The sequence below is a fragment of the Echeneis naucrates genome, chromosome 6 (genome assembly GCF_900963305.1).
Source record: "Echeneis naucrates chromosome 6, fEcheNa1.1, whole genome shotgun sequence".
NCBI classification, from domain to species: Eukaryota; Metazoa; Chordata; class Actinopteri; order Carangiformes; family Echeneidae; genus Echeneis; species Echeneis naucrates.
Window position 1 is genome coordinate 1,695,003 of NC_042516.1, and position 144,179 is coordinate 1,839,181.

General features: G+C 40.4%; 3 protein-coding genes and 1 pseudogene across 9 annotated transcripts; 3 read left to right on the forward strand and 1 right to left on the reverse strand.

The window, feature by feature from the left end:
- Window positions 1–40,621: 40,621 nt before the first annotated feature.
- LOC115044575 (uncharacterized) lies at window positions 40,622–42,608 on the forward strand (annotated as a pseudogene).
- Window positions 42,609–51,019: 8,411 nt separating this feature from the next.
- LOC115044579 (uncharacterized) lies at window positions 51,020–52,022 on the forward strand. The gene is made up of 2 exons (XM_029503693.1): window positions 51,020–51,140; window positions 51,232–52,022. The coding sequence occupies exons 1-2, from the start codon at window positions 51,020–51,022 to the stop codon at window positions 51,786–51,788; spliced, it is 678 nt and encodes a 225-aa protein (XP_029359553.1). The 3' UTR covers window positions 51,789–52,022.
- Window positions 52,023–73,496: 21,474 nt separating this feature from the next.
- Window positions 73,497–94,440, forward strand: cep162 (centrosomal protein 162). Of its 6 annotated transcripts, none has more exons than XM_029503700.1 (28): window positions 73,498–73,552; window positions 75,269–75,362; window positions 75,520–75,655; window positions 77,386–77,529; window positions 77,840–78,017; window positions 78,518–78,594; window positions 79,934–79,995; window positions 81,036–81,066; window positions 82,498–82,701; window positions 83,679–83,760; window positions 84,099–84,357; window positions 85,826–86,024; window positions 86,302–86,429; window positions 87,393–87,533; window positions 87,799–87,930; window positions 88,785–88,897; window positions 88,991–89,093; window positions 89,195–89,321; window positions 89,470–89,633; window positions 90,514–90,618; window positions 90,699–90,932; window positions 91,146–91,358; window positions 91,436–91,742; window positions 92,318–92,450; window positions 92,532–92,673; window positions 92,757–92,855; window positions 93,176–93,310; window positions 93,991–94,440. In XM_029503700.1, exons 1-28 carry the CDS (start codon window positions 73,533–73,535, stop codon window positions 94,174–94,176), a joined length of 3,948 nt encoding a protein of 1,315 aa, XP_029359560.1. In that variant the 5' UTR covers window positions 73,498–73,532; the 3' UTR covers window positions 94,177–94,440. The 6 variants fall into 6 exon arrangements, 5 of the variants coding, with proteins under 5 accessions (XP_029359560.1, XP_029359561.1, XP_029359562.1 ...); XM_029503701.1 differs by having other exon boundaries at window positions 73,499–73,552; window positions 88,994–89,093; XM_029503702.1 differs by having other exon boundaries at window positions 73,542–73,621.
- Window positions 94,441–94,660: 220 nt separating this feature from the next.
- Window positions 94,661–106,815, reverse strand: cyb5r4 (cytochrome b5 reductase 4). 2 transcript variants are annotated; one of them, XM_029503706.1, is made up of 15 exons: window positions 106,383–106,815; window positions 105,857–106,010; window positions 101,797–101,897; window positions 100,960–101,044; window positions 100,424–100,505; window positions 100,276–100,333; window positions 99,689–99,782; window positions 98,584–98,616; window positions 98,379–98,501; window positions 98,080–98,220; window positions 97,496–97,642; window positions 97,082–97,232; window positions 96,919–97,005; window positions 96,190–96,351; window positions 94,661–95,933 (listed from the first exon to the last, which is right to left on the reverse strand). In XM_029503706.1, exons 1-15 carry the CDS (start codon window positions 106,464–106,466, stop codon window positions 95,879–95,881), a joined length of 1,557 nt encoding a protein of 518 aa, XP_029359566.1. In that variant the 5' UTR covers window positions 106,467–106,815; the 3' UTR covers window positions 94,661–95,878. The 2 variants fall into 2 exon arrangements, with proteins under 2 accessions (XP_029359566.1, XP_029359565.1); XM_029503705.1 differs by having other exon boundaries at window positions 98,379–98,516.
- Between the last annotated feature and the right edge of the window lie 37,364 nt (window positions 106,816–144,179).

The following is a 144,179-nucleotide window of genomic DNA, read 5'->3' on the forward strand; positions in this document are numbered from 1 at the left end:
GACTTGAAAATGACAATACAGGGACTTAGTTTATGGAAATGATTAGGCTTGAAAATACCCCGCATTTTAATGTTGATGACCTGTTGAACTCTTTTATAGCACGTGTTTTAAATGTTTTGGATACCATTGCTCCTGTCAAGGTTAGAATGGTTTAAAGTAGGAAAAAGGCACCATGGAGAAAAGAAGACTCAGTCAGGGCACAGAAAAAGGAATGGCAGAGAGCAGAACAGAAATGGCGCAAGTCAAAGCTTCGGATTCATTATGATATTTATAGAGAAAAATTATGTGTTCAACCAGACTTTGTGAAGAACGAGGGAGTGTTACTTTTCAAAAATCATCACAAACTGCAGTAACAACTCTCATGTCCCATTTACTACAGTAAACAGATTCACAGACCCTCCAGCTTTTGCCCTAATATCTACATCTAAGTGTAATGAATTTTCAATATTCTTAATGACAAAGTTCAAGGAATAAAAATGTGATAACTTTCACAACACAAATGACTACTCTGCATCCAGCTGGACACTTAGAGCTGACACATTTCACACCTGTCACTGACAAAACAGTCGTGCAATCATCTGCAGTCTGAGTCCATCACCGAACTGCCTTGATGAGTTGCCCACTAGATTTTTAAAGTCTGGGCCGAGCAGTTTACCACTACTTGCTCAACTAGCCAACATCTCACTTCAGACTGGAACATTCCCAAAGGCCTTAAAAACTGCTGTCATCAAACCTCTTCTAAAGAAGAGCAGTCTTGATGCCATAGTACTGAAAAACTATTGGTCCACACAAAACCTACCATTCTAAGGCAAAGTCCTGGAAAAACCTGTATACCAACAGTTTACTGACTTTCTCCTGTTTAATAGTATTTTTGATACTTCCAATCAGGCTTTAGGCCCCACCACAGCACTAAGACAGCTCTGATCAAGGTGACTAATGATATCCGCCTGAACACAGACGCAGGCAAAGTTTCAGTCTTAGTTCTGCTGGACTTGAGTGCTGCCTTTGACACAGTTGACCATGTGATCTTATTACAGAGGTTAGAAAACTGGGCGGGAATATCTGGTACTGCTCTAAACTGGTTTAAGTCCTATCTCGAGGACAGGACATGCTTTGTTGAAACTGGCAACTGTGTCTCAGACCAAATGGCTATGACCTTTGGGGTTCCCCAGGGGTCAGTTTTGGGACCCATATCTACATGCTTCCATTAGGCCAGCTAGTACGCAGCTATAATTTGTCCTAACACGACTATACAGATGACATGTCACTGTCACTGACAGCATGTGAACATGGGCCTAAAGGCACACTCTGTCACTGCATTAAACAGATCAGTGTGTAGATGCAAAACAATTTTCCAGTCTGTAACAGTCTTTCAGAAGATGTGAGTCAGGGCTTGAATCTGTCTCAAAATGTTTAAACACCTACAAGTGTTATGATCCTGATCTCCTGTTCCCCTGTTAACTCCTCTCTCTCTGCCTCCCCGCAGAGCAAGTGTTGAGGGGCGGGGCAACCTCTGGAGCATTGGGCTCTTGGCACACCTGCAGCTCCTTCTGCCCAATCAAGCTGGCTTCTTAAGACACACTCTCTCTGTCTCCTGCGCCAGAATATTCTCTCGGATCACTCCAGAGTTTGCTTGTGTATTTCCTAAGATCTCTTGCCCCTCGCCTCGCAATCTTTTTTCCTTTGGTGAATTTCTCCTGTATAGTGAGTTTGGTGCTTGACAGTATTTTCTGTTGTTGTTACGACCCCGGTCTAGGGGAAAGAAGGACGCAACACAAAACGCCAGATATAGTTTGGCAAATCAAGGTTTTATTTCCATAGTGGAAAAAAAGAGGAAAAGGGTAATATAACCAAAGGAACAAACTGAGGAAGAGGGCCGGTGGATGCTGGTCAAATCAAAAAAGGAATAAAACATAAAGAGGACTCACTGAGCTATTTTTCTCTACTTTTTTTATTTCAAAAGAAAACACAAAAGCTGCCTGCTTAACTAAAAACCCAAAATACAAAAGGACCAGCACCCCTGCACCTAGGAAGCCCACACATCAAATATTTAACGAAATTATGTCAGTCTCCAGATATGACAAATAGAAAGGAGGTAAACCTGGCCACTCTTCCTCAGAAGGTAAGGTTGAATCTATGCTAAAGTTGGAACTAACAAACAAGAAAACTCTCTAGCAAGGAACCATCAAATCTCAGGACTTTCTGACTACTAAGTTCCGCGTCGAAGGCACAGTCGAGGCGAGCAGTCTGTTTCAGACAGCCGCCCGGACTGACTGACGAGTTGCCTCTCTTGTAGTCTGTAGTCAGGCGATTGACAGGAGGCGCGGCCAGTCTGTCAGGTGCCGCACCAATCCGAATAGGTGGAACGGTCCAGGTGCAACCGGAGGAATGATGCCGTTCCAATCGGAGGGACGGAGGCGTGGCTAAGTGTGCGAGAGCGAGAGAGAGAGAGAGAGAGAGAGAGAGAGACATACATACAGCACGGACCGCTTGTACCCATATCCTACAACCATAACAGTTGTACTTTGATTATTTTTTTTTTCCCACAAAGTGTTTCCCTCTGCCGGTGATTTTCTGTTGCCTTACCTGCTGTTACCTTTTGAAAGGATTTTTGGTTGTTGTTTTTTCATCATACTGAGCATACTGATTTTCTGTTGATACTTTTGTGAATAAACCCTTGTTTTTGAGCGAACGTCACATAAAACAATTTTATCTTGTGTGTGTGTGTGTGTGTCTGCATGTCTCTATGTCTCTGTGTATATTTTTTGGGGTGGGAGGGTTTGGTTTTCTTCCTTTTTTTTTAGCATCTGTGTTGCTTTTTGGCATGAAAAGTGCTACACAAATAAACTTTGATTTGATTTATCTTTTCAGAGAAGCAAACATCCGCAAATGTTGATGGCTTTCTTTTGTTTTCCCCTCCCCTAGTTTGTCATGATGGTGGCATGGTAGGACTGCGGTTAGCACTGTCACCTTACAGCAAGTAGGCAAGATACCTGGGTCTTGAACTTCCACCGTGTGGAATTTGAATCTTCTCTCTGTGCCCTGCTGGTACTCCAGCTTCCCTTGCAATAGACCAGTAAACTGTTCAGGAGGGACCTGACACAATGGCAGCTGGGACTTCACTTTTACATTTAAGTTGCACTTTGTATTTAGAGTGTACTTTTCTGTTTGACTGTGAATGGTTGTTTGTCATATGTTGGGCCAGTGATAGACTAGTCGGGTGTACCTCTTCCTCGTCCAATGCCAGAGGCACAGACACACTACCTGGTGTTAATTTGCGTATATTATACAGACTTCTGTTTCGGGGCTACAGAGACTGTCCATCCTTTGGTTCTACCCCTGAGGAAGTACTTTGTGATGAACCAGGAGTCCTGTTAAACTTAGCTTAGCTTTCCAATGGAAGCTTTAAGACAGCCTCAACTTTTACTATTTTTACGCAAGTGATGTTTCATTGTTTAAAAGTTTCTTTTATGCCACTTTATTTTAAAGATTCAAGTGTTTATTGTCATATATACATTAAAGAAACGTGTTGCCTTGTATATTTAAATTCTATTTTGCTGTCCACAACGAATACGTGCATATATATAAATAGAATAAAAAAAAAAAAAAAAAAGGTTTAAAAAATAGAATAATAAAATAAAAAACAGGACAATCTCAATTGTCAATCTCAAGCAGCAATAGAAATATAATAACAACAGTCAGTGTGCAAATGAAGCAGTCGGTGTGCAAAATGAAACATCCAAGATTATAGCTGTGGGAAAGAAAGAGTTCTTTAGTCTGCTAGTCCAACATTTCAAACTTCTGTACCTTCAGCCCGAGGGTGGAAGTGTGAACATCTGTGCTGGGGATGGTTTGAGTCCTTGAGGATAGAGACAGCTCTCCTGTGGACTCTGCGGTGGTAGGTGATCTGCAGAGAAGGCAGTGGAGTCCTGGTGATCCACTCAGCAGTCCTCACTACTCTCTGCAGGCATCTGCAGCCCATGGCAGTAGTGCTGCCGTACCACACGTTAATGCAGCTGGTCAAGATGCTTTCGACAATGCAGCTGTAGAAGTTGCTGAGGATCATAGGCGACATGCTAAACTTCCTCCACCTCCTCAGGAAATACAGCCGCTGTTGGGCCTTCTTGACCAACTGTGTGGTGTTCAGTGTCCAGGTGAGGTCCTCAGTGATGTGAACGCCTTAAAGCAGTTCACACTCTCCACTTACTTCAAGCTCCCAGATGAACAGTGACTGAGGAGGCCTCCTCTCCCTCCTCATGTCCACTATCATCTCCTTTGTCTTGTTGGTGAAGGTGAGGTTGTTGTCCTTACACCATGACACCAGACTGGCCACCTCCATCCTGTAGGCTGCTTGATCCCCACCAATGATTTGTCCTATCACTGTGGTGTCGTCTGAGAACTTCAGGATGATGTTGTCCTTGTGGGAGGCGACGCACACACACGCATACAAAAAAAAAAAAAAACTGTTGTGGGTGAACAGTGTGTAGAGGATGGGGCTAAGAAAACATCACAGACTGGGGCCTTCCAGTCACAGAGGGTGGGGTGCAGATCTAGGTTGAACAGTTTCTGGCTGAGTTTGTGGGGGATGACCGTGTTGAAAACAGAGCTGTAGAGCTGTAAAAAGTATCCTGATGTAGGGCTGTTTGTTTTGAAGGTGGGAGAGGGAGGAGTGAAGGGCAGCGGTGATTGTGTCCGAGGGGACCTGTTACTGCAGGGGGTTCAGGGTGTCTGATATGCTGCTCTGAATGTGGGCCAGTGCCACTCTCTCAAAACACTTCATAATGATTGGCATGAGTGTAGTTATTTGGGCAGGTGGATGGGCTCTTAATGAGGGCCTGTCCAGGAATGTTGTGTGGTCCTGCTGCCTTGCAGGGGTTGATCCTCCTCAGGGCTTTGTGTACCTGGTCTGTTAAGATGGTTGGTGAAGGGGAGGGGGTTCGGCTGGTCCAGGTCCGTGTGTGTGCCTCCTGTCTGTGCTGTGACTGGAGGTCTCAAAGCGTGTGCAGAAGGTGTTGAGGTCATCCGGTAGCCTGTCTTTAGACCTAAGGATCCTGGTGGCGGTGCTGTAGTCTGTGATGTCCTGGAGGCCTTGCCACATCCGCCCTGGGCCCTGGGCCCTTTCCAGCTTCTCTCTGTACTGACTGTTGGCCGCTGTGATGGCTTTCCTCAGTCCATACTTCAGAGCTTTGTACTCAGTCTCATTGCCTGATCTGATTGCAAGAGATGGAGCACGCAGTATGTGACATATCCAGTGCTTCTGGTAAGGAAACTTCTTGACTTTTATGGTGGGCACAATGTTGTCAACGCATATGCTAATTTACCCAGTCACATACTTAGCACAGTCCTGTATGCTGACAGAAGAGTCCTCCAGGGGGCTGCAGTTTGAAATACATCCCAGTCTGTCCAAGCAGAACAGTCTGAGGGGTGCCCTGAATCTCAGGTGTCCAGGGTTTACTCTGTTTGGTGACAGGGTTTATTTGTTTCAGTCATTGTCTTTAAATAAACTGTTGCAGTAAATAAATAGGGATTAAGAGATCAAGTGAGAGAAACAAACATCATATCCACTTCCTCTGCAGTTCAGCATCTTACTTTTCCTGTTCTCAGTCTCCCAGTATTACATTACAAAGAAAATTTGTCACAGTCTTTTTATTTTAGTCTAGTAAAAATCTAATCTCCCTATTCCACAGGATCTTTGAAAGGTGACACTTGAGATATATACTACAGTGGCCATATTTACATTATTGTTCATCATGTGTACAATTTCTTTGTTCTTTATTCTATTAAAGCAAATGTGAGATTAGGAATGACAGACCAATGCATATCTGTAGTTTATTTTCCTTTTATATGAGGGCTGCAGGCTACGAAGAACTCCATAAACACCATGGAATTCACACACATGGATTTCCATTTATATAGGCAGTGGCAGAGACAGATCTGGAGCCACTTAAATAAAACTGTAGATTCACTACATGAATCTGCAAAACCAGAAATATACAAATGCATTCTTTAGATCAGATAGTGAAGGACGCACATGCAAGTTTCAGTTCGATGAATCTCATCTCTTAATTGTACACTTATGGATATGCCCTTTTTGCCTCCCAAAGTTAAACATAAATATATAAAAACCACCTGGAATCTGTCACTTTTCAAACAGAACCAACCAGCCACAAATTATCCGAAAAAGCTGAGAAAAGAACAGCAAAAAAGAAATGCAACTTCACTGACTGTTGGCCTTATTTACCTAAAGTTCACTGAAGAGCTTAGTTTGAAATAAATCAACTGTAAAGACCTGTTTTACTCTGAGACTCATGTGTCAGGTCAAGAGCGGACACATTTTCATTAGCCTACAGTGATGTCTTCATCAGAACTTGAGACATCTGCATCAGAACTAGAAACATCTTCATTAGGACAAGAGACGTCTTCATCAGAACTAGAGATGTCTTCATCAGGCTACACAGGCTACAAAAATAGTATCAAATACAATCAAATAGTGAGGCTCAGCCTTCATATTTTAAGTGGCACTCTAAGTTTTGTGCTCTAGTCATCCCCTGGTCTCCTGCAAGTCACCCCTACCTTCTGCATTGCTCCCCTGCAACAGAATTCTGGTCTCTGCTTCCTAGTTCCCCAGCACTTGGTAATCTGTTTCCAACAGTCAATAAAGCACGCCCAACCATTCAACTGTTTCCTGGCCCAGAGATGATCAGATGATTCATCCCTGACTGAGATAACCACTCATTTATCATTAAATACCTCTCTATTGGAGTCTGTATCTGTATCTGCTCTGAATGAAATGAAAACATTACATTAAAAAATGCTAAAGGAAACAATGAGCACATAAACAATATAATTTCTTTGTATGTTCTATTGTCATTATTAGCTTTGCTCGTTACACAGCAAGAACAACATGACAATAATGAGGTTAGCTGTTTTATGTTCAATTCAATGTACCCTCTTTCCTATGCATTTTCACTTTACTCAGTTCATTCTCAAAAACATGCATGCATGTAAACCACATGAGTGCACCACATTAATATGTATGCATTGTTTTTTGGTCTTTCTTTTTCTATGCTTTTAGAGAACAACACACAATTCACCCAACCCTTTTTCTAAACTAAAGCCCTGACTCCTAAAACAACCATTGACGTTAAGGTAAAGGGAAACATAACCTGTAACATTTGCAATAAATTTGATTTTATGATTGCATAGTTAAACATAAACACTAACACTATATTTAATTAAAAAAGTGACTCTATTTACCTTTTACAGTAATTGGAGCGCACTGTTCTCTCAACCTTTGCCAGTTCACAGTTGGAACCTCGTACCTGCTTTGTATAGGTCACAATTAATATAGGTCAAGTTTCTACTTCACTTTGTGGTGATTTGCTTTTGTTTTTTTACACAACGAAAAACACATGCTCTGTCTTTATGGGTTGCAGTGGTGTCTGTATATTTCATTATTTCACTCTAACATTTCCGTGCCCATCCATGAGTTTATTTTTACTTTTAGTTTATAAAGACTATGATGCTACTCACTTTGTTTGTCTCGGTTTCCTGAGAATGAGCTACAATTTAAGTGTGCCTGCTGAGTCTTAGTGTGTGGAGCAGAACCTGGGTTAGTGTGGTGATGGGATGTTAGTATCTTTTTACTGACTCAGTTCTTTTAATTTTGTTCAGTAAAATGAACTGATCTTTTTTCAAGCAATCCGTTCATTTCATTCATTGGAACCAGTGTGGTGCTGTAGCTGTCATTTGAGCAATGATTGAAAAAGGGCATCTTCAAAACCCTGAAGAGCAACATGATTTGCGTCACTTGGCATATAATACACAAGTTAGTTTTTTTGTTAAACTAAACCATGTTACTGCTTTAACCACATGACTAATGAACGGAAGTCCTGAAGACCCAAAGTTATGAGTCATCAATGAATCACTAATTTCTACACTGAGCCTGTGGACAAGTTAACGAGGAACTCAGTCATGAACGAATCAGTCGGCCTACACTGTGAATATGCAGCAGAAAGACCTGTTCATGAACAAACCTGAGCCTGTGGCACACATGCGTGGACCAGGGAAAAAATAATTCATCACTAATTGAGAAGACTTGTTGCTCCCAAGTCATACAAAAGATTAGGTCAAAATTAATGAATCTTTCACGAATGACACACCACTAGATTAGTGGAGGTCCTGATTCTGTGATGAGCTGCTGTCTTCAAGAAGGAACTAAATACTCCCAGAATGCACATTCAGCTAGTCAACAACTGCAGCCCACATTTCTTTGTGAGTTTCTTAGGAAATCTGACCCTGCGGTTTTGCCAACTCAGACATCACCATTTACACAATGGCTTAAATCTCCAAAGCTAATCTTTTTTTTTTTTTTTTAGCCAAAAATCTTAGTTGGTGTTACCAAAGTGGCCTGTAGTGTCATTTTCATGCTGTTGTCAACTTTTTTAGGTGTTAGCCTTCTTTCCGCATCTTGTATTCCTTGTGTACATGAAAAACACCACTGCATTTTTTCCCAGCATGATGGTAAAATGGCTGTAAATGCTGAGAAGGCTGAAAGTTGGAGCCATACATACCCAGTTTGAAATTATATCCCTGTACCTCTGTATATTGAACACAAAAGCAGTCCAACTGCATAGTCCCAGTTTAGCATTATGGTTCCCTCCAAACCTGTAGAAGTGGAGACGGGAGGCAAAGACTGATGGGGAATAATAGAAAAGATAAGACCGGTCCAACCAAGTGAGGGAAGGAAGAGTCAGAGGAATGAAAATGAGTTCTGGTGAGAAAGGAAAGGACAAGAGATAGCAGTGTAGCTGCGAAGGCCCAATAACTGTCTGCCTGAGAGTACCTTTTCATCAGCGGAGAAAGCATTGGTGAATTAGATAAAAATTTTGCCTGGGAGCTGGAAAAGTGGAGTGGAATTTATGGTATTTTATGTTCCTCCTATCAGCAAGTGCTCCACAAATTTGAGCTCACAGAGGTCTTTAATCACATACAGTTCAAAGCACTCCTTTTCTTTATTTTTGCACACGGGCAGAAACCATGCCCAGACTGATTTTGGGCCCCAGACACTTGTTGTGTGTGATGTTTCAGCCAGTGGAGGTGCCACCCTCAGTTGCATGGTGACGCACTTCGCCTTATTTGGGCATGCCATCCTGAGTGGGGGTGTGGCCCAAAGATGTTCCCTTGAATCAATGAGCAAAGGTGTGGGCAATTGAGCTCAGTCACCATGCCAAACAGACATGCCGCCATTGTTCCCCTTCCTTTTTCACCCAAAATTTAGGTTGTAAATAGTAGGAAAGTAGCATGCATTGAATTTAGTCACCTATGAAATTCTTCCCTGCACTTTACAAGAGGTGGATGAAAGTGGTTTCTTTTTCGCTCCAGAAGAGATTAACTAAATTTATCACTTTTCTTTATCTGCGACATTGTATTATTCATCTGTGTGGAGATGTTCCCAAACACTCAAATGGACACACTGAGTAAATCTTGAGAGTCAACTATCAAATCAAAGATGGAAATTTCCAAAAGGTGTTACAGGTCATGTTTCAAATAATGGATGTCAAATAATTATACACGTAATGGAATAGAGGTATAAAGCAGTGTAAAGTGAAAAACTCAAGTAAATAAATATCTCAAATTGTGCTTCAGTTAGGGCTGGGAGTCAAAATAAGGCTGTCTTTTCGTGACAGGCATTTATTTGCTTTTGAGGGGCTGGGGATCAGGGTGTTCAAAGAAGCATGCTTACAACAATCAATTTAAGGAGACAGTCGGACCCCCAAATGAAAAGTTTCCTTCTGGAGCTTTTATCAGTCATTTCTGGAATGTGAAGTGCAAACACACCACAGTAAATAGTTCCAAGTTAGTGAATTTCCACTGCACAGATGAATGAGATGGTCACATCATCATCATCTTTGGGTTTAGTATAGAACATCTGCCTGGTTCTAACAGCAGGAACAATGCTTTTGGGGGTCTCGCTACTGATAATAACTGGAGCTTTAACTCTACCTACTGTCAGTCAGTCCTGTCTGCTGCCCTGCTGATGATTACCGTAATTTCTGGACTATAAGCCCCTACTTTTTTCACATGCTTTGAACCCTGCATCTTAAACAACGATGCGGCAAATTTATGGATTTTTACGGGTAACGATCTTAATGCAACGATCTCCAATAAATTTAGAGTTACATCAGACCAATGAAATTACCGAACAGGTCACAGTGGACCACTGAAAACTGTAGACTGCTGCGTGATTATGAAGAGCACAACACAAGCTCAAGGGCGAATTTGCCTCGAGACAAAAGTGACATTGAGAGCAACAACAAAAGAGAGACTGAAAAAGTGTGTGACGAAGTAATTATGAGGCTGTTCAATTCCGACACTGAAGAAGACGGGTGATGCACAGGAAGAAGATGAAGATAGCGATCAATAACTTTTCTGGCAGGCTACCGTATATTTGTTAACCTGTTACAGGCACTGTTTGAAAAAAAAAAGCATTTATTCAATTAAGAAATCTGTACGTGTAACATTTTTCTGTGTAATCTTGTGTTACAACGTGGACACCTGCGGCCTATATATGTATAGTTTTTCACTTTAAATTGAGCGGGTGTGGCTTATATTCAGGTGCGCTCTGAAATTACGGTAATAACGTTTGACTTTCAGTATCAAATCCTTAAAGAATCAGAATCAGTGTTGACATGTTGATAGTCTGGCAATCTATTCGGAGTGTACCCCACCTTCACCCAGTGACAGCTGGAGTTGACTGCAGCAAGACAAGACATACAGATGGATGGATGGATGATGATAACGAGACAAAAAAACGAACAGACAACCCAACAACATAATGCATTCTAAAAAAAGAACAGTCACATACACACAGAAAAAAAAGAAAAACAGAGAGAAAATTTCATGCTAAGGTCCAGTTTTCGCAACAAAAGAAACCAGAATAAGACACCCTCTTGCATGCATGCTACATCATGACATAGCACCTGAATATCACAAGAATGAATGGGAGGAGTAGTATTTACAATTAAATGTAAAAGTGATAATGTTGATGGGTAGCAGGAGACGGTTTTTGGCCAAGAGTTTGTGTTCAAAAGTCCAGCTGAGTTGAGTTGAAATTGCTGAGGAAATTTTCAGCACATTAGCTGAGGACATTACCAGCACAAAGCACCAAAATGCAAATGTTTCCAAGCTCTTGGACCTGCTGATTAGGATTAATGGTCCTGGGGGATGTGTGATAAAATTTTTGACATGCTCCTCACTTACAAAACTACATAATTGTTCCATGTTTCAGAGAGTAAGAAATTACAGGAGGTACTTTCCTGTTGCTGACCATAGCAAGAGGCAAAGCTATATTGATATCCATGTCTTCTCACACATTATTTCCAGTTAAAACTTTGTGGAGGTCACTTTTGAAAAAAGTCTTGGAGCTGAAAAGAAATGAACAGCAATGCTAAATCAGAAAGATGTGCTATACATCAGTAAAAAGTTTCTGACAGACAATGGGTAAATAAAGCTAATGCTAAAATAAAAGAAGGTTGCAGGTTTGGTTCCCGGCCTGGGTCCTTTCTGTGCAGAGTTTGCATGTTCTCCCCGTGTGTGTTTCCTCCAGGTACTCTGGTTTCCTCCCACTGTCCAAAGACGTGTGTATAGGTTAACTGGTGATTCTAAATTGACCGTAGGTGTGAATGCAAGCGTGAGTGGTTGTTTGTCTCTGTTTGTCTGTGTGTTGCCCGTGTGATGGACTGGCGACCTGTCCAGGGTGTACCCTGCCCCTTGCCTAATGTGAGCTGGGATTGGCTCCAGCAGCCCCGTGACCTGGAAACAGATAAAGCGGTTGAAAATGAATGAATTGTTCACATGATATTTTTCAGTGCACCTGTCAAAAAATTATTTTGTATGTCGTGCCTGGTGTCAGCTTTGAGACAGCTAGAATTTCTGTATTATTATATTATATATTAATATTGAGTATTGTGTCAGAAAATGTTTTGGTTCACTTTCTTGCATTGAGTTAAGGTCTGTTGTTATTTTATACACCTTCCAGTTGTGGCAGTATTGAGCCTCATTGTTAGTTTCCTTTACTAACATATTCTAACCGTATGAAGAGTGATGGCCTTTTTTCCCTGTGACATGAGACATGGGAGTGAAGAAGAGTTCTCTTTCTTTAAACTAAAAAAATCCTACAATCTACTGTGATTTAACATATTCCTCAGACCTATAGTCTATATATAGTCAGCGATAAACCGAGAACTTCCCAGTACATCCATCCATCTTCAACTGCTTATCCAGGGTCAGGCCACTTCAGTGCTTTCCCTTAATAATTAAAGACCACCCAGCGAGGTCACTTATTGGTTGATGAAATATTGATTTGAGGTTTCGAGTCTGGCATTTTGGCTCTCACCATGTTGGTTTTTGGTGATAAAGAGGATAAGAGGATGGAACTGGCCTGGAAGCTTCAGAAAGTGATATGGTCATATGATAATATATACTGATAATAGCAGTATAATAGCTTTAATAATACTTTACATATTACTCTTTGCCTGTTCACCTTTTATGTTTGTTATGTGTCTAAAATGACAAATATGTTCAGCATACACTATTTACTGAAAGTTATGTAATGCAAGAGGACCACCATCCTAACCCATAATATGTAATTTACAAATTATTACAAATTCTAACACTTTGTTTTAAATGCTCCTGCAAAACATGAACAGATTTAAGACCAGCTTAATCCTCTAAATTTTGCCTGCTATGTAACGTCATGGCCAGAAATATTGTTGGCTTTACACTTCTGTCAGATAATGCAAGAAGGCCACTCCATTTGGTATTCCTGTGTTTATTTCTTTTGTTTGCATTTAAGTACTTTGTGCATTTTTTTTTTAATTCATTTTATATTTAACATTTGTTTCCTAGAGTTGCTTGTAAATCGTGCATTTATTTGACTCATATAGGATTTAGTGATAACTTTTGACTGTGCAGTAAAGGCTTTCATGAGACACTTGCTTTAAATTAAGATTATGATTTTATTAAGTATATCTACTTTGATCTTTAACCAGAGCAACATGCTAAATTTTCTAATCACCAACACACTGATACAGGTTTTATCTGAGGTTATATTTAAATGCGAGGCTATTTCTAAGTTTGCTTTAATCAACAACATAAATAACAATAGTTTATATAATGTTGTGTAACAACCAGGGAACAGACACAGGCATAACCCAGCAGGATCAGAGTAAAAACAATCCTTTATTCCAATACAACAGTCAAAAGGCACCAGGCAGGAATCAGAGGTCAAAGAGCAAAAACTGTTCTTACAGGAACAGGAAACAGTGGCTGGGTACGATTGCGACAAGTGATGATGGTCTGGCACAGAAGGAAGGGGAAACGGGGTTTAAATACACTAGGGAAGGGTAGAGAATGACACATAGGTGCAAACAATTTGGGTGGCAAACAATCAACAAGGCAGGAAACTTGACAGGAACACATACTTTACTCTGAAATTAATCCCAAAGTGAGGGGCCAAAAACTGTGCTTTCAAAGTAAAACATACAATAGACAACTTGACATTAACAGACACTGACATGTTGAACTTGAAGAATCAAAAGATATGTATTTTATATTTAGCTTTTCCTTCTGTATCTTATGAACTTTCCATGGGAAGTATCTTTAATTTTAAAGTCTGGCCAAACCAAGACGCCCAGGAATAGACTGCGTGGCAACTAAGGACATATTGTTGATGGGAAAGAAAGCTGAGATCTTGGTAAGATGTCAACTAGCACAGGAAGGGCCAGTGGTCCAACATGTATCTTCTTTGAGGGAGAAACCTACAAATGCTATCAAAGAGCCTTCTGAGATGTACGCCCAGGGGAACCAGAGTGGGGTGAGGTAAGAACCCTTATAGGTCAAATTTATCATTTATAAAGGATGACAACGGAAACACAACAGCATATGGAATGTACATATGTGGTAAAGCATGCACAGACCCTCATGGCACGATAAAAACCATGATGTGGGAGAATACACTGCACTGCAGAGGCTCTGATCCTAGTGAGATGCAGGAGGAGCCCAGTCAGGAAGCACCCCACAGTGCCCAGTTCCCCCAAGCAGTAGAGTCTTCAAATTCCTATGGAAGAATCCACTTACATGAACTTCAGCAGATCGAAAGAAAGCATGGACAGAGTTCAACACGGATGTTAGCAAGATCCTTGAATCCATTAGTTGGAGACTATAAAAGCTCTCGTGGTCAATGCTGTAAATGTTAAGTCCCCCTATACAACGGCAGTAGAGCTCCCCCAGATACACCAGGTATGTCAACAGCTTCGCAGCCTTGAACACCAGCATAAGATGGCAATTGAAAAGAGAAAATAACCGCTTGGCCGAGCTTTGTGACATCTTAAGGAAGAGACTCATGGCCTTCTCCAGGGCTGAATGGCAACAGAGGTGGGGTAAGGAAAGAGCTCAGGCAAAGTGGCAGCCTGATATGGTCAACTGAGAATGTGAAAACCTTCCTACAATACACCTTGAATGACCCAAGAGAAACAGGGAGCCGGAGCCCCACTCAGCCCTCATAGCCCGCAATCTCCCACATTTATTGCAAAGGAGCTAAGCTTGAAAGAGGTAGTCCAAGTAATGAGATTCGCCTCCGTCCAAGGCCTCAGTGAAGTTCCATATACCTGGCTGCCTACAACTCCTCCAGCACCTTTGGAAATTACATATAACATTGAATATACAAGGCAGAGGAGAAAAAGTTCTTTATACGATCGTAAATTCAGCTGTGGCATGGCCACATTTGAAGTATTATGAAAGGGGCAAAGCTGCTGAATCGAATGATAGCAAACTATCAAAAAAACTACAACTGCCAGTTGAGTTCAAATCTTGTGTGTGACTTAGTGAGTGAGGTTAGTGTTGTTGTTGTTGTAGCTGCAGTTACAACTATTGTTATAGTTGTTTGGAGTGTTATAGTGTTAAAAGGAGGATAAGAACGATACAGAAATGCAGAACAACTCAGGGATCTAAAAACAAGAAGAGCTAACAATAAGATGAACTGGCATAGGAGGAACGGAATGGAGACACATGTGACACACATCAGGAGGGGACACAATCACACAGGTAGGAAGGTGGCTTGACAGAATGAAAGGGATGAGCCACGAACTTCAAAATAAAACAGGAAATGATGAGACAAGAAAGAACCCTGAACAAAAAACCGAACAAGCAGAGAGGAGTACTAGCTGCCCCTGACATGATAGAAATGATTGAAAGATCTGATAAACAACTGCTGAGTTATGGATGCTCTAATTGAAAGTGTGACTGCCATCCCAGGTGTTACAACAGGATAACAACAGACATACTGTTGTAGTCTGTTGTTATCCTGTTGCATAATCTATTTACTGTGGTGTATATTGTTACATATTGTCTCTCCACTTTATTTTATTATATTGTATATTATATATATTTACACTTTTTTTATTTTATTTTTATTGTCATGTGCAAGTTTGTAAATAGCACCTTATTATATTATTATATATATATTATATACCCCGTCCCACTTATCTCTAAATTACTGTCTGGTGTGGAAGAACGGACAACAAGAATTTCACTGTGTAGTTTACTGCTGAGTTTTACTGTGCACATGACAATAAACATGTTGAATCTTGAATCTTCACAGTCTGGTCACTAGTACATTACAGTCCAGTCGCTTCAGGAGCCTTGGCATGCTTCGGTGACGTTCCAGTACAACCAACATTACTATGTTGATAGATTCAGTGAGGTGGGGTCTTTAGTGGGCTGCATAAGTCATCCATAATATATAAAATTAGTTCTTGTAGTAAAATATCAGTTATCAATTCCCTGGTCCTGATTTTGTTCCTGGTTTGTCTGGCACACACACAAACAAACTGTTTGTTGGAATTCCTCTCCCTATCTTTGACCCATCTCACAATTGGTAAGCCTAAGGCCCTGATTAGGCATCCTTCTTCTTGTAGGAATGTTGTTTTATTACAGTGCGCTTTTTTAGTGTTTTTGCTTGTGTTAATGAGACAGTGGCAGCCACGCTGACAGGAAGCAGGGAGAGAGAGGTGAATAACATGCAGAATGGGTGAGAGTCAAACCTGGCAAACTGCAATAGGTGGCATGATGAATTATATTGATTTCTTTAAATCTGGAACACCGTAGAGTACCTGTCACTGGTATAACAAACCTGAGTGTCTTGTTATTAGTACTGTTACATCCACTATTTCCTTGGGTGAAATTTTCAAGGTATTGTTGTCTCACATATGTGTATGTCCCTTTCAGCACAGTTAAAAGGCTGCCACCCAAAGTTAGCGTTCTATCTGAGTAAGTGTAGCAGTAAAACAGTGCTCCAAATCAATTCCGTAGCGTCGTCTGAATATGTTGCATTTTCTTTTTTTCTGTTTTATTTTTAGTGTGTTTGCAGATTATTTTGGCTTCACGATGAACATTTTGTAATTTTCAGCATATATTATACATTATTATTATTATTATTATTATTATTATTATATTATCTTTCCTATGTTTCTGAATATACATTGTTTCTTTGTATGCACTTTTTTAATTTAAAAAGGGTTATGTGTTGTACCTTATTCTGTCTCATTTTAGATAAATATCTTCTGTATCTAGTCTGAAACTACTCCCATTTGAGAGGTAGGTTGATGAGATCTGTCTGAATTAACGGCCAATTTGTGAGTGTAAAAACAAACCAATGAGGTTTATACGGACCTCCATTTCAGTCATGAAAGGAAGAGAGCTGATAGTGGATGAAGGGAAGGTGCTGTCAATCAATTTGAGCATAAGGAGGAAGAGGGTTTGGGGGCAGCGCAGTGGTTTGTTCTTGAATCTCATGATTGAGTGATGAAGTCACATGTGACACTTGATTTCCAAAACTTACATATTGTGAGTTGTGTGTAAGGCTCCCTCCATCCACAGGATTTGAAGTAATGCTGGTAATGTAATGTACATGTTTACAGACTCCTGATATGTCTGCTCTTTTCTCAGGTGGAGGTGATCCTGATAATCAGTGAAAGCCCACAAAGGAGGGCTGACCCTGGCATGACTGTCTCTTACTGAGTCTGATGGGGTCAGCTCCAGGATTGCTGTTTAGTTCTTGTTTTTTTCTTATCTTTATTCCTGTTGTTTCTGATGGGTTTGATACACCAATTTTCTTGGCTTTGATTCCTCCTTTTAGGGTGTTAGGTTCTGTGATTGTGTTGGATAGGGAAGAGGGATTGAGCCCAATCTGACAGCCCTCCTCCAGTGGCTTGGTTTTAGGTGTCTGCTCGTCCTATTGTTTCTCCTTTTTGCCTGTCCCATCAATCGAGTTTTTTCTTAATTTACCTTTTGGGTGGATTATTTTTTTTATTTATTGTTCATTTAATTGACTTTTTTTATGTTGTTATGTTTACCTTTGCCTGGGAACAAATCTTTCATGAGAAGACAGACAATCTATTCTGTCATGGTCAATGCTCTCAGTGTAACACTCCAAGGTCCCTCCTGTCTTGTTCTGATCTTATGACAATTTGTTCAAAGTGAAAGATCCGCTCAGTACAAATGATTTGATTTCCCATTTTGGACATAAAGAAAATCCAGATTTCGTCCATTAAGTCTAATTTTTAAAAACTGCATAGCATATGTAGAGATCTGCTGGAGGATAGAATCTTGCTAAATCTTGATTGAATTCTTAGATCATTAGGTTCAGTGGATTAAATAGGGTAAAGACTGTGAAACCATTCTCTTTCATCTCGACTCTTGTTCTTGGTCTGTTGCCAATGTCTAAAATAGACTCATGGATTTGAAATGAATTCCTCCTACTGACTATTCCAAATTTGTAAATGCTGCTAAATAAGTGTGTTGGTATGCAATCATGTCTCCTAAGAATGGGCTGTCTATACATCTTAACATAAAAGACTTTATTATTGGTGATGCATTTGTTCTCCATCAAAATATCTGTTGTTTAATATCCAGTTTGGGTAACTACATCTTTATTCAACATTTTGAAAGCTGTTAGGACTTTTACAGCACCTGATCAAGAAAAGATTTTTGAGACTGATTCACAACAATGACAGAGAAGAGCATAACTTTTTCTTTAAAAAGGAGAAAACATTTAATTGAGTATTTTGATCAAAGGTTCTTTTATTATTATTAATTAAATCTGCAACTGGGTCAGTTTTTGTCAGGAATGAATCCATCAGATCAAGATGACTCGGGGAACATCAGCATTTTAAATGCTGAATAACAACATTCATATCTGGTATATGTCAGTAGAGTTGTGTGCCTCTTTGGATTGTCTGCTGCAGGCACAGTCCACGCTGAATGCTGCAGCACAATAAAAACATAGCAGGATGCATTCCCTCCTGACCTAGCTCAGAGGGTGTGGGCCTAATAAAAAGAGATATAAGTGACCTGTTGTCAAACCCACATGGAAATGGTTGTGTTGGCTGTTGTTATTCTTATTATATCTGCAGCCATGAAATGAAAGCTACTATTTGATTGTATGGAGTGTGAAGCAAAACTATTCCTCATTCATTGGAAATTAAAATCTGTGCCTGTGGGTTCTGCTGGGTATTGTAGATCATGGTTCTACTGGATGTCGTTTTATTGCTTGAAACTTTTTCATTATCTCAGCCAGGTGCTGTTAAATCTGTGAATTTTTCCATTTGTCAATGGTGTCAGATGGGAAGCCTTTTTATGCAGGCTGTTTTAATTTCATGAGTTCAGCTGAAAACTGTTCCTCGAATATTAGTACAAGACAAACCATAGAAATTATTAGAAAAACTCTAAAACACTGTGTACGGTGGAAGCTACAGCTTGTCTGACGTTGTCTATATTTGTGCTGGTGGGCGACAACTCTACTGACCCTGTCGATTTCAACCCTGTTCTCCATGACACTTGGTTAATAGTTCTTGGATACTGGGTAACAAACTGGCACTGCAAGCCATTTAGTCCCAGTACATGAATTCAAATAGGTTCATGGGGATAGTTGTTGTATTCTATAATGAGTGCAGCCCATTTTTCTTTCTTTCTTTTTGAAGGAAAGGAGTAGCTGGCAACTTCCCTAAGCTTTTTGGTGCATTGTCCACATTCACTCATCTGCTGGTGCTTATCCATTTCTAGGTCACTGGGGGTTGCTGGAACCAATCCAAGCTAATGTTCTGGGAAAGGGAGTGGTACATCCTGAACAGGTCGCCAGTCCATCGCAGGGCCAACACAGAGAGATGAACAACCACTCACACTCACTCTCAGGCCTACGGACAATTTAGAGTCACCAATCAAGTAAGAATTTACATCTTTGGACTGTGAGAAGAAAACAGAGTATCGGGGGGAAAGCCACACAAGCATGGGGAGAACATGTACTAACTTCATGCAGAAAAGGCTTAGACTCGCAAAACAAATCCATGCCATGACCTTCTTGCTGTGTGGCAACAGCGCTAACCACTGTTCCAACTTGCTGCCCACTGTAAACATTTTGACTTATTTTTTAAATTGTCTTTGGAGTAGAGGATGGCACTACAGAATATATCTCAGCTTTATGCACATACTTATACCTTTAGCCCTAACAGCATGCATGAGCGCAGTAAAGTACAGTTGGGCCCTTTCCTGGGGAAAGTTATTTCACATCCTGAAAGAAAAATGTTTGAGTAGTGAACCTGCTGTCTGGAATTGGGTTGAAAAAATATAGTGTGTGCAAGTAAGTTAAACTTAAAATTGAAATATTGCCAGTGTGGAGGACCTGGAAAGCTTCATCAACAGTTACTTCCAGCAGTGCGTCATGGAGCTTCCCACAGACAACCCGAGAGGAAGAAGGCCGACTCTTGTCATTTATTACTAACTAATAAAATGTGCTTGTAGAACTAGAACTTGTATAAAAGCAATATCACACTCAAGGTCATGCTGTTGTGCTATCAGACAGTCCATCAGTATGTTGGACAATCTGATTTTCTCTGGAATTCCAGAGAGCTCCCGGGACAATCCAGAGGCCCTGCTTAAAAACTTTGTCATCCACTCACAAATTTCTGACAGAGACGGTAAACATCAACTTCCACTTCATCCACCGACAAGGAGCCCAAGGAAAAATCGTCTCAATCCTATCATCGCCAAGGTGGCTGCAGCACCTGTCACCTTAATACGTGGAAAGCCGGTGGAGGAGTACAAATAAGGTAAGAGTATTTTATTTATCACAGGTATGACAAAATATACAAATATAGACAATATATAAACAAATAAAAAAAATACAAAGTAAAAGATAAAAAATATAATGATGGTGGTAGAGATAAAGTGACTTTCCAATAGTGCAAAAAGAAAAATTATGTAGATGTAAAAAGTCTGGAGTGCAGATTTTGGGCCAGTCCCAATATACCCCCTACAACAACTTTTTAGTCCTACCCCTAAATTTTGTGCGTCCCTGTGAGGGCAATGGCGTAACGAGGGGTAGGGGCTATGAATCTAACCCTACAGATCGGGGATTTTAACCCCTTGATGCAGAGGCCCTTTTTGGCAATTTCCGCCTGTTTTTGTATCAGTGCAAATAAATCTTTATAACTTCAGAAGTACTAACCATAACCCTCCCAGAACTATGGCTGATGGCTTAAATGAAAGAAGACATCTGATTAAAATATTGAATTGAGTCATTCACAAAAAAATAGGGCCATTGAAAAAACTATATTTTTTGGAAAAATAAAACGAGTTAGAATTTTTTTTATGAAAACAAAATTTTCACTATGAAACAGGTTGGATTTTACATATATGGTTCACACACATGTTCCACATGTGTAGCAAATTTTAGGTTGATGGGTAAAGTAAGTGTGCCAAACCTATCCAAAATGGTCCAATTTGGCTAAAATTCACACTGCAAGTTGGGGCCAATCACAGACATGTCTGCTTTTAGGAACACCAGTTACAAAAGTAAAATTTCATTTGAAAATTGCATTTATAGGGCTGAACATATGGTGTCCAAAACCTATCCAAACACAGACCTATTTTTGCCTGTTTTATGTCGTTATTTTGAAACTTGATAACTCCAGAAGTAAACCCACAACTATCAGTGATAGCTTAAATTAACAAAGACCTTCAAAATATGAATTTATGAAATTCCATGTATTGTCTTTTATTATTAATTTCATGATTACATTAACCCTCCTGTTGTGTTCGGGTCAAATCTGACTGATTTCCAACTTAAAACTGAAATATTGTGTTTTACATCTGATTGCCTCAAGGCCTTATGATATCCTCCACACTATGCACCTGAACATATAAAAGTGATGATCACCTCTTTCATTGAATTTTAAGTGTTTTAATCAACCTGTGTTCCCGGTCAAAAGTGACCGCCATAGAAACATCCCCATACACACCACCCCAACTCACTCACACACACATTTCAGACTGAACAATGTTTTTTGCGGGTAAAAATCTCTTTCCCGCACTTATGTGCCGATCCTCCCATATGAACCAACTTCCCGATGAAACAATGTATCATATCTTCACACAGACTAGACAGGTGTCTGTTATGTGAACCCGTCTCATTCCTACGCTTTTGTGCCTATCCCCACGTGAACCACACCTTCCAGACTAATCAATGTATCATCTTCACACAGACCCCATATATATATATAGCATGATGTTTGCCTTGCACTCCTTTTACTCTAAGCACAATGAGTAGGCCACTGACCAAGCGGTTCTGTGTCGAAGAGGTTCCAGTCCAGCTTTTTGGATATGATGAAGAGGGCACTGAAATTGAACCAGAGATAGAGGAGGATGTCTCAGAAGTGGAAGACAACATAGATTTAGATCCAGACTTTGAGGAGACTGAGCAGTCAACAGATGGAAAGGGAGAGGCACCTGAAGAACAGGCACCTGAGGAGACATTCCAGTCTAAGAGTGGACACTTGCTCTGGTCTTCATCCCCCCAGGACAAAGGAAGTAGAACAAGAATGGAAAACATCATAAAGATGACGCCAGGGCCAACACGGAATGCAACATCTTGTGTGGATGACATCAAGTCCAGCTTCCAACTATTTTTACCAGAGTCCATTGAGGGAATTATACTCGAGATGACAAACCTGGAGGGGAAGCATGTGTTTGGGGACACCTGGAGAGAAATCGACCTTGTAGACCTCCAGGCCTAAATAGGTCTGTTGATTTTAGCTGGAGTGTATCGCTCAAACAATGAGGCTACAAAAAGTCTATGGGATGCAGAGTCTGGGAGGCCTATATTCCGAGCAACTATGTCCTTACAACAGTTTCATGTCCTTTCAAGAATTATTTGATTTGATACAGAGATACACGACCTGTCCACTGGTGAAATGACAAACTGGCTGCCATCAGGAACATTTGGGACAGGTGGGTGGAGCGCCTACCACTTATGTACAATCCAGGCCCTGATGTGACAGTTGATGAGCGCCTGGTTCCTTTCATAGGTCGCTATTCCTTCAAGGTGTACATTCCAAGCAAACTAGGGAAATATGGAATAAAGGTCTGGGCAGCATGTGACGCCAGGAGAAGCTATGCCTGGAATATGTAGGTATACATGGGGAAACCCAGTTCTGGAAGGGCTGAAAAAAAAAACATTGCGTTGACTGCCTTGATAAGGTAATGTAAAGTTTCATCCATCATGCATTTTATTTTATTTTTATTTATGTGAATCATAGCATTTCTCTTATCTCTTATTTATTGTTCCTTTTATTGCAGCTTACTGGTACGTACACCTGCAAGCAAATGACAGCCCGCTGGCCTGTGGCAGTGGCCAAGGCAGACACATCAAGGATGTGTCTGCTTTCAACGCATATGTTGTGTGGACAGCCATCGACTCAACATGGAATCAGGGGAAAAGTTTCAAGAGGAGACTTTTCCTAGCAGAGCTGGGGGAAAGCTTTGGTGACTCCTCTTATTCAAAGATGCCAGCACCTTCCCCGCACACCAGCCTCTGCCAGTCTGGTTAAGAGTGGGCAAACCCCAGCCGCAGCCACTGCCCTGGCTGCTCTTCCCCAACAAGGACATGGGCAGAAAAGGAAGCACTGTGAGCTTTGTGCCCCTAGAGACAACAAAACAAGCCTGAGATGCTGCAAATGTGATGCCTATGTTTCTAAGGCCCACTCTGGCCTGAGTGTCACATGCTACTCATGTGCATGAATTCACACGCGCACACACACACACACACACACACACACGACGTCATGTTGAGTTTGGTCTTTGGTTTTACATTTAGTTTTTACCTACAGGGCGGAAGCTCCCCCCACTAAGGACCTTCATGGATGACATCACATGCTTGCTCCAAACTGCCCCATGCACATCCAGGCTGATGAAGAGACTGGATGAGTTGATCACCTGGGCCAGGATGAAATTCAAGGCAAGGAAGTCAAGGAGCCTGTCCCTGCAAAAAGGGGTGCAGAACGACAGGGTCACATTCACCATCAGCGGAGAAAGTATTCCCCTCATTGCTCAGCAGCCCATCCGGAGTCTGGGGAGGCAATATACATCCAGTCTCTCAGACAAGGAGATAGCGAAGACCACACTGCAGCAGCTCTCAGCAGGCTCGGCCAAGATTGAGTCAAGCCATTTTCCTGGAAAGTACAAGGTCTGGTGTTTCAGGTTCACACTGTACCCAAGGGTAATGTGGCTGCTGAAGCTGTGCGAGGTCACTTCATCGGCTGTAAGCAAGATGAAAGCAAAAGCCAGCATCAGCCAACCTGTATGGAACCAACATACTCCAGCTTCCCCTGAAATCGATCACCCTAGGGTACGGGGAGGGGAGGGAGTGGTGGATCGGGTGGTAGGCTGGGCAGACCTCTGGAAACTACTGCAGACTCGACCCAGCTTCCTCCTCAGGGCAACCTATGACACTCTGCCGTTCCCCCAAAACCTCCAACAGTGGTTGGGCACTGAGCAGGCCTGCGACCTCTGTGGGACCGTCAGCGCTTCCCTACAGCACAGCCTATCAGGATGCAGGATTGCGCTGTCTCAGGGCAGGTACAGATGGCGGCACGACCAGGTGCTGAGAAAATTGGCAGAGGTGGTGGAGAAGAGAAGGCAAGAGGCAAGGAATGGGAGCCAGTTGGGCTTACAGCAGTGGACCCAGTTCCTGAGGGAGGTAGGTAGCCGGGGGAACTGTCAACCGGAGATCAGCACCCACCCTCCTGCTGCCAGGTGTGGAGTGGAAAATGGAGGTGGACCTGAGTAGGCAGCTCCATTTCCCAGGAGAGATCTGCAGCACCACACTACGGCCGGATATTGTGCTTTGGACCAGGGTGGAGAGATCTGCGCTGCTGGTGGAGCTGATTGTGCCGTGGGAGGAGGGGATGGATGGAGCCTACAAGAGGAAGAGGACGAAGTACACTGACCTTGTCGCAGAATACCGGGAGAATGGCTGAAGCACACAATTATTCCCAGTGGAGGTGGGCATCAGAGGGTTTGTGGGAGGATCAACAACTGGCCTGTTGAAAGAGCTAGGGTTGAGGGGCAAGGAGCTGCACAAAGCCACCAAGGAGCTGGCAGAGGAGGCAGAGAAGGCAAGCTACTGGCTCTGGCTGAGGAGCGAGCAGCATGTATATAGATAGTACACGTATGTTTACACTCTTTGTTGTTGACGTGATGCCGCTTGTTGTCTTGCCGTCGTCTTCTACTATCCGACACATTTTCACTAACTAAAACCGGATGAAACTGGAGCACCATGAAATGTCAAAATTTTTGTGCATGTAGCTGAAAGTGTGTTTAAAAACATCTGCATTGAAATTTTCATTAAACCCTGAATTGGCCCTTCATTGCAGCGAAAGAGGGGTGTTGTACAGTCTGATCGCTGTTGGGATGAATGATCTGCGGTAGTGTTCCTTCTTACACCTCACGCGCAGCAGTCTGTTGCTGAAGGAGCTGCTTAGTTCTCCCACATTGTCATGGAGGGGTTGGGTGGGGTTGTCCAGGATGGGTGTCAGTTTATCCAACATCCTCCTTTCACCGTCCTCCTCCCTGTACTCCAGATCATTCCCATGAGATACACATCCAACAATTGTTGTATCATCTTCTAGAGGTGGCTGCTGTCAGTGACTGTCCCCTGTGGAGCCCCCGTGCTGCAAACTAGCACATCAGACACATAGCCATCAAGCCTCAAATACTGCGGCCTGTTGGTGAGGCAGTTGGTGGTCCATTCAGCCAGGTTACAGCCAACTCTGGCTCTTTCCAACTTCTCCCTGAACAATGATGGCTGAATGGTGTTGAAAGCGCTGGAGAAGTCAACAAACATGACCCTCACCGTGCCCCCCGGGGTCTCCCGTTGTGATTGACATCTGTGCAGCAGGTAGATGATAGCGTCTTCCACACCAGTGCCTGATCTGTAAGCAACCTGTAGAGGGTCCATTTCATAGTGCACCAGGAGTCTGAGGTGGTTCAGTACAATCCTCTTGGGGTGGGGTTGTGAGGATTATGTGGAGGTGCTATCAGGTCTGGGGTCTGCAGGTTGGGGGTGAGGGTACAGGGGCAGGGGTAGAGTCAAGCTTATAGAAGAACAGGTTCAGCTGGTTTGGGAGTGGCCCAGTCCCATGATTCTGCAACATTTTTACTGTCCTTGCTATGTCCAGAGATGCTTTTCAGCCTCTCCAGACATCCCTGGTGTTGTTTCCCCGAGGGTGTTTCTTCAGCTTCCTCCTGTAGTTGTCTTTGCCCCTCCTTATTTCTCGTCTCAGCTCCCTCTGCACCCTCTTCATTCCTCCTTGTCCCCATTCTTAAAGACCCTCTTCTTCTCGTTCAGCTGGGTTTCTAATGCAGGATTCACCCAGGGTTTGTTGTTGGAGAAATACTGTACACTACAAACACTCTTTGTAGGCACAATGTTGTCCGTGCAGAAGTTAATGTAGTCCATAATGCTGTTGTCAGACTATCAATGTCCACCTTGTGTGGGCCACAGAGCACTACCCAGTCTGTGGTGTCAAAACAATCCCTATGGGCCATACTGGCTTCCTCAGTCCTTTTCTTCACATACCTTTTGGTAGGGGCTTGTTTACTTACCAGAGGTATGTAGGGGGGAGCAGCTGCACCAGGTTGTGGTCCAACCAGCCCAGCGGTCCTATTTTCTCTAGTGGTTCAATTTACATACTGTGTGAATGCAGGGAGACTGGAGGACAGGGAAGCATGGCTGAAATCACCAGAGATCAGTAGCAGGGTTTGGGGGTGTCACAATACCGCCTCCTTTCTTCTTGACGCTGTCCTTAGTTGCTGTCTGATCTAACATGCTGGAATCCATCCATAGAAACGTGTGAATCCAGGGTGAGTTAATTCAGCCACAATTCAGGATACCACATAATGCTACACTCCCGATACTCCCTCTGCAGTTTAGTTGGCGTTATTAGCTCATCCATCAAATACCTGGGCACCATCTTCGACAGCCTGCTGAAATTTTCCTCCAACACAGAGAGATTTGGAGGAGATGGTTGGAGAGGATCTCCTCCAGGCATGGGAGGGGGAAACCAATGATCCATTGAGCAGTCTTGATGACCCACTGCAGTCTTTTTCGTAAGCAGTGCAGCTGACATACCACACAGTGCATCCGTAGGTCAGGACACTCTCTATTGTGCAGCGGTAGAAGTTTTTGAGCAGAGGTGTAGAGAGTTTGTTCCTCTTCAGGGTTCTCAGGCTTTTTTAATAATGTGGGTGGTGTTCACAGTCCAGCCCAGGTCCTCTGAGATGCACAGGCCGAGAAACTTTAAGTTCCTGACCCGCTCCACTTCTTCCCCGTTGACACTCAGACCTGAGTGCAGTGTGGCCCTTATTTTCCTGAAGTTGATGATAATTTTCTTCGTCTTCTTGGTGTTGAGGTTGAGGTGGTTGTTCCACCAAGCTGCCAGTGCTTGGACCTCTTGCCTGTCTGTACAGGACGGGACTGAGGACACAGCCCTGTCGAACACCAGTGTTGAGGATGATGGTGGAGGATGTGGAGGTCCTTGATCCACAGACAATGGGAGGTTCCAAGCTGCAGTGTCTGCAGTTTGTTGACCAGTCGGCTGGGATGTGGGCCTTGACATGATACAAAACCAGTCTTTCCATACATTTTATGATTACCGGTGATTAACCCTTGGAACCGCTGGGTTGTGTGGTGTAGCAGTTAGCCTAGCTCTGATATTGGCTTGTTAGCCCCATTTCGGTGTCTTTCTCAGCGCCGCTGTCGCCTCCTCCCCCTCCCCTCCCCCTTCAAGTGTAAATCCCTCTCAGTGTGTAGCTGCTAACTGAAGAGGAGTGCCGTGTCGCTGCACTAACATTCTGCTTATTAAGTTTGTACAAGGAACTGGATCCATAATGCCAACCTTTGCAGAAACAGGGTTTATTTCTCCAACAAAATTCTGTTGGAGAAGACAAGAAGGTCGAGTGCCGATGCTCAGGGAAGAAACCCAGGGAGAGGGAGAGGAAGCTAGCCAAGGCAGGAAGCTGGTCAGCGATGTGTCCATAAGGAAAGACCTGATGAACAGGCGAAGCAAGGAGAGTTTGGACTGGCATAAATACTGGAGGTGGTGAGTAGTGGCAAGCCTGAAGATGGACAGCAGGTGGTGGTGAAACACAGGTGAGGTGATTATCTGGAGAGCCTGCCTTGGCCAGCTGGGAAAACAAAAACAAAACAAGGAGACAGACACACAGAGCCAACACTTCTCCTAAACCACATAATTATATCAGGCCTTAGCTTTGTACAGGCTATTTCCTTGGGAACAACATGCTTTCCTCCTAAATCTAGCTGCATCTCCCAATCACAAGCATCCTCTAAGCTGCCTTGCCTCCTTGTTGTTTTATGAACTTTCTCTCCCTCTTGAACAAGCTGAATTGCAACTCTCTTTGTCTTAGACCTTCCTAAATTTGCCTGCCTCAGTATATCTTCAATGCCTCTAGCTAAGCTTTTAAAACTTGGTTATGTCGCCGTGTATACCGTCCTTGCGACAGACTATCCTAACAAGCTGACAAGCTGACTAAAAAAGCCAAATTGAAATGAGCCCTGATCCAATTCACCACGGCAACTGGGGAAAACAAGAGGTCTGTATAATTTTCTCTTCTGGAATTAGAAACGCTGAACTTATAGCAAGTTTGATCATATATAAATAAAGAACCTTACAACCTGACAAGATGTGCTTTAGAGTTGCAGAACCTGAACACAACAAATATAGCGGGTCATCATTTACCCAGAGATTGAGGTTCTGGGGATTTGCAATACATCATATGTTGCCCCTATCAAAAATCTAATACTACTTTCCTTTACCATGTCATAAAAGGTAAGCGCTTATGAGTAACGTTAACAGGACATGGCAATGTTACCCAGCCGAACGTGAACAACAAATATTCAGGCCACATATTGCATCTTACACTAATTCTATATACAAAACCAATGTTGTTTTTTCAAAATTTCTATGCAAAATGATATGTATATTTGTGGTCTTTCTTCTCCAGCTTCTTCACATCCTCTTACTCTTGGGGGTTGCCCACCTCGGAAAACTCTCGATCTGAAGGGCTAAATTCATAGTGAATACTTAGTTACGGTGAATAATGTACCGTCTACTGCTCTAACCATGATGGGGGTGTCCAGGGGTTTGAGGGGAAACCCGGCTTGTTCTGCCATCACTTTATCAAATAAATTATCCTCTGCTCCAGAGTCCACCAAGGCGGACAACTGACAGGGGCCTGTTTGTAGGGATGCCTGCAGAGTGGGGAGGAGTGAATGATGATCACCTGCTCCTCCTCAACCGCAGCGAGCCTAGGCGTTTTGGGCGCACCGGCAGACAGTAAGGAAATGACCCTTCTGACCACAGTACAAGCATTCCTTAGCGGTCATACGCCTGGACCCTTCCTCCAGGGTGAGGCTGGTGCCTCCCAATTGCATTGGTTCAGCCTCATGGGGGAGTCCAGGAGCACCCGAAAATGACAGCGGACACCGGAGAGTGTTGTCTGGGAGGTTGGGCAGCAGAGATCTGTCTCTCAGCATACGTCTTTCTCTTAATCGATTGTCTCGTTTGACAGTTAGTGAAATGAGTGCATCTAGAGAGTCTGCCTCATTACTAATGGCTAGTTCATCTTTTAACTGTTCAGATTTCCCTCTAATGCACACACCCTGTAGAGCAGAATCGTTCCAGCCTGAAGCTGCTGTTAACATGCGAAACTCGATTGAATAGTTCTCCACACTACACGGACCCTGTTTAAGAGGCAGGAGCTGGCTGGAAGCCTCCTGTGGTTTCACAGAATGGTCAAATACTTTCCTGAATTTCAAAGAGAGCATAAACAGGAGAAATAGACTGGAGACCCCTCCCACAAGGCTGTAGCCCAATCTAAAGCCTTCCCAAACCTGCTCTCTTCTACCTCCACATTATTGCCTGTCTTTGCCCCTTTTCTTTTTTCAACTGCTGAAACTCTGATTCACCTCTTTGTCACTTCCCACATGGACTACTGCAACAGCATTCTCTATTGATCCAACTCCAAAACTTCAATAAATCCAGAATTCTGCTGCCTGCCTCCCATTCTCAGGAAGACATCACTCCTGTCCACCAGACGCAGATGGGGGTGGGGCTGTGGGGCTCGGTGGGGTGGGTGCTATGACAGGAGAGGATCCCAGAAGGCGAGACTTGGGAGAGTTGTGCTGAGATAGCTGAGAGGTGAGTAGTGATGTTATTTACTTGCCCCATGAGGGTGGCAGAGTTGTCCAGGAGATTGTCCAGTAGTTGATTGTGGCTGTGTAAGGGAAAATCTTGGTTGGAGATGGCATGCTGGACGTCATCAGTGCCTTGGTCCATGTTAGCCAGATCTTTCTGTCACAACAGGTGGCTAGCGGACCCGTATTATATACTGTTGCTGAACCATGCACACTTACCGTAGATCCAGGAGATGTAGCTTCCATTAGAAGAGGAGAAAATATGTGCCCTATGTAACCCAAAAATATAAAAGCAGGATGTCACTCCCCTTACGCAACCACTTTAAAGCTGTACTAGCCACTTTATTTCCCATAATAAAGTCCCATTTAAAGCAATATGAAAATGATACTACCATTACTGAGCTCTCTCTGCTGCTATCACGCCAAAGTGCTGGAAATGCCCACCCAATTAATCTGAGAGCATTACAATCTTTTAGCATTCAGACAGCTGTCTTTGAGGGACTGGCTGTGGAAGACTGAATTGCAATGCCTAAAGTGAAACAGAGAGTAGAGCTTCTCTGCCTCTATGGACCCTCCCCGTCTTTCCAGCTGTGAATCAAACATTCAATGTTAAATGTCTTCACTGACAGATTGCATTGTGGTCTGTGTAGTGCATTATGTCAACAAAATGTGTGTGATCATGTTCATCTTTGAAATAGTAATAGTCAAGTTGGATTGTTTTTTTCTGTCTCTGGAGTGATAACACTCAATGCTGTGTTGTTTTGACTCAAATGTGTCTCCTGTTAATCAAATAAAAATCTAAATCATGTCTCTAGGCAACTGCTTTTATATGCAGATTGAATTGATGCTCCTGTGACATGTATCAGAGTATCTCCTGTGGGGATCCAATCCCCTGTTCAGTGTGTTTGTCTTTCACCAAGTAACCTTCATGTACCTACCTACCATAGCAAACTACACATCAGCTCTCGCTGATATTTAGATGTACTCCTTTGTTGGCAGATCTGATGCAAAGGATGTGCATCTGCTGCTCACAAAGCCTTGTGGCATTGTGTAGGGCAAGGGTTTTGAAACTGGGATGGCATGAGCAATTGCAGGGGGGAGGTGTTTACCTAGGTAAAGGTAGCTGGTCAGTGAAACAAAATTGAAAATGTTTGCTATAAGTTTGCTGAAGGTATTATATCAATCTAAATCACTGCCTCTGGACACAATATTTGTGCTCGTCTTGTAAATATAAAATGCATTCAAGCTTGATCGCACAGATATTAGTGATATGTTGTTAAAATAAAAGAAAGCAATGACAGTATTTGCCACACAGTTTGTTCTCTCACTGCATTGAGTCCATCAAAATTCTTTGTTATTTTTGGTTTGGTGGTTTTGCCCACTGAAAATATAGGCTGCAAAAAAGCACTGCACCATAACGTGGTCATGTTTGGATCTATCAGGTAGTTGTTATTGTTTTGAGGAATTTAATATAACTAATATTACATTATTTTATCATGCTCTGCTGACTTTTTTGATTGTTTACTTCACACCAGTTCTTCCTCATGAACTCATAGACACTTGGGATCCAAGTGCAGAGTGATTATGGAGTATTTGTCAAAATTGAGAGCTTTATTTATCTGGTACACTGTTTACTATAGCTTTATTGTAGAGGTGGCAAGCATATATAAATATGAAGGCATTATTGAAATGATGAGTGCAATGGATATTTGCCTCTCCGCCATGCGAGTGTGCGTGCTTGTGTGGGTGAGTGTGGTTGATAAGCCACCTATCCAGACCAAAAGGCCAATGATCCTCTCAGTAGGTGAACATAGTGATTGTGGGATGGAGTTGTCATTAGTCATTGTCCAAGCTGCCACCATCTCCACCAACCTCTCATTTGTGTCCCATCTCCCAAGCCAATCATATATCCATTAGTCTTCATTTCTCCTCTTATGGCCGGGGCCTGCTCAGTCCAATTAGCTCCCTATCATTTCTTCACATAGGAATCGAGCAGAAAAATCAACAGAGCTGGCACCCCTCCAGCACTTGCTATCAGTGAGCAGTAATCACACACACACATTCAAATACACACAGACAGTGTTGTTGGTTCAAGGATCTTTAAACTATCTCTAACAAAGTTGGCTTGCAAAAATCTTACAACAATAGAAGATGGAGTTTCAGTGTCACATTTTAGGATAAATATTACAGCAGACCTAACTTGATTGGTTGATACCCTCAGGGCGGCAGAGCCAAGGAACCACAATTCTGTCTGAGGCCAACAATCCAACAGATACAAAGCACCTTCTCCAGTCAATTTCACTTACAATGGAGTTTGAATGGAGCAATTTTCCAAAGCAATATCAAATTTTCAATTTTCCTTCTGAGCCAGTTTCATTAAAGACATTGTCATTTGGTCACCTTACAGAGTGTGTGAAGGGGACCACTGCTTGTGTGATAAGAGCACTGACATGCTTGGCATGTATTAATGTAGTGCAACAGCTAGCTTAAGTATCAGCACACTGATTCAGTTACAGAACAATAGCTCTGCTCCGCTCTGTTTATAAAAAAAAGCTAATATAAGCCATCATGAATTACTGACCAGATTCATGAAAGCGTTATTCAAGAAACATCTACAGGATGCACTGGGACTCATCATCAGTGTCGTAACCTGGGGTCATAAGGTGTTTTGGGTTTCACAACAACCTTCACCCAGGCGACTCAGCTCCGACTTGTGTCCTAGCAGCTACGCACGGATCAGCCCTCTTTATCCATAGCCATCTAGTGGCTCCTGTGCTCCTGTGACGCCCAACCGATTGAAGACCTTACAGAAAGAATGTCCTGCAAAGAAGCCAAAATTGAGTGAAGGTTTGTTGAAAGAGGTACGGTCCAACAAGCTCTGACTTGGAGCGATTTCAAGGCTAGGAGGAGTACTTTATATTGGATATAGGGATGGATTGTGAGCCAGGAGAGAATCTGGTGGACAGGAGTGATGCGTTCCTGACAGGCAGCAGAATTCTGGATATATTGAAGTTTTGGAGTTGGATCAATAGAGAATGCTGTTGCAGTAGTCCATGTGGGAAGTGACAAAGAGGTGAATCAGAGTTTCAGCAGTTGAAAAAAGAAAAGGGGCAAAGACAGGCAATAATGCGGAGGTAGAAGAGAGCAGGTTTGGGAAACTGGTTGATGTGGGGTCCAAACGTCAAGTTCTCAAGAATTATGCCAAAGTTGTGGATTTCAGAACAGTCAAGTTTTTGATGGTGATGGACAGGTGGGCAGATTTTTGGGGGGATGTGGGGAAGGTGAGGATCACTTCAGATTCATGACTCTCATCATCAGATATTTCAAAAGAGACATCATTGCTGTTCATTCTTCATCTGTTTTTCCTTATGCATTAATTTCTGTTATTCTCTATCTACCCTTCAACTTTATTAGGACCTTGCAGGCCTATTTGTTATGTTTACATTTATATCAGGTCGCAACAACTCTGAGATATATTTAAATAACTTGAAGTCTCTTCTGTCCAACATTATGTTTTTCTTTGTCATAACTTAATTTCTCACATCTCACACGACGGCCATGATGAAATGAGAAAGTGATCTTAGATTGAAACTATTTTTCATTATGCCCTCATATACTCGGCACAGATGGAGAGGTTACAGCAGTAAATGGCACTTATTGTTTTCACTTCATTCTGGTTTCTCCCTCTAACACTCTTCATTATGGCTTTATTTATTGAGAGATGCAGTTTTGTGTTTGAACTGTGTTTTCTCAGCCTATCTCAGCTGCTCTGAAGGGACTCCACCAGCTGCTCACAATAAATGAGATGTGGCATGGCAATCTGTGGCAAGAGGCTCAGGTCATAAAAAGTGCTCCTATACATAAATTATCTAGTTAATGCACAGCTAATCATCCAGACAAATGGAGGTCAGCATCCACTGGTGACATGCATGTGGGGTTACATTGTATGAAATAAGATTGACATCCCTTGTCAGATATTGATATAGGTTAGCACGTGTCTGCCTCTGCAACTCTGTTAACTACTTTCATGCATGATACATGTATTCACAAAGGAAAGCACAACTGTGCTTCAAGTGTCTGGATCACAGTCAATATCTCTAGCAAATCTCTGAACCTCATGTATAATCCAATCCAAATGCAGGTGAGATCTTGTATGAGCTCATTCTTATTACTACTTGAAACATTTGTCTTTCAGGAAGCATCGTGGTTCATGAGCACTTGCTGCTTGGCCACTGCAAAAAGAGGAAACTCTGCAGTATAAACACTCCTGCTTAATCCCACACATACCTGTGCCTGTGCACTCTTAAGCTTTTGTTCCTGTTTGAGTTGGTTCAAGTTAATAAGTTATATGGATGCTAGCATGATGCTAATATTGAGAACTCACATCAGGTGCATCATCTAACCATTTCTCGATGCATGGAAATTATGTAAATATGATCAGCCCATTACACTCTGGAGAATTGATGCATGTTGATGATGGACAGTAGTGAAACAGAGGTGACTATCACACCAAAAACACGGTGAGACGTGTTGCAGGGTGAGGACCCAATTGCAGGAGCCAGAAACCAGGTAGGTTACGAAAAAAGGACTTTAAATTAAATTTACGACATAAACTGAACAAGAAAACATGGACAGAGCACAGACAAAACAACAAGGCATGGACAAATCTAACAGGGCATGGGCAAGGAATGAGCAACAAGGGACAAGGATCCGACCAGGACTAGACTGCAAACAGGACTTAAAAACAGTGCTAGACAAGACACAGGTGATCCACATTAGGGCAGGGAAGGCAATCAACATGGGACACAACCAGGAAGTAAAGTACCAGGGAACATAACAGAACCAGGACTTCAAAATAAAACAGGATGTTACAAGGACAGAACACTAGACAGACTAAACTCAAAATCTGACAGTAACGTGGATTGACTTTTGCCTCCAACTACCTTGTTGAATCAAAACTTAATATTTAATAAAGTGAAGTCCAATGAAGTGCAAATTTCAGCTGGCCACTCATTAGCAAACATCTGGTGGTGCAGTGGGATGGTGTGTCATGTGTATTTGTATGTATGAAAAGGAAAATGTGTGGTGATATATTTGTCTTTGACATTTCATGAATGTCACTTCCTTCACATCCTTGGATATAAAAGTGGACATAGACTCAGGGTCTGAAATTCTGAAGAGCCTTACACCGGCATCCTCTCTAATGACCAGAAGGGGCAAACCCAGTTGTCGAAACACATCAGATTGTATTGAAATCTATGTGAAAATGGCTCTACTTCTCATTTTATTTATTAGCTCAGTACACATTTTCCCAATGGAAGAAGATGATAAAGCAGGGGATACATTGAAAGATATGACTACTATGTGATTGACATACTGAACAGCAGAGAGTACAGAGCAGTGCAGATCCAGCCCTCAGTCCTCCTCAGCTCCAACTGCCCCTCCCAATATAGTTTATAACTGGTTTCAAAGAGCCAAGATGAGCACTTTAAAAGTGCAAACTGAAGATTTTAACACGTGGCTCACAAACGCACCTAATGTGGCTTGACATTCCTCCTTTATGTTGCCATTTATAAGGTCAAAGGTGAATCATCTATAATAAATGTTGTGTATGCATGGGGGCCATATATTTTTATGGTTACAGGCATGTATCTGTCAATAAGTTAATTCTAGTCATGCTAAATACATATGCAATTCACTAAACTATATACCCAGGTCATGTGGAATATAGTATGCATGTGGATCACTATACATATGAAAGCACGAATGCTGTCACACACAGTTATAATGGTTACACTGTTAGTGAGAAAAAAGAGGAGACATTAAGACACAGAGCTGAACTAGAAGACACTGAATCACAAGACAGAGAAAAGACTTACAACTACCTGTATAAGAGGTCAGTCTTTCTGTTGGTTTACTAATTGTCAAGCATCATTAATAATTTCAGAGTGTGTACTGCAGCCAGACTGTCTACAGACAGAGGAAGTGTTACGCAGATTGTACCACTCCATAAGAATAATAAATGGTTAGTAGGATTGGGCAATGGTATTCTGAATCACATACCAATAAAATAAGAAAGGGTCTCAGAATTGTAAAATCCTAAAAAAAAGAAAAAAATTAATTGAATTAGTTATCATGACTTGCACTCTTATCCTTTTTTGATCCATTTCAAACTTCCTCGCCTGAGGAATCTCTAGCTAATGTGCTGGTCCCAAGATCACCAGAGACAAAGGAAGCATCCAGGTCACCAAGCATTAGCCACCCTGAAAATCAGTTCTCCCAGTTCCTTGGAATTGTTACCTGAGCAGTTGACAGGTTTCATTCAGCACTGTTAGTTTAGGACAGGTGTTTTCTTTCTTTCTTAATCAGTGCTCTGCTGACCAAACAGACGTGGCTCTGTCAGCAATTTAGATACTGAATTTCAATGTGGCAATATATCCCACAGGAAGGGAACCCTAACCCTAACCTGTATCTATTTTTGATATATGTTTCTTAACATGGAGTCATTGTCTGGGGTTTAAAGACTTTGAGATACTTAGGTCTTATATGGACGACATTTTAGTTGTATGTTTCTCAGTTTGATACATTCCACACAAAACTTCAAAAATGGACTGAACGAAATTACTGGCACCCTCAACTTAATATTTAGTAGCACATCCTTTAGAATGGATAACTGAAATGGATAGCTTCCAAAAACCATAAATTAGTTTCTCACCAAGTCTCTCCACTGGAGACTTGGATCACTCACCTTTTTCAAACAGCTTCAGGTCTTATAAAGTTGATGGGTGCCTTTCTCCAGCTGCTGTTTTAAAAACTCTCCACAGGGTTTCTATGGGATTCACATCTGGACTCATTGCTGGCCCTTTCAGGCTGGCTTATCTATGCAGAGTTAGGATCATTCACAGATGACATTGGCAGAGGTGGGGTGTGCCCAGGAAACATCTGCAATTTATGATAAGACTGAGCTATAGAGACGAAAGCTCATTAAAGCACACATTCACCTACAAGCACTTTAGAGTCTCTACTTAGGCTAAGTGCATCTCTTTGTACAGTGGGAGGAAGCTGGAGAACCCAAAGGGAAACCACATAGGTTCAACAGATGTAAACTCCACACAGAAAACTTTAAATCAGGGGTATCAAACTCATTTTCATCGAGGGCCACATCAGCATAATGGTTGCCCTCAAAGGGCCACATGTAAATGTAAGACAGTATGAATGTAACTAAATGTAACCAAATATAATGTATAATAAATGTAACTACTCCTTAAATAACTCTTAATGTATTACTTCAAATTACAAATATTACATATGCCTTTACATAGACCCAAAAAGAAAATATATATTCGCTAGTTGCTTTGTTATTATAAGATAAATCCATTTAATTTGTCAGGTTAAGAAACCCACATTACTCCATCAATCAACGATCAAACTATCCAAGTGAATAAAGAAAAATATCATCCAACACCAGATATGACATTAACTTGAGAGGGGCAGAATAACGGTACAACCAGTAATTGTGAAAGTTTGTTGATTTTCTGGAAGGCTAACTTTGGCATACTTAACTCCGTGTTTGGTCATAGCACAAAAGACAGCGGTTTTTCTCCTTGAAGCATAGACATGTCTTCCCATCTTTCATGAAACAGCCTTCCATCTGCAACACTTTTACTCTTCCTGCACATTTTGCGATCATTTGTATTTCTCAATTCCAGTGTCGTCTGGATACACTGCAATCTAGTGGCGGGATGCTGTCACTTTGCGGGTAACATAATCAGCATGGATTATGGGAAATGTAGTTTATGGTCAATGCACATTTTTGACTTGTTTATTTTAAGACTATCAGACAATTTAAGCTCTCGCAGGCCACATAAAATGACGTGGTGGGCCACATCTGGCCTGCAGGCCTTGAGTTTGACACATATGCTTAAATCATACTGTTTGCGATAATTGTGGTGTGATTTTTCCATGGTTGTTTTAGCATTCCCAGGATTTTAGTATGGTTCTCGCTAGGGAAATGTGTGTGTACAATGTGTTATGTGAAATGCTTTCCAATGTTCTGTGTGAAATACTGATGTGCAATAGGGATTTTCTACTTAATGCTGATGGCACAGCTTGTGATGCACTGTTTGTTTTTATTGTCTTGTTTTTTGTTTGTAATTGTCATTGTGGCTGTAAAGACAGTGTTGAGTCCAAGACAAATTTCCTTAGGGTGACAGTAAAGTATATTGTATCATACTGAATGGGCCAAGGCCTGTAAGTGCAAACCCAGAACCCTCTCTCCTGTGGGACAACTCTGCTAACCACCCTAATTGCCAATCCATAATGAGTGGACATATGTGTGTGGGTGGTTAGTCCATTTGAGACTTTAGACAAATACATAGCATCCCATCTACTGTCATGTAATGATTAAGCTATTGGTGTTGATCTACTTCCAAGAACCTGGAGGGTTTTTTTCATAGAAAATGTCCTAAATTTCGGTTTATGAGAGTTTATATATATATATATATATATATACGTCTGGTGCTTTGGCCTTTTTGTATTTTGTGATCACTATATAATAGATAGGTAGATCAGCAGATCTATTTGTGAACCAAAAGACCAAACACAATGGTAAAAAAGTAAACACTTAGAGAAACCAAATCCTGCAAAATTGGATGGTGGGTTGACATTGTCTGGGCTTGGGGTGTGGCTCAGAGTGGGGACTGTTTCATTGTGTTATCATAAAGTTTCAGAAGTCCTGACAGCTGGCACACAGACAGACTTACTACTACTCTACTCACTTTGTCAACTGTAAACGCTTCATTCAGGGGTTAAATCTTGCAGCCACTGGGAAAATGAAATCCAAAACACAATGAATTTCCATCAGACCCACACAGACACTTAAAAATACCAGTCAATCTGTGCCGCATTGTTACAGACAGATCTCAGATGAGATTCTGTGGGACCTTTGCCAACATTGAAGTGGGGAGAGGAAGAGGATGGGGTATCAAGGGATGGAAACATGTTTCAGAGGACATTAGGGCCACTTTGCTGCTGTCTGACAATGAGAGAGGCTGAGCAGCATCTGGAATGCAGATGTTTAGACCAGAGGAAAAGTCTTCAACTTTCTAATGAACTCGACCTTTTACCACATAGATGGAACAGTTGTATAGGCGTATTAAAGAGGAACAGAGTCACAGACCTTCACTGTAAATATGTGACAGATCTGTGGAGTCATGGCTGGAGATCTCCTGTTATATGTATACATTCATAAGAAGCAGTATGTGACATGGGCAGTAGTGACAGTATTGATGGGGGATGAAGTCTGTGTATCTGACCTTAGCCATTCTCCAGCTCACTCCCTTTTTGATAATGACAGATTTTACACCACACTTAGTTTATACCTTATTGAAAGTTCGATGTAGTGCTATACAAATCAAATCAAATTTATTTATATAGTGTCAATTCATAACAAATGTTATGATTTGACACTATATAAACAAATGCTGCATGTGCCAAATGTTATGATTTGGCACATGCATCAGGTCTGGACCAAGCTTTTTATGCAGTTGTTGAAGAGACCTAACATATCCATCCAAGAGCAAGCGCTTGGAGACAATGTAAGGAAAAATTTATTTTAGGAGGCAGAAACTTCACCGTACTCAAGTACTTACTTTTAAACATAATTGAAGTATTCAAGGTAAAAGTACTTGCTTAATATATTGTCTAATGCAGTGGTGAACAATATTATTAAGCGTGCTGAGTGTATGTCTGTTTTAATACATCAATAGTTGACTGTGCCAGTTTAATTAACAATGATACAGATGATGCTACTGGTAACACTAGCATAAATCTCATATCAATTATTTGAAAGGTTATTGTTCTAATTGCGTTTACCCTTTGTGACACAGCTCACTTGGACTTCTGTGCATTCTGTGCATCAGAATTATTATTATTATTATTATTATTATTATTATTATTATTTTAGGGGTGACCTGCAGACTTCAATGCAAGTAAGAAAGAAGACTGTTTATACCTTCAAAAGTTTTTGTTTTACAATAAAAACAGCCATCGAAAGCAAACCCATTGTGTTATATTGACTGCAGTTTGCACATTCAAGTCAAAATTTTCATGGTTTCTGCCGAGAAAAATAGTCCTTCTAGCAAACTGAACTTTAAAGTTGCAGATATTGTGTAGCAACATAGATTAGATAGAAATTACCTTGAATTTACTACTTGCGGAATCAATCTGTCAAACCGTGGTGAGGTTGTCTCGTCTGGGTTTTATTGTGTCTCATCATTTCCTGTTTTATTTTGAAATGCCTAACTCTCCTCTCGTTTCAGAACACTTGCCCTCCCCCATGTATCCTGTGTGCCCTCATGATTACCAATTGTCTCCACCTGTTCCCTATTTCCCCCACAGCTCAAATAGTCTGTCTTCCCCTTGTCTTGTGCCAGTGTGTTGTCGTTTCTTGTCCCACACCAGCGTTACGTCCTTGCCTTAGCCCTCGATCCTTGTGTGTCAGTCTTTGAGCCTCGAAAGAGTGAATTTGTAATTTTCATATCCTAGTTAAGCTCTTTCATAGCTTTAGCTTTTCCTCTGTATGAGTGATTTTTTTATTTTATTTTATTTTTGTTTGTTTGTAGATAACTTTTGATAGATTCATGTTTATAGCCTTTGTGTTTTTCCTCCTTGCGAGTGATTTTTGAGTTCCTGTAACATTACATCGATTTACCATTGATCCTCCGCTTAGAAGTGTGAGCGTCTTTGTTTGGATTAGCCAGGGTTTTTTTTCTCTCCTTACGGAGTATTTTCTGTTTTCCCCGTTTGGCCCCTTTTAGTGTAGCGTTATTTTCCTCCTTCGAGAGCGATTTTTTTTTTTTTGTTTAAACTTAGAATCTAGTAACTTCACTGTAAATGTTAATGTTTGATTTGGTTGTTTGGTTCTTCATACCCCCAGGGGTGCCCGAGAGGGGGGGGGGGGATGAGCACCCCAACAGGACTGAAATACAGGCAACAAAACGGAACGGACACACGATGAGTGCAGTCTGCCCATGTGGCAAAGTCTGCAAGAACCCGCGTGGTCTAAAGATCCACCAGACCAAAATGGGATGTTTGACGAGGACGCAGGTGGTGCAACGCACAGGTCCAGGACCTGGTGAGATGCAGGAGGAGCCCGGCCGGGAGTCAACCCACAGTGCCCAGACCCTCCACGCCCCACAAGCCCTACCTCGTTTCAAGCATTCTGAACACCGCCGGGTCAAGTGGCCTGCTGCCAGCGAAGGAAGAGAGTGGCTCCAGTTTGATGAAGAGCTGGACCAAATCCTTGATGCTACTGCAAGAGGTGAGGCAGACCAGAAATTGCAGTCGATGTCTGCGATGATCATCAGCATGGGTGCTGAAAGATTCGGCATGAAGGAACAACAGCCAAACAGGCGGGAGGTGAAAATCAGCCAACTGCGTCAGGAGCTTAGACTGCGTGGTCGGCAATTTAAGGTGGCAAGGGAAGAGGAGAAGGCCGGGCTGGCAGAGCTCCGTAGCATAGTGAGGAAAAACTCACCACCCTACGCCGAGCAGAATGGCATAGGAGGAGAGGTAGGGAGAGAGACAGGCGACGTGCAGCCTTCATCTCATCTGACTGTGACTACAACATCAGTCCCAGGCTGTAGATGGATCCTCCAAGGCTTTGAGCATCTATGACTGCACCTTGAAGGACACCGCAGCACTCCATGCAACATCAGAGGAGTTGAGAACCTGGCTGACAGCAGTGGCTAAGTCAGGGCTACCAGGCAAGTTTAAAGCCTGGATTTACCAGCATGGCATCTTGCCTCGACTCCTCTGGCCACTGCTGGTCTACAATGTGCCAATGACCACTGTCGAGTGCTTCGAGAGAAAGGTCAGCTCTTTCTTGAGGAAGTGGTTGGGCCTACCATGAAGCCTCAGCAGCATCGCCTTGTACGGGAGGAACAACAAACTGACTCTGCCCTTCAGCAGTCTGAAGGAGGAGTTTATGGTTACCCGAGCAAGAGAGGTGCTGCTGTATAGGGACTCAAGTGACAGCAAAGTCTCCTCGGCTGGCATACAAGTGAGGACCGGCAGGAAGTGGTGCGCTCAAGAGGCAGTCGACCAGGCTGAGTCCTGTTTGCGGCACAGCGAACTGGTGGGGACAGTGGCATGCGGACGGGCAGGGCTTGGGAGTAACCCAAGACCCTCCTTCTACAAGACACAGGGGAAGGGAAGGCGTCTGCTGAGCCAGGAAGAGGTTCGGGCAGGGGTGGAGGAAGTGCGCTGCAGTAGGTCAGTAGGAATGCGGCAGCAGGGGGCATGGACCCTATGGGAGGAGGCAGCTGGCCGGAAGATATCGTGGACAGAGCTATGGCGATCGGAGCCACACCGCATCAAGTTCCTCATACAGTCGGTTTACGACATCCTCCCAAGTCCATCCAACCTCCACCACTGGGGCCTGCCTGAGAACCCACTGTGCCCGCTCTGCCAAGGAGCCAGATCGCTGGAGCACATCCTGAGTTGTTGCCCAAGAGCACTGGGAGAGGGGCATTACCGCTGGCGCCACGACCAAGTGCTGCGGGTCATTGCTGAGGCTATCAGCACAGGGATTTCCAACAGCCAAGAAGGCAGTCCATCGCCTTTGCCTTCTCCTGGCAACAGCCCCGGACTAGCAGTTGAAAGTCAACCTAGGGAAACAGCTCAAGTTCCCAGAGAACATCACAGTGACCACACTCAGACATCGTCCTGGTGTCGAAAACAACAAGGCAAGTGGTCCTGCTGGAGTTGACTGTTCCCTGGGAAGACAGGATGGAGGAGGCCTTTGAGAGGAAGAGAGCCAAGTATGAGGAGCTGGCAGGTGAATGCCGAAGCAGTGGCTGGAGGACCCGATGCAACCCCATTGAGGTTGGGTGCGGAGGAGTGCGGCCAGTCACTCAAGATGCTGGGAGTGAAGGGACTGCACAACAGGCGAGCCATCAGGAACGAGGGTGTCTGTTGTGAGACCCGAAACACCCAGTGAACCTAGGTGTCAACACTGATGATGTGTCTTAAGTTGCACCAAAAGTGTATTTTAGAACTTCACTCAGTTCTGAGATCATTGCCCACACCAATAAAGATCTGTACCTCGCTACCTCTGCATCTGAGTCCTTTCTGGGTCCCGGCCTGACGCAATGAGATTTATTTGTATAGCACCAAATCATAACAAAGTTACATCAAGGCACTTTACATATAGAGCAGGTCTAGACCTGAATGACATGAAGGGTGTGAAGCAGAAGTTCAGAACCCCATGCTAATGGACTCTTGTAGAAAGACATCAGGGATAGAGGTAAATCCAGTCCCAGATGCCACACCGCTGCAGGATTAAGCAGTGGCCTCCAAACCAGGTCTGCAGGAACAGTAAGCAGTCATAATAATAGTTGAGTCAATTTTGATAGACAATCAGCAATTAACCATCAAGCCCTAACAAAACGGTGCCCTGTGTGAGTTGTATCACAACATTACCAAATTTTGAAATAGTTGGCCATGAATAACATTTCTTCGAACTTATGCTGTGCTGGATTCCCAAAATAGCCAGCTCCAGGTCCTTCCTCTGCCGGAATTTTCTGTGTGCACTACAATCCACCTATCATTACCCAGTTTCCAGTAAGTGCCTCTCAGCTGTAATGTCACATCTGTGATGCATCACCACAGTTTATTTAATCTAGATAATTTGTTTAAGCTAAAAATATATTTTTTTAAGTTTATGCACGATTATTTGCATCATGTTCCTCATCCACTGTTTCTTCACCAGGTCAGGGTTTTTTTCCGGTCAGTTCGCTCTTCTTACCTTTGTGTAATACAAATTAAGCTGTAAATAAACATATATTGAGGTTTACAAAAAATATAGCAACTTCTGATCAACCCATATTTTTCAGGCTTAAAAATACAAATTTTGTATAGACCACGCCCACTTTCAGTTCAAGTCCCGCTCCTTATGAGTACGATACAGATACAGATAATGTAAATGGTTGAACTGATGCGGATAGTGGGGATGGACCCCTAATGATGAATAAACAGTTCATTTGTGGTAAAAAATTTCATAATTTAGGTAAGCTTTTTATACCAAAGTATTTAATACTGCCTGTGGAGAAGAAAAGTTGGAGATTTTGGTCTGCAGGATCCAGGATCAAATTCTCTGTTATTGATAATATCATAGATTTGGACCAGTTACTTGAGTAGTCAGAGGGGGTTGAGAAATGTATATGCTTGCGGACAGCATAGTGGCATTGTGATTAGCGCTGTTGCCCGGCATTAAGAAGGTTGCGGGTTCGGTTCCTGAGCCTGGGACATTTCTGTGCGGAGTTTGCATGTTCTCTCCATGCCTGCATGGGTTTCCTCTGGGTACTCCAGTTTCCTCCCACCGTCCAAAGACATGCATGTTTGGGTTAATTGGTGACTCTAAATTGTCCGTACGTCTGAGTGTGAGTTACGTGTTGGCCATGTGATGGACTGGTGACCTGTCCAGGGTGTACCCCACCCTCACCCAGTGTACACTGGGACTAGCTCCAGCACCTCACGACCTGGAAACGGATAATGGAGATGGATTATATACTTGCTGCAATGATCTTCCACTTCCAAGAAGTTTCTTTATTCTTCAGACAGTTGAGGCAGATTTTGATTTTTGAGAAAGGCCTGAATGTCTTTTAGGTTTGGTTTGTTTATAAAAGCTGTAAAAGTTATGATTGATTTCCTGCGGCACAAGCTACAAGTCAGATAAGGAAAGTACCCCAAGGGTCAGAGTGAGAAGGGGTGGAAGATGACTCACAGGGAGACTACATGGTAACAGACACTGGAACGGATAAGACTATGAGTTGGATATGTGACTCAGTGAAGGATAGGGGCACCAACCTATTCTCTAGGGCAAAGTGAACATGGCTGGAGAGAATAAAAATGGTAGATTAGTCGGATGAAATCGAGCGACAAGTACAAAACCACAGTTCGAAGGATATCAACAACACAGCCACAGAGGTAGAGGAGGAGGTTCTAAGAAGGGATGCAGCTGATACTGAGGTGAATAGACCAGTCAAAGAGAGAAATATGGAGCAGAAAGCTAAAGTTAAATGGCCTAGGGAAAATAGTAGAAAAGAATGGGAGACAGTCAATAGGGACATGTCAATAATTCTGATCAGACTAGGAGGAAATGCAAGTGATAGATTAGAGAAGATGGGAAAATTTACTCCTATGGTGTTGAAAGACTACAGGTAGCTAAGTCTAGATGGCAAAGAAAATTTGAGAAATCAGTTAAAGAAAGAAGACAATTAAGAAAGCAATGGAAAAGAGATACAGTGCGTTGCAAGAGGGGTTGAGAAGTAGGCTAGCAGTACTCAGAAGGGCCGAATATCTTAAGAAAGAGAGAAAAATGAAAGAATATGTATAGACAGCGTTTTACAAGGAACCATTCAAGTTTGTTAGAGGATTGTTTAACCAGGAAAAGGGAGGGCAGCTTAAAGCAACAAAGATGGAAGTAGAAGAGTACCTGAGAAATACATATTCAGATTCTGAGCAGGGTAGAGTAGTGGGGCTTCCACCTGACATGCCACCATTAAGGGAGATAGATCAGGTAATGTATGTCAGACCACCTAGGTGGAAGGAGGTTGAGGAGGTAGTCAGGCTTCTTTAGCCTATAAAGGCGCACCTGATATCCCAAAGTTTTTGTGGAGACAATTAAGAATAGTTTGGGAGAAAGAGTCTATTCCCAGAGCATGGCATAGGGCAGGAGGAGTTCTTATTCCAAATGAGAAGAAGTCTTCAGACCTGAGTCAGTTATGTATGATCTCTCTCCTGAATGTAGAGGGGAAAATCTGTGTAGAGACTAGCTAGTTATTTAGAAAGGAATAGCTTAATAGACACTTCAGTACAGAAGACAGGAATACCAGGTTTCACAGGGTGTTTAGAGAACACTAGTATGATTTGGCATCAGATTCAGGCAGCCAAGAGTGAGAAAAGAGATTTGCATGTGATATTGAACGAAGCAAATGCATTTGGGTCAGTGCCACATAGTCTTATTTGGGAGGTATTTGATTATTTTAGAGTGCCTGGAGTAGTTGTTCATTTAGTAAGAGCATATTTCCAGGATATCAGACTATGTTTAAGTGCAGCAGGTTATACAACAGTTTGGCAAAGGCAATGGAGGTAATTATTAGAGCTTCTAGGTGGGTTGTAGGTGGAGAGAGGCAGCAGGATGGGATGCACCTTACACCAATTAGGGCATATGTGGATGATATGACGATAACTACAACAGTGCCATGTATGAAAAGAATACTTCAGAGACTTAATAAAAACTTAAAGTGGGCTAGTATGAGAATCAAGCCTAGTAAGTCTAGAAGTATCTCAATAAGTAGAGGAAGATTAAGTGATCAACGGTTTGTAATAGATGAAGAGGAAATTCCAATAATTAGGAAAAAAAATAGTAAAGTGTCTAGGTAGGTGGTACAAAGCAGATTTGCATGACGGAGAACAGGTAGTGCAGTTCTGGAAGGATGTTGCTGAGGGACTGATAGAAAAGATAAATCAGGACTTCCAGGAAAGTTGCAGCTGTGGTGTTTGCAGTTTGGATTATTTCCCAGGTTGATGTGGCCACTGCCGGGATATGAGATTCCAATATCTGTGTCAGGCCGGGACTCAAACAGGACTCAGGAGCAGAGGCTTTGTAAGTCACAGACTTTATTCTCGGCAGCAATGACCTCAGAACCAAGTGAATAAAGAAAACAGGGCTATGAAACATTAACTTTAATGGGGAGTCACGAGGGAAAAAGGGGGACAACACAAAACACTCCGTAGGGAGGAAAAACCTGACTAATAAAACAAAGGAAAACTCACTCACGCTACTAAGCGGAGGATCAAGGTAATTCTATGAAAATGTTATGAAACACAAAATCACTCTCAAGGAGGAAAACACAAAAGCTATGAACATTAATCTATACAACAGAATTTACAAACAAAAAGTCACTCATATAGAGGAAAGAACAAAAAGGCTATGCTGAAAAAGATCTAACTGATATAGAAATTACAAACGAAAATTCACTCAGTAGAGGATCAAAAAGGCTTACACAAAGAGACGAGGGCTGTGGCATGTCCCACACCAGCGTGTGGGACATGAATCGACGACACACTGGCACAAGACAAGGGGAAGACAGACTATTTGAACTGTGGGGGAAAATGGGGAACAGGTGGAGACAATTGGTAATCAGGAGGACACACCGGAGACATGAGGAAGGGCAAGTGTTCTGAAACGAGAGGAGAGTTAGGCATTTCAAAATAAAACAGGAAATGACGAGACGCAGTGAGCCCAGACAAGACAACCTCACCACGGTGTGACAATCTGTTGCAGTGAAAATGGAAAGACTAGTAAGTTTTTACATTAGGAAGTGGCTCTGTGTTCCGAGATGTTTAAGCACTGTGGTACTGTATGGGAAAGGTTTACTTCAGCTCCCAGTATCTAGTCTAGTGGAGGAGTTTAAATGTACTAAGGGAAGGACAGAGCTCCTGTTATCTGGGAGTAAAGACGTGGTAGTTAGTAAGGTGGTTCCAAACCCAACCAAGGGGAGAAAATGGAATCCAAGAATGGCAGCGCAGTAAGAGAAAGCCAATCTTAGGCATACAGAGATTGTGGGTAATGTAGCGATAGGCCGGGGAGGCTTGGGGCTTGGCCCAGGCAAACCGGTCTACAGGTTCGTAGACAGGAGGAAATATTAAGGGGTGCGAGGGCAGTGGCTCAGGCTAAGCAGGGACAGTGGTTGAACTGGGAAGGTGTAGAGAAGAAAGAGCTTAGTTGGAAAGAGCTGTGGAGTATGGAGGAAAGTAGTATTAGGTTTTTGATAGGGGCAACATATGATGTATTGCCAACTCCCCAGAACCTAAAACTCTGGGTAAATGCAGACCCACTATGTTAGTTGTGTTCAGGTACTACAACTCTAAAGCACATCTTGTCAGGTTGTAAGGTTCTTTATTTATATATGTTCAAACTTGCTATAAGTTGAGCGTTTCTAATTCCAGAAGAGAAAATTATACAGACCTCTTGTTTTCCCCAGTTGCCGTGGTGAATTGGATCAGGGCTCATTTCAATTTGGCTTTTTTAGTTGTGCTACATGTGTTGTCCTTAAAAAGGGAAATAGTGCTGAGAGGGATGAGGAGAAACCACATAGAGCTGACTTCCTCCATTGTCTGTTTTGAAAGCATCAATTAATTTAAAGACACTTAAATCTTGGTACCGGAGTACCAGGAGGAAGCCCACGCAGGCACGGGGAGAACATACAAGCTCCATACAGCTGAACTCAGAACTCAGCTAATCTGGGAGCAACAACTTTGAGTTCCCAACTCAAATAGAGTTCAACATTAGACTCGCTTTGTTGAACTAACACAGATGTTTATCTTTGGACAGCACTTGGAGTGTACTGCCTGTAGGTCTCACGTCCAGGGTGTACACCACCCTTGCTGATTGAGAGCTGGGATTTGCTCCAGCACCACCCGTGACCCAGAAGTGGATAAGCAGTAGAAGATGAATTGAACAATTGAGTTCACTACCACTACTATGCCTCACCTGTGTGATGACTTTTCTCTGCACTAGTGTTCTAAACCTATATCTCATTGTCCCTCCTTCTTAGTAGTCTCCCTGAATGAAACATGAAACAGTAAATCAAGTCGCTTCCATTTAGTTTCTATTCCAAAAGCAAAATGAGGAACCTGCTACTCACATGCAGATGGAGATGCAGTTGAGTTGGTGTCATTTAAATTTTTTGGCTCACACATGACACAAGACCACACCTGGACCATTACTGCCCTTATAAAAAAGATAGATGGATAGATACTTTATTGATCTCAGAGGGAAATCCAAACACTGTAGAGGCTCTACTCCCCAGGAGAATGAAAAGAACTTGTCAGAGGACCTTCTGCTTTCTTTCTATCACTGTTCCACTGAAAGCATATAACATAAGCCATGCTGTTCTTGGTTAGCTGTACTGTAGCAAATAGGAAAGCTATTGAAGGGTAAGTAAATCAGCACACACTGGCATTCATTTACAAATGCTGAAGTACACTTACAGAACATGGTGCCGCCGTCAGACTATCAAGATCCTCAGAGACTTATAGGATCCTGGATGCCACCTTTTCAATCTGCTCTCCACTGAGAAGTACAACCATCAGCAAAAATTTGCACCTCCAGATTATAGAATTGTTTTGCATCCTAGAGAACATTAGAGAGCTTAATTCTTCAGAATATTTTTGCAGGATTTTTGGAATACTGCTCAGTATGAAAAGTATGTTGTTTTTTTTTACGAAATTGAATTGTCTTTGTCTGTCAGACACTTTATTTTTGCGCATGCCCTCGTCACAAGAAGTCATGATCCACATTGTACACTGTGCATTGACAATAAAGGCACTGAACTGAATTGCTGTGTGTTAATTAATTGTACTATTTCATTGTTACATCTACAGTTAGTAGATGTAGCACAGTCGGTTCAAGCCACATCTTTAATTATTGTTATTGTTATAGTCTATTGTTATATTGATACATATTGTCATAGCTCTATAGTCTTTCTACTCTATTTTATTATATATTAGCTCACTGTTGCTCATTGCATATATAATGTGCACGATTGTAAATACCCCCCCTCAAACCCCACTTATCTCTAAATCTTTATCTGGTGTGGAAGGATGGCCAGAAAGAATTTCATTGCATAGTTCATCTGTTGAGTACTGTGCAATGAAAATAAACGTCTTGAATCTTAAACCGTGGACTTTGAATCTTGAATTTAATTTTCACTTTTTCTTACTTTTGAACCTCTTCGTCCTAACAAAGCAGGTTCCCAGCTGTTTAAATTTTGCTCTATGTTATTGTGGGTATTTGTTCATTTCTGATAAATCCTGTAATGGAAGATAAAAATGACAATATGATGATTATTAGTTTTTATCATATCAATAGTTGTTAGAAGTCTCCAGATTGAAGCTTCAGTGGAGCTGCTGGCATCATATTGGACAAAGGCATTTTGAACCTGCAAGGCTTTCCAAAAATGTTTTCAGAGTGAAGCCCCAGCACATGCCCAAAACTCTGTGTATATTTGTGTTGTGTCTCACACCTTTCTGTTTTTGTTGCACTTATGTAGCTGTCATCTCTATTTGTCATAAACTGTCCTCACTTGGCAAGTTCTCTCACTCTCACTTATTTTCTACCACTTATCTGTCAAGGTCACACAGGGTGCTGGAGCCAATTCCAGCCAACCTTCCAGGTGAAGCTGGGGTAAACCCTGGAATGTTGCAAGTTAATTGCAGGGCCTACCATTCATGTTCATGCCTATATGCAATTTAGAATTGCCCACCAACCTCAACATGCATGTCTGGACTGTGTGAGGAAACCACAGTACTGGGATGAGGCCCATGCAGACTCTTGGACAACATGGAAACTCCACACAGAAATGCCCCAGTCCCTAGAATCAAACCTATGAGCTTGCTGTGAGGCAACAGCATAAACCGCTATTCCACCATGCTGCCCCACTCAGTTAGCAGCTGTAGATAAAAATAGGCATCACCTTTGGTCCTGAATATTGAACTTGCCATCAAGTCGCACTGTATTGAAGTGTATGTAAAAATCCAAATGGGATTTATTCTAATTTAACAAAGAGGACAAATTAAAAAAAAAAAAAAAAAACTAAACCGGAGGCTGCAAAATGCAGCTCAAAAATGGATGACTTCATTGTGCGTTTCTACTTAACTGCGAACAGTGCTGTCATAGGACGAAAACCAGTAAGCTTCTAACACTGAAAAATTAATAGTGACTCAGTCTCCACTGAATTCCCATAGACTTTATATCAGTAATAAACATGTTTGCCGCTTGTATCAATGTTTTCCCTTCATTCAAACTCAACATAGGTGAATTAGATATAACTCTTGTGCCAGTAGCTATAATTCTGCACCGACTGTGCATACATTCTTGTATTATCTTGGCTCCTTATTTAGATAAAATATAGAATCTGTTATCTGCTTGCTTGCTTGCTTTTAGTACACAGTTCTCTGGGATATTCAATATAGTATATTACTGTGACATATTATTCACCTGGCTCCTATTGCTTTTTTAGGCTTAGTTGGTCTTGCTCATTTTCTCAAACTCATTCTTCTTTTCACCTCTAAGCTGATGATTCTCACAGAAAGCAGAAGTTCATAATTAAATCACTCTCACTTATCTTGACAGTCCGATGTCCTGTCACAAGGAACATAAATCAGCACATCTCATGACAACAAATTCAAGATGAAACTGTATTTTTGCACATGAAACTTATGGCTTGATACATCGATTTTGCAGGTGTGTGGCTATTTCAAGCTGAGGCCTAACTTCTCCAAATATACAACAGTTTTACTGCAGCCCCCAGCTGTGCTGCAACACTTCCTCTTTCATTACTAATGGAAAGAGAAAACAGGCAGACTCACAAAAGAAAAAGACAACCACAGAGCTCAGCCCTCTCTGCAAAGAGCTCAGACTTCAGCATATTCACACAGAGAAGCTTGCTCCACACATTACCAGGTATGTTGGAATAGAACAGATATGATGTGCAGTATAAATATGAAAAGACATTATTATGACTTAGATTTTTTTTTTTTTTATATATATATAGATAACTTTGAGGTGGCACGCAGCAAAGAGATGAAGTTGGCATTGCTCCATTTCACATTGCTGTTGTCTGTCATTCTGACATCATGTTTCAAAACCCTTGACTCAGACCAGGAGCTGCAGGACAGCGGTTTTGGTCAGCCTCCTCCTCGCCACGGCCTCAGGTTGTTGCTGTGGTATGTTCCGAATTGCCTCGACAACAACATGATGGCTCTATGTGATCCCACAAAGGGAGTTTTTGGATTTCATGAGTTCATGAACCGAGGCCCCAGGCCACTGCTTCCAGTGATAAAGGACAAAAAACAGTACAGCTACTATACCATTGGTAACCTTAACGCTCCTCATGCCAAGGACCTGCCATATGAAGTGAGGCAGTATTACAACCGCCATGACCCTAAAAGTAACGAGGACAGAGTTTTGGTGAGATACAACCACAACCGCAAACGCATTGAAAAGATTTATGCTTCTACACATTACAATGCGAAAGAGACATACATCATTGGGCCAAATCTTGTCGCTTCTCTACGCAAGCTCTCTTCAAAATCTCTGTGCCAAGTTTAATTGCTCTGTGACTCTTCAAAGATTATTGATACAATTCCAAACATTTTCAAATAATCCTTAATGACATATTTGACTGCTGCTTTTTTGTTTCTTTGTTTGTTTTCACCGAGCCAGACAATTTTGGCAAGTTTTTTTCAAAGTGTGTGAAAAATTCTTATAACTCTGTAAAGCCTGCTTCCATAAAATATGTGATGTTTAAGACAATGCTTCATTGAACAATTAAATAAATATTAAAATGGGATTATTTTTTCTTTTGGTGGTGGATATGTGGGTTATAAGCACTCAGTACAACTGCACCCTCAGTGAGGTAGATTAGTTAAACCAAGGAACCAGTATCAAACATGGATGGTAGTTTGGGTAGTAATTCTAATGTCTGTCTTCCAAAAGCTTTGACAAACAAAGGAATTACATTTTGGCTTTACAGCTTCAAAAATTTATCTTGTCACTCATCTGAAATATTTTACTGGTTTTTAATTTGAAATGTTTTATGCACTAAAATCCAAATGTCCTATCTCATGCTTCTGTCTGGAACTCTCGAGAATCAAGAGATTGGTAAACCAATCAGATGAAAATCTCTGAACCTCTATTTTGATTGGCTGACTATGAGTGCTGGAATAAAAATGCACCATGTTACACTCAGATCAACCAAATCTCAGTTTCTGAAAAGGCTGAATACATGGACCTAGATTTCAATCAAAGCACACCTGGATACTACCATCAGGTAACAGTCATGTCCCAAGTTGAAAAGCAAAGTGTTTTTTTTTTTCTCTCAGTTTAATCATCTTCCTGCTCATTATGACAGCCTTGATTCCTTTCCCATGCAAATGAGGTGACACAGAGTTCATTGTCGTTGCTCTGTGGAAAAATGTAGCCAGGGTTTGTCGTTAATGTTGGGCTTCAGTTACTTGAACCAGTTAGATGAGGTAAATGTTACTGAAGGTAGATATTTGTCTTTATGTTTCCCTGTTGAAAATCTGTCAGAATTCATAGCAACACATGACTGTTGCTACGCCACACAAGAAAAATTATGAACTACCAATAAGAACAGTATTATCTTAACAAGGTGCATGGCTTGTGTCTAAGAAATTTGTGGAAAACCATGGATATTGCAGTTACACGGTAATAATTTTAAGCACTGGGGCACTGATCCATGCTACTTCAGTTTTATCTATTCTGGATAACTGCCAGAGATAAATAAAGCTTCCACAAGTCGCCATGTCTCAACCCAAGCATGAAGTAGAACTTGATCAAATGGTGCAAATCAGCCATTTTTCTTCTCCGTTTCCTCATTCAAACACGAAACCTTTCATGTTATAGCAATATAAATTATCACATTATAACATGAAAAGTTTATTGTTCTAACAATAAAATGTTATTATTCTAATAATAAACCTATCACGTTATAATTTGATACTGATTTTTTTTTCTTAATATGTTCTAAATATTAATTGGTAATAAATATGACAGTATGGTGACGGTTAGGTTACTAATATTAACTAATATTGTACTATATGCACCTTTAGAGATACCCTGCCCTGCACCATCTGTGCACCAGCAGCATCCCTCTCTCCTTATCCCCCTTCTGTCGAGGTACTTGGCCCCGTGATTCCACTGGGGAAGAAAGTTGGGTGGCAACAACAGGTTTTCAGGTGGGCATTCCCCCTTCCCTGCCTTTTTTAAGCCCACAACACCTTGGCTTCCCCACTGACCACCACCCAACTCTAAGAAGGCCCTTTAGCTGGTTGGGTCTGCCACCGCAACTCCCCCAAGTGGTATAGCAAGTATTACACCGAGAGCAAAGTATCTAAAATTATTAAATTACATAAAAGGAAAGGAGAGACCAAGAAATTATGAATAAGATCAGTTTTTCTCTGCACATTTCACTGAGGGCAATAATAGTATGCAGTCCAGGAGGTACACATAATACTGTTAGGTAGGAGCAGTAAAAATGTCTTCTTCAGAAACTGTTTTAAATGCTATTTCCTTTAAGCCAAGGTCAGAAAGTTAAAAAAAAAAAAAAGAAATGTCAATATGAAAGTCCCACAGAGCTTTTGAAATTCAAAGGAGCCATTTTACCAGTTTGAATAGCAGGCAGTCAATCAAAATGTTGAATTTAATGAGTTGTGAAACAAGGCAGCGCACACCTTCATGGCCAAGAGGCACAAACTCTTGCAAAACTCCCTTTCAATATTATGATGACAAAGCAACCTCATGCCTGCAGTCCTCAAAACCCACAGAAAGGCCTCATTCATCTTCTGCTCTCCTCTGTTGCCAATGAGAGGACACCATTTGGATTCCTGTATGCTCACAGGTAGAATTTAGATTTGATTTGATACTCCCACTGAAAATATTACAGGGCTCTTGAAAGGGCCATGAACATACAGGACCAGTCTTAGAGGGTTAGGGTGAGAGGATTTAGAGGTTCCTTGCTTTGTGTAGAACTTTAAAGACACACTACCTGATTTTACAGCGGGACCCTGGGGTACCTCAAACCATCTTCTCAGTTTACTGTCACTATCTTAAAAAAGCAACTCTTAAAAAGTGACGGAAATGCTTCTTTGATGATATACAACTCCAATCCAGAGTGAAATGTTGTGTCCTAACTACTGGTTTTAGCAAACACACCAAAATGTAGCAGTGGATTTACCACTGAGCATAAATAAAGAGAGTTATATACCCAGCAGAGGTCTTCACACCACACTCAAAAGACCTTTTTGTTCCCAGTATTACTATCTGGGATCTGGTTGCTATTGCTATAAAGATGTTTACATTAGAGTTCAACATCAAACTTCATTCACCCAACTAGATCTGTATCCAGAGATGGAAAGCAACAGAATCAACTTTTCGCTCTCAAACATTATCCTTTACAGGAACAAGCTAGCCATCCTGTCAGTTTCCTGTCAGATATTGTCTCACTGTCCACGCTTCCCTGGAAGTGTGGTGTTAATCAGAGGATGGAGTATAAGTTCTCCAAGGGTATTTTCAAGTGACATTCACCACCACCTATTGCTGGAAATAAACCTTTTGTAGCAGAACATTATCAAGTAGTCCATTTAAAGTGCACCTGAACTGAGATTGGGTTTAGTGCTGATTATCTTGTAAAAAAAAAACAAAGCTTTTGATCATATTAACAATGCAATATTTAATCTTAATATCACATTATGTGTCAATATATGTCATGCTGACATGCATGCAAGTCTCTCGCTTTATGAAGCAACAGTACTGATCTCTAGACTGCATCTCCTCCCCTTATACCTGGGGTTTGTTCATTTTAAATGGTCTTCAGTGGAAATGACACTCCAGTTTTTAACAAAGATTGGCTCAGAAGTTTCAATCTGACTGTGCATGGTTAATAGAAGACAGGTTTTCTCTTGGTAGATGGTCGTGTGAGTTTGTGTTGCATGTGCACTAGAATGGGATGTGGGTATTGAGTATCGTATGGGATGGGGGTTGGGAAGGGTGGTTGAGTCCTAGCTCTTTGACAGAATTGTAAAGCAGCAGAATGAACAGATGTCTCCCAATGATTAATGTTCCTCCCCGTCTTGCCTCAGAGGAGTTGCGTGGCCATGCATCTCTAACCTTACACCCAGCTCCTCCACAGCACTCTATAAAGCTAATTTCTTTAAATCAGAGCTTTCTCTATTTTCCTCTCTTCTTTGATCACACATCTTTCTTGCTTATATCCACAAGAAGCCTCAACTTTCTACATATTTTGGTTGATATTTGAAAGAATTCAATCTTTCCTGATGAATTTCACAGGGAAACATTATTTGTTCCATTTAATCACTGCACCTAAAGAACATTGCAGAAGAAGACACATTTTTACCTTCAGCACTAATGATTTAAATGGAAATCTCCCTGTACTGTATTGTTACAAGACTATTGACAATGAGGTTGTGTGGTGAAGGGATCAATTATAGAGAGAAGCAAATAGAACCAGACACCTCTTTTTCTCCCTGCTGTGATTTGATACCTGAGGCCATTGTCAGAAAGTGTAAGCCTGACCCCTACTGGTTAAATGTGGAATGGATCTGTTTTTGTTTTGCTTCAATGTGCAGAATGAAGGCATGTTTTCCCTTTATGTATCGCAAACAATTGCCACTACAATCAGTGAGATGATCCATGCTCTACTAGTTTCTTTCACATCCCATTTTCTAAACATGCAGCTGTAGAAATAACTCACCACTGGACATTTTGACCTCTGACTTCACAGAAAGACACAGTAATCGGTGTCGCAAAAACAGCGTCTTTTATTTTCTCAGAGCACGTTTCTCAGTTCATCTTCTTCTTTCTTCTTTCTTGTTTTTTATTTTCATAGGTGCTCACCTAGAACCACAGAGCAACAGCACCGCCTGCTGTAGTTGTGCAGGAAAGAAGAAACCCACACAGTCTCCAGGGAAATGGCCCATTAAAATCCAGTACTGCATGATAATGAATACCAGACCAATGGTAAAGGGCTCACATTAAATATTTATACTTGCGCTTAATATTTCATGTGGTAATTTTATATTTAAATTGGATTTAATTTTTAATATAAATACAGAGCTAAGTGGAGTGTACTATTCTCAAACATCAATCCACACACCTTCCGTATGACTTGGGGGGTCTATGGGACGCAGGCTGCATACGTATATAGACCCTAAGAGCAAGAAGACGCACATTCATAAAATTTGGACTGCTACTGGGATTCTGTTCTTGACAATGGGAGGAGATTAGAATAAGACGATATGATATGATCAGATCATTGACAGAAAGACACATATGTGTGATCTTGGAACCTTGCTCACAAACAAATAACTGCAGTGGCCTCCTAAATTTGTGAGGATAACATTTAACGTCAGAGCTTTTGGATCTACAGAAAAAATCTGAATTTCAGACACTTTCATGTAATTATTAACTATCAATTGTGCATCTGACAGTCAAGCCAGGAGGTTCCCATGCACCCTTAAAATTGGAAAACAAAATTGAGGAGGGAGAAACATGTATATAAGACAGCTGCTTTAAAAACATAAGGTGCATTCAAGGACAACGCCGAAAGATTCTCTTCACCACTCGAATTTAGCCACAAGCTCACCCACACAGCTCCATGCTTTGTCACACATGCCCTCACCACCTAATGGTTAAATCCAATAAAACAACTAGCTGCCATTTTCAAGAAGGATTTCCTGCCACCACTTGCTGACATTTGCTTCGGAATTCTTAAAGTGATGTTCATCTGTAAAGATTTTCCTGCTGAACAAATTGTATCAGTATCATAATTTTTTTTATTTTTTAAGAGTTTGAAGTAATACTCCCTCCTAATCTATCCCATTGTCTTATTGTCAAATTAACCAAGGTGACACTAACTCGGCATAAAAATTACAGAACACATCTAATATTGCCACACTAATTATCTTTAAGGCACATTCCTGTGAAACCAATGACAGCTGAGAATTGTTATACCACGTTATATCTTCACTAGCACTCATTTTTCTTTGTATACACTTTCCATAAGTCGCCATTTGCGTAGACTAGATAGTAAATGATCAGTGCTAGACCTGTGTGTAGTTTTTGTGGAGTAATGACAGAATGATATATTGGCTTTCATAAGCTCATATTCAATTCAGATAATTTTTTATGTGCTGGGATAAAAGAGAAGGAAGAAAAAAAGTTCCACATCCACAGTGTCAAGATACCATGATATGTTACAAATTTTGAGCTCATTCCTCTTTATACCACTCTATAATACTGATCACATCTCAGATGATGTCAGTTAAGTCTGCAGGTTCAGGGTTCAGGCCTGAGGTGGGGACGCTGGGATGGGACATTCAGTCATCATTCATTTTATTACTTATGCTTGCTCTTTCCCTACTGTGCCAGGTCAAATGTCTTCTGTGAAAAGGGTCTATTTCCTCTTCAGTCACCTCGAAAATACATGTGTCCTTCAGCTATTTCAGTCCCTTGGGATGTTTTCCTGCCTGCAATCACCCTTTTCCACTTAAGTTACATGTTTTGACTCCCTGCAAACCTCTGCCTTTCTTTTTGAACCATGTGAACTCAACCTGCTTGTTAGAAGACAAAGCTATGTTTTTTCGGTTTGGAAAAAACATCAATCAAAAAATGATCATGCTGCTATCTATTACTCAAGGTGCGTTGTTCCACATTATTCAACCACAAAATAACCAAACACAACATTGTCAGTAAGAAAAACAGAATTAAATTGCATTACATTCCACGAATCTATATTTGCTAAGAAATCAAATTTTAAGTTATTTGATGGTTGGACTTTGTATAAAGGAGAATTATTACTATTTATTTACCAAAGAATGAAACAAATATTAATAATCTGAAGTTAAATAATGCTACCCATCTCAAATAATTAGTGCTTTTGTTTGTATTCCTGTAGAAAAGAAAATTTAAAAGATAATAATATACCAGATATTGTGTTGCCAGATTAATTTGCTGGCAGTTGGACACAAAAGTAAATAAAAATAAACTAAAAATAAATTTGAAGCAGGCTTCATGAAGATTCAGCTATTTCCCACCCACTCACCCTCCACTGGACCTTATGCAGGTTGACCCAAAACAAGGTTGCAACCAATTTTTTAGTTATTATTATAGTGATAATAATAGAATACGTTTTATTTACAGGAGCCTTTGAAGGCTCTCAAGGACACCTTAGAGGGCTGCATAAAAAAGAGAGCAACATAAAAAAGTGAAAATAAGCTAAACAAATGTACAATTGAGACCAAATTAACAGTTAGACAAGACAAGACAAGGTAAAGTGTCACAGGGTGCAGTAGTGAGGACTTAAATGCAGGAGACGCAGAACCAGGTTGAGGTGACGAATAATTCATTTAATTAAAAAAAAAAAAAATAGAAAGTTTTTCTGCGGCTCTGAACAACAAAAAAGACAAGGATCAGGGAACTAAAGACAACGCCGAAAACAAACGCAGAAGACAACAACGAGAATCTGACAAGGACTTGACTGAAAACAATACTAAAATACACAGTGACTAAACAAGACACAGGTGAACCACATTAGGGCAGGGAAGGCAATCACACGGGAGGGAGACACGACTTTCAAAATAAAACAGGACGTGAACAACTCAAACAGAAAACTTAATCCCTTACATATAGATGGTATGATGATATATAATGGAATATGACATTTTAAACCGATGAGTTCTGAGGTGACTTTTGAAGGTGGAGAGAGAGGTGAGTGAATTTCAAAGGCAGGAGGCAGAGTTGCTGAAGGTTCTGGACCCTAACTTGGTCAGGTGGGCAGGTGAAGCATTCAGGCGGATGGAAGAGAAAGACCTCAGAGAGCGGGTTGGAATGTTAAAGTGTAAAAGTTTCGTAAGCTATGGAGGAGCGAGGTTATGAGTAAACTTAAAGGTGAGAAACAGAATCGTGTAATTAATATGATATTTTACTAGGAGCCAATGAAGCTTAATAGAGGGGATAATTGGGTGATGAGGCCAGCGTAAGAGTTCTGGACTAGTTGAAGTTTATGGAGGGACCAGAGAGGGGAGTTGCAGTAATTGGCTTTGAATGTGAAGAAACGGACCAAAGGTTCATTAGCTTTCAAATGAATTCCTACATAAACCATAATTTCAATTTAGGACATGGCTGCTTACATTGTCGTTATACATAAGACAAATAGAAAACAAGATGAGGAGGATTCAAGGCAGAGAGGAGAAAGAGGTTAGCATGGCCGCTGTTCCAAGAGGGAGGAGGCACTTAACAGGTTGAAGGAACTACCATCATGTGCCTCCCTGTGGGAAGGAAGGGACATAAAGATGCAGTTTGCCTTGCCTGCAGGAAACTACAGGCAAATGTTACCACTTCACCACCAGGTTAAACCATACCACTGTTCTCCAGAGAAATAAAACTACTCCCTTCCACATTTGACATTGCCAAGCATCAGTACAAAACACAAATTTTTATCTGTTTTTGATAAAATTCCAAGTAGCAATTTATTGAATAATACACACAAATGAGACAGAATGCTTCACATGCAGCACAGATTAAAGAGGATTAAACTGAATAATATATATTTATATGAAAAAATATATGACCTATTCGGCATGGGTTCATCAATGTGGGCACAGAAGAAAACTGTGAGCGGCAGCAACTATGACAATGCAACATGACAACAAGAGCTGAGATGGCACGCAAAAAATATGTGAGGGTATGGCATCCTTGTCAGTGGTCATGGAACAAGCTGTCATTTCAATCATTCAGCCTAGAGGAGTGAACAGAGATCTGTCTCCAGGTAGAAAAGACAGCTTCCCTACAATCATCATTTCTGCTCTAAGCAGACAATATGTGGTTGCCCCAAGTGCAAGTGACTGAGGGGATTCACCAGACTTTACCATCAAAGCAAATCATGCAGACAGAAGTAATGAATCCCTAGAATGAACTTCAAGTGGATGATATCAAGACAGATTATTAGTTCTCCAATGTGACATAATTTTTCAAACATTTATCGCTTGATTGTTTCATTCATCTTAATTGTATGCTTCAGATGAAATATCTGTATATTTTATTCAATATTCATTCATAGTGACAGCGCTGAAACAATTTAGCTGTAACTTGTGTGGTGAAGGCAAAACCACAAAAATCTTCTGGTGAGAATAACACTAGGGGACTTTGGCATCTTAGCCATAGTTTGTTACATATCTTGCAGCAAGGGGCACTAAGTCACACCAAGCTCAGAACTCAGTAGCAATGAGTGAGGAGTGACTCACTCAGTACTCAGAAAATATATATACAAAGTACAAAGAAAGTTATGGCTGGAGTATCTGCCGATACTTGTTGTAAAAAAGCCATGATGAAGTGCAGAGCACACTTCCCTCATGAGGTCACCTTCCATTCATGGGTCACAATAATAATGAGCAGGAGAGGATAATTACTACATTTGAAGAGGAAATCTTTCCCATTTTCCCCCCTTTTGATCACTGAAAGTTCCATATACATCAAGCCTCTAAAACATCAACCTTACAACCCCTTATTACTTTAATAAAAAGGTAGATAAGTAGCTTATTGTCTTTGTGTGAAGCATCACTGTGATGGATAGTGCTAAGGAAATGGGGGAATTATACTAAGCCATATTATTTACAAATCACCTTCTATAATGCTATCAGAGTCGTTGCCACTATCAGGGAATAGGTCAGGGACATCATTATCATTATTTCATTTTGTTGGAGCATTTGATATTGCATCATCTAAACACTTTTGCAGCTGCATCAGCCTAAATGTTCCCTTTGACACAAAGTCTTTAGCAGAGGTGTGAGCCACACAGTGTGTAATTGAAATGGAGAAGGGAAAAGTACAGCCTCCAAGAGAGCATGAATATACTGTCCATGTTGCACCGGAGTGCTGTTGCACCACAAAAAGAAAGTGGCAGTTAGGGGAGGAGGGGCATGGCTCTCAAGAGCATGTTGACAAGCCACCGATTCATCATGGGGAGGACCGGTAACCCGGCGACTCCATCTTCCAAAAGAAGCCGACCTCTCAGCACACCCTCATCACCCGATAAGGACTTCGGGGACATCCTGGAATCAATGGACAGAAAACTAACCAGGTTCGATGCCAGACTAGCCCGAGTGGAAATGCTCCACAAAGGGTTCCATGAGTCTCTGCAATTCCGCAAGCAACAGGTGGCTTCACTGGCCACTGAAAACCAAGTCCTTAAAACCTCCTTTAAATCATTCACCGAGGTAGTGACAAAGATCACAGTGGAGAGCAAACAAATGAAAGAGATTATCCTTGACATAGTTGTGGCGAAAGAGGTGGAAAAGACGAAATCTGGTTGTCCAGATTGTGATGTAAATTAAATGTGTTGATTGTAAATGATGGATGACATAACATTGCAAAACTAAACTAAAAACTAAAACACAAAATTATATGATGTACTGAAACGAAAAAAATGATATGGTATACTAAATCATAAATAGAAACTGAACAGTGATACTGAAATATAAAAAACATATTTCAAAATACTGGATATTGTATAAGTACAGCAATACTGTGATAATGACAACATTCATCTGGATACACTTGGAATACATGAGATAGTTCACAACTTCAGAGATGTGCGAAAAACCTTTCCGGAAAATTCTCCCATGGCCCCTTCCCCTCTGGCGACCAACTTCTCAAGTCACACCTTGAACCATGAACCATCAACAGAACACATTTTCATAAAAAAAATCAAACACAGAATAATTAAATTAAATGGACATTTTATGACAATCAAAACTGTGGTGATAAATTCTTACTGCTAATACCTACGGCAAGAATATATGATGAAAAAAGCTATTATGTGTGAGCAGCTCTCCAGTCTGTATGTGAGTGACTGTGTGTAAACTGTTCGTCTTTGCATATACCAGCAGCAAGCGAGTCTTCATTGCACAAGCATGTGGAAATAATAAAACATTTCTAATGGATTAGCTTAACCTTCTATATCAGGAGTGTTAACATGGTACAAGGAACAGAACCTCTTTCCCAGAAAAGTTCAACCCTCATCACTCGACTGATCACAACTCTGCAATGAGCACATTACCTTAAAGAGTGTGTATGTGTCTGTTAGTAACACACAAATTCACATCTAAAGATTTCAGTCCATTGAGTCCATCAACAGGTCTTAATGGAAAAAAAGTTCTAAGTCTCTGTGCAGGACTTGGGAAAAGCACAAGGCAAGGGGGCTATTTTTAGCTTTCTGCGTCTCTCCTCAGCCAGTTGCCAACTGAGTAGACTGTACTATCACACACACACACACACACTGGAGGCGTTCCTCTTTGCTCATTCACCATTTTCCTTTAACTCCTTTGATTCTGACTTCACAATTTCCTTTCTGCGCCACAACCTGGCCTGAAAACTTCATTCTATTTGTTCATTTTCAGCGGTCTTCCCTCATCCATAAAACACTCTCTCATCTATTCACTTACGCCCAGCCTTGCAGATCACATACATTTATGTATTTTTTCAAAACAACCACACATTGGAGATTTACCGAAATAAGACAGCTTGCATTATATATATAAAAAAAAACACCTTATGTTCATAGAATGGAGTTTTGCTCATGCAAAATACTTTCAGAATTTTAGAGTTGTTACAGTATATTCAGTCACACAGCGTATCAGCACAAACAGCTTCACTTTGTTCTGTTGAAAAGTCCACTGGACTCATCAAGATTTGAGCAGCATTCAATGTAATATTTTCACCCAACGCTTCTCTCTCTCACACTTCATTCACTCTCTTTCCCTTTTTTCTTTTTTCAGAAGCACTCACTTTTCTTTACTCATACACACACACAGACACACACTGTCAGTCCAAGTCATGTCTGGTTAGCTGTCTTTGTCAGGGGAAATTATCAACATGCATTTGTTTACAATTAATTTTATGTCCTAATCTCTAGGTTTTTAAACCTACTTGGTTGTTCAGGAGATTTATGGGACTTGAACCAAGTAATTCATTGAGAGTGGGAGAACTGGCTGGCCAGACTAGTTAGTTAGTTAGTTAGACAGTTAGATAGATAGATAGATAGATAGATATAGATAGATATAGATAGATAGATAGATAGATAGATAGATAGATAGATAGATAGATAGATAGATACTTTATTTATCCCAGACTGGGAAATTGCAGTGTAACAGCAGCATTACACATAGGGAATAAAATATATAACATGAATGCATCTGGGTGTTCAGTCAGTAGTTTGGCAGCGGTGGAGCTGATGACTTCACAGGCTACCGCTGCATCAGCTGACGGGGGGATGTAAACAGTGATAACAATGGTGTACGTGAACTCCCTTGGTAAATAATACGGGCGCATTCCTACAGCCAGCAGTTCAATGTCTGGGTTATAGAGATGCCAGTTCGTCCGTCTTGTTCCCCAAAGACCTCACGTTCCCCGTTATGATCGCTGGGACCGCTGGTTTGTGTCTTCTCCTTTTTTCCCTCCGTTTCCTCCGTAGCTCCTGCGGGACCACAGGCCTGTCTCCAGGCAACAGCGCGGGTTTACACAGCGCAATCAACTGCCACAACTGCCGGAGGCGATCATCCAAGTCACAAAAAGCAGGAAAAGCAGGGGAAAAACCAAAACAACCAAACCAACCAAAGCCATTTCGCAACTTCAACAGAAAGGTTGTGATTGAACAGAAAAAAAAACAACAAAAGAGCGAACCAACAAATTAACAAGTTTAAAAAGAGGAGCTGCGGCTACAGGCTGCAGCTAGAACGGCGCCAAAAAAAAAAGGTTCCCCCCTGTTGTGACATCAAATGTTTCTCCTGTTTGAATTTTTGTAAATTGGAAATTAGAGAGGTCTGAAATTCACTCAGCTAGGAGTTATACACAGGTATTATAATTATAATTTATTTAATTCTAAATTGCCTCAATCCAGGGCTAACGATCTGACTGATTTTCTTGGACGAAATTGAACTTATAGGTCACAGCTTAGCTGCTTCTTTCTCTTTTCTTTTGCACTGCTACTGAAATGCATCTGTTAAGTTCGGCTCATTCTTTGACTAGTGGATGAGGTATGATACTCCTCCACATATATATTTACTAATAGGTGAGTACAATTTGGGGTGGGGTTCCCTGGGTAAGAGTATTGCTGCCCAAAGACTTCACCATAGCCCCACCGATTTACAGCATAGCTCACAGTGCGCTTCCCATCTCATTTAAATCCTCAGCCTCAGCCTCGGTTATCACACACACACAAAGCAGGGGGCTCCTGGCGCCGGCTCTTCACTTATCATACAGTGCTTCACAAAACTCTTTCCAAAGCACACAGCTCGAGCATCTCCAGCTCCGTTCTGTGGTTGGACAGCTTAACTTTTCTAACACACTACCAGGACCCAACTCGTCCCTCCTTTCTGTCAGACAGCCTATCCAAGCACCATGACTGGCCAGTCGCACCGCCAGATATGCCTAATCAGCCAAAATGGAATTTACACCTACGTTGAGCACCTTCCATGTTTCTCATAAATACATAACCATAATAACACAACACACACTTTTACAGAGTTTGCTGGCAGAACCTCCACATGCAGGTTTCATCTGGGACCTATGTCCCCCTCTGATCCTCCACCACTCTTTCCTTCAACAATGTTTTTTCCCCAATAGCTTCAATTCAAGGGTATTAATTTCGAGTGCATCCACAATAGCTGAGACTTTTGCTGACAAACCCCGCAGCGAGTATACTAGTGGAGATTTAATTTAACCTACCTTATGCTGCAGCTTTGTTCGGTGCGAGACACGGCAAAACACAATTGACAAAAGCGTCAATTGTGAAGAGCCCATGAGATCTCTAGAAGCCAGAACAGCTTTTTATGTTGCTGCCACCGCCTGCAGACAGTATAGGAGTCCTACAGCCACAGCATGAGAAAAAATGCCACAGGACGAAAATCAGGGCCATCAGGGCTTTGTGGACTTGGAGAAGGCATATGACTGGGTCCCCCGAGATGTTTTGTGAGGGGGGCTATGGGAGTATGGGGTTCTGGGGGCTCAGGATCGGATTGCTGTTGTTTGCAGACGATGTGGTGCTGCTGGCACCATTGGTATGTGACCCTCAGCTCTCACTTTAAGAGTTTAAATGTTCTGATACCCCTCAGAAATAGTCAGGTAACATAACTCTTTTATTTATTTATATAATTCTCTTGAAATGTATTCCACATTTTTTATATTGAAAATGAGGGGTATGCTGTCAACAGGGGGCCACAACAAAAATATTAAAACCAATCTTTTAATGGATAAGGAAGCCAAACAAGGTAACCAAGAGGTAAGAAACAATTTGGGTGATAAATCATTGCTTATAGGGTATGGCTGATTTAAGATACAGATCAAAACTGGCCCATTAACATAAGCGATAGTAACAGAAAGCTAACATAAGAGGTGTCACACTGTGGTGAGGTTGTCTCGTCTTGGTTTTATTTTGTCTTGTCATTTCCTGTTTTATTTTGCAATTCCTAACTCTCGTCTCGTTTCAACACTTGCCCTTCCTCATGTGTCCTGTGTGTCTCCCTGATTAGCATTGTTTCCACCTGTTCCCCATTTCCCCCACTTCTTAAATAGTCTGACTTCCCCTTGTCTTGTGCCCGTGTGTCATCGATTCATGTCCCACACCAGTGCTACGTCATGCCACAGTCCTCGAGTCTTTGTGTAAGCTTTTGGTCCTCGATTGAGTGAATTTTTGTTTGTAATTTCCATACCTTAGTTTAACTAATTTTCCATAGCCTTTTGTGTGTCCTCTGTATGAGTGACTTTTTGTTTGTAGATTCTTTTTGGATCGAGTAATGTTCATAGCTGCTGTGTTTTCCTTTAAGAGTGTTTTTTTTTTTTTTTTTTGAGTTTCGTGTGTGTGTGTGTGTTTCCTGTAAAGTTGATGGATCATTGCTGTCACAAATAAGTCAGTGTCTTGCAAACCTCTGAGTCATGGCCGGACAAGAGAAAGGTTAGCAAAATGTCATTAGCAACTGGGCCAGAATTCAGGAGGAGCTTATAGACATACAATGGCATGCCACAGTCCATCTGGATAGGCTGTGTGAGTGAACTGATGTCATATTCATATTCATATTCATATATATATATATATATATATATATATATATATCATCAGACATTTTTTTTTTTTTTTTTTTTTTTTTTTTTTTTTTTTTTTTCACTTCTCAGTGAGGGTGGAGAATAGATAATTTCCCGATCTAGTCATAAGTCAAATGCCAGCAAATTTACTGGAAAATATGATCAACTCCAGAAAGAATGTCCCTGTTATGTTAACATCAGATGTGCTGATTAGAGCAGAAAAATGTTCTACAGTGGAGGCAGACATAGCATGCATGAACCTTCTACTGAGTTTAGGTGGCTCTGTGAATTTGCATGCACACATGGAGTGTGTAGCACTGAAAAAGAGCAAAATCCTGATTTGTTGGCCATTTACTGTGAGCTCATAGGTGGGAAGGATTTTACAAATCAGGATCACATTTTAGATAGATGGCAGAGAAAAGGAGTGGGTTTTTTTTTTTTTTTTTTTTTTTTTTTCCCTCTCTAATGTAATTGCCTCTTGCAATGTCAATCAAGCAGATGTGTCAAATGTGTGTGGGTGTATGTTCATGACCTTGCTGTGCAGGTGAAGGAAATGAGTCATCGTCATGTTTCTGGTGGTGAAAGCCTGGATGGCAGGTGAGTCTAGAGGAGTGCTCAAACTGGAGAACCTGGGAACGAGCAGCTTCTGGCACAAACATACGACCCCGTAGGTCCACTCCCTGGATCTGGCTCATGACCCTGGGCCTCCTTAACCACCCTGTCAACATTCCAGGTAGCTGCTCCCACAACACATGAGGGAGGCAGAATGGATTCAAGTTCCTCTAAACAAGAATCAGGGGTGAACTGATGGGACAGAGCATCTGGCTTAATAATATTCCAAGAGTAAATCTGGAGGCAGATCGTTCAGTTATCAGGCTCCTCTTCTATGGAACCAACTTCCAGTATCGGTCCGAGGGGTGGACTCTTTTTAGTAATTTTCAAGACCAGGCTTAAAACTTTACTGTTTGACAGAGCTTATAGTTAAAAAGTTAAAGTCCTCTACTCTTTAGCTATGCTGCTGTAGGCCTAGGCTGCTGGGGAAAGGACTGAGCTTCTCGCTGTCCCTCTCCCTCTTTCTCTCTCCCTACCTCTTGCTTGCTCTCTTTTCCTCCCCCCCTTGCATGCGCTGATAAGAACCATCCTTCTTAAAAAAAAAAAAAAAAAAAACAGTTTCACCCAGTTCTAAGCATTTATACTGCATTTACTAACCATGTTCTGCTGAAGTCTCTCTCCCAGTTCCCCTCCGCTCTCTCCCTGTCCTCATCCTGCAGGTGGTGACTCATTGCCATCCCATGTTCTTGCAACACCTGTTGGTCCCATATTTCATGAATTCTGTACTACAGCTCCAACCAACCAACCCCCTGAGCCTGGTTCTGCTCGAGGTTTCTGCCTCAAAGGAAGTTTTTTCCTTGCCACTGTTGCCAAGTGCTTGCTCATCGGGGGATCTGTTGGGTCTCTCTCTAAATAATTTTATAAAGAGTTTGGTCTAGACTTGCTCTGTATGTAAAGTGTCTTGATGTAACTTTGTTATGATTTGGTGCTATACAAATAAATCTGATTTGAATATTATGAGACCCAGAACAAGAGGACAGGGAAAAGTTATATTTGCTAAGGAACTGAGCTCACCGTAGTTGTCTTGAGAGAACAGTTTAACTGCAGAAAAGCATTCTGAGACCAGCGAAAATTAAGTTTGACAGAGGGGAGTTTAGTGAGGGGAGCTGCTACCTTACTGTAATCTTATTTATTTCTATTTTGCCTCCAACCTCCAGCTCCAAACGGAGCCTGCCTTTATTTTGGCAGGATCTGGTTGGAGCTGCCCTGAGCAATCGCATAGGCAAGGAAGTTAACACACTGAGCATGAAACTCTCATTGCTCTGGTTTGATCCACAACTTGTTTTCCAGGAGATGCTGCAGGACCTGTCATGTCCGCTTTAAAAAAAAAAAAAAAAACCTAGTTACGGACCACTGTGCCTTGATTGTGCTATCATTTGTACATGGTTCTATCGCCAACATCAGTGGGCTGGTCTGGAATGAGCAGGCCATTTTCCAAGACAACTGATTGCTTCAGTAGGTGGTCTTCTATACATGCTCTGCTCTAGGGCAGCTTATCCATTTAATGTAAATTATGATGTGACATATCTCAACAGAAAATAACCCCACCTTTGTGAGACTGAAAACCCAGGAATAACCCTGAAGTTAGCTTGATCAAATGAAATCTGGTTTCGGGATACAGGCCTCTGGACAGGTTTCCAGTCGCTGGGTCAACACCTACAAAGATAAACAAACACTCATATTTCTGGGTAATTTATAGTAACCAATTGACTATGACACACGTCTTTGCGCTGTAGGAGGGAACCAAAGTACCTCGAGGAAACTCACACAGGCATGGGGAGAAAATGCAAACTTCACACAGACAGGGCCCAGGCCCAGGAATTGAGCCACTGTGCTGCTGCCTGACTTGTCCTTGAAACTTTAAAAGAGAAAAACTGTAAACAAAGATGGTTGACTGGCTGTAACTAAAGATGGATGTAGTATTGGTGATGTTACCCATTGATTTAAGAGCCATATCGGTAGTGCAAGACTTTGCTATTGAATTCCAAAAAACACTGTCAGAATTTTTGTAAAGGGCTGTGATGTCTCCTCCAAAGCTGCAACCTGAACTAAACAGGGAATTCTGTAGTCAGTCTGAGTCGTTTTCTGTAAAGCTAATTTAACATTTCTTCTACAGGCGATTCCTCTAATTTAGGTCAGCATGTCCAGCGCAGCCCCTCTCACCATGTTTCACAGCTGCATTTTCTTTCAATTTACCAGTCTCTCAGTATTAATCTTTTGGTAATAGTCTTGTTTTTGTTGTGTCTTACTTGCCTTTTAAGGCATTATTTTCACCCAAAACCTTGTGAGACCAGGATTTATTCAAATCAAATCAGATTTATTTATATAGCGCCAAACCATAATAAAGTTATATCATAAAAGAACATTCATTTGTAGGTTTTCCATATAATGAGTCAGGATATAGCCCTCGCCTATTTCAACCAATAACCATCATCCATATTAAATCAAGAACAAGAAGTGAAGCTGCACTTAAGTCTCACTGAAGGTTACTCCCATTATCTTTGATAGAACAGAATGCTCGTGAGCTACTTTTACATAAGAAGCATTTACATGTGATTATGAATCAGGGTGTTGAGAACGAGGAAGGTTATGGGATGGAGGCAGCTTTTCACAGTGGTGACATTGATCCCAATGTCACCATGGCAGGAGAGGACAAAGCTTTCATTACGGCTGGGATACGATGCACTTGTATCAGACGTACATGATAAGGAGCGTGTGGGCCAGCATTCCCATCTCAACCTGTTAATTTAGCATGGACTACAACACTGATGGTTCTGCCCAACCCTGCATTGTTATACTACAATTGTTAGGCAGCATGAGAGATGCTGCTTAGCTGTTGGACTAGTTATGCTGTCTAAAACAAACCTTAATTGGTTCATTTGCTCTAAAGTCCCAGGTTCCCACCTGATGACCCCAAAGACTTGATACTGATTCACTGCTCACTGGCCTAGTTGGATATTATCTATAGGGCACATAGGGCAGGGCGAAGGTTTGTTGCTAGGAAGGTAATCACTGAGTCTGGTCCATTTTTTGATTTTTTGTTGCACAAGTTTCTTGTGTTTTCTCTAAATATGTCTGTTTGTGTATGTCTTTTGTTGTATATGCATCTGTAAATTGTTAACTGTACGTCTGTCTTTGTATATGTTGTTTTGTGTGTGTGTGTGTGTGTGTGTGTGTGTGTGTGTGTGTGTGCGCGCGCATGCACCTCGATATGCCAGTCTTTGCCATTTGATCATCTGCTCTCATAGCAGAGGAGTCTGCACCGGAGCTACAGGCACATACTCACACCCGCGGCTGTCACCTGTAGCTCCATGGTTGCCAGGACAACTGCCTGAGAATAGAGAGAACCCAAAACAAGCTGATTTTTGGCTCGGCAACACCCTCAAACTAGGACGACTTATGACAACTCCAATCAGATAATAGACCAGACAGTGACCGCTACATCAAGTTCCTGAAGCAGGGAATAGTTTTTGGTGTTTCTGCAGCCAAAAATGCGGAAAAGAAAACAATGTAAAAAACATAGACAGTTCTGCTATCCTTGTGAGAAATTGTATTGGAGCAAATGGGAGACATGAATGGTGATGGCGTGTGTGCGTGTGTGTTATAAATGTGTCCCGGCTGCTCTAATATCAGAGCCTTTAAGTCCTTGTGACTTATGACAAAAAGGTAACTCCAATCAGAGAACTGACTAGACAGTGACTGCTACAACAAGTTCCATAAGCAGAGCTACAGATTGTTCAAAAAAGCATATCAGGTGGAGAAAATATATAGCACAAATTTTGATTTATAATTCGTTTGGTTTCTCTAAAAACCCTAGGACATGTGACAAGTTTTGACATAAGAGGAGTAATAATAAGAAAAAGAAAGAGAACAATAATAGTGACTCTGGGCTATTGCTATAGCTGTCTATTGACTTTGTGCAGGCACCCGAGGCCATATTTCTTATGGCCAAATATTATTATTATGTAAATATTATTAAATATTATTCCAAAAATCTGTTAAAATGAAAGTGAATAGCCATGCAAGGCTCTTTATTCAATACCAAAGCCATGAAACTGGAGAAGATAAATTGAATTCCAACATAATTAATTTTATTTACTCTGTACTTGTACCTGTCATGCCATATTGGCTCAAAAAAAAAAAAAAAAGCAAACAACAAAAAAAAAACCCACTAAAGCCCCCAAAACATCCAGCTTGCATTTGTCTCTATATTATGGTCATATAAGAATAACTATCAATCACATGATTTCAATTTTTTATTGTCCCTCTTATGAGCGTCACAAAAAACATAACAACACCCCGCAAGGGTGTGGCAATAGTGTATTGTGTTTGCTGTGTGATGTGTTTAAGGCTGTTGATGAGGACAGAGCCGAAAACAGCCTATATGATGTCTCCCTCCCTTCTTGTGCCCTTGACGCACAGTGTGATTGTTAGAAGGGTATGTGTGTGCGAGGTTATGAGGGACAGAGACATATAGAGAGGCAGGTGAAAACAGAGTTTATATGGATCCATGCTGACCTCTGAAAGACAGAGAAAAGCAAATAGGGAAGGGTTTATTAGATTACTACTGATCTCTGGTGACAGACTGCCCTTCCAGGTGCACAGGCACTGGGGAGAGACAGACTCATGTTCAGTTAAGTACTGCCACCAAGTGGAGAAAATATGAGAAGTTACTGCAAACTCAGCGCGCCTGCTTTAACAAAAGTCGATGCCTCTGTTGTACTAGAAGGTAAAAATAATACCTGAAGATCCTTATATTGATCTTTATTTAATAACTGCAGCTTTTAAAGAGAAAAAATCCACCCTTTTTGGTCCTTGATGGGTTTAAAATTAAGAAAATAATATTTGTAGTAAACAAATCTGTCAGTCCTTGCTAAAAGACCTGGGGTCTGATATAGAATGAGGGTGAGATACGACCATACATGCTCACCTTCACATCTAGAAAGTTAGTCAGAAGTTAGAAGTTAGAATGCACTACCATACATGTTTGTCGGAAGGAATGTCTACTTATTTATTTTACAACTATGCTATATAATTGCAGCAAATACCACCAGCACAGCACAGCAAATTGGAATATTTGTGATGTACCTTTTAAAAAAAAAAAAAAAAAAAAAAAAAAGACGTCGGATCAGATTGTACATTGTCAGAATTAAATATTAGTTAAATTTAGCATTTGAATGTATGTTTGTAGAGCTGTAATTGAAAGTGAAATAGAAGGTTATCCATATCAACGTGTTAGCTAATGTTAAACAATAATAGTGCAAAGATACAGATGTAAAGTACATGTAGAACCTTGGGTTTTTGTGACTTTTGTGACGTTTTGTAGAAATTGTCTGTCCATGTTTATTGCAGCTCAGCTGAATTTGAGTTGATGGCAAAGGCATATAAATACGAAACTGAAAACGTATTCTATTACTGTATTGTAAGTGATGTTGTATGTGTGTATATGAGTGGCCTAGAGTAGGAGGGCTAGATATTGTCTGCTGGAGCAGCAGTAATGCAGCAAGATTACAATCGTGTGATTCTGCACTGGAGCCTGAAGCAAGACAGCACATGATGCTATAAACCTACATGAAGCGTGGACTCTTCATGCTTGGAAAGATAAATGTCAAATGAATGTAAAGCAAAAATAAAAACCCCTGCAGACTGCAAACCATTTCCCCCGTCAGTATTAACCCCTCTATGTTTTTACCCATGGGTTTGTGAGTTCTACAGTTTATAGTTGGACATATGCAATCTGAAAAAAAAAAAACAAAACAAAACAAAACAAAAAAAAAAACAGAAGAAGCAGTACTAGTTGAACCTGTCTAGTATCATTTGTCTTTATGATGACTTAACCCTTGGGTATCCTGGAATTTGGGAAACACCCATTTACTAAAGGGAGTAGGCAACAGCAGCTGAACAGATTTATGTAAATACAAAACAAAACATATAGCTGTAACAACAAGGTTTCCCAGAACATCTAATGCAACACTTCTGCAATCCCAGCAGAATGGTCTTAATCTTGATATAATATATCAATTATACATTTCTGGCTTTAGATGAACACGCACAGTAAAGCTCAAGTGGACTGAATTCTCCACATAAAGGAATTGTTTGAAGTTATATATAAAACAAAGTATAAATGTATCAATATGTCTTATCCATGATCCAAATTCTTTAAAATAAATAAATAAATACATGACAAAAGTTTAGATTTTTACAATTGTCAACATATTTTATTTTTACAGTTGTGGAAGCAATCACATTATAAGGAGTGTGTGGGCAGGGAAAGTATTGGCGTTCATTTTTTAATTGGTACAGAATCTACTAGATTTAATAATAAGTATGTATTCTCTTGTACAGCTAAAGAAGCCTTGTTTGAAGTGAATTCGCTTCTGATAATAATTTGGAGGTACTGGCTGATAACATCACTGACAGCGAAGATTGGACCTCGAGGTGACTCTTACCGAACACTGGGCGGTAGTAAGGCTGCTGTGGTGGTGATAGTGGTGATTTTTACAAACGTAGAAGAAGAGTAGGAAGCCAATCGGTGGGCCCGAGGGTTGTCCTCGAGGGAACTGCTGCATGTGTCTACAAACAAACAAGTGAGTTACAGTCCAGCGACAGAAAACTGCACAACTCCACAAAATTGAGTGAGCGTGTCGACACAAATCGTATGTATAATAATATAAGGGATATTAGAAGCCACCCAGATAAGGTGATATACGAATTAACATCCTGTTAGTATTAGCCTACCGGAAAACCGGATATAAGTCAATGTTTTATCCAAAATAGAAGAGCGATGCATCATTAGACTGTCTGTATGACGGTTAGTCCTTTTTATGTGCTTTACCCCGTGTAATAATCCAGGTTTTTGGGTTACCCGATTTATCCCATTGAAATACTTGTACCTGTATTTCTTAGGCACAGCATTATTTGACACCAGGCACCGGGAGTGGTCATTTGTTTCTGTCTCTTGACGCCCTGTCACAGCGCGCCGTTTACTATTCAAATAAATTTAAAATGACTATCCCTCTATGTAGAGCTGTGTTTTGTGAATTGGCATTGGCCTTGGTTATCGTAAGGTTTCGACGTTTCAGCAATGCGACACATTATTGCTTATAAAAAACCTCTGTTATAAGAGGTTGATAGTAATCTCCCAGCGTCCCCCAAGGACATTTTAGACTTAATCATATTGTTTGTCTTCTGAACGCTGGAATGCGAAGCAGGACTCGGGTTAATGTCAGTTTTAACTGTAGAGTTCTCAGTCCTAAACTGTACTCCTCTTCTGACCAAGAGAAATCACCACAGCAACCTATGCTAAACTCCTTAATTTTCTTAACGGCCGATCTTATTAAAGCGTAAGTGGCCAAATATTGCTTTTGTTTAAAATTGCTATTTGGATAAAATACTTAAATAAAACAAAATACATTCTTATGCCTCTCTATGTGTGGCCTTGGAGTTCATTTTCAGTGTTAACCCTTTTCTTTTGGCCATTTTTTTGGGACGGGTGGCATAAGGTTGCTAATGAATGTAAACAGAAGGTGCTTGCGGGTCTTGATTGACGCACCAACGTACTAGCATAGCATTCTGGGATTTGCAGTATTAGCGGTGCATGCGCTTTATACGGGCGGGCAAGCCCTAATGGACATTTGAGATTATCTCGCGGGCCAACTATAATTACAGTTTGACATAACTGTAACCAAGACCAAGGGCACAACAGTCATACCTGACTTGTGCAGCCATCAATGGTCATCTTCTGGACAACAGTCAAATCAGCAATCTTCCCCATATTTGTGTCACCTACACAACCACTAGGAGACTGAGAGGCCATTTAAAGACTCAGGATAACTTTTCAGGTTTTTTGAGTTCTCTGTGCGTGTGTGTGTGTGTGTGTGTGAGTGTGAGACAACATGAACCTAAAATTTCGAATTTTTTCACAATATTAAAATTTTACAAGATATTGGATTTCAGCCTTTTAGTCACTGTAAGTTATAATCATCAAAATTAAAAGAAAATATCCTGATGATGATCCATGATCCTTTTATCATGGTAATGTCAGATGGACTTTGTGTTATGCATGATATGCTGAATTTCTGCAGAAGCGCACATCCTTAAATTTGCATATGCTGTTTCTAGTTGTTTTAGTATATGTTTTGTCTCTTTTATTGTAACCATTAAAACATACCACTATATAATGGGTTGTGGTGGTGGCAACAGAACATCCTGAAGTATGATTTGGTGGATGACACCATTAGAATATATGTTATGTATTGATGTAGATTAGGTGTTTATACTTGAATTTACCATCACTTGTCTAGATTGCCACTGACCAATGAAGTGGACGGTATCACTATGTCTCACAAACTGACCAAGGAGGAGCTGGATGAACAGTTTGAGCTGTTCTTAAAGGAGGTAACTAGTACTGTTTATGGACTGTTTTGTGTTCGTGTAAGGGTTGTATGAACTACACAGAACTACATTGATAATTTATCTGTGAATATTACTGTTCTTCTTAATGAACATCAAAGTCACAAATAAGCAACCAAAAAAAAGAAAAAAATACTGCTAGTCTGTTTCAGATGATTCTGTGGATTTAGGCTCCTCTGAGAAGAAGTCCTGTGCTGACAGCAGTAACAAATCACCCCTGAAGCCAGCAGCATCATGGTTGCAAGATGACGAACACTGTGGTGGAGGAACAGAGAGAGGTAATAATGAGGAGAGGATATAACGTCTGTCACACATGTTAGCCTTAGGCTCTATTCATAATCTTTTCTGCAGTACAGGAAAGAGCCAAGAGAGAAGAGAGGCATATTCTTTGATAGCCATTAATAACTGGCAACCATCAAATGCCCATAAATGTAGACTGAGAACTTGAGAAAAGGAGAGAGTATGGCAGAGCTGCATTTTTTTTCTAAAGGATGTGTGTTGCTTACTCAACAAAAATGCATCACTGTGCTCATATATGTTGCGCCTAGGATTGTGTATTGCATTGCCTCTTATCAAGTCTCAGTCTTGAAGGGATGTTCTTTACTGTGGATTGACTTAACAATTACTGAAGGAAGGAGTGTAACCATGGCTTAATTTATGGGGGTTTTATTAATTAAAAAGGGGTAAATAAAAACATGCTCATTATATACAGGTGTAAATAAAAGCATTTAACTAGGTGAGCTTGGATATTTAAATAGAATGGCATGATACGACGATAATGATAATTAAGCGGTTGGTGATTCTTGAGGATTTGGGCGAATGAATGGCAGATCATATATCAAGATACAAGGGAGAGCTCTAAAATTAAAATTTGATTCACTGTTGTCTAATAGTCAACTTGGAACTTAGCCTCTGTAGCTTAGCGGCTAAATTCTGACTTCTGAGTTTCTTTTTCTGTTGTGGTTGTTATTGCTTCGTCAGGTCTCCTGTGGAAGCTCTCCTCTTCCGAACTTCCCCAGAACTCTCCAAAAACTACCTAAAATTAAATTTTTGACTACTTTTATTTGGGGGCCGACCCACGGGTGTGGTCTAGTTGTCGGCGCGACTTTGATCCAATCAGATTTCTCCCTTTAACTTCAGGGCATAGCAAGGGCGGTGTTTTGATTTTAACTACGCCTTTCATTCACCCAAGTTTGAAGTTATATGTAAAACAATAAAAATAAAAAACATAATTGGAATAATTCATTGGCCAGTGTAAATTCTATCTCAGACAAACTATCTCGTAGAAAAATGGTTCGAAAAGCTGGGAAGTCTTCTTCTCGCAGTTTGACATGTTTGCAGTCTCTTATTTGATTGGAATATCCAATTTCTTATTATATCAATCTTTGTGTCCTTGTTGTCCTGTATGCATTCCAGAGCGGCAATTTGCATCCATTGCCTGATAATGTTATCAGGCCGACCCGAGTGGAGGGTCAGAGAAGGGGTACCTCTCTGCGGGGTTAGGCAGGTTTATGCTGATTTATGGCATAGACTGCAATTTATTGTTTGATAAAGGTCCAGGATGGCACTTAGCAGAGATCTGGGAAATCTCTGTGGAGGCAACAGTATCTTTAAAGAGGAGATCGGAATCTCCAGCCCCCCCTTTCTGGACCTCACAATATATAAGTTGGATACTTGTGCAGTAGTTAAAGGTATGCTTCCTGCATTTCTGTCTGTTGGTGCATTGGTATAATTTAGTAACTTAAAATTCAAAGAACCGTGCTATATTCTTTACACTGGTCTAGTGCATTGGGAAGGAGGTGATGTGTTTCTGCGCACCATCCATAATAATACCTTCTAGCCCATGCAGTGGGTTTTGTGCATTGTTGCATATTCAGTTTATTGTCATTTAGACTTTTGTCTGTAATCAAGACAAGAATTTTTATATGATTATTTCACATAAATTCTGGCAATCATGCTATCAATTACCAGTTCAAGAATTATGCTTTCTATTGATATTTTTTTCCAGGACTACTGGGTTCTGGAAAGTCTTTCAGGAAGTCGTTGAGGAAGTCTCACCATATTCGAGAAGAAGATGAGAATCCAGTAAAGACTGCTTTGAAGGAAGAAGGCTTAAAAGCAGTTGTCAGCAGAGACAACACAGAGACAGAGGGTGAGACTTTAGTGCACAGGAAAAACCACAAGACTACATGAAAAATTAGTGATTAAGGTACTAAAAGTGGAGCTTTCCCCTCTGTCATTATCACACCTAGTACACCTTCAGCATTTAGCACTTCAAGAAGAAAAGTCATCAAATACAGTCTCACATGCACAAGTGGTCTGGTTAAGGTTTCTATTCCTCTGAGGTCTTCACATACTGTCTAAATGATCTCATACCTGAATTAAACTTTAATGCAGATGGTCCATTTTTCAGAACAGAAATTTAACAATTGTGATTTTTGTGTGTGTTTGTCTGCGTGCAGAGTCACTGATGGCACTGGCTATGAATATGAGCAGTATTGGCTTGGACACTCTGGAGGAAGAAGAAGAGAAAGCCAGGTTTTTTGCCCAGCTTGAAGAAGGAACTTCATCAAAAATAGATTATTCCAAGCTGAACAGAGAGCTGGACTCTACTAGTTCTACAATAGGTGCCCATCTTAGGTACGGAAATGACCTCGGTCTAATATTAACCAAAAAGACGCTTAAAGACCACTAGACACAACAACGAGAATATACACTATGGATGGAGATGTTTCAAACACAACACATTGCTCACACCCACTTTCAGGTATCTGAATGGCCTAGTCTTCTTCAAGGTTTAGTTTATTAAATGTACCCTGTGATTAGACCAGTGATTGGGTGTGGATGTGCTGCGGAGGATTGTCCACTTTCACCTGATTGCTACTCTAAGCCTGGGAGTGCCGGTTGGGTGGTGGTCTGCCCGCGGCACAACTGGTGGTTTCTCACGGTGTGCCTATGTGCCAAGGCACATCGGTTGGATATCACTGGATTAGACAGTTGTTCTGTTAAGTTAATTAAGCAGCAACTGCAGACCCTATCTTTGTTTAATGGGTATCTCATGCAGTGGCTCTGCTGCTACTCTATCTTTTAAGATCACAGCGATGACTGCAATGCAATGATGATGGTTGTCTCTGCTGCAGGAAATCAGGCGAAGCAGAGGAGGAGAATGATTGTCAAAGCAAGGACAGCATCAAAGAGACCATCAGAACCTCTTCAGGTTAGAGTAATGAAGCTAGAACAAACCTTTGCTTGTAAGCATTATTTGTCTCACTCTGCAGTTTAGTCAGGTCTCCTATTTATTTACTGAATATGAGTGTGAGATGAGTCCTTTCTCTGTTGACGGTTTGAATGAAAATTCAATTAAGAAGGCACCACAATCTTAATAAGCTGAAACAAAAAAGCCAAACAGAATTTACACAATCAGATATCCCAGCCAATGGATTAAATTTCAAAAATCACATATTACAATTTAGTGGTAGTTGACCTCAGCAAAAAAAATGGCTAGAAGAAAAACCACAGAAATGCAAACAAAGCAACTCAGTTCGAAGGTATCAGTTGCCTTTACTAACACGAAGTGTTACAGGTAAGGAAAGCTGTGTGTCACTGAGCAGAGAACAGTATAGACATGCCAATGACTGTTAAGAAGCTGTCAGAAAGACTAAGTGGCTTCTTCAGACTCTGAACACATTAAAGATGGCAGGAGGCTCCACATTGGACAATACAGAAAATCCACCCATCCATGCTAATATCTATTCTGACTGAAACCACCCATTAAATCATACAGTAAGCTAGTAATTACCAAAATCCTGCAAACCTGAGATGATGATATGCAAAACAAGCGCCCACACCAAGATGAGCACAAACACTTGAAGGATGGATTAAGAGCTTGTGGAAATGCAAAATCCAAAACGAGCAGCAGAACTGCAGATAGTAAAGAAAAAAGAATAAACAAAAGAACTTAATTCTACACGTCTGGAGTACCTGAGAAACTCAGGCTGCTTTTCAGCAATCATTCCTATCTTTTACAAACCTGGCAACAGACCAGGAGAGTATCGACCCAAATTACCCATTGTTTTGTGAGCTGCCATTTGGAAGATACCAAGGACTCATTAGGAAAAGATTTTCTCAGCAAATAAATCAAGTGGTAGATGTCATTTACACACGGACATCAATACCATCAGACCTCGGTCTTTTGATCTTGGTTTTCAGACCCAGAGTCAATGTCCATATTTAAAGAGTGAAAGAGGACATCTAAGTCAAAATAGATAAACCATCTCTCAACAGAAGAGGAGGTATACAGCACCAGTTATCCCAGTTATATATATACACACAGTATATAACCTATACAACTCTGTCATTCCCTCCCAGGTGACTTAAAAACCATTCACCCTTGGCCTCAGGTGTTGAATCAAGTCAGTGGTCTTGATAAGGCTAGTTAGTCAGAACTGAAGAAGCCTCTTGGATCAATGTTTATACGTTTTTTTTAGATAATCATGACCAGGATAATTGAGATTCTTCACAATAACAAGCAAACTTTTCATTCACTGCTTTTACAGGTTCTCCCCACTACAGCGAGGACTTTGAAGAAGAGGAGAGTGGGAAAGAGCCACAGGAGGAGGTCTGTAGTTGGAATATATAATGATAAAACTAAGAATGACAATACATTGTAATTGTTCACAATGTCAAATTGTCACATAAAAATTCGATATAAAGACTATGTTTAGACAAAAAGATAAAAATCATATAAACTGAACATATGAATTCAACACTCAATGTAAGTACAGGAATAAAAGTATTAACCAAATTACAGTACTACAGTCCAAAGGACTGCACTTCAAATTGATTTCTCAGAAAAACAGCCATCTCTCTTTAGAATGAATACTTTCCCCAGAATCCTGTTCAGTAAAGTTATCAAACAAATCTGGTCTATTTGTTTTAAATGATATTAATACCAAATACAAAGCTGGGACTTTTCTGACAAAGTTATTTAAGATCATGGTGCAAAAGTGAGCACACCCCAATGAATGTATTGAGAATAAAACTTGATGAAATGCTAACTAACAGGAATTCATCAACATATGACATCACGGAGGTGAAAGTTAACACCTTGAAATGTGTATTTTGTAATGAGAAGAGCGGAAAGTTCATCACAGTTGGCTAAAGCATTAGAAAGTCAAACTAAGGTGATTTACCAGGGGCCACACAATATAAGATTTAGGACAACTTGTTGTAGAGTGTAAACCTTATTGCAGCACCGAATTTGAATAAAATGTATAATTTTTCTTATCCTAAGGATGTTAAGTGACCACACCATTATGTGGTTGAAATAAAATTTAATAAATGTTGATGTGATTTTTTTTTTTTTTTGAGCCTTGTTGGCTACCTTAACACTAATGGTACCAAAAACACATGATATTGCAGGCCATTCTGCATTTGGATATTGCATTTAACTTTTTTTTTTTTGAGTAACTGTCAAGTAATTGAACTAGTACAGACAGAAAATTATGGCTGGCGAAAGTCAGGCTGGATTGATTCAAAGCTGAGGTCAGCTCTGAAAACTAGGACACTAAAACTGCAATCACAATGTGAAGGGAAAACATATTGGTTTATTTTGGATGTAATAATGACATTAATTAATTCATGTTGTCTGCTTCTCAGAAGTCAAGAATAGTTCCAGTTACTGCCAAAGGTAAGAGAAAAAACGCTTTTCTGAAATTGTAGGTGCATGTTGATTGTTTTTAATATTTTAGTGTTTTATCTAATGCAGTGGTGTCAAACTCATTTTCACCGAGGGCCACATCAGCATAATGGTTGCCCCCAAAGGGCCATGTGTAAATGTAAGACAGTATAAACTGTAACGACTCCTAATGTTAAATAACCCTCGATTTATTACTTATTCATATTACATATGCATTTACATAGATGTAAAAAACTATATATTTGCTAAAAATCCTTTTAATTTATCAGGTTAAGAAACCCACATTATGCCATCAATCAACTATCAAACCATCCAATTGAATAAAGAAAAATATCATCCAACACCAGTGATGACATTAACTTTGTTCAAAACTTTTTTTTGTCACGGTTGAGAGGGCCAGAATAAAGGTACAACCAACAATTGTGACAATTTGTTGTTTTTCTCCATGTTTGGTGTCAAAATGCTGACATAGATTATACTCTTTGACAACCGACACCACCTCATAACACAAAAGACAAACCTGTTTTTCTCCTTGAAGGATAGACATGTATTTGCCTTCCTATCTTTCATGAAACAGCCTTCCATCTGCATCAATTTTAGTCTTCTTTGACATTTTGGGATTTATTAGTATTTATTATTATTTATATTTCTCAATTCCAACTGTGGGAGATTGCATTGATCTGGATACACAGCAATCTAGTGGCGGGATCCAATTATGTTACCTTTGCAGGTAACATAATTGGCATGCATTGTGGGAAATGTAGTTTATGGTCAATGCACACTTTTGACTTTATTATTTGACTTATTTTAAGACAATCAGACCCTTTAAGTTCTCACTCTCGCTTTGAGTTTGATACATATGATCTAATGAGTGAAAGATTCTGACATTCAGAATGGAGTTGAGTCCATTGTTGTGGATCCTGGTAGTACCTAAAGTCTAACTTCTAGAGTTAGTGGTTTCATTTAAAAAAAAATATTATATATTCTATTTATAGGCATCTTTCAAGGCGTTCAATGACACATAACAAGAATTGAAAGATAAAATGCAAATCCAAGGTATAAAATGTAACAAAATATGACATGAGCTAAACAGAGAAAGCAGGTTTGAAGAGGCGTGGTTTTAGGAAGGGAATAGATGTTTCAGATGTGTTTTGGTTAGGAGATCCAGAGACCCATGGTGGTAGATCCATGGAGTTCAACAAAACTCAATGTAAACATTTTAGCCCATGACGACCTTAGTTACAATTTAAGTTGTCCTCCACAAAGAACAAATTTTTATTTTTCACAATAAATCACTGGGCCTATCTATATCAAACTGATCCATTGTTGACCTTAAGATTCACCACAGTTTTCACACTGGCTTATTTTAGTTTAGCCTTGGATTGTTTATAATAAAGTCCAGTGAATGTGTCCTCTTCACAGGCCCTTCTTATGTGCAGAGTGGAGGGTCCGACATAGAGGCTCTTCACAAGGCCTACAGAGAGATCCATGTTGTGGGGGATTCAGAAGACTATAATCGTCATTATTCTCTGGAGGGCGAAGAAAGTATCCACAAACCTTTGTCACCTTCTGCCTCTCCTCAACATGGCAGACAGTCCCTCCACCCTGCTTCTACCAATGAATCGGGTCAGACATGTCTCAGGTCTCTTCAGGCATGATAAATCCTCATCCTAATGTAGGAGTTGACTGAGTTTTCTCATGACTACATAAGTGCTCAGGTAGTCCCTAGGTATAGTTCAGATTCTTTTTTCTTTTGGTCTCTTGAAGCCTGAGTGGAAACTGCTTTAACACTGTGATTTAGACATGGTAATGTGTTTGGAGAGAAGCACTGGTTCAGCAAAGTAGGTTCTCATTTAGCCAAAGCTAACAGCATAATGGGCCATGTCCTTCAAAGTACCGTATTTTCCGCACTATAAGGCGCACCTTCAATGAATGACATATTTTAAAACTTTTTTCATATATAAGGCGCTACAGTAGAGGCTGGGGTTACGTTACGTTACGTTATGCGTTAATGTCCATATTCACATTATGACCAACCTTGTTCAACTGTAAACATACAAAAGAAACACGTAAAGCTCACTTTATCAGTTCATTCCTCATCTACCAATCCCTCGAATTCTTCTTCTTCAGTGTCCGAATTGAACAGCTGGGCGAATGCGGCATCCAACACGCCCGGCTTCGTCTCATCAAAGTCATTAATCGAGTCAGTGTCGCTGTTGTTGTCTGGCAGTTCAGTGACAATTCCTGCCTTCCTGAAAGCTCGGACCACAGTTGAGACTGATATATCAGCCCAGGCATTTACGATCCACTGGCAGATATATATATGGATCAATATCAATATTGATCCATATATAAGGCGCACCGGATTATAAGGCGCATGGTCAGCTTTTGAAAAAATTGAAGGCTCTTAGGTGCGCCTTATAGTGCGGAAAATACGGTACACATCTGCTATCCTGAGATGTCTACATAAACATGGTTGGATGGATCTGTGAGGAATAATTGTACACAGTACAGGCCAAAAGTTTGGACACACCTTCTCATTCAAATGAATAGGAAAGTGTGTCCAAACTTTTGGCCTGTACTATATATTTTTTTGACTTTAGACGTACCTACTGCAGAAGAGCTGATGAGGCCCATCCGGTTTGGGGAGGAGCATATCAGAGGATTCATCCTCCAGCCTGTCAGGTTAGACCTGCAATATCTTGGAATTATTCAAAATGATAATATTACAAGACATTTAGTTCATAGACTGGTTGCTCCAGTTGTTGCATGAAATATCTCAGATATCTGGATTTTCACATTTGAAGACATTATGCATGAGGAACTGAGATACTCTCATCAGTAGGTCATCTGCTTAGTCATCATTGTTACCACAGTGTGACTTTACAAAATGTCAGTGAAAATTTTTGAACCAGCCACAAATAATCTCAAGTCAAAAACATGCTGCTGTCCAACCAGCCAGTTTTATTATTAACTATAACTCACAATTTGATAAATGTTTTCTCTACCATCTTTAATTGCAGTGCTCTGGAACCACGAGGAAAAACATCCAACACAGAAAATACTTTCTCAGATGTAGCCTATACAGAGTCACTAATGAACGGAGAAGGAAAGGGTCATCATACTGTAGGATTAAAGAGAGCCAAGGGACTCACTTCCAGCTCGCCAGAAACCTCCAACCATGACCTGATGCAGAGCATCAGAGAGGAAGTAGAGGGGCTGATGAAGGATCACAAGTCTTCTCCTGATAATTCCTCTCAAGCTGGCAAAATTAAGAAACTGGTAAGGCAAACGTCAAACTTTTCTCCTTGACATTATTGCTTGGATTTGTAGATTTTAATTACATATATTGCACAGATCAGTTTATAGAAAATGTGTTCATAGTAACTTTGCTTATTATAATTCTCTGATTGTGCTGTGCAGAAACTGTGCAACCAAAAAAGTTCTCTTCCAATAAAATCAAACTGATACAAAATCTTAAGCTGTTAGTTGTTTGTATCATCAGAAAATACCAACTTAGTTAAAAATAATGGCCATTCTGCTTTAGGGCTTACAGGGGCTCTGGATCGAACAAATATAGAATGTGTAAATACAAGGAATGCCTCCTCTGCATTTCCATCAAGCGTACAATTATATAGATCAGCTATAACATAATGACGACCTGACTATTGTGTATGTCCCCTTTTATGCCCAATAAGCCCTGGTTGGCTCTGGACTGCTGAATCTGTGGTGTCTAGGCCAAGACCTTAGCAGCAGATCCTTAATCCTGGAAGTTGTGAGGTGAACCCTCTGCGAATCAGACTTTTTTTGTCTCGCACAATCCACAGATGCTGGATTCCACTGAAATCCGGGGAATTTTCGACCCAAGTCAACACCCTGAACTGGTTGTTGTTTCTTCAACCATACCTTAACTGTTGTTGCGGTGGGCAGTGAGCATTATCCTGCTGCAAGTGACAACTGACATAATAATAATATAGTATATAATATTGCTTACACAAAGGACTCGACTTGGTTTCAACAATATTTAGGTTCATCCTGTTGAACCATATCTTTCCATGGTAAGAGATGGGTACTTACCCATCATTCACATGATGTAAAGAGGACCTGACTGATCCGACTGGATCACCTTCTGCCATTGCTCCACGATCCAGTTCTGATGCTCATGTGTCCATTGTAGGATGTTTTGGCGGTGAATGGGGATCAACATCCTAATCGATCTGCAGCTACATAGACCCATACACAACAAATTGTTATGTTCTTTCTGTCAGAACCAACTTCAACTTTTTCAGCAGTTTGAGTGATGGTAGCTCTGGTGATGGACCAGACCACACAGTGTACCTTTCACTCTATAACCTTCAATGAGTCTTGGGCTTCTATGATCCTGTCTGTGGTTCAGTGGTTTTCCTTCCTTGGACTATTTCTTGTAGATCCCTTGCAGACCGGTAACACTCCACAGAACGCCAGCATTCAGAGATACTCTGATTCAAGTGGTCTACATATCACATTTTGGTTCTTGACAAAGTCTCTGATGTCCACTTGGCTATTTTTTCTGCTTCAACCGTTCACTTTCACGATTAAATGTTCACCTGCTGTCTAATGGACCCTACCCACTTGGCAGGTAACATTGTAACCATATAATAATAATCAATACTATCCATGTAACATCTCAGTGGTCATAATGTTATGGCTGATCGGTGTATGTCACACGTCTCTTAGTACAGCTTTGTGTTATCATGATGAACTTTTCCAGCCCTCACAGGTCTCCACCATTTCTCAACTTTGCACAACTCCACTGAGGAAACCCACCAATAGAGGCAGGAAGACAGAGGGGAAAATTGCAGTGTCTTCCAGGCCATCACGGATCAGTCGAACTACTGCTACAGCTAAAACCTGCTCTCCAGAATACCCACAAAAATCTACAATGAAGCAAGGCAAAGAGGAGGATGCAGGTTACTGGTGGCACTGACACACAAATGATCAAGTTATTTAACTGTACAGATCTGAAGACGAGACAGTATCTTCACAATACACTACGATACTATCATCAATTATACCATAATATATCAAATACACAGCACCTTCATTTCTAGCACATTTTGTTATGGTATAGTTCATTCTCAGATATCTGTATACTCATCATGCATGCCTCTGAAAATACATCTTCATTTTGGAGCCATGTGTTATATGTACAGGTGATGAACAAACTTCTGTTTGTTTGATTACCAGCTCCAGGTCTGAAGGTTGGCAGCGAGCTGGTGGCTTCTGTGCAGTCCTTAGTGGCTGTCCTCCAACAGCAGGTCAACACCAGCAGGCACCAGGAGACCACACTGATACTTCATCCTGCAAAGAGCAATGTAAGAAAATTGCTGGACATGATTACCAAGCACCAAAAGTATGTTCCTGTTTTGCAAGGGAAAGAGACAGTAGTGAAAATAATTGAGTTTCATGTTGAATCTGAGTTCAAATAAACTCATAGTTGCTTTCAAATCATCCACTTTCTTTTAAAGCAGTTGTCTTTATGTCTTCAGAGAAGAGAAATGTTAAGCTTGCGGTTCACATTTGGAAAATTAAGTTTTGCTCCAATACAAAAGAATTGGTGTCTCACTGATGGACTTAAAATGAGCGCTTGGTGACCTCAGCACCACATATCCCAACCCACAGACCTATACTGCACGTTGTTCCCCCCACCTCTTTCTGACTGACATGGTGGAAAGTTTTTTATGAAACATCACAAAACAAACAAACATTATCTTGGGTACATTGTAACTTTGCTAAACCTACCAAACACTTTATTAGGAACTCCACTTCCTCAGTTTAATACTGACTTTTAACTGAGTTGCAATAAATAATTTAATATACTTTTACAGACTGCTGTATAGCTGTATTGTTTTTATTAATGCTAGATAGTTATCTTTAATTCTACACATTTAAATATTGATAGTTGATAGTTATTTTTACTTTTTAGTTCAATAAATGCCTGTTGTTTCCAAATTCAATGAGTAATCCTGTTAAATGATCCTAAATATATATCTAAATATTGATCAAATTATTACTGATTATGATTTTTGCTGCAATTGAGCAGCCCTACTTGAAACAAATAATTATCTTATTTAAACAGTGATTCATCGTAAGACCAAAGAAAGTCTCAAAACAAACTAATAGAGGGAAAATAAACACATATATACATAAATCTGGTCTGTGTAAATCATCCCCAAAGGTTGCACACACCGAGTGAGTGAACTGAATTATGTCACTGTCAGGTTTGACTAGTACAGATATTGGGCCATCTGATGTGGGTGATAATATGTGGCTTGCAGAAAGAGGAGGAGGAGTATGGCTCCGTGGTGAAGGAGCTGAGAGTACAGCTTGCTCAGAAAGAGAAGGAGCTGCAGATGATAAAACAAGGAGCAGAGGAGCTAGCCTCTCTCAGACAGCAGAATTACCTGCTTCAAATCAAGGTTCACACAAACACACACACATTACACTCACAATTCCATACCTTAAGAACAAAAATAAGAATTTCATGCCTTAATTGTTGCAAAAATATCTTGCTTTAAATCACTTTCTGAGTTTACCATACTGTGACTCCCCAGAGAGATGATGGAATGCAGTTCATTCACAAAATTTCTTTACATCTGTTCTTGACAGTGCTGCAGATAACTGTTGTTTGAAAAGTAACACTACTTTGGTATAATGTATTAAGGATTTTTTTTAACTCCTCAGCTGCGAAGTGCAGAGGAAGCAAGTCAGAGGAAGATGTTTGTCCAGCCCTCAGACCCTGCAACAGAAGAAAAACTCAAACAGATTGAGAAAGATATGAAGGAGCAGGAGACGCTCATTAAAGGTTACCAGCAGGTTTGTCACCCTTGAACACTGGCCCCACTGTTGATGTCCATCTATAATCTGCTCTATTGATTTCATTTGTTCTGTTTTTAATACATTTATTGTATAACATTGAGTAACTAGTCACTCCCCTCAAAGCTGGAGACCTCTCACCCTGGGTGGGGGGGGGAACAAATTTCTCTATTTTTGGTATATTGCAGCCAAAAGTTGTGATAGCTAGACAAAAAGAGGTTTGGATTAACAATATACGGTGTGCCAATGAGACATGGAGACGCTAACATATACCCTAAAAAACCCTAACCCGAATTAAAGGCAGAAGAGAAAATTTGGCAAAACAGATTTTAACAAATTACATTCCAAAATGGAGATGTAGGAGAGCTTCTGCAGGAGGAAGAATTGTATGCCATTGACATTATGTGATTCCTTGAGGAGAGATGAACAAATATTTAACTATACAAAAAAGTTCACTTTTATATACTTTATGAAAGTGATAAATAAGACTAAAAAAGTTTAACAGTGATGAACAAAGAAATACAGAATAGGTTACAGATTTGGAGTTGCATATTAGCATAGGGGAACAATAGAGAGGCACATTTCTTTAGTTGCCAGCTCTGGGCTTCATCTGTTTTCATGTGAATTGAATGCTCCCAGCAGAAAAGGAAGTTCAGTATAGTTCAGGTTAGTTTTCCAAGGCTGCTCCTGTACTTCAGCTCAGTTGAAAGCTTACATGTGTATACCTATAGCTATAAAAGGTTGTGGTTTTAAAATATATTGTAATAGATGTCAAGTGTATACGGCACACATATACTAAATATTTAATATTGGTACTTTTAAAAAACCTCAGTTGATCTGAAGTTGTCTTGCAGGAGAATGAGAAGCTGTACCGACAGATAAAGGCTGAGCAGACCAAGAGCAAAGCCAATGAGGAGGCCATGTTCAATGAAAACCGCACGCTGCTGAATGAGCTGGAATACACAAGGTTGGTTCAGTGATTGTGTGAATTTGAACTGTGTCTTGTCTGAAATATATTTGGGGTTTTTTAATTTATTCTCTGACATTTTTCCATATTGAGCAGAGACCAGCTGAGTAAAACCTCAATGCCTGCAGGAAATATCTGTTTAATGGATCATACCCAACGCATTACAGACTTGCTAGCTCAAATCAATACACTTCAGGTAAGTAGCATTAGAAATAAAATAAATAAAAATTGAGAATGAATATCAGTGTCAGTCCATTCACTTATCATGAGATTAAATAAACCTGTGTCTGCGTGCAGAGGAATAAGGATAAGATGTCAGAGGAAGTATGCCGACTGAAGCAAGAGAAGCAGGCTCTGGAGGTCAACTTGCAACTCACAAAGAAAGAGAGAGACTTGGCTAAAGCCCAGGCCATATCCGCCTCAGGTGAAACTGGATACAGAATATGATGGTTGTGGAATTTTAAACTTTCCAACAACAGCTGAAAAGTTAGATTTTAAAAGATTATAGGCGAGACTCTAATCGACTGAATATGTAGTGACCTTTGGACATGTGTCCATTCTAACTGTGTCAGGTGATAAGGATTTTGAAGTGAGTGTATTGAAGGACAAGCACAAAGAGGAAGTGTTTGCCCTAAACAAAAAGCTGCATTGGTTTTCTGAGAACCAGGAGCTGCTGGACAGAGATGCTGGCAGACTGAAGGCTGCTACAGCAGAGATACATCAACTCAAAGAGCAGGTGAGGCTCCATTCTGACATTGTGTTGATACATTTGTTTACATTTACAGTAAACGTGTTCTTTTCACTGGGTTAGACATAGGTTCTATTTTTACCATAAAATATTTCTAACATTTCCCAGGTTCCACATTCAGCTGCTAGAATACAGCGTTTCTAAAGAAAAAAAAAGAACATTATATTTTTATTCTTCATGTGTCACATGTACCAAATTCAGCCAGGACACAGAAACCATAATGAAAGTATCAGGTTAGCGTAATGTGCTGAACATTTCAAAAAGCTAATAATTGTCATTTTCAGTTGACATCACCATCTGATTTACCAAAGCATTCAGGCCCTTTGCTGTATCACAACAGGTTGTGGTAAGATGCATCATGTTTGCTTTAATAGAAAATTAAAAGATGAATAACCTTCTCCAAGTCACCCAATAACAGAAGTGTTTTTGTTTTTGAGAATGTTCTTATGTCATCACATTTGTTGAAGGAGAGGTTGGAGAGAAATATTAAAGCTACATTTATGGACTAATAAGTACATTATTGTTAAGATGAAGGTGCCTTTGATGTGTCCATTCAGTGACTCAGTCACTGAAATGAATATACTGGATTTAGCAAAGTAATGGAAATGCCAAACGCACCCATGTCAGAAAACTACATGTACTTATATATTTAAAGAAATATTTACTTCTGATTCCAAAGTCTTTAAATATAAATTGTTTTCAAAGGAAAAAAGCCTACTGTAATTGCAGCTCTCTGCAGCAAGGTTGTGTTTTCCCAAGTACTCATCTTTCCTCAAGATGTCTCCATGGTTAGGATTAGGAAAGAGGTTATTTTCACTTTTCCAAAGCAGCCCTTGTTTTGCAGTTGTGTTGGCTGTCATCATTTTAGGTAGAAACCCTGAAGTTGGAAGTGGGCAAATGCAGCAGTGGGCAGCAAAAAAAGGCCAAAGAGAAATCAGCAGATGTGAAGAGGATGCAGTACCTGGAGCAACAGGTTTCCCACTTACAAACCTCTGTCAAACTCCCTGACCTCACAGCTGTCTCTCTTCATTGCTGTCTGTTTCTGTTTACCAGGTGAAGGAACTTGAGCAGATACTAAGACACAGAAACCCAAATTCTCTTCCTGCGCTTATATATGCTGCAGCCAGCGCTGGTGGGGAGGACGTGGCCACTAAAACAGGTCCACCCAGTCGTGTCAATGTTCTGCTGGAGAACAGGATCCTGCGTCTGGAGGCAGAACTGGAGGATCATGACAAGGAAGCCAAAAGGAGTCTGAGAGCCATGGAGCAACGTTTCCATAGTGTCAAGGTGCAGCTGACATCAATACATTCTGGCAATATTCTTATAACTGACCTAGGAGCAATGTGTGAAAATGAAAGCATTATCACCCAAATATGCCATTCCCCTCCACTTTAAATAGCTCAGTGAGTTTCAGATCACAAAAGCAATGCTTTTTTAAAAATATGCAAATGACATGTAGAGAATGTATCAGATAACTGTCTGTTTGGTTGCTTCTTGTAGCTCCGTTATGAGCAGCAGATCTCAGAGCTTGAGCAGCAACTGGAACAGAAAGTGCAAGTTGACACAAGAAGCTCAGAAGATGGGACCAAGGTGCAGATGTCACAGGTTCAAAGTCTGGAGGAGGAGCTACAGCCGGTAAAGGAAACTCACCAAGAAGAAGAGAAATCCTTCCCTAACCAGATTGAGTTCCTCCAGCATCAGCTCAAAAACAAGGTCAGTATAGGAACAGCTACAACCTGAACCCAAGGACAGAATCAGAAATTTCCCTTGTCATTTCTCCCACCATGTAGGACCAGCCAAATCCAGGCCGTCACCAGCGTCAAACTGAGACAGCGTTCTATGATCAGATAGAGCGGCTGAACCGCGAGCTTACTGCCAAAACACAAACCATTCAGGAGTTGAGCCGCACTGTGGACAAACTGCACAAAGAGAGGAGGAACATGTTGGCTGTCCCCAGTTCACAACCTGAAATCCACTGTAGAGAGACCAGACGACAGCCAGCCCTGACAAAGACCCCCTGTAGTGCCGAAAGAGATACACAAGGAAAAGTTCCAGCTGCTCAGTATGAGAAGACTTACCAGCCCAATGTTTTTGAAGGTGTGAATGTCTCTGCAACTGAGATGGCTACTAACATGCTCCTGTGTGTAAAATTTGTCTTTAGTATGGGTTTGTGGCTGTGAACACCATGGCTCAGTTTATGGTTTGAGAGTTTGAGATATTGGCTTATGATGCCTCTCTTACTTACAGCTTACTTGAGTTATGTGAGCGTTGTGCTTTACTTAGAAGGAAAGGTTGTAGTCTAAAGTTCATGTTCATCTGGTCTTGGAGTGTCCAGGCAGATGATTGAAGGTAATTAATTAATTTTGACTATAGAGATCAAAATATAGGGCAAGTGATCTGAACCTCGAGTAATGAGTGCTCATAAAAATGTAGTGACAACTACTGAGTGGTCACAACATGTTGAGTAGCACTGCAGCTCATGCCCATGGTGGAAACCCACAGCGTTTATTCTGTGTTTGAAGCAAAAGTTCTTACATTAAGACCATGAAGATTTCTTAGAAGCCAGTTGGCCGGGAGGGGTAATAACATAAATGCTTTTAACCTCTCATAAAGGTTTTGCGACTGTTGTCCTATATTTGAATGGTGCATTTAAAGTTCCATCTTTGTCACAGTGAATCATATCTCAGAGATCCAGGAGGAGAATGAGGTTCTGAGGCAGCGCCTAGAGCTGCTGCAGCTGCATTGTGAGCAAGAGAAGGAGGTATTAAAGGCTGAAGCTGTTCAAGCTAAGGAAGAGCTGTCCAGGTGGGTGTGTCAGCATGAACACGAGACAGTGTATGAACTGATAATATGTGCTAAATGCAAACATATAATGTGATGTTAAAGGCTGAAGGTGCACTCTGCACAGCAGCTGTCCTCTATGCAGGCTGAGCACCTCAGGGAGTTAGACCAGCTGCGTGCCGCCCAAGCCCTGGAACACTCCTCCTCAAAGGTTGCGGAACAGGCCAATAGGATCAACAGTCAGGAGGTACATGTCCACCCACCATCCATCTCTGGCCTTGGCATCAGGAACTTCTGACAATGTTTCTGATGCCTTTTAACGTTACCCAGGTCATGGTGAAACATTTGCAGGAGCAAGTGAAAGAGCTGAAGGGTGCTAAAGAGAAACTGCAAACATCCAGGACCCAAGAGAATGCTCTTCAGAAGCAGGTGCTGTTGAAGCGAGGCTTCATCCAACATGCAAGAGCCTTTTGATTATTGTTTGTCTTAATTTTTTGTAATATTTTCCTAATATACATAAGTACTTCAGTCAACATCATCACAAACTCATCTGGACAGCACAGTGGTTAACCTGCTCACGTCACAGAAAGATTCTTGGTTTGATCATTTTGTTCCCAGTAGTCAGTCTGAGAGGCTAATACAGGGTCATAAGTTTGTTTTTTTTTTTGGTTTGTTTTTTTGTGTATTTCAAAATTAACTACTGTAACTAAAATTTCAGTCAATGTGGTTCATTTTATCTTCTCACACAGCTGAGCAGACTGCTAAAGGAGCTGAAGGAAGCTAAAGAGGCTCAGAGTCCAGAGGCGAAACTCCTCTGCAGCCTGAAGAGGAGGATCATCAGGATGGAGCTTAGACATCAGCACAGAGAGAAGGAGCTGAAGCAGGTACACAAGATAGAGATATGTTTTGCTCCTACATTTGTCCATCTAAAATCAGGTCCTTTTCAACCTCAGCAATGTAATGACCTGTAACGTGAATTTTCCTGTTTGAGACAGCAGAGAAAAAGTGGTGTTGCCAGAGGTATTTTTTTTTCTTTGAATGTGGCTACTTTTCAACATCAGGATTGATGAATTAACAGTGCTTTATGCCTATCTTACTGTAAATGCTTTTCTTTTTTAACAAGAAAGTAATTAACTCTAAACAAAACACCCACACGCAAACTGAGTAATAATTAATGGCTGAAATGATTAATGAGCAATAGGAGACTGGGAGAAAAAGTTAACCTGGGACTAAAGTGCAAAAACAATGATTGACGTCAGGATGATAATTGCAGCAGGACAACAAGGTAACAGGTAGCCGTGAGCAACATGGCTAAGTTTGTGACGTGGACCACAAAAGAGCCAGCACCATCACACACACAAGACAGACTGTTGCTTCTCTGAAAACAAAATGCAGATCTCAGCTCAACATTGAGCATGACTTGAGAGTGGCAGTTTCATGCCTGCAACCCCATTTTGAGAAGCTTCGTAGTGTAAAACAGGCACATTGCAGCCACTAATACAGGGAAAGGTTCTCTTGTTTTTTTGCACAGATGGTAACTTCCCTCCCACCCTCTTGCCCACAGGTGATCGGTGGGTCGTGGCAGATGCTGGAGGCCAATCAGCAGCCAGAGGTGGAGCGTTGGAAACATCTGGCTCAGGAGAAGAGCAGAGAGCTGGAGGCTTTCCGTGTAGAGCTGGACTCCATCCTGGACATCCTGAGACATCTCCAAAGACAGGCAGTGGTGCCACCCCCCCCCCCCCCTCACTAACCCCTCATCGGAGCCCCACCCCAGTTAATACACACACCTAATGTGTATATGGTATCAGTTATTCTTTTGAGAGGGAAAGTGTGTCCAAACTGCCTCACCATGATCCAGATCAGAAATGTTTCATTTTTAAATTATAAACAGAGATAAAGATTCAACTAGAGTGCATAGAAAGAAATAGAACCATAATACAATTACTTCTAACTCTTGTAGCTGCTTTATATTTTCTATTTTGTTTATTTAACAAGAATAAATGTTTATATCTTGTCTAGCTACAACTCAGTTTCTTCTGTGACTCACTGCAAACTGCAGTCTTAGTCCTGATGGTACTCAGGATGAGAAACTACCATCACTGCAGCTCTCTGCTGATCTGGACTTGAAAGCACTGAGACCCTCATGTTTTACCAGTTAAGAGTGTGACATTTTCATCAGAGTATTTCTGCCTTTTACAGGTGTATTGAGAAATGAGACCTGGCCCAAACCTTGGTATAAGAACTTTATTTGTATTGCCCATTTGTTGGGGTTAGACGCCTGTGTATTTAGGATTAAGTTAGTGGATTTCTACATCATAGAACGTCCTTATTTCTGGGTTTAGCATAGAACTTCAACCTGGTACTAACAGCATGGACAGTGCTGTCGGGGTCTTACTGCTGATATTTCTAGCTTTTCAGAGAATGACTTCCTCCTGCTGCAACACTGATGCAACAATGACATTTGATTGACCTGATTTTCAATATCAATATTTAAACAAAAGTACTAATGTATCATGTACATTTTAACAAAAAGAGCATGTAATCCTGACAGTACAGTGATGGTCATGGGTGTAATTCCCACCCCGTGTCCTCTCTGTGTGGAATTTGCATGTTGTGCCTGTGCAGGTTGTTTGGCTGATGTCTACTGTATATGCAGGCCCTCTGATAGACTGGCGACCTGTCATTGCTTAATGTCAGCTGGGATTGGACCCTGAATGGTTAAGGAGGACAGATATGGAGGAATATTAGTTTTAATAACAGCTCACCCGGTCAGAACCTGTTAATGTAACAGCCAATCACCAGCATTATTCCATCTTAGACCAAGCATGCTACGTCCTGATTAGCTCACTGATGCTGATGAGCTTTTTTCATTCATTCCTCCATGGATTGTATTTAAGTCTGATTTCCAGCCCTGGTGCTTCCTCTTTGCCAACAGCAACATCCATTTGTGATCACACACTTGGAGCAACACCAGTGACTGTTACATATTAACAAGTGACATTAGATGGCAAAGTGAATAACTTATATGAGGCAGAAAAAAAGTAGTTTTTCAGTTGTTGCTTGACTCCAAACAGAACCTGGATCAGGACTGCAATTTGAAGAAGCTATAGTGAAACCTGCCAGTCTTTATGAGCAGGGGTCTCACCTGTGGGGACTGATTATGCACTGACTTTCCTCTAACTGCATTATGTAATATCAACAGAAAGAATCTGCAGTGTGTCCTCTTCTGATTTCCTGTTGCATGTACATCAACAAGCTCATAAATCTCTACTTGATTTTCACACACAGAGTGATAAGAACCTCACACCTCTGTCAGCATCATCAGCTCCTCAGTGCATAGAAATACATTTGTCATCTCATTTCATTCAAACGCAATTACATAAATTAGGACTGTCTCTCACCCACGTACACTCACAGACACACAGGGTGGAGCATTATACAAGTGAAGCTCATCAGCCCTGGAAGGCGCACAGCTCTCCCTCACTGAAGCCCTGCTGCTTCAACAACCTGAGAGGTAGACAGAAAAGAAAGGTCACTTCACACTGATACAGGGAACAGATGAACATATCTCTGCTTTGCTTTTGCCACATTGTAATTGTGTTCTTTATTTCTTGTTCACCAGAAAAGGATAGAGGCAGACAGACAACCTGACAACACAACACCTTTGGTCTGGTTCTGATCCAATTTACCACAAATAAAGGTGTTTGAATATAGTTTCTTTGATACAACTTGGTTGGTAGTTATACCAGATCATGTTACACACCCTATTGTGAGGTCTGTGAAGGCAGCAGGCCCACACACACATGCGTAACATTTGGACCCATCTGGCCTGTTGAGGAAATCCTGGAGCATGGACTCCTCCACACGACCTTTCCTGCCAGTCCAGCTCTCACAGGGCTCAGAGAGGACGTACTCCACCTGGAAGCTAACACAAAAGCACAGACACACATCTTGACTATACACAAAGACACTGACATCAGGATGTATTAAAGATGAGTGTCACCTGTATTTCAAGTGAAATCAGTCATATTTCACTTGTATCTAAATGCGTAGTGGACATACTTCCATAAAGTCCAGGTCAACCAGCCAACTCTGCTCACCCTCTATAAATGCTGTATTAAATCCATCACAACCTTCAGTATTACAGCCTGGTTTGGTGCTCTGAGTAACATCCACCTAAGCTCTCTCAATAAAATAATCAGAATGAGCAATAAAATTATCCAACTGCACCTACATATTATCTACCTTGTTGTTGGTGGTGGTGGTGTGTGTGTTATGTTGGGAGGTATTTTTGTGTATTCACTGAGGCTTTTAATACAATTTTTCTCCAAGAAAATTTTAAAGCAGGTTAAAAAAAATAATTTTTTCCTACACACATCTCAATTTAACTTGCAAACAGTTACATTTATTCACTAACAGTGCAGAGGACTGATACTTACATTATATTGCCCCCCACCTTTGGGACTCTATACAACAAAAAGAGCTACAAAACCTGTCATTATTAGCAGCCAGTTCATCCAGCTCACAACGCCACAGAATGTCCTCCTCCCGTTGGTTGAAGAAGAGCAGCCCAGTGTGTCTAAAGGCACACAAACATGTGAGTTTGGATTTGTGTTATCAAGTCTGAGCCTCCAGATGTAAGTCCTAGATCCCACCTGATGGTGTCAGTGTTCTGCAGGGCTAGTTGGATGAGGCGAGCCATGGGTGTGAACCCTGTGCCTGCTGCTAATAAGTAGAGGTGTGTGACATCACGTAGGGGGCGTACAGTGAACATACCCTCTGGACCACTGACATATATACGATCTCCTAAAAAGCAGCACAGCGGCAGCATAAAGAAACAAATAGAAAAAATGATCAAGATTGTAATCCATTAGTGCTTCGTTGAGAATGTTAAGTTTCTATTTTTTGATCAACAAAATATGATCCTACACAGTTACAACTCATGAGCTGAATAGATTCTCTCTCTCTCTCTCTCTCGGTGTTACTTTGCTACAGCACTATATAAATAAATTTGTTTATTTAAGTTGCCTTTGCATTTGAAAAAAAAAAAAACAATTATTAGATCTCACCTGTGTGCAGGCTGTTGAGGTGTTGGGTAAAAACTCCATCAGGGTAGACTTTGATCATGAGGTAGAGATCTGAGTCCTGTGAGGATTGGTGGGAAGCTATAGCCATGTGCTGGACTACTGGAGTGTATGGCCTCACTATCTCAGAATCTGGACAGTAAAAATACAAGTAGCTTGAGAACAGACAAGCTCACTGTCGCAGAATTTATGCCGTGGAGAAAAGTCAAATCTGACCAGAAATGAAAATTATGAAATAATGTTAACTATAGTGTCATCTTAAGGGAAAGCTCCATCTAGGTGCTTCAGTGAGCAGAAGATGCAATTTTTTTTTTTTTGGTTCAATTTGTGGTCAGGAAAAGTGCAGCGGTTAGCACTGTCACTTCAAAGCTCGAAGGTCCTGGTTTTTAAACCTCAGAGTTTTCATGTTCTACCTGGGTTCCCTCCAGGTTCTCCAACTTCCTCCCTTTGCTTTATTTGTGATTGTCAACATAGCTCACCAATTCAAGTCAACACCTGGTAGACGCAACTTTAGTTGAAAGCATAGGACAGTCTGTGTGGATACGTCTCAATCAGGCTTGGCTCCTTACCTTGAATGAAGGCTTTGAGGTAGACATGTTTTCCAACGGGCACATGCATAATAGTCCCACGTGGAAGCTGCAGTCTGAATAAATGGGTGTTATGGTTCACCTCAGTCTTAGACACCATCACACAATGGCGATAGTATGGAGCTGTAAACAGGAATCAGTGAAGGACAATCACTTTATCTTTTCATTGTGTGGCAAGCAAACACCCAGTATCATCTGTGCTGAGAAGGAAGTGACTCTGGCTGAGATGAGCCTACAAGCAGCTATATCCTTCTCTGAATTTCTTCAATCATGGACCTCACCTCTGTCTTTCTTGCGTAGAAATGTGTTGTGAAATTCCAGTGGTTGACCAAGACTTGTCCATTTTCCTTTAGCCTTCTTGCGTATGCTGATCTGGATTTTTCCAACTGAGAAGGCAGTGTGGACTGTTGGAAAGGTGACTGTTAAAGAACAAGAATAAGCCAATGGACCTTCACACAGATTTCTCTAAGTTTTTATGAGTCTCACCAGAAATAGTTCCCTCAACTTCTTCAGCAAGACCTGAAAGAGCATGAAAATAAGTTTGAATTTACAAACACAATCTTGTGTAAATAAAGGCAACATTATTATTGTGCTAAAACACAAAAAAAATGTGTTCACATGAATTTTCAGCAGATTTAAGCTCATATCTAACAATACGCTGTCTGAACCTTTGCAATTCAATCTCAAGTAGTCACTCCACCAAACCTAAACCTGCTTCTCTGTTAAACGATCTTACTTGGTCACAGTGAAGCCTTAGATATCATAGACCACTGAATACTCCTCTGGTCATACCATATTAAAAAGGACCAATGGTAAAATGAAAGGACGGAATGATTTTTGCTGATGCCGTGCAGCCGCATCAGATTGTGGACCAATTTAAATTTTCAATTTCAATCTGTTTTTCTGCTGTTAAATGCTGGATCTCCAAAAATCTTGCATCCTATGTTAGTGTGAACCGACAGACTGGTGGGTGGCCCAGTGTTACACATAGACCAGTTTGATCAGGTTACAGAAACCTTGATGTTATGATTGATGTTTCTTTTTGTTTGTTTAAAAATTTGACTGTGAATGGGAATAATCATAAACAGTCATAACCTGACTTGATAGCGCTCTCTGGCTTTTCAACCAAGGACTGAAGTAGTTCAGGCTGACTCTGCCACAGTGAAAGTTGGATTTCATTTTTGCTAAAAGAAAATACGTAGGTGAAAAAAAAAAAAAAAAAAAACGCCCGGTTGGAAAGATGTGACAAAGAGCAGAGTGCTGCTAGTGTTGTTTGATTATTTCTATGGGGGGATAGTGTGGTTTATGTTGACAATAGGGCTGTTTCACTAACTGTCCTCTTTGTGACGGTATAAAAAATATTTCATTTTCGCAAAATGTGATGCAAAGTCATTACAGTATATTTTAGAGTTCTCTCAAGGACACTTCAACATGGGAACTAGAGGAGGGATCAAACCTAACTTCTGATTCGAAGTTGGAGAGAAGCAGGAGAAAACCAAGTGGGGTGCACCAAAGTGTGTTTCACTTAAGTTATTGTAGAAGATAGAGAAACAAAATTTAGGAAGCTAAATCTCTCTCTCTCTTTACTTACATAAATGCATCATGTAGGACATTTTCCCCAGGAGGACTTCCAGTCGTAAAATACCCGCCTCAAGATCAACAATGGTACAGCCTGAGCTGGGGATCTGACATGTAGAAATTGGAAATTTTTAACAATCAAGCCAAACGACTTTCTGACCTTGAGCTAATTATTAATTTCATATTTTTCATTCATTCATTCATCTTCAACCACTTATCCGTCTCTGGATCGCATGGTAGCTTCATAATTCAAATCTTATAAAATTATCCTGACAGTAAAACTGGCATTCTTTTAAGCTTTCATCAGAAACAACGGTGAGGTATTTTGAAAAGTATTGTTTGATAAACAGAGCAAGAGAGGGAGCCTCATCCTAATCATCATCCCCTGAACACTCACAACCTTTCCATGTTGGCATGTCAAGATCAGGACAGGTCTTTAAGTGTGGGTTGTGATGGAGCCTATATACACAAGATGCAGGAAGAATCATTTCTGTGCTCTTCTGTTGTTCTTGTCTGTTTTAGAGCAAACATTCTTTAATCATACACTTTTAGCCTACCATCACAGGATGATGCGTCATGGATGAGTGTATAAGGGTTTACCTTTCTTTTGGTATAAACGACAACATGAACTGTCACATCAGTTTGGAACCAGTCATACCTGCATTAACAGCAAATAATAATGCAAATGTTTATTTATAAATGTGTTCAACTTTGACATGTGTGAATCATATTTGTTTGAGTTTTTTACCATGGCAAGGAGTCTTTTTCCCTGGGAGGAGCTACTGAGATGGGTGGGGCAAGACAAGTCACTGGTGGCACAGGGACAATCGCTAAGAACAAAAACAGAAAACAACATCACACCAAAAACTGCAGTTCAGATTGTGGTTGTGTGTCTATTTTCCTTTGTCATGACTTTACCATACTATCAAATCTGACATCATACCATCATCATCATCGAATCAAACACTGGCAAAAATACAACCTAGTTCCCCCTGAGATCCATTTCCTCTAAATTAAAAAATGAACTTCATATTGAATTTAAGAAAACTTGAAACTAGAGACTGAGACCATAATCTCATTTGGGAAGCATTTACTGAACCAAGTAATAAAGTGAGAAGTGGAACCATTTTCACATTGACCTCTTTTTACAACCAATGGAGTCATGACCTGCTAATCATTAGATAGAAACCAGGTCAAAAGCTCAAATGCTCTTGAGCAATGGCCTCAATTTTAAGATCCAAAGAGATACTGTAGGTGTCGGGGTGTGTGTGTGTGTGTGTGTACCTTTAATAGCTGTGGTAGGCTTGGTGGCCATTCTGCCCACCAGGCATTCTTTCAACATAGACTCATAATTCACCCAACGATGGACCTGTGCAGAAACATACCTTAAATAACTACATCAGACACTCCAGGACACAAGAATTTTTACTCCCCCCCAAGGTCCTGGGGCTCGCTTTTGTTGTTGTTGAACTTTTTTAGCTGGTGTTTTGTAAAATCATCATTACTACAAATCAGATTACGCAAAGCAAAAGTATAAGAGTAAAATAAATCTTTTGTCTTAAACCTATTTTTAAAATCATAACTTTGAAATGCTACACCAATTGTTAACCAGTGGACCATTTTAATCTTAATAGTGAAAAAGTTACTTTTGTGACAGCCCAGCACAGCTTTTCCCCTGGTCTTCTGTATGGGCTGTCAACCTCACTTCCTGTGTGGGAGGGGCAACAGAAAGTGCACCCATTCACACCTGTGCTGTTCTTCAGCTATATAAGCTGAAGGATTCAGCCATTTTCTCTCTCTCACCCTGGGCATATGGTTTGTGGTTGGTTTGGGTTCTCCTGCTGCTAGCCTTTGGCCCTAGTTTTGTTTTTCACACCTCATACAGACACACATGCAATACATCACTGACCTACAGATTAACACTATTTGACTTGCCGTAGTTAATTTGAGAACTCTGCCGATAAATATTTGGCTTGAATTCATGTGTTGTCCTCTCCTCTTTGTCATTCCCTTGATTCGGGTTGACACTTTATTATTATTAGTACATGAAATGCAGGACGTCACCTTGACCCTTAACTTTGATAGAGAGTGATAAATCGCTTTCTCAATCACTATCCACACCTGATCAAAGAGCCCAGTGCCATCTATCCCAGCTGCTTTCATTAGCTCCTCTTCTCCACCAGGATGGTAGTCCATGTAGGGGGTCACATTGTACACCATACCTGAAAATAAACAGTGAACAATAATTATCACTTTTTGGTTGTACGCCTCCAGTTGAGCTACATTTTACAATGACCAATTGTATATGAAATGTTATAATTTCTAATTTTTATACTAATATTGATTTTCTGAAGTTACTGCCTAAATTTGAACAAATCAAGGCAATAACAAAGTCAGCCTATCAGTTTAAGAATATATCAAGGTTAAAAAATCTGATTTCTCAGCAAGACCTGGAAAAACTAGTCCATGCATTCATCTTTAGTAGGCTTGATTATTGTAATAACATCTTTACAGGTTTACCTAAAAAGTCAGTTACAACTACAACTAAAGCTCATTCAGAACTCTGCTGCTCGAGTCCTCACTAACACCAAAAAAGTGGACCACATCAGCCCAGCTCTGAGGTATTTACACTGCCTGTCCATCAGAGGATAGACTTCTAAGTTCTGTTGCAAGTCTATAAAGCTCTGAATGGTCTAGGACCAAAATACATCAGTGACCTCCTGACCCCTCAGGTCATCTGGACATGTTTTTTTATTATTATTTTTTTTTTTAATCAGTTCCCAGAGTCAGAACCAGACATGGAGAAGCTGCACTCAGCTTCTATGCCCCACATGTCTGGAACAAACTCCCAGAAAGCCTCAGATCAGCTGAAACACTCTGTATTTAAATCCAGGTTGAAGACACACCTATTTTCAGCTGCATTTGAATAAAGCTCCAAATCTGCAGTGGTACTTATAAGCTTGAGTTTTAAAACTTAATCATATTCTAAGAATTGATTTTATCAATTGTTCTTATTTCTTTCTTCGTTGTTCAAATTTTAAATCATGCTACGTTTTAATGTCTCTGTAAAGCACTTTGAATCACCTTGTTGTTGAATTGTGCTATACAAATAAACCTGCCTTGCCTTGCCTGCCTTGACCTTTGACATTCAATCCAGGGGGGCATCCATATTAGACAATGACATTTCCTGAGACGGTTCAGGATATATCACATTAAAAAAAAAATGGAATAGGCATGAAATCTCAGTTGCCTTTGAATCTTTCCATTTCACCACCAAAATCTTTTGGGGTATTTTTTTTGTCCAAATGAATGTCTGTGCTAAATGGGAAAGAAACCTCAAGATATTTTTGGTGTATTATGTTCACCCTCACAGCTCTTGGTGATACTCCAAATAGCATGGGGAATTTATACCAGTGAAGTCTCTTTTTAAACACAGTGGAAAAGCAATCAAACTCATATTATCAGTGGGTCTCTGCTGGAAAAGCACACATCAAATCGAGAAACTATGAGCCTAAGTGTGAAAGAAAAAAGACTTGTTTTTTTTTTTTCTTTTACATATTTTAAGATCAAAATCTCCCACCTAAGTAAAGTTTTATGGTGGTGAAGAATAATCACACAACAACAACACAGCAAAACACACCTGTATCACCTCACACAGAAAATTTTGAGTAATACAAAAGGTCAGGTTTCAATTTAGAAAACAAACTATAAGAGATGTGGAGTGATATGTCAATGATAGCTGACATGCAAATACATGTACTACATTGAGATTGAAGTGTGAAAAAATGAAGCGTTTCAGACCCATCCCACCTTACCAGTCAGACAATGCAGAGGTGTTACTACTACTTCACCATCTAGCAGTGGAACCAACATATTTGTGTTATCTGATGATGGTGTGAATGTATCACAATTTAGTGTGGCTTGTTAGCTTTTGTACATTTACACTGACTACAGACTATATGCTAAACTTATTTCAGAAAGATTTATTCATTTGTCCCAAAGATTATAGTTTGTCTTGCTGATGGACATTTACTTAAGAGTGACAAAAAAACCTGGATGATGTCATCATCAGGTCAGCACGACAGCATAGTGGTTAGCACTGTTGCACCACAATAATAAAGTTGCATGTTCAGTTCCCGAGCCTGGGGCCCTTCTGTGCAGAGTTTGCATGTTCTTCCCATGCCTGTGTGGGTTTCCTCCCACTGTCCAAAGACATGCATCTTTGGGCTAATTGTTGACTCTAAATCATCCGTAGGTCTGAGTGTGAGTGTGAGTGAGAGTGGTTGTATGTCTCTGTCTCACTCTATGTGTGTTGGCTCTGCGAGAGACTGGCAACCTGTCCAGGGTGTACCCCACCCTTGCCCAAGGTGAGCTGGGATTTGGCTCCAGCATCCCCCTCTACCTGGAAATGGATAAGCGGTTGAAGATGAATGAATAATGTCATTATCAGGGTTATTTGTAACTGAAGAACCAGTGACAGTTTTTGATAGTTTACACAGTTTTGTAGAGTTTAGTGTTACTGGTCTAGTTAGCTGTTGAGAAGGCTAATCTAAGACTAACAACAGATTTCATCATTATCTTAGAGCAGGGGTGTCAAACTCAAATGTAGTTTATGGTCAGTGCATACTTTTCACTTGTTTATTTTAAGACAATCAGACATTTTAAGCTTTTGCGGGCCACATTTTTGACACATATGTCTTAGAGGATGAAGCTTCAGCTGAGTGGAACTGAGACAATAAACATTCAACATATACATTACTATACAAAAAAAACAAAACACTTAATTAGCTGCCAGTACAATAAAGATTTAGATTAGAAATACTGCATGTTACAAACCTTTAAATAGTGTGGCTCCTACATATATCTCTGACCTGCTAATTTGTTTGAGTCCAAAAAGAACCCTCAGATCATCAGATGAGAGTCTCCTGAATGTACCTCACTTTGTCTCCATGGCACTGATGAGATCATCTGCATTTTTTTTCATGATAACATTTCAGTTACTTCAGACTTTTTGTGTGCAAGTGTGTTCTGCCTACAGGGGACTACATTGGGTAATGATGGGTTACATTTGAGTAACTTTTGGAAAAAAAAATTACTTTTAAGAGTAATTTTACTGCATCATACTGCTTAAATTCACTGAAGTAGATTTGTAAAGAAGAAACACTGCTCCTACTCCGCCACATTCAGCGATACTTAACTTGTTACTTTTTTGTTTACCATTTGTGCTATACATTAAATGTGGTTTATCCATCCATCCATCTTCTACCGCTTTTTCACATCCGGGTCACAGGGGATGCTGGAGCCAATCCCTACGGACAACTTAAAGTCACCAACTAACATGCATGTTTCTGCACAGTGGGAGGCAACCGGAGTACCCAGAGGAAACCCACGCAAGTAGTTTGAACTGTTCAAGCATACATATATGTTAGGTATTGGTATTGGATTCAAAAGATTTAAGTTCTGAAAAACTAAAATTTTGATACGTGTTTCCTCCCTGAATATGTCTTTTAGGAAGAATGTTATTTATTTTTTAATTTATTATTTGGAAATACCAGAATTTGCATAGTATTTAATATTTTTGTCTGTCTGATTACATTGTTTCTAAAAAAATAACACAGACATTACAGTCAAACAGTTCAGTACTTGATCAGTCTTCTCACCAAATTCTTTTATTTTACTTCAGCAATTTTTTGGATGACTACATTTTACTTTTACTTGAGTAATATTACTTTGAAGTAAAGCTACTCTTACTTGAATAGAATTTTTTGCTACTCTACCCCTCCTCTGCTACATTGCTAAAATGGTCTATTAAATTAAAAAGCTGGAGTCACCAGACTCAACACAATCAAAAGGTGCTGATTACTTATATGAGTCTTAACACTCAAGCTTCTGCTGGTTAAATACTTAACATTATTGTATTAGTTGAATTTCACAACGCAGCATCTTCTATAATAAGGGAATTTGATCTCTTGAACCCTCACTCACACTTTTGCTGAGCACACACAGAGTAAAAATTTCACATTATGTGGTCAGGACTTTTGTCTCTTCTCTGCCATATTCAAATCAAAGTACCTTCCAGTACCATCACACATCATGACATCAAGTATCCTTCAAATTTCCCACCATGCAGGTTTTTCATCTGTCTCTCTAGAGTGTTAAACAGCTCTGTCCTGTGTCTCACCTCGTATGCAAGTCCAGCAGTCTTCCCTGGTGTTGTGCTTCTGAAGCTCTTCCTGGGTAACTTCAATCAGGCGCCCTCTGAGCCCAGTCAGGTCCTTGCCACTCTTCGAAAACCGGATCCAGTCCATTAGACTGTGGCCAGGCTTTAAGGCCACCTAGTCAGCAAAGGACAAAGTCAGGTGGCAGAGGATATGGGTGTCATTTATTCTGATCTGGAGATGTGATATGTGAATTTTAATGATACTGCTAACGTGTCTGTCATTCATGTCGTGTTCGTCTGAAAGTGACGTTCATTATGCGGTGTTACGATAAGAATGAATGGCTCTGAAAGATTTTGCCATGAACTTCTCCATTATTTGGCTCATATCAGTCACATAACTGTCGAGTTATGAATTCGAGTTCAGAGGACCCTTTATAGTTAGAGGATCTGTTTTACTGTTCTTATTCTTAGCCAGGAGTGTCAGGTTGTTCATGTAATACAACTCCACTGATGGCAGCTGCCCTAAAACCCCTGAGAGAAGTCTTACCTTTCCCCTCCCGGACTGCCCGGACGGTGCGACCCGCTGCTGGGAGCTCGGTGCAGGGAAGGACTGGGTCGGAATGTTTAACATGCTGTGAACGTTTAGGAGACAGTCCCAGTTTCGAAAAAAACCTGTTAAACAACCCGAATTATAGCATGAACAACAGTTGTGTAATCACACTGACTGCTGTGTGTTCCTGCTACGAGTGGTTCCCGTGTTGTAACACATAACTTTCAAAACTGTTGAGCAATGTTGCTTAGCCGGGCTAACCCAAGCTACGCTACGCTAACAACACAGCCAGACCCATTAGAGTGAATTATGCATAGTCATCGCGAATTTAGATAAAAGCCAATATTTTCCGTGTAAGTAAAATATCTGACAGGCAAATTTACTAGTCGCTCGGTAGCCTGCGCTCAATTGCGTGCTAATTTCCGTTTGAGATTCGGCCACTTAAGAACTACAACAACTGTCGCACATTCTGACGACATTATCAACAAATAGTGTCACTGAATTGCGACGGTCCTGCGTTCCTGGGTGCTCGAGTCAAAACGATGGTTTAAAAAGGCTCTAAGGTAGAGATAGTAACGTGGCCTCCCTTTAGATATATAACCGCAAAATGTGTTTTTGTAACTAAAATATTTTCACATAGCAGAAGAAGCGCATGTCTAGTTAATAAAGAATAACGGCTGATGTATCGTTTCAGCATTGCGTGTAGTTGCTTACAGACGTGCGCTGTCTTCGACGGACAGTTCACACGTGAATCCTAAATAACATAGAGATTATGTTTGTAACCCACCTGAGATGAATCTGTTAAAAGAATGAATAAAAAACGAACCATTTCGTCCTCCCCTTGAATCACTAACAGAATCATCATCTGAATCGCTTGGGTTTTCATCTAACATTGTGACAGCTTTGATGGAGTGTTCGGTTACAGTGTGTTGCTGTGCAGCCCTCCTCGCGGAAAGCGACGGGTTTACCTTTGGAAGGCTTATCTGGTAAGAGGATTCAGGGACAAGAGTCCTCTGACTTCACAACGAAGCCGTATGTCCATCTCATCAGGACTGTTCAATGCTGACAGATGTTACAAAAGGTAAAGAAAGACTTTTTATTTCATTCTGTGCTCGTTGTTTTCCACTTGTAATTTCGAAAGAAGCATAGGTGGGAATAACATGTTTGCTGTTTAACTGAGTGCCACAACAAAGCAAACCCCAGGAACCTGCTCACCTGTCTATCAAATGAATTCAAATTTAAATTACACAGCGCCAAATCATAACATGTAGAGCAGGTCTAGACCAAAGTCTTAATGGAATTTTTGAAGAGATCCAACAAATCATTCCATAAGCAAGCACTTGACGACAGAGGAAGGAAAAACTTCCTTTAACAAGCATAAATCTCACACACACACGCATTAGATATTAGAATCATCTTCCTTGGCTCAGACCTTGCTGTCCCGCTACTAATGATATTTACTTTTCATCATAGATTTTTCATTTGTACTCTATACTAAAGTATACTATGTCCAAGAATATGTTTAAATGTGCAAGTGCATGTGTGTGTATGTATGTGTCTGTTTATGATTGTTTTGGATGGAGTCTCCTTAAATGGTGGCTGAACTCATTTTACTGTATATTGTGAGTGCAAAGACAATAAAGAAATTATAAGAACAAACTGCCTGTTCCAGGTTCTTTGGCCATTAATTGATCAATTTAATAATTCATTCATACTTGGTACTTTCAATTAATGTATTTCCATTTCAACTGGCTGTATTATGTTCAGCTGTTCGCAATATTTCTCTCAATAAGCAGGCTTTTCTCCCAAAAGATATCAAGACATCAGTTCAGCATTGTGCTCATGCTGAACAGGATGACTTAGTGAGTTTATTTAAATGTATGGTTTTTGACTCTTTCATTAGTTTCACACGTGATTACTTTGTGAGTCACCCAGAGCTCAAGATCAATCAAATGCACACTTAACTTTATCTTTCTGTGCCACGTTTCTCTACAAAGCTCCCTACAGATGGCAGCAAAGATCAAAAAATGTCTGGTTTCATTGACCAAATGTTTTTTTTTTTCCCTTGCTGTTCATTGAGGCATTATGTTGTTGTCTACCACACCATTACAATATGAGGAGTGACAAGTTGGCTTAAATTCTGCACTTTTAGACATTGTAGACAAGTAGAGGGACAGTTTTTAAAAAAAGTGATGAAGTACATTTTACACACAGGAATAAATCTTCCAGCGTTAATTTGCCCAGCGCATCGAAAAGTGTTACATTTGTTAGTTTGCACTGTGTTGTATTCCTCCCCTGTCCTCTCACTTGCCATCACTGGCTTTATTTCATACTCCAACACTCCCTCTCTTTCTTTCTTTTTTCACTCCTCCCAGCTCTTTATTTTTCTCTTCAGATCCAGCACGGGGGCAGATAATTACAATTTCAAAACCATTTGCCAGATCATTACCAGCTAATCCTATGTTTGGTCTGATGAGTCACGCGCTTCATTTGCCACGGTGTGGGTAGCTTGGGACCCTTTCACAAATAATGGCCAAAGACCACCAGCCTGTCCTGTGAGGCCACCACACCACTGGGATTGGGGTGGAGAGGGTGGTGGGATGTCCGTCTGGGATAAGCAGGGATCACAAGACCCAGGAGAGTATAAATGAAAGTGTTAAGTGTGAATCTAGATGAGATGTTAAATAATTATTTAGATTAGTTTGTGCTGAAAAATAATACATTTGCTATGAGTAACTGTCGTCATAAAAAAACCCTTCAGTAGGATGAGTTGTGTAATTCCTACATTTGAAATGTTAATGTGGTCAAATTAATTGATTTTCCTTTTATTTCTATTTATTTAAGCCATATCTAATTGAAAGGTAGCCAAGGCAACTCATTATATCCTGTAGTGAAATTATAATGTAATAAATTGAGTTACCCTAACTCTCTGAAAAAATTTCAACTGTAACACCCTGTTATACCCTGCATCAACTGAGTTTTCCTGGCAGTGCAGTTTCTGCTTGAATTTATCTGGTACCAGCTGGTTAACCTGTTGTGTTAAATGTGCTTAGCATCCCAGTATAGGAACGTTAAGATTAGTAATATTACAATCGCTTTTAATGTGCTAAAAACTCATGTTACCCAGTATGGTCTTGTCAGATTAGTCTTAAAACTGCCGCTATGTGATGCATTTTTTCCCCCTTTTTCTGGGGTCTTCAGAGTCGCCTCAGCAATTCATCAAAGGTCGTCTGTGACTTGCTCCATTTGATTTGGCTACAGTTTTTATGCCAGATGCCCTTCCTGACACAACTCTCCCAATTATCTGGGCTTGGGACCAGCAAAAGCATACCACTGGCCTTAGGGCTGGGTTTTGAACCCGGGGCCTCCCACATGCAAAGCATGTAGCTCTACTACTGAGCTACATCTCCGCTTTATGTGCTACAATACAGGAGCTTATTATGAAAGGGGAGAATCTCTCTTTCATTGTTATCAAGTAATGGCTATGTTAAAACAAAGTCTCTCATAAAATGTATTCAAAATCAGCAGGCAGTGCTGCCACATAGAAACCACTTTTAAATAATAATAGTAATAACAGTAATAACAAGAAGAAGAGGAAAAAGAAGAAGCAGAAAAAGTAAGACATTTGTGGGAAACCAATGTGAATATAGTCTTGACATTTGCAGCAGGGTCAGCTCCTTGTCTAGTCCAATGCAAATAACAAAAATAGTCAGCCTTTGTGCTCTGTGACTAGCCTATTAATGAATTAATTAATTTAATAATGAATTTCTTGAACGTTAACAGTTGTACCATTGCAACTTCACAGAGAACTTCCAAAGGAAGTGTTGGTCCTGACTGGCTAAGTGTCACTATCCATGGTACTGAAACTTGGAAATTATTCTGATATTCTAAATCTGCATTAAACCTTTTCTATTGTTTTGAATGATCATATCCCTCATATACCTACATGAAGCTATATGTCAAGTACACAATTACATACACACAATCCCCATCTGACTCTTCATTAAACAAAATTTGTGTGAAAGAAAAATAATTTAATAGACTCAATGGACTTTACAAGCTGATAGTTTTTAGCACCGCATATTTTAAGGATAACTTTTGGAAAGCTACTAGGTCATGGATAACTATATTAGCCAATGATTTACTTCCCTCTGAGTTTGGAGTCATAATTCCTATAAATTGAGCCTGAAGTCCATCTTGCAAAATAAACAGGGTGCATGCGGTATTATATCGTACAAAGAAAAAAAATAAATAAATAGTAACACACACATATATGGTACAGGCTGTCACAGTGTTGTTGAGGGTGGTGGTAAAAAGAGGACCCAAATGCAGGAGCCAGACTGGGTGTAGAGGTGAAGATAGGACTTTAATGGAAAAAGAATCAAAAACTACAAAAGAACAGAGAGGCAGGCATAACTACATACGCTGAGGGACCATGAACATAACCAAGAGACAAAATGTGAACAAGGGGCAAAGAGAGACACGGGCAGAAAGACAACCTCACCAATGACAAGAGACAAGGATCTGACCAGGACTTAAAGACAGTGACTAGACAAGACACAGGTGAATCACATTAGGGCAGGGAAGGCAATCACAGGAGAGCACAACCAGGAAGTAAACAACGGGGAACACAACAGAACCAGGACTTCAAAATAAAACAGGAAGTGACAACACAAACCGAACACACCAGACCAAACTCAAAACCTGACCACAGAACTCAATACATGACACAAGCTTTGGTTTAGTAAATCTCTCCCATATGACGGTTCTCCCACCTATTGTTCGGCTGAACAATGAATCAGTTCATGAAAATAACTGACATAAACAAGTCTGATACCATGGTTCTGTTCCCAGAACTCACCCTGGACTGGAGGTGGGTTGCTGTGGAGTCGTAACCCACAGCAACCCACTTCAGATTTATAGCTTGGGATTCAGTTTATGTTGACAGTAAATTGGAGTGCAGGATACATTTGCATCAGCGTTGATTGGTGCCAAGTCAACAATTGCCAGGAAATGTATTGGACCACAGTGGGAAAGTGAGAGCTAAGGTGGAGGACCAATTTACCTGTTGATCTTTCCGCTACCTCTCAATTTCCAGAGCTAGAAGTACCTGAGATGAGTTTCCTCCATATTCCATCTGCAGATAAAGTGAAGCGCAAGCAGTAAAACCATATATATTACCAGTCAAAAGTTTGAATCCACTTTCCTTTTCATTTCAGTAGGAAAGCATGTCCAAATCTTTGAATGGTACTGTTGGTACTGTATATTATTATACTCTCACTCGCTCATTTTCTGCTGCTTATCCATCAGGGTCACAGGGGGGTGCTGAAGCAATCCCGGCCACCATTCTGGACAAGTGCAGCGTACACCATGGCCAGGTCGCCAGTTTATTGCAAGGTCACTACACAGAGGCATACAGAGACCAGAAAAACCATTCATCCTCAGTGCATGTCTATGGACTGCGGCAGGAGACTGGAGGAAACCCATACAGACAACATGCTAACTCCACACAGAAAGTCCCCAGGCCCAGGAATTGAGCCCATGCCCTTCTTGTTGCAAAGCTGGAAGCTGGTGAGCCCAGCTACCTACATATCAGCCAATCCATCATCCAGATCATCCAAACTAGAAATGGTAGGGACACTTAATAGGCCTGTTCAAATTAAAGGTTAGATAGGCCACAAACCTAATCCAAACCAAATTCCATTCTTTCAAGTCCCTGGTGCCATTGCTGTTTTCTGTCATTTCTGTTTCCTATCATTCGGTCAAAGGTTACTATACAAATTGTCAATTAGATTTTTTTGTCAGGAAGGGACACAGTAATGTCTCAGTATTTTTTTCTCATAGCCCAAAATATAGGTTCTAACCAATTTCAAAATTTCTGATCAAAATTATGTTCAACACATTTTTTTGTGTGTTATCCTTTTAAGCAGACAATGGCTTCCATTAACTTCTTGCTGTCTTTCCATCTGTGCCAGGGCTGCATTATAGCTGTGAAGACAGGCGACATCAATAACACTTGGTCCTTAGCAAAAGCAACACATTAGACATTTACGTCCATCTGTTTCTTTGTCTTGTGTTCAGGTCTCGTTGCCAGTGTCTTCTTGTAAACATTCACACCCAGTACTGTTTACTGTTGTTGTTGACAGTTATGTCTCAGCTGTGTACTGGTTGTGAATGCACACAGTGCCATATGGTTGTATATGTGCAGTAAAGCCCTATGTTTCCTTTAGTGTGGATGTTGACTGGACCGTTCATGATGCCACATAATAAAGAGTTTCCATAGCAACACATGAGGTTGAGATGGTGAGGTGAATCAACAAATGGATTTGACAACCATTTTATTTTCTCATCACTCCAGTTCCATTAATATTTGCCAAGTAATATTTGACAACCACATTAATTGTTCTGATTTGCATGCACAAGTTTATCTGTCATTTAAGTGCAGCTCTTGTTGATATGTTTAAGTGCTTCTATATTTTGAATTTATAAAATTTAAATAATTAATTGCAGATTTGTAGGTATATCTGCCTTCATCAATTGAACAACATACAACATCTGACAGTTTCTGTATGTGTCACCAAGCACAAGCTACAAGCTAAATGTTCTGTCATGACAATCGACCATGGTGGCTTAGTGGGGGAAGGGGGGTCAGTGTGTGGGGTATAGGATTGACTCAGTGGAGAAACACTAAGGAGGGCAAAACCAACTGAAAGCCCATTAGACCTGTGGGAGGGCAGATCCTGTCAGGATCGGTGGATTAGTGCTAACTGACACTTTAAAAATATACACGTGAAAGTGTTCAACTGTAGCTCTGCTTCCCACAGAGGTAACAATTAATGATGAACTTCATACTGAATTATTCATTTTCTGTGGTCAATACTTGCAAACAGTTAAGTTTTAGTTCCTACAAAAGAATGCAAAAAAAAGAAAAAGCTGTATGTAATCCAAAGAAGTTCACAGGAAAACAAAAATATTGATTTATTTTAACCCTATAATGCAGTGCGTATCATATTTGATATATACATTTATGAGACGATTGAAGAAGTCAGCTGTTTGGAAAAAAATAAAGCTGCAGATATAAAAATACAGATGTTACAGATAACCAAGCAAAAATGTTTTTGTTATTGCCTGAATTGGGTGTAATGCCTGATGTAACAAATATGATATAAACAAAAAGGCAAATATGCTTCTTCTTTTTTTTTTACAGTTTGTTAAAGGGCCAAACAAAGACTAAAAAAAAATGAAATAAAAAAATTTAATTGAATTGAAAAAATTTAATTTTCTGTCCAATATTTCTCTAGCCAGGCATTATAGGGCTACATGGCAAGGGATTTACAGATGTGGATGTGATAAGGAGTCAAGTTTTAAGAATAAGTCTGAAAATATCTGGTGAAAATATGTCACATGTGGAGCAGAGAAATTAATCCTATTGACAAGACTTGTGTTTTTACCAAAGCCTTTTTATTATTTTTTTCTGGGCTGGAGAACATCTATTATTGAAATTCACAAGAAGGAAGCTACATTGTTGATTCAAAAATTAGCATTAACACACAGTAGTTTTGACCAAAAATGGATGGATGTACTGCTGATATCTTTTCGGTAGACTTTTGAAAAACCTATACTGGCCAGTTTTGGGGGGAACAAAATAGTTTTTAAAAGCTGAAACAATTTATTTAAAAGGAACCCCAGGGCTTAAATCTAAAAACCACAGAGAAGGTAGGCAGACATGCCTTCTTTATGCTGAGAGTGTTCAGAATTTCGTTATGCTTGTTCATAATGACAATAAAGGTTCTTGAATCTTGAATCTTGAATGGCAATTTTCTTTCTTGGACAATGGTCAAAAGAAAATGAAAAAGATAATGACTTAAATTCTAACATCTGATTTCAAATGCTTGAATAAAAACTAAGCACATACAACCAAGAAAATATTGAGACTAATTTAGAATATCTAAGTAAGGTACGGCAAAATCCTTATTTACATGGACATACACAGAAATTCCATACATAATTCTGGCTTATCTAATAATTGAAATGTGCATACACACACACACACACACACACACACACACACACACACACACACACACACACACACACACACACACACATTGTTCTTACGTTCTTGTATTCACATATGAAATTATATATTCCCTAACCTTTACCATCACAGCTGCATGACCGTGACCTTTTGACCCTCTCTAAGCAATGGTGGACAAAGGACACAGCTCCATTACCTGCGTCAAAGTACAGATCCTCCTGGTCAAATCTTACTCCAATAAAAGTGAAAGTAGCTAAGTTAAACTATGACTTGAATAAAAGTACAGTATTTGTTGGAGTATTTGCTTAAGTGCTTAAGTGCTCAAAGTACTTGACTTGACTCTAAAATAATGCAATTAATGAATTTAAATACTGAATAAGCAAATCATATAGAAACAAACTTCAACTGAAAAAAGGACTCACACTGTAATTATATTGCTCTTTTTATTAAAAGAAAAGCACCCTTGTTCAAAATCAAAATGCTAAGTTATAACAAACTAAGACATAAAAATTTAATTTGGGTAACAATCCAAAAAGTGCAATTTTTCCTCTGCATTCTGCATTACCCTCCCATCCCCTCACCCCACCCCCCCAATCCTCTCCACTCATTTCCCTCTCTCTTTTCTCCTTCTAGTGTACTGCTCAAACTGGAAGAAGTTCTTGTTCAGCCTGAGCAAAAGTTTGTTTTCAAAGTTTTGTGAAGTAATTCTATGTTGGAGTGAAGCTGCACCCAGTAGCTAAAAAGCACTAAAAAGTCTGTCACACGCAGTAGAGCCAGGCAGGGCTATCTTTAACTTGAGAGAGAGGTTGGACATAGCTGGGAAGGAAGGACTAATTTAAAACGATAAGAATCAAGACTGGAGTTCAGGTATGGCCACAGATGATCAGAGAGAGGAGGAGCAGCCGAAGCCATGACTTATGGTGCACAGCTGCCGTGGATCACCCTTCCTCTCCTGCTTGACCTCAGTTTGGATGTTACTGACTGGCACATGCGCAAGCGACAGCTATTATAGCACCACTTAAACACAAGAGATGTGCATGAACTGAGTTAATGGAATTCAAAATGAATTTAAAATTAAGTAAATGAAGTAGTTCCAAAACGAGTGCCTACTTCATAGAAATGTAGTGGAATGAAAAGTCCAATATTGGCCTTTCAAATGTGGTGGAGTAAAAGTACAAAGTTTCAAAAAATAAATCACTCAAGTAAAGATCCTCAAAAACTGTACTTAAGTACAGTACTTCCATAAATCTATTTTGTTCCTGTCCATCACTGTCCATTGGGGCCTCACAGGTTCTGTGAAGACGAGATGACCAAAACCTGTAACCCACATAAACCAAATAATGTCCAAAACATATCAACACTACACAAAAACCAATTGTTCAAACCCACACTACTTTAAACTTGTAGGTCCAGCATTTCGGCCAAACCACTTACATCCCTTAGTATAGTTTGCTCCCTCACCCCACAAACACACCTTAGAGAAACACTTATAAACACTGTCATCTGACATCTTTTAAGATGTCCTGGAAACATGAGGATTATCTCTGCCTTCTCCTCTCACTGTGTCTGTTTATATGGTCTTGTAGAGAAAACTAAAGGGTATTACTCTTTCTCGCCTGTTCACCAGCAGATACAGAGAATTGGCTGAATATGTGACAGTAATAGGTTTGATACTTATTTTATTTATTACCTAATACTTCCTGTTTTGTTTTGTTTTGTTTTTTTTTTTCTCTGCTGCTTGGTTTTGCCCCTTTATAAATAGTCTGTCAGTGTTTATCCCAAAAGGGTTGATTCATTTTCAGCACAAACAATATGCAGAAGACAACTAGGATGACACTAAGTGCTGTCCTCCATAATGAGTCTGACCCCTGATGTCTTCTTAAATATTCTGCACTTCTGCTAATTAATGGAAGTGTCATGCTTGTACTAATTGCTTCGTGCCTTGTTATTGACAGTCTTAATAAAGTAGAACAGGGCTTATTAATTACCACTTACAGGGTCCTAACAATATCACATGCAGCCCTGGGAGGTCAGGTCAGATGGTCCACTCACCACTGAACAGGTAAAGATCTACTTTTGGTAGAGTCAACCTTCATCTGGAACAATTCAAGTGATGTGATTGATTAAGGTGCAGCTACAGTTGCAGGTGTGTGATGTATATTTCTGAATTGTATAAAATTAGAACAAACTGCATTGTCTCAAGGAGCTGAATTATTAAGCAGTCCACAGACATAGATACTGATTTAGTTTTCTGGAAGTGGTCATTTATCAAGATCAATACGATTTGACTTCTGGAGTCGATCTCTTGTGATCATTAGATATAAACAGCCTGACAGCTCTTCCACATTGCCTTTATTTTATAGTTCCAGAGTCTATGATCCAATGGCACAATAAAAAACTATAAAATAATTATGAAACATTCATAATATCTCAGTTAATGAGCTTACTATATGCAAATCATGGTACATGGAGCATGGTATATAAATAAAAAAGTTCCTGCTTCCCAATTAATACATGATTCGACCTCTAACTCACCACAACAGTATTGCAGAAATGTTTTGTTGACTGATGAGACAGCACTTGAATTTGGAAGGAAGATGAACTAATCAAACTACTAACGATGGTGCAGCAAGGCAATGGCAACCAGGAAATCGAAGACATAATGACCAACCAACAAGCTAATAAACCATTTGGAATTCACAGTCAGAACAGAGACTTTAACTCAATAAAGCTGTTCTGTAATGATGTAAACGTAATTGTTCACACCAGACATCTTTTAAACATTTTTAGATTATTATTTTATTATATTATTATTATGTGAATTCTCCTAAAGGTAAGTCGATTTGTTTGTTTTGTTTTGTTGTTTTTTTTTTTTTTTTTGACTTGTCATTAATGCTGATACTCTTTCAAGTTCAAGTTCATAAGTTCCAACTTTTAAGCTATCCTGATGAAAAACCATGAAATGATGTTTAAAGATTTGGAAGAAGCAAATATTCATCTTTTTTTTTTTTTCTTTCTTTTTCCGTTTAATGTATGCACAATGCTGAAGGATTTGAGGTAATTTAAATTATGATTAATTGACCACAATCTGAATTTCTTGAGGAGCTTTTTGAAATGTGTTTTTCAGTATTTTTGACAATGTTGGTTGTAAAGGTCGATTTGAATATGTTGCGCATTATGGTGCAAAGAAATTTAAGTATGGAGTATGGAGTTTCTGTGGAATAGTTGCCATCTAAAGCCCATGATCAGATAAGCTGCAGTCTGTTGCCTGTCCGCGGGGTAACTTCATTAATCATGGTTGTTGTGGTTAGCACTGTTGCCTCACAGGCAGACAATTCAAGGTTCAAACGTCTCGTGTCTTTCTGTCTGCAGTTTGCAATGCTCTCTCATGTTCTTTCTTTTTTTCTGCTACTGCCAAAGTCATGCATGTGACATTTAGTGACTCTAAAATTGCAAGCAGGCATGAGCAAGAAAGGTTGTTTGTGTTAATACGTCTGTGTAGACTGGTGACCTGTCGAGGGCATACACCGACGTCAGCCAATGTCAGCCTGGATTTGCTACAGCCATGAGTAAAACCGACACAACCCTGAGATTAGGCTCCAGCCCTGAGGGTCAGGGAGAGAGAGTGGTGTTATTCACCTTGATCCTATGTTGTTGCTGTGCAATACATTGCAGTTTTTGTTGGTAATTTTGTTTGCCCCTGATAACATTGAGGCCTGTGTTTACCAACACATGACAATGAAATTTATCACCTTTTAAGGGTAAATATGTACTCTCCCACACTTCACTATCTCAAAGAGATAAAGAGAACTAAAGAGACCTTGGCAATTACTTAGAGAGGCCTAATTTAGGGTGTGAATAAGTTGACAGCGGGAGCATAGCTGATAGTGTTTAAATCATTCTATCACCTACACAATAATGTGTTGGAGCCTGACAGCATTGCGGGTGATAGAACTGACGTTCCCTCTGGTGATATTTTAATTAGAGCTTTCAGTTGAAAACACCATGTGCTTTACAGTTGTGTGGAAAAGATGTGCTTGGTTTTCACGTATTCCTTTGATGGCGTAAGTCAGGAATCCTACATAGTTATGCTCTAACTGACTCTTTTAATAGCCTATAATACTAATCTAAAGCGGGTAGCACAGCTGCATAGTAGTTAGCGCTGTCATCCCACAATGAGAAGGTTGTGGGTTTGGTTCCCGGCCTGGGTCCTTTCTGTACGGAGTCTGCATGTTTTCCCTGTGTCGGCATGGGTTTCCTCTGGGTACTCTGGTTTCCTCCCACCATCCAACGACATGCATGTCTAGGTTAACTGGTGCCTCAAAATTGTCTGTGGGTCTGAATGCAAGTGTGAGTTGTTGTTTGTCTTAGTGTGTTGGCCCTTTGATGGATTGGCGGCCTGTCCAGGAAACCCATGAAGGAACCCCATGCAGGCACGGGGAGAACGTGCAAACTCAATAGGAATCGAACCCATGACCTTCTTATTGTGCGGCAACAGTACTGACTACTATGCCGCTGTGCTGCTACCAATGCTCATTAGAGCCTATAGGCAAACTATGAGCATTTCTGTGTGGACAGAGCACACTGATGATTTCACAGATTAGTGTAATCATAACGACAACAGAGTCATAATCAATGAGACATGGACACCTACATTTAAACTATATAGATCTTTATGTCTGAAAATATTGTTATAAATTGTGGTAATACTTCAGGATCAGAATCAGGATGTCTGTGAAGGTTCTCATTTATCCAGGTCATAGCTATTCAAAGAGAGTTGAGTCAGAAGCGACTGGACTTGGACTTGGTTCTGTATCCTTGAAGACCATACAATTTTTGCTGAGGTTTACAGTGTGAACTGTTCTTATGAAGACATTATACTACTTTAAAGGTCTTGTGTTTTACACTTATGTTTTTTTATCTGAAGGGATTATATCTATAAGAAGATATGTATGGCTTTAAGCACCTAAATCATTTCATTGTTGTTTTACATCTTTTCTCTGAAGCGTGTCTATAATAATATTTATTTATGGACCACTACTCTAACAATTAATTACATTACATACCAACATCCTTTGCACAGGACATCAGTATCAGATGTGGCTCATTTCAGGCACTAAAATCAACAATAGCCTGATAAGCCAAGGTAGGACTGGGTTGTATTAGATTTTTTATGACATCACAAGTTTCACAAGTCCTGACAGCTGGCTTTAAGGCTCAGTTTCTGAATGCAGACTGTGAGCATTAGTCTGTGAAATGCTTTCTGATGCTTTCACAGCATTATTATGAAACATGCTGTATAATTAAAGAAGCCATGGGAGTCTACATATTGATTCAATGGATCTTTGAGAATTTGAAACAAACAAATGTTTTGAGGACATACTCAATGTGTAAGAATTACCTTCTCAAAGATATAAACCATTCGGAAAACTAAAAGATGATGTTTGTCAGGTGGATGTAAATGTAAGTGTTTGAACTAAAATGATTAAACTGTTTTTCTTGTGCAAGCATTTTACAAAGATAATCTCTAAACATGCAAGACATGTATAAAAGCTCCAGGCACAGTCAATTCAAAGTCTTTGTCTTTGTGTGTTTCTTCCACAAACTGAGGCATCTCATAATAAAAACTCAAACATGGCCGCAGAGGTCAGTAAATTGGATGGTGGTGGCTTAACTCATTTCTTCGGAGCCAAATAAATGAGCCCAGCCTGCCCTTGTGGCTGTTCACGTGCTGGTTGAGTTAAGACTTGAAGTGTGTACGCAAAACATTAAAACATCACTTCAGAATGCAGAGGCATTCTTATGGTCAGACATATGACCATTAGCAAATATTAGACTGTTTGATAACACGCTCATGCTAACCATAAATTCTGGTTACCATTTTCTTATGTTAGCACTTACCCACAAACTAAAACTTTTTAAAAACACTTAAGACAGCATGTCCAGAAAACAGTCCTATAAGGTGAATGCTACAATTGAAACAGTTTCAGTGTGTTTGCCAAAACAAAGGAAACAAAGGGATGTTTAGATCTTACTGTTCAACTGGCTGCAGTGCAGTCTCATACTCCAATACCCCCTGCGACCCGGAACTGGATGAGCAGTAGAAGATGAATGATTGGAAGTGAATTGAAAATTGAAAAGCACCCATATTCTGTTAATAATCCCTTTTGAAAATGTTGTGAACCACAAGATTAAAGTTATAATATGATCTAAATCTAATGAAATTAGGTAAATATTATAGACTTGTATGCTATAAAGGTATGCCAAATACCAACTCATCAGTGCAGGCACAAATGGAGCCACGCAAGATGATAAGTATCTATATCAGAGTAGTTAGCTGAACTAAAGCGCAGCAGAGTTCTCTGTATCCATCCCTCTTCCCAGTCAGCTTGCTTCATCTTTCCTCCTTCCATTATGTTCAGTGCAGAAAATGTCAATATGAGGAAAGGTGAACTGATGATTTTAGTCACCTTCAACACAAACATACCCACCCACATACACAGTACCCCACATAGCTCAAACCAAGCCAGCACACACATACAGTATACACTAATAGGAAACCCATGCTTTACTAATAGGCTGAGCATTCCCTCAATCTGTCTCTCATCCCACTTGTGGTGTAGGATTGATATCTGATTATGTTAGGTCACTCATCCAGATGGACCCATGTTCAGACACCCATCTGCCCCACCCTACTCCCCACCTGACCTTTCACCTCCTGCCGTGTTGTCTTGGAAACCTGTTCTGTGGAAACGAGGAGGATGGGGATGGAGAAGTGGGGAGAGCCCAGGAGGAGGCTGGGGGAGGTATCTGTGTTTGGTATTCTAGGCTAATCTCATGGCTGGTTAAGCTCCATGAATAGAGAGTGAGCTGGCAATGAACGTCTCGACTCCCCCCCAACCCTCCCCCAACACCCTCCTCCACCCTTTCTCTCGTCTCTCAGTGTCTGTTCTCTGTGGCTTTTCTTGGGTACTCCACCTCATGTACTCCTGTTTTACGCAGTGCTCTGCTTCCTTTCTACCTCCCTCTTTTCTCTTCTCTGGTGCCAGACAGATGGTTCAGACAACAAACATTTGTCTGAAGTCCTGCATTCCTGACTGCTCTAATAAATAAAGTGGAGTAAGCAGGAGATTTTGTAAATAAGAACATGTTGCTTTGGAATACAGATGTACCCCAACAGCCTTTCTTGCAGCTTTGAGATCAGGTCTCAACAAGTACACAAATGATTACTGGGCATTTTACAAATGTTACATCAATAGCAAAAAAATATATGTTAGAATTCTTTTTTCAGTAGTTTCATTTATTGTATTACGTGTACCCCTTTTAAAACAAAAATTAGCAGTCATACACTTTTTAATCATGGGTATGCCCACTGTTAAAAGCTCATTGCTCCTTTTGCTGATAGAGATTGTTGATAGAGGACAGATAACTGTGTTGTGAATCCTGATTGTAGCTGTTTCCATTGTTGGCAAAACAAAATCTTAGTTACTTTGTTTTTGACCAATGTAAAATGGGCATCATAGCCTCTTCTTTTCCATCTTCTCCCCGTGTTTGCATGGGCAATCTGGTTTCCTCCCAACATCAGAGACATGCACTTTTAGGTTAACTGGTGACTCGAAATTGCTTGTAGGTCTGAGTGTGAGTGGTTGTCTCTGTATGTTGGCCCTGCGATGGACTGTACCTCGCTGTCACCCAATGTAAGCTGAAATTGGCTCCAGCACCCCCTGAGACCTGGAAATGGGTGAGTGGTAGAAAATGAATAAATTAATGTACACAAAGAAAACTAAATCAGGCCTCTGTCTGGGAGCCCTGATAATCTATGAACTCCCAATCTACACCATGATGAATTTTACTATAGGCAAGTCTTTATAGCTGTTTGATATTTAGAAATGGCCCAAGCTGTATACAAAGCCTTGTTTTCAGTGGTAAGTTGCTTTTTTTTTAATACCCCCATAGCCAAATACCCCAAATCACCTGATGAAAGTTTTTGAGAGTCCAGCTAATCAAGGTTCTCCAACCAATCAATGTTGCACTTAAGTCAACCCATTTAATATTCCCAGTAAGTTATTAAATTATCTGTACTTCCATATGGCAGGTGTGAGGTGCTCTTCCCATCTGAGGAGGAAACTGCTTTATTGCTGTTGTAAAGATGTAAGAGGAAGCATTCCCTAACTTGTAAATTCCCTGCAAATTCCCCAGATCTCAGTTCAATCCAACATCTGTGGATTGTGCTGGACAAACAAATCTTATTCATGGAGGCTCCGCCTCACAACTTCCAGGACTTAAATGATTTGGTGCCAACATCTTGGTACAGATACCACAGCTCATCTTCAGAAGTCTAGAGTCCAGACCTTGACAGGACACAAAATGGGAACCTACACAATATTAGACAGGTATTCATTATGTTATGGCTGATGCATGGTTGTCTCTAAGGGAGGGATAGTAAAAGAACAGCTTTCAAGTGTTCTTCAAAAACACCCTAAGTAAGTAAGTAAGTAAGTAAGCACAGCAGGTCAGCATTTTTCCCCACTGTAAATTCTTCTCATGCTTTTGTTCCCTGTATCAGATACACAAAATTATGTTAAATTTGTGATTATTTTATCTTCCTGTTTTAATACTTCTTGAAAGCGCCCTTAAACAAATGCTCTACTGCACTGTACAAACTGGTCTTTAAATAGCTCATTGTTGATCCAAATAAGACACAGCTCGATGAGTTATTTAAAGCTCAACACAGTGAAGGCCAGTTAAAAGGCTTATCATATGTAATCAACCCCTATCACACTGCCGCCAACCAACAGAGAAGAGAAAAATGTACTTCGATTTTTCTTTAGCAAAATGCATCTCATATCAGAAGATATAGAGTTTTTTTTAGCCTTAAAGTCAGAAACAATTTTAAACAATGGGGGGTTAAAATTAAACAATTATAATTATTTCATTTTAAGGCCATTACACACACATACCCACCACACACACACACACATCAGAACTTACTGTAACAGAGAAGTGTTGACAGCAGCCTCTTTGGTAAATATTTAATTTAGGCAAGCAGGCTCGATCTAATCTCCCTGCATGCACTGGGCTGATGCTCAGTTATCCAGATGGAAAGCTTTGCAGGCAGTTATTTGGTAAACAGCTGTCATATGTTATGCTATGTTTGAGTACAGACAAACACATAAGTAATTCAAGTTATTCATGTAATTTAAGTTGACAGAGTAAGCCAACAACTTTCTAGTTCTCAAATTTTATGAAAAAAATATTTTGCTTCAGGTTATCAATAACAATACCTACCCCTGGATATATTCCAATAAATTTCAGTACTACAGTCAGCATCACCACTACAGCACACAGTGCCTACACATGGAATGGGCACCCGAGGTCAGACATAGGGAGCTGGGAAGCAGTTGTGGGGAACTTTGCCTATGCTCAGCATTATGATGTTTTTTTGGATTGGAGATTATCTGTCTGTTATTTACAAAGATTCGGCACGGGTTGTAACCTGGAAAAGAAAAATATGCTATTAGACATCAACCAAAAACCTCTGTTAAACAGCTTTTCTGCTATTTAGGGATGTTGCTTATTGATAAACATTGACTTTTCTTTAACTCCAAATCAACAAAGAAAGAAAAAAAAATGTGTGAAATTTGTCTTTCAAGTGGCTTAAAGTGTAAATTTGTACTGTCTAATCACTCATGGTGACGTAAATCGCTCTCTCTTGTGCTCTCAGACTTTAATTTTTCAAAAATGTCTCTTTTAGAACATTTTTTTATTTTAACTATCACTTTAAGTAAGTTGAAAAGGGAGGTGTTTACTGAGTCTAAAAAACAAAAAAGGCATTTTGTGCACAATAAAACAGTAATTACGGTTGAGATTTCCTCCCATCGCCTTTCACAGGGCTTCACAGGATCACTTGCTCATAGTTGAGAAAAAAGCTGTAGATTCATTATATACTGCCTCTTGGACATTCCTGCCAAGGTTGAAATTTCCATTGCTAATATGAACTTTGCATAAGTGCTTATAATGGTAGCGTCAATTCAGCCTGGTTATTGTTTTTCCACTAAAGTAAAGCAAAGCTGAGAAAATTCCTTGGTAAATATAAACTTTGCTTAAGTACTTATGTGGCTGTTCTCTCACTCCCATATGGTCGCCAAAGGCACAAAGCCTCAGGGGGAATACCAAGCAGGTCTGCTAATCCCCCCCATCCCCATCCACTAGACAAAGGGACAGTTCTTCAAAGCAGCACTGGGCCTTTCAACAGTTAACAGCAGCGACTACTTTTAAACATGACAGTGTTTGGGAATACTTTGTACCACTAACCACTTGACGATCTCCCACACTCCCATACTGCTCACTGCCCATCAATAAATGCATGTTGTTCATAATATATATCAATATATGATTAGTTCATTTAATGATGTACATGTTTTTGTAATTTAAAAAATGAATCTGTAAACAGTAGACACTCTACTAAATTTCAAATAATGAACAAACTTTTGTATACTGCCATGAATTCTGTGGAGGTTTTCTACTGCACACAGTGCAAACAGCTGTATATTTAAATTAAGCTTAACTAGTTTATAATGATTATGTTTTTTTCCATTATCTTAGTAGTATTTTGATTGAAAGTTTAAGGAGGCAAATCCACTCCTGTTGTATTTGTATTCCAGCACCTCTATGCAAAGCAAGTGTATTCCATTATATAGCTATACTTCTACATGCTAACAGCAAATCAAAATCTATAGCTTTTTAAGTAATTACAGGGCAGTGATTTTTGACATTGAATGTAAATGTGCTCAAATGCTGATGGCACTGAAAATGGAATGTAGTGACACACAGACTGAGCTAGGCATCAGACATCACTGCTAACACAGCATATAGAATAATGCTCCCTACGCTGTGGGGAGATTTAAAAGTGTGAGCTCTGCTGCTGCTGCACGTCTGTATGGTGGGAGTGTGAAGTGTTATCATTAGTAATGTGATTAACACCTTCTCAGAGGAAGCATTAGAGGGCAGCGATTCGTGTGAGTGTGTGTATTTTGTGTGTAAAACAGAAAAAGAGATGTGATGTGGTATCTTTGGATGATGGGGGTGTCAATCTTTAGTTGGTCTCACTCAAGCCTGTAATATTTAAGAATGTGAGTGTTTTGGATTTGTTTCAGCAGGACTGCTATAATTACCTTGTTAATATATTAGTGACCAGCATTGATTACTTGGCTAATCCAATCACAGAGGCTGCAATTGATCCTTATGCAAGCAGCCTGACAATAAGCACTTTGTGCAAAGAGACGCTCAATAGCACATGCACAATTGGCTCTCTCACAGCTTAATTGGCTAAAATAAGCCAAACATTTTGGTTTCCCTCTCAACATCCAGATCAATGGAGGGAATGAGGCCTGAATTCAGATTACTTTCTTAACACACTCAGCTTCTTTCCCTCCCCCCAGTCTCTACATCCTCGCCCTTATGTCTTTTTCTTATTCATTTTTCCAAGATTATTTTCTCTGTCACAGTGAAGAGAGCGGAGGAAAAATACGTCACAGCTGTCATAAATGTCATGCCTTAGAAAGAATCTCTGAAACAGAGAACAGGTTGTAGGCATGGATTAGTGTCTGTCACGTTCATGTTTGTGATATAATAAAGCTCAAGTAACAGTTGGCTGCACATTTGGCTGTGCTTTGAATTAATATTTGATTTATGATTATCTAAAAAGTAATCCTCATCCCTGAATGGAATTAGAAGATTGCTTGATAACTAAAAGAAAAAAAATATCTATCTATCTATCTATATATATATATATATATATATGCATATGTTTATAAGCATTTGTTTCCTTTAGTAAAATAGCTACAGTTGAAATATAAACGCAAGTCAATATGAAATGGTTACTATCCTCAGGTGCTGGACAGGGACTTGTCACAGGGAGATTCTGTCACAGCCTCCACTATCCACCACCAAGTGAGCACCTTGTGACCAATACAATGGATGCCTCATGCTGCACTGCAAGCTACACAACAGTCACATGAGCATCACCAGGTCTACCACAATGCATGCAATAGCGCAGCTCGAACAAGTACTCCCCCACCACTCGTCCCCTGCCTACAAAAAAGTAAAAAAAAAAACAAAAACAAAAACAATTCAGTTTGTTTGGGTTTACAGGAATGTATAACAGACTTGAAAGACAGACAATAGCCCATTAAACAGTATACAAATCATCTAATCACAGCCATTCGGGAATGCTGATCAACATGCACATTGTCCAGCCAATTAAACTTGTCCCAGCAAAGCAACAGCCTGGCACAGCCTTGCACAGTCTGGAGTCCTGGTTAAGGGAGATATTGTGAGGTTGACAACTGATTGCATTCAGATCAATCAGGATGAGCCTGAGATGGATATCCTAAAAAGTTTACATAAATATTTAAATCAAATCAAATCAAATCAGATTTATTTGTCTAGCGCCAAAACATAACAAAGTTACATCAAGGCACTTTACATATAGAGCAGGTCTAGACCAAACTCGTCATAAAATTATTTAAAGAGACCCAACAGATCCCCTCATGAGCAAGCACTTGGCAACAGTGGCAAGGAAAAAGTTCCTTTAAGAGGCAGAAACCTCTTAAAGAAAACCATCTGCCTCGACCGATTGGGTTGAGAGTGGGAGAGAGACAGAGAGAGAGAGAGAGAGAGAGAGAGAGAGAGACGGGGGGGAAGAAAGTTGAGTAGAGTAGGGAGAGAATGAGAGCAGGAGGAGGAGAAAAATTATGCTGTGTGGAGTTCATGAAGATATGGGAGCAGCAGGCGTTGCAGGAACATGGGATGGAGATGATTCACCACCTGGACAGGGACGAGAATGAGGAAAGGAGTGTTAGGAGAGGAGCTGGGAGAGACAGAGTTCAGGAAAACATGGTTAGTAAATGCAGTACACATGCTTAGAACTGGAAGAAGCAGGGACTTCAGAGAAACATGGTTATTGATATGTCAGCACATGCAAGGGGGAGAGAGGTGCCCCATCAGTCTAAGCCTATAGCAGCATAAATAAAGTGTAGGAGCCTGATAACTGAAAGATGTGCCTCCCGATTTACTCTTGGAGACTCTGAGAACCACAGAGAGTGGAGTGGCCTACTAGGAGAGTAAGGAACTATGAGCTCTCTATGAGCTATGAAATATGATGGAGCTTGGCCATGCTTTATATGTTAGAAGAAGAATTTTAAATTCAGTTCTGAATTTTATTGGCAGCCAATGAAGAGAAGCTGACATAGGAGAGATGTGATCTCTTTTCCTAGTTCCTGTTAATATTTGTGCATCTTTTGGGTCTCTTTAAATAATTTTATCAAGAGTTTGGTCTGGGCCTGCTCGATATGTAAAATGCCTTGATGTAATTTTGTTGTGATTTGGCGCTATACAAATGAATCTCACTTTCCTAATATTTTGCAGGTGAAAGAAAAGCTGCCCTACAAACATGTTTTCTGTGAGCGACAAAGGACATGTCCCGGCCAAAAGTTACTCCAAGAGTTGGACTAAGTAGATGATTAGATAAGGTTTCTCTGAGCAGCTTAGGGCCGAGTACAATAACTTCAGTTTTATTAGAATTTAGGAGTAAAAAATTACAGGCAGGAATGGGAATGGATACGATTTTTACTATTCCAGTCAAATTTTTGATTCTGCTTAACAATTCAGCTCTTTATTGATTCTCATTTGGAAAAAAGGAGAACAAACAGGTCAATTAGCATCAACTTTGTTTAATATAGAAGTAACATGACCATACAAACCCAACAGGTCTTGAGAGGCCCATTTATTTAATATTCCACAGTATTTCGTCCCTTTGAACAATTTTACACTTTGCAAATTGGCAGGTTGAAATGTAACCAAACTTTCAAGCATTTGTGTCGCTTGGGCGACATGTTTCCAGATGGCTGCACTGTTGAATGATTTGTCGCCACATAGGATGCGTACCTTGCGTAAGCCACACAACCTGAGTGGTGACAACATTCGTGCCCACTGGAATTGATAAGGGAATCCTTTGCCAATTTTGCAAACAATTCCAAGGAAATTAAGGAATTTTTTTGATTCTCACCCCTAGTTATAGGTCATCCAGACTTTTATGTTTTCACGACATGTCTGCAGTCCGACTTATCGTCTAACTTCATTTAGCTTCATTGATAAATATTGCTGTGTGTCGTTGCATAACAGTGAAAATTGATGCTGTGTTTCCTGATAATGTTGTCTAAAGGAAGCAGAAATAAAAGCACCAAGCCCTGTGGGACTTCTTAAGTGGCTATCATGCGTGTGGAGGGGCTATTATTAAAATGAGCAAACTGATGTCCACTTGATAAATAGGATTTGACCCACCTTAGTGCAGTTCCTTTAATCCCAATTTCATGTTCCAGGCTCTGTAATAAAATATTATGATCTATGGTATTGAATGCAGCACTGAGATCTAAGAGGAGAAGTATGGAGGCTGACCCATTGTCTGAAGCCATTAGAATAAAAAAGAAGCTTTCGTTCCACCCTCGGTGAGATTCTTCCGAGTTGCTGGAACACCATTTTCTTTCCAATTTCTGTGACATCTGCTTGAAGGCAGGGCTATACCAGGGAGTCAGCCTCCTCTGTTTTATTACTTTCTTTTTGAGAGGGACGGCATCAAGAAGATTCGAACACAGTGTGTCCATAGTGCTAATCACAAGGTCATCAAACGGTGTATGGGAGAAATCCTCAATTGAATTTAGATATGGCATAGTTGGAAATGATGACCGAATGTTCTCTTTAAATTTAGCTATAGAAGATAAACATCTTCTATAGCTAAATTTATTCCTTGATGCTGTGCAGCCAGTTAATGTATAAGGTAATGGTCAGTCAAGAGAGAGTTTTGAGGAAAAATTGTTAACTTGTCAGTTTCAATGCCATATGTTAGAACAAGGTCAGGGATATGATTGAAGCAGAAGTAGGCCTGCATTTGAAAAGAAACAAACAAACTGTTATACATGGCCTACCTCCTCAACAGTGGGCCTGCGGAGCTCAAACAGTAAGGACCAATCGGGACATTGCTCAACTAAATCTAGATGCGAGAAACTCCATTATAAATCTGTTCAAACCACAGAAGCATTTTACTCCACAGAGCTTCCTTACATGCAAACACCACAAGTAGCCTACAGACAAAGAGGCTATAATTGTCCTCATCCTGCTTTATATAAAGATGGGAAATCGTGTTGAAGGAAACTTTGACATAAAACTTTATATAACTTTATAACTTTATATAAAGATGGGAAACTCTCCCTACTCCTACCTGCAGAGGGCAGGGCTCTAACTTTACATGTCCCAGTCGTCATATGCACCTGTTTTTTTTTTTTTAATTGAGAGCCCGACAATGTCATTCAAAGCCAGGGTCTATGAAGAGCTACAAGGAACTCCTACTTAAATTGTCTATTTGCAGCCTATTGGGGCAAATGATAAATGTTGGGGTGGTAGCAGTGCAGTGTGTTGTTCTTCTGGGGGCAACAAGTGGGGTAGAAGGGGGGTGATCAGTAGAACATTATGTCAGTGTTCCTGGGAGTTGAATTGTTGGTCAAGTGCAGGGCTCAGTTGTTCAGACACTTGCCTTGGCTGTGGTTGTGGACTTCAGCTCTTGAACCAGATTCCACAGGGTGTGTAGGAACACTGGACCTTTGCATCTTATCTTAAACTTTTTTCACAAGCATCACTCGGAACAGATTTGATCAGTTGTCTGATCAGTTTTTTCCCTTTCAACCTGGCTTAGAGGTTGTTGTGGTATAACTCACATGGGGCACCATTTGTTGGGGCCTATTAGTTCATTGGTGATTGGTTATCAAAAATTGACTAAATATGATATGAAAGATATTACTGCTCAATTGTAACTTTGTTCAATATCAAAGTTAACCACCCTAAAAAGGGAAAACACTAGTCAAATCACCAATTCAGTTTAAAAAAAATATACAATTTGGAACTCTCTACAGTAAAATTAGCAAATACAGCCGTTACCATATTAAAGTAGAAGCATTCAGAGTTCTGTAGAAAAGAGGTTGGCAATATCCCTTCAACAAAATAGGCCAGCATTTGTTTTTAAGATCATTTATTATAAAGTAGCAAACAAACACACCGTGTAACGACAGGCCGCCGTTATGATCCAGTATGAGGAAAGACATAACATATGACGCTAATTGTAACTTACTAAAGCATACGGGGATGTATGGTAAAGTAAACACACGTAGCTATTTTTAAATCGTTTATTGATTTAAGTATTTATGTAAATTGAGGTTGCCCGTGATGCTCACCTGTGAACACAGAAAGTTAGTGATCAACAAGTTGCTGCCACAGGGTATGAAAGATTGGGATATTCTTGCGAGCATAAAACTTACCTCTGTTGCTTCTCTTCCTCTCAGGGTATCCGGACAAAAGAGTCCTGGGGGTCTGCCTACCTATTTATTAGTTCCGACTGATTAAACGGAGGCACTAAGTGAGAAGTGGACGGAGGGGGATTAATTGCTTATTTTAATGGTGTATATATTTTTTAATTATTTATGGTTATTTATGCGGGTGTTTTGCGTAGGTGTATATTTATGTATGTATTTATTAGATACATATATTAGGTATATGTGTAGATAAATGGTATGGGCCAGGTATTAGGGACTGCCACAGTATAAATAGAGCTCATTTGGTGGAGGTTGGAGGGGTAGAAGTTGCATGTCATGTGTTGCTGATAGATAGATAGACAGATAGACGAGACAGACAGACAGATAGACAGATAGACAGAAAGAAAGACCTTGCCAGGATCTTGTCTGGGTCTCCTCAGTGTGGTCGCCTCAGCTGCTTCCTTAGCTCCTTAAATTGGTTGTATTGCTGGTATTGCAGTTAAGTTAGCAGTTGATTCTAGCTTGAGACTTGTTGGTTGCAGGAAACAGCAGGGAGATGTTACTTCAAGTCTGCTGGCGTTCAGCTTGTCCACTCTTAGAGTTCTTGTTCAGGACCTTGTATTGCTACCATGGGAAGAGTAAAGAGTTACAAAGGAGGTCAGGGCCGGCCTCCAAGTCAGGGGAGCTAATCCAATGGAAGATCAGTCGATCCAATCCCAGAGAGGATCCAGGAATCAAGAGAGAGGGGCCCAAATGGGCATGAGGGAACAAAAAGCCTCAGGAGAAGGAGGGAGAGGAGAAATAAACAGAGGTGTTTGTAGACCTGGGTCACATATAATACAGTGACCAATAGCAGCTGGATTTACAGCTTGTGGTTGTCTCCACACATAAGTGTGAAATTATGAACATTGTGGGGGAGCTGAGTTCAAAGCACCCTCCTTTGTCTGTGGAACAAAGGAGTATGTTGTCATGTCCCTACTCTGAATAGGCTGTCCCATGACAAGGTGCAATGCTTTACACTGGAGCAGCTCTGTCGGGGACTTTGAGGATGCAACGGGGTATGAAGCTCCAATGGTCTTGAATTTTATCTCTGCCCTAAATAAAAAGGTCTCTGGGTTACAGAAGATGGTGTTACTAGTGGTAACAGTTCAGTAGTGGTCTTGTACCCAACTATGAACAGGGCCTTGCACAGGCTCATCTACTCTTCCTGTCCAAACATGAAGACGTAAGGTTGTTCTCCTTTAGTTTCGTAAACCCAAGGGTGTCACTAGATCTTAAGGTCTGGGGGGGCTTAGCCCCCTGGAGATGCACAGGATGTGAGCAAACGTAGCGCACAAGCACAAGATTTCACAAACAGCTAACAAAGACTGAGAAATAATAATGTTTGCACAGTAAGAGTATCTTTAAAGAATTAACATGGGGAACAATGGTGATGATTACTTATTAGTTATTTATTGATGATCATTCAGGAAACTAGACAATGAAAACTGTATGCTCTCTCTCTGGTAAAGTTTGACAATACGACTGATTGCGTACTTTACTTGGTGGGTGGAAGCATCAAGGAATGGCGTTTGTTTTTAAGGGTGGCAAATCAGTCTATCACTCTGGTATGACTCAGACGAGCTCCTCTTTTTTAATGGACATAACTGCAAGACTGTGAAGTCTTTTTTGACCCATTGTTTGACGCAGCCAGGAGTGCAGTCGACCCAGTGCACTATAGGACCTTTCACATGAGGAGCTGCTTACAGGCACTGTTAGGGCAACTTGGACGGTTGCCTTCAGAGAGGGAAAAATGTCTGAATCAAGGAGATTGTGCACAGACAGTATATCATTGGGTGAACATCCAGACTCTTTTTTTCCAGGCAAAAAGGTTTCTGGCCACCAGAACCTCCTCAGTTTCCACGTGAATACTGTAGTATTTTGGCAGTTCCTTCAATTGTGGTTCACTTAAGAAGTTTTCACATTTAGGACTGCATGCCTGGATGCCTTTTAGTAGCCCTGCATCTGCACTGCAAAATCTTTGGTCAAGCTCGCCAACCATCCTGTCCATACAAGGGAAAAGTAACTCTCTTTTGAATGTGTAAGAGCTGTTCAGTTCAGTGCTTGAACCTGTAGCTACCTCCAGCACAAAATCCTCCATTTTCCTCTGCTTATGCCTTGTCTTGGCACCTGGTTCAGGGATACTGTGGGTGTGGCAAAGGGCTTTGGTTCTGTCATACAGTTCCATGGCAAATGCATCTGTGCGTTTGCCCTGTGTCACAGTGTCACACACTGCTTGTTTGCAAATCAAAGCTTCTGCCAGGTCTAAAGTCTCTTTCTGAAGAAGCTTGTGGATTCCTTTGGTTACAGAAAGAAGTGACTGAAACATCAGTAGTGCATAGACTGTTGAGAACTTAGGGAACTTTGCTCTGAGACGAACAGCTATGGGGCATCCAATGGCAGAAATGGCACTCCAAAATGGCAGACAGTGTCTCAAGAAATGCACTGACGGAAGTCACCCCAAAGATAGTGTATAGTAAAGAGTGCACACTTAACTCTATAAACAACCAGGACCTTCACAATGCATTTAGACTAACTAGCTAAGTAGCAGCGTGAGCTAGAGTGTAACTTTTCACCACAAAACAACAAAGGTACGTACGCATTTTGTTTATTAATTACATGGGGCTTTCTGCTGTTAGTTGGCGGCTGGAGCTAACTAATTGTGACTACCAGCACTTACTTTGTTGAAGAACTTCCTAATGTCCATTCTTCACCTGACGCTTCTCCTTCTCGGCTCTGTCTGCTTTGAAGGCATTCATACGGTGCAGCAAGCAAGCTCGCAGGGAAAAGCGTGGACTGGATTTTCAGTAATCTGGGTGTCATTATATGAACAAGTAGAATGAATTGGATAATGATGGGGCTTATGGGAATTTTTTACCATTCTTCCAGAAGCTCTCAGAAGGCTCTCAGTCTCTGTTCTAATTCATCCCAAAGGGGTTCTGTCGGATTGAGGTCAGGACTCTGTGCAAGTCAGTCAAGTTCATCCACACCAAACTCTGGTGCAGTCATGTTGAAACAGGAAGGGGTCAAAACAGTTCTCACAAAGTTGAGAGCACGGAATTGTCATACCAAACTATATACCATATGGTATGTCAAGGATTTTGTTCAATTCAAACAGGCCAAAGGGAGTACAGAATGCTCCCTTCATTTTGTCTGGCTCATAAACTGACTTGATTGTACCCACTGGCCAATTCCAAGGTGGAAAGGTAGCAGGCACCCAAAAAAACCTGACCCCTTAATACAAAGGAAGGGGAAAGCATCTGTCACAGGAGTATGTGAGGTTCTTTTAACAATAGCAGCAAATACTGCAATCCCCTGTTAAAAATTGGCATAGAACAATTGGCAGTTTAAATGTTTTATTTAATGGCCAAGATAGTCAAAAATAATTAAAAATGGTGTATCAAATGAGTTAAAAAAATCATGAAGATCATGGAAGTGACCTGACAGTCCAACCTTATGGGTAGCTAAGCCTCAAAGCAAAAGGGGAGATACTTAAATGTCCTGAGTTCAGGTAAATATTAGGGGAGGGGGAACCCTTGTGGATGCCGCGACTGCTGGCTGGCTTCTTCCTATGGTATGACTGCTTCTACTTATCGTTTATGAATGTTGGGCCAATAATTTCTCCCCCCCAAACTGCTGCTTCAATGGTCCCACCAGTATCCCATCTCAGTGTTGCCTCATCGGGCAGTGCTGTTGCAAACGTCCCTTATCCTGCAGTTTCTCCTTTTCTTTCTTTTCTCTCCTGCGTTTCTTCCTCCTTCTCCAACCCAGTTTATACAAGGAGATCCTGCTCCTGCCCGTCCATGTGTCCCACTCCTTCCACTGCCACTGTCTTTCCCCACTGTCTCACACCGGCCCGCAATCAGGTTCATACAGGGGTGCAGATAGCATTTGCTGTCAGCTAATGATTTTAATTCAATGAGTCTTTAACTTTAACTAGTGCTCAAGTAGCTGCCACATGCAGCTAATGGGCTAGGACTGCTGGAACTGGGAGGATTTGGTGGCTGCCCTTTAAGTTAAGAGCAATGGTTCAGAGGCCACCACTCTCTCATTGTCACAGTCTCTGGCAAAGTGTCCCGGCTTTTGACACCACCTGAAAATGAGCTGTCCTTTCCTATGAAAAGCTTGATTGATGTGTGGCTAGACTTGACTCCATTTACAAGCTGGTCAATTTGACCTTGTTGCTAATTTAGCATTTAGCACTTAAGCTCTGCCACTTTTGTCCCTCCAAAGCCTCTAGGGACTCTGGACTGCCCTGCTTGCTGCATACTGTACACTGAAGGAACAGAATAACTCCTGGTCTGCCAAAATCTCCTCCTCACCTGCCCTCCCCCTCCCACCCAATGGCTTCATCCCTAATATCATGAGGGTCATAATCAGGGCAATCTCTAATTATTCTCTCAGCTCCCTGCTCATATCCCCATCCCCTATACACACTCCAAATTGATCGCATAGCAATTAAGCCGCATCGGCAATGTTTTTTGGGACAGCTCTGGATCACCTATCAAAAAATTAAAAAGCACATGAAAACTTCTTCTGTGATTCACCTTCCTGTTGTTTTCTAGCATAGAATAATTTCCTTAAGCGTTATAAAGGACATGGCACAGCTATACTGGGCAAAGAGGGTATAAAAAATATGGTCAGGGTCATCCCTCACCTGATGTGGCCAATATTTTAATCACCTCACGTGCATCACCAATCAAATGATCATAGATAAAATTGAGCTGATCAATGGGAGCAAGGCTATGTGCATAATGAATTTACATCCTCAACCCAGACCTGAACACCAATTATACCACTGAACAAAGAGCAAGATCTTTCCCTCAGGATGTACACTAGCCTCTTGCAGACTAGCGCCTCCCTTGAGTTGGGCATGGGCTATCTACTATGGCTAGTGGGACTTGCCTGTGGATGTGGCATGTTTTATAAGTCCATTTGCTCTAACACGTTGAGAGTACATTCAAGTCACAGCAAAAACCACATCTCAAACCAACCAATTAAAAAGGCCAACTGGTGCCCTATCCTGCCGAAAATGCCCGACAGGAACCCAAAAGACTAGACTTTTGGGTCATATTAAGCCCAACACGTGTTGACACAAACATTTTTTAAAGATTAAAGGAGAGTAGCAGGCATGCAGTTAGTATTTAAACAATGACGTATTTATTTAGGAAATTATCAAAACTTTTCTGTTTGAAACTGGAGGAAGAAAGCAGAGATGATTATATATTTTAAACAAAAGCATTTATTTCCTATTTCCTATTTTTTAGTAAAATAGCTGCAATAGTTCAAAGATAAACAGCAATATAAAATGGTTACTATCCTCCGGTGATAATAATAGACAGGATCTTGTCACAGGGAGATTCTGTTACAGCCCCTACTATCCACCACCAAGTGAGCACCCTGCAACCAATACACTGGACACCTCACACTACACTGCAAGCTACACAACAGTCACGTGAGCATCACCAGGTCTACCACAATGCATGCAAGAGTGCAGCTCAAAAGTACTCCCCCACCACTCGTCCCCTGCCTAAAAGAAAGTAAAAAAAAAAAAAAAAAATTTGTTGGTTTGGGTTGACATGAATAAAAGACATGAAATACTGACAATGGCCAATTGAACAATATACAAATCATTAAATTACTGCTGTTCGGGAATGCTGGTCAACAAGCACATTGACCAACCGACTAAACTCGGCCCAGCAAAGCAGCAGCCTGGCACAGTCTTGCACAGTCTGGATTCCTGGTTAAGGGAGATATTGTGTGGTTGGCAACTGACTGCATTCAGGCCAATCAGGATGAGATTGAGCATAATTAAGAAAATTAACAATATGAGCACAGTGTCACTATGACTATGACTATTATAATGAGGACTACAAGCTTTGGATTGTTTTGTAAAAGGCTCCAGACAGAAGGAGAGGCAAAGCTGAAAGCTTGTTTTCCAAATTCATTTTTGAGAGGAGGAACATGACGTAAAACACATCACCCGTTTCACTCAGATAGTAGCCAATCCAATCCTCCAATCCTCTGTGAAGATGTAGTACTGCGCAGAAAGTGAACTAAAATCTATTTTTTTGTTAACACAACAATGTCCAAAGTGCTCATCGTATAATTGCCACCCCTGCTCCCAGCAAAAAACTTCATCCTGCAGCCCCTTTACAGTGACTCCATCTGGGTGCCCAGGTGGCTCACCTGGTAGTGTGTACAATAATGTTTGTTTTAAAATGAGAACACAAAGAGCTGTGACTTTTTAAAAAAGAAATTGACTGGCCAGACAGGATGCCCCTCACCTCTGCTACAATTTGCTATGTTAGCCACTACAAACATAACACACCCTAAACTCTCTGAAGTTTTGCTTTGCTAGAATTTGACCTGAAGGGAGCAGGTTAAAAGGCTATGTGCACAATGTACTGATTTCGGTCCTAATCTTGTCCAGCATTTTTTAATAACTTTAATTATTAATTATTATTTTATATCATTGCCAGTTTATTGAAAAACATATAAATCCTAGTTATTTTCCCTCCTTTCTTTGTCACTTTACACCTCTTTCGCACAACTTTGAAGCCTTCTCTGTTTGTCTGTGTGTCTGCCTGCTGCCCTCTGAGGCCCATCTGAAGGCCAGCTGGTGGCTGACAGCTGCTGAGGACCATAAATCAGACAGAGAGGCAGAATTCCTTACACTGCATTGGCATTCACTTTGTCAGCCATGAAATAAAGATGTAGCGGAACAGGAGGTCAAAGCATACACAATCCAACCCCCAACCCCTTAAAGCAACAACAACCTAACATCCAGTCTTCGAAAATCTTTATCTTCCTTCTGTGGCGCTCTCTCCACAGGTGGCTGCTCTCATCACCTCTTCATTTGTGTGGTCTGTCTTGTCCTGCCATAATTTACGATTTGGTTTGACTGCTGTTGGTTATAGTGACGGTGAGAAGCAGTGTCTATGGAAGAGACAGTGAATGTGAAGAATTTTTTGTGCCCATTTCCTTAAGGTAAAAAGTATTCCATGTATATTTTATGTGTACCTGTGGTGCTCACATTCACTCTTCTCATTAAAAAAAACTGTCAAAGCTTTTTCATATGAATTGTAGTAGAAAATGATTATGACAGATTGTCTGTGATATCTCAAGGGAATCATTTAATATTTACCTTCAAATATTTGTCCTTTAGACACTTTCGGAGCCAAAAGAAACCATATGTAGAGGTGAAGGTGGAGTTGAAGAGAAGTAAGGGCTTGATCTGAAGTGCTTGTCAATCACAAACAGAACCTGCTCCATGGTCTATTTTACTCTAAAAGAGACGATCATTAAAAAACTTAGCATCATGTTGTACTGAGGACTTGCAACAATAAACTGAGACCATACATTTGTCACAAAAACATTTACTTAGCTGTTACCTCAAAAGAGAAATAGGGACAATTTCATATGCATTTCAATGCAATGAAACTAATTTCGACAACCAGTGCAGTTGCTCCCTAATGGTCATTGCAGGTGCAGGTTTGAAATACTTGAGCATTGGTTTAACTAAAAGACACCCGGAGACTCTCACTTACATAAACAAAAGAGACACTTCTTTCCTCCCAAAATGCAGATGTCAATATGACAAAAGTCATGCAACATACAGCATGGGAATGATTCTACTTTTTGCTATCTTGATCTCCTTCATCTCCTATTAGCAAACATCAGTCAAACTGCTTCAATTCAATATTCAACAGCCTTTTATTTGTAAAAGGAGAATTGTATTGTTTCTCTGACTTAAATCTAAATCTACATTGTAATTTTTAACAAAATGTTTTCCAAGTGTCCACTTCATATTTCTTTTTTTTTTTTTTATATTTCTGGCTTCAGTGAGTGTATTTGGTCATCTATACACAAACATAGCAACATACCAGCATGCACTATACATACACACATACTCAAACACACTGCTCAAACTTTCACATGCACAAGAGCTCATTGTTGCAGCACACCTGCCCGGTCTCCATCATGACCAAAGCAACATAATGGAATCCCATTTAGGATTTTTGCTTAATCCATGGCCCGCTTGTTCCTGCATTAGTCTGCGTGTCATGGTGACATGTAGCCCTATGTCTGTTCAGCCAGCCAGGCAGATTGTGTTCACACACATGTCAGCATATCACCCATGTACAACAGACACCCACCTGCAGAAATGAACAACTGAACAAGGGAAAGATGATAATATTAGTCAGTGTGTAAGGATGCATTTACTTATTTTTTGTGTTTAAAAACTATGTGATATTTATGGAGTTCAGTTGATCGATGATAATATGCATCTCTGTGAACTGTGTTGCATGTATGTAACTATGGAAGTGTAAAAAATATAGAAATAAAAATAAAAACAGTTGAAACCAAACAACTTAGTCTTAATGTGAAGACAATTTGAATGATAGTCATGACAGCTCTTTCTTCACAAGAATTAATATTCTATTTACACATATTTCTCATTGTGTTTTCATGTTCCTCATCGAATATCACAACTTAATTATAAAATTAACTTGACATATTAAACCAAACATTTGCCAATTAGAACCAAAATCTAAAAATTGCTCGGTTTTTGTGAGAAATTAAATCAGAGATTACCCAAATTATATGTGCCATTGTCTTTGTCATTGTCAATGTCATAAAATTTGATTCATATCTGTTTCTTGAGCTGCTAAAAGCTCCACTTTGTTCACCAATGGGCTACTAACTGAGTCAGTAACTGTGTGAGATGAGTATACCTAACAGAAAAGTTAAAACCAAAACAATAATTAAAATAGAGGCAAGGGGATAACTGTTGCTTTTTTGTATATTTTTTGGGGAAATGAAATGTTTATCTGACCATACATGAATGAGTCCAGAAGTGTCTATTTGCAGTTTTCCTCTCAAATTGCATTCAAATGTTTGTATGGTTTTCTTGTTTTGTTTTGGTATTTTTTACAAAATTGTGTTATCGTGTGTGTATCTACCCACTTAATCACATTTAATCTGTTACTCAAAAAGTAAATATGTATCTAACCAAGATTTAGGGAATGAACAGTTTCTCTTGTGTAGCTTTTCAAGTTTGTCTTTTGATTTTATTGGCAATATTATCGTCACCACACTTGACTTTATTATGTGGCAGTAAATTTAACATTAATAATTTCATTTAAATATCTCAAAGCAGTCTTTTAAGCTCTGTAGAGCAACAGTCCCTTATCCCGTCCCTCATTCCTTTGTCCTTTGTCCCTTTTTTTGCTGGTGGTCAGTGTCGGGGGCTGGGAGTCAGGTAAAAGCTTAAAGGTCAGGCCCATGCATTTCTAGATGTATTGTCATGGCCTTGAAGATTTGTCTTGGCTTCTAGTTTACTATATGCAGCGTCTGAGTCATGCATCTGTATCAAAGGCATAATTAAAAAAAGAAAAAAAGAAACAGAGTTGAGCATTGCATTCAGCCATTGAGTGGACTGTGGATATTGGAGTCTGGTAAAGGGACTTGTCTGTTCTGTCTGAGGGGTTAACTCTGGCAATAAAACCTAAGGTTGGTGTTTCCCTTTCAAAGATCCTTTGAAGAGTAACAAAGGGCTGAGTCTGTCATGGAGATTATCCTGTTAAACCATGTCCAGCCTTGCCCACCCAGGATGGCTGCAGACTGCATGGAGCTGCCATATCAATGGAAACATCTACTCCATCCCGGCTCTCTGACTGAAGAAACATCCATATTCAAGGTATTTACACAGGAAAGCTGTACATGAGTTGGATCACTCACTGATTATTTATTTTGTAGGTAGCAGGTCACACAAGCTAAGCTCCCATTGTCACTACAAGCCAATAATAAATGTAGATGATGAGCCAAAAGCACTAAACAAGGCTAAATTCTTCACTGTCCACTATATCACACACTTCCAGGCCTGGAGGGATGACCACAATACAAATTCACAAAATCATACATGGATCCTTTGAAGGAGTGGAAATGATGCCACAAGAGTTAGGTGACAATGACATAAAGCCTGAGAGCTAAAGCTGAATATCATGACAATCTGACCACTATATATTGTAGTAAGTAAAGCTGATATTTTATCTTGATGGCTTTAAGCGTAAAGCTGGAGGGTTATTTTAAAGAAGAGCATTTTCCATCGTCAAGTACCAATGCAGAAAGTTCTTCACACCTAAAAGATGTAAAGGGAGTTAGGGTTAGTTAGACGTCATGTCCATAACACAGGTCGAGTTAATGTTTTTAGCTTCCTTAAATTTAACATAACCACATTGTATCCCAGGATTTTTTTGTGCTCATAGCAGCATCATGCTACTTCTGTTCCTGTTCTTGATGGACAAAATCTACAATAATGTATGTGGCTACTATAGGTTACTGCCAGGAGGAATTGAGAAATTGATTTAGACAAAGAGAAAAGAATGGTGTTATATTTTGTAAAAGGAAAGACTATGTTGGCACTGCAACAGGACAAATCATACGGAAGTAGACAAGTCACAAATTTCATCTTAACATTTACAAATGAAAATTATGTATTTTGATGAAAAGCAATTACCTTTCCATGAGACCAGCATAGTCCATGATTATCTGGGGAAGATTTCAATGGTCCATGAAATGAATGGTGTAACCCTAATTTTCATCAAAGAACACAGAGGACAATGAATATCCCAATCTGGAACTGGTCAGGTTGTCACACGTGTGTCACACTGATTGAATAGATTGACATTGTTTGCCCGACACTTTTGCTATAAAAGGTGTTGGAACAAGTTGAACTAAACAACTTGATATAATGAAAGTGTTGAGAAAGTGAAGTGTGTGTACGCTGTCCAAGTTGGCAAGATGAGACTTCGTCCATCTTGCTGTTTGACTGAAGGAAATTTAAGATGTGTGGAAAAGGCCTAAGCATGGAATGTAGATGATAAAATGTCTGTGACAGTTTTATTGAGATCCAGGATCATCCTTAGCCAACATATCTGTCAATTCCAGTTGACAGACCTTCACAGCTGCTGTTATTTAGACAACAATTCATAACCAGGGAGACTTGATCTGACTGAGTAGGTTGCTGTGGTGGGTTACATGAGTGGGGGTTAGATGAACATAAATAACTGGGTTTAATGAGGTCTATCATTTTGCCCGGGGATGTAGCTCAGTAGTAGACTGCATCTACGAGGCCCTGGGTTCAAACTCAAGCCACATGGCATCTGGAAGGAAGGGCATCCGGTGTAAAAGATCTGTGGTGTCCCCAAACAGTCAAAAGCCTTCAAGAGACAAAAAAATCTCCTCTCCTTTAATATCTCCAGGTCTTAAATTTTACATCTGGGCTGCCGCCGTGTGACTGAAACAACACAGCTTGGTTTACCGGCAACGTGCAGAACAGAACATGGTCTTATCAAACACCTTATTGGTCACCTATTGGTCAGGTGACACTTGGCATGTCCCTGGTGACAAGTTGAGAGGCTGGCTGCAGATCAGATACCTCTTAAGCTCATATTCATGTCATCTGTTCTCTTGAAATTTCGTTCCACAAATAAATAATCATTCAGAATATATAGCAATAAAAATATTTATTTCATATTTAGTATTTTTGCCTTTTGGAAATGTTTTCACACATGTTTAAAATATAATTAGAAAGATAATATCTCCCAAAATAAATACAAAATAATATATATTAATTTCATTATAAAAAAACATAATCAATAAAAAAATGGGAGGCATCTAAAAAAATTATATTTTGGGAATATGATTTTTATTTTTGTCCTTCAAAGTTGGTAATGCAAGTGAAAATCCTTCATTGATGATTTCCCTCCAGTTTGGCCTTCACAGCAGATGATGGATACAAAATTAATTTGGCTTTTAAGTATTAATTCATAAACTTAATTAATTATTCTGAAACAACTTTTAACATGCTACCTTCTCATTGTAGGTAATACTTTCAAATAGAATAAGAAATGCTACAAAACTAATATAGCAAATGATGAGGCCAAATTTACACGTCTTGATATTTTTAAGTATTTTCTTTGCTTCCTGGCAACATTTGGGTTCTGCTAAATCTATTCACCTGTAAAATTCAACTTTTTGTCAAAATAACCAAATGGAGTTTTAGTCATAGGTATTAGAGCCAAATGTGGAAAAAACAAGTTAAACATACCTGTACCTCTCTCTGCTTGGTAGGCTGAGAGGAAGAAACACAGCAGTTATACAAAAACAGATGCCGGAGAGTCTGACAGTGTAGGAGAAATGTCATCTCAGGCCTAGAATAGACACCCAATAGCACTAAGTTAGTGCCTTCTTTGTCCACTTGACCATCCATACACGACATGTGTCAATCCCCTCACTCTCTGGCATCTCCTGCCTTCTGGTAACATAAGGCCAGAGAGAAATAATGAAGTTGTTATGTACAATATCCGCTTACATTTCCTGCTACAGCAGGACAAATGATGAAAACCAGAGATGTTATTTGCCTCGCCAGAATGTCAATCAATCAGAAACTGAAGCTCAAAGTGGAGTTTCAGTTTCATTAGAGAAAGCTAAAGCTTGCCAAGGTTGTGAAACTGTGAAAAGAAATATGTGTGCAAAAGTCTCTGAGAAATGATCAATGCAGATGGACCAGAGCCAAAATGAGACTGGTTATATATAATAATTTCTAACCTTAGAAAAAATCTTTTGGGATACTCTCATGAAGTTTCTGTAGTGAGTGATACTCGCTGGGTTTGACAACTATAGGTATCATATATAAATGTTAAATATTTCACATTCAATACAGTAAGAATTAAGTTAACCCTAACGTTTGCAGAAGTGATACAAAGATAATGTAATTTATTGTACAATATCATAATTTTAAACATAGTTCTATATTACGTAGCTTGTGTTCTTACTGTGCCTTGAACATTTCACAGTTGACCTGTTTTACACTTTGAACGAACAGTGTGCTGATTACACCAGCTCATTGGGGAGTCAAAGTAAATCAGGTTCTACTCCATATTAATGTATCACAGAATTCAAACTAACTGATGGGGTGTACATGTCATTGTAATACATTGGCAGTTGATCAGTGTGCAATCATAAACATTACCCACTTGTCACATACAAAGTATTAAATGGGCATCATTAGGGACCTGTTGAACCAATATATGCCAGGGCATTAGTTCTGATGGTTATACTCAGGACTCATCTTGTGATTAAACATGGCTGGGTGTTTGCTATCAGAGCTACAGACTGTGGAACCTGTTGAATGAAATCTATTAGGTCTATTGTCTTTTATTTATGAAAACTGTTGTATTGGAATACTCCACTTATTTTTATATTTTTTTCTAGTATTTATTTGTAGTTCACAATGGGATTTTTTTGAATAATTTCCTATTGTAACCGTCATTATTATTATATTTAGAA

Bases quoted from the DNA above. Each gene is read 5' to 3' on its own strand.
- LOC115044579 (XM_029503693.1), top strand. From the start codon at position 51,020: ATGGAAAGAGAAAACAGGCAGACTCACAAAAGAAAAAGACAACCACAG. The intron at 51,141-51,231 runs GTATGTTGGAAT...ATATATATATAG, and splicing joins CTTGCTCCACACATTACCAG to ATAACTTTGAGGTGGCACGC.
- cep162 (XM_029503700.1), top strand. From the start codon at position 73,533: ATGTGTCTACAAACAAACAA. The intron at 77,530-77,839 runs GTGAGACTTTAG...GTCTGCGTGCAG, and splicing joins AGACAACACAGAGACAGAGG to AGTCACTGATGGCACTGGCT. The intron at 91,359-91,435 runs GTCAGTATAGGA...CCCACCATGTAG, and splicing joins AGCATCAGCTCAAAAACAAG to GACCAGCCAAATCCAGGCCG.
- cyb5r4 (XM_029503705.1), bottom strand. From the start codon at position 106,466: ATGTTAAACATTCCGACCCAGTCCTTCCCTGCACCGAGCTCCCAGCAG. The intron at 101,898-105,856 runs GTGAGACACAGG...GTTTATTTTCAG, and splicing joins CTGCTGGACTTGCATACGAG to GTATGGTGTACAATGTGACC. The intron at 97,006-97,081 runs GTGGGATCTAGG...GTGTGCCTTTAG, and splicing joins CAGAACACTGACACCATCAG to ACACACTGGGCTGCTCTTCT.